This window comes from Symphalangus syndactylus, chromosome 7 (assembly GCF_028878055.3).
Source record: "Symphalangus syndactylus isolate Jambi chromosome 7, NHGRI_mSymSyn1-v2.1_pri, whole genome shotgun sequence".
Taxonomy (NCBI): domain Eukaryota; kingdom Metazoa; phylum Chordata; class Mammalia; order Primates; family Hylobatidae; genus Symphalangus; species Symphalangus syndactylus.
In genome coordinates this window covers 27,461,558-27,583,453 of record NC_072429.2, presented here as the reverse complement: position 1 = coordinate 27,583,453, position 121,896 = coordinate 27,461,558, and the positions used below count along the sequence as shown (strand labels likewise).

Here is a 121,896-nt window from a genome sequence, read left to right as displayed (position 1 = left end):
GAGCCACTGTGCCCGGCCAACATTTATCATTTGTGTTGAGACTATTCCAACCTTTCTCCTCTATTTTGAAATATAAAATAAATTATTGATTACTATAGTCACCCTATTGTGCTGTGGAACGCTACAAGTTATTCCTTCTGTCTAACCATATTTTCGCTCCTTTTAACTTCTCTTCATCTCCCTCTCCCTCCTTATCCTTCCCAGCCTTTGGTAACCACAATTTTACTCTCTTGTCTCCATGGAGTCAACTTTTTTTAGCTCCCACATATGAACACCAAACTTCAATGTAAGACCCAAAACTATGCAGCTATTCCAAGAAAACGATTTGAGAAAATGCTTGAAAATGTTGGTCTGGGCAATGATTTTTTTTTTTTTTTTTTTTTAATTAAGACCTTCTGAAGAAAAGGGCATACTCTTCACTGAAAAAGTTTGAGTTTTTTAAATGAGCAGATACTCATGCATTATACTAGTGCAGCCAAAAATTATCAAAAGTAGGGAAGAATGCAAAATAGCGTGTGCCTCTTAACTAAAGAACTGTTAAGATACAAAACTTGGCTCTTTGCTGCCTTTCCCTCACTGCCAAGAGGGAAACATGAATTAGTTACATTGCTGTCGTGCTCACTGGGAGTTCGCTGTATGGACCAGATGGGGACTGCTCCGAATTTCCATTCAAGTCTGACATTCTTTTGTCAGCGTTTGTGTAACCGGCTTTCCTTGCATTCAGAGGAAAGATAGCATGGAAGTATGGATGGGAAGGTTGAGACGATTCGATACTGTATGGTAACCTCGATCGCAGCTCTCCTATGAGATTTGCTTCCTGGATTCTGAATCACTTAAGCCTGCCCCTTCTCTTTCCTGACCCTCTTCCGTTTCCCCTTAGATTGGAGATTCTCCTCAGATTCTAAGTCTCTGAAATTATTAGTGTTGGCAGCCCCTGGGCCCATGGAGGGGTCTCAAGTCTTCAGTTCTCAAAGATCACCTTTTAAACTTCATTCGGAACATGATACAGCCACACGAGTCCTAGCCCTGAATCTCACGAAGACCTCAGTACACCTGGGAAAGGCAGCACACCCAGTTCCGACACTACTAGAGACGTCACACGCCTCAGCACCCATCCGCTCCCGGCCCAAAACGAGCGCACGCGCAGAACGAGAGAGCGGCCACCCAGGGATCGGGGCTATCTGTACAGCGGTTACAGTCTCGGAAAGGCCTGGCTTCTTCGTGGCTTTGTGGAGATCCCTTACAGCGGCCATTTGATTACCACCCGAAGAGATTCAAATGAAGCAGCTGTTCCGTCCCCAACATATTTCCGTTCCAAACCACCCACTTCCGGTTTTTCAGCCGGTTCCGGTCCCGCCCTTCACTTCCGGTCGCTTTCGGGCTCTCAGCGGCCGGTGTCTGCGTCCGCTGCCGCTGGTTCCACCGCACTCCAGGTGAGGGGTTGCGGGGCACCTTGGCGCGCTGCCCCTGGAGACGCTGTTGGGGTTCGGGGACAGTGGGTTTGCCGCCCGCGCGGCGTGGCTTGCACTGCGGCGGGCTGGGGATAGTGTCTGTCCTAGTCTGACGCCCAGGCCCCTAACCCCGGCCCGCTTAGTCGCGGGGGCCGCTGTCCTCCCATCCAGCAGTCTAGCCTATTTGGAGGGCTTTCTGTTTCCCAGTGGGTTTTGCGTCCCTAAACTTCATTCCTCCGTCTTCTCAGGCTTGTCCATCCCTCCCCTCACCCTCCTTGTTGAAGGCAATCCGGCCTTTTTGGTTCTGGAGCCTCCACCTGCCTCCTGATGCTACCCTAAATCAGTCAGTTAGCACAGCCCCCGACCCTGCACCACCTCGCAGTTGTCGCTGGTGTGCGGTTCTCGCCGGGAGTTCTTAGTGCTTCACGATTATCTTTTGCCGGGGTTGTTGAAAGTTAACCTCCCATTAATTCCCAAAGTGTTACTTTTACTGCTATACTTTAAAATTTCTTCATTTGTCACTTTTTAGGTTTGTGGTCCTGGGCACGTTTAATTTCTTTTCAGGTTTCTCATTTGTATAATGAGGACAACAGCTGTTGGTTCAGGATTGTGAAGATTCAATGAGATAATTAAATTGTTTAGCATGTTTTTATTACATCATGAACACCATTTGTATTGCGTTTTACAGTTTACAAAGTGCTGTCACAGGTGTTACTTCATACCTTAACACTACTTCTGTCCAGTGAATATTAGTAGCCTCATCTTGTTGAGAAGACTGAGGCCGAGAGGTAGATTGACTAGGCAAAGTAAACACAGTATGTTAGGCAGAACTCCAACCTAAACAGCAATTCTTGACCCTAGGTTGACCATATCGAAGTGTATTCTTTGCCTGCTTGTTTGGGTTTGCCAACTTCACTCCTCCCCACACCCCAAATCATGTTTCAGCTTATAAATCTGATGGGATCTGAAATGATGCAAAATACTAAGAAAGAAGGTTAAATGTGAAAGCAAAATAGCTCATGCATTTATATCACACTGCTTCATTGGTGTGAATGGTCTTAATGATGAAATAAGGTTCAGTAACTTTTAAACAAGTCTTAAAGACATATGCATTTACAATTTTTATGGTGTTTGTTTTGCTTGGCCCTTTAAGGCATTTGCCAACTTGGAATTTCCACTTGTGGGATAGGTGCTTCGTAACGTTTTTTATGCTGCTTTATTAACCATATAGAGCCCGTGCCCTCTGGCACATTTTTTTTTTTTTTTTTTAAACGCTGAAAACATTGAAGAGCCTGTAATACCGACTCAAATTTGAGCATTTATCAGAGGTGAGGAGGACTGACCTTGTTAAAACACAGATTCCTAGGTCCCTTCTCTCCACCCCAATTACCTTTCCACCAAATTACCAAGTGAGGTCAATGCTGTTGGTTGGCCCAGGGACCACGCTTTGAAAACCACTAGTCTAGAAGAGCAATGACTTGTCCAGTGTCACCTGGAACTCATGATCTCACTCCAAACTCTGCACTACTACTCATCACAATATATGCGATATTAGTGCTGGTTGCCTTTCTAGCTCTTGTAGGATTCCCTTTTATTCTTATGTCTTATAGAAAATATTTAAACTGTATTTCAGTTTAACTCAAAAGGTCCACTTTTAATTGAAGAATATAACATTTGTTGTAGTGCTGTCTAAAATGGAACACGTTACCCTAAATTAACACACTTGCTTTACATTTTCAGTAGAACACATTGTAAACATAGGAGTAAATATACATTTATAGTTCATATTTGTATTCATATATGAGTAAATATAAATATGAATTTATGGCTCTCTCTTCTCATTGGCCTTTTAGTAGGAGACACTGTTCTCAAATTATTTTTGGAAGTGGAGATTAAAAATTTGCCCTCTTTCTTGCAGTTGGTCCTAATAGTTGCATGAAGAGTGCAATCAAATGTTTCATCAAATAAGTGAAAGCATTGGAAATACCAATACCTTGAGATTAGAAAATCTAGTTCTCTGGACTGTGGGAGGAATGAGTTTTATGAAAAGTAGAAAGCTTTATGCAGGAAGAGACATATGTTTGGTTATTTACATGAGTGGCAGCCACTATATAATCTTTGTGTGCTTAGATCTGTACCTGTGGGTTTTGTATTTACTGATTGATATGGTTTGGCTGTGTCCCTACCAAAATCTCAACTTGAATTGTATCTCCCAGAATTCCCACTTGTTGTGGGAGGGACCCAGTGGTAGGTAATTGAATCATGGGGGCCAATTTTTCCCATGCTATTCTTGTGATAGTGAATAAGTCTCATGAAATCTGATGGATTTATCAGGGGTTTCCGCTTTTGCGTCTTCCTCATTCTCTCTTGCCACTGCCATGTAAGAAGTGCTTTTTACCTTCTGCCATGATTCTGAGGCCTCCCTAGCCATTGTGGAACTGTAAGTAGCTGGGATTACAGGCGCCCACCACCACGCCTGGCTAATTTTTTTTTTTTTGTATTTTTAGTAGAGATGAGGGTTTCACCACGTTGGCCAGGCTGGTCTTGAACTCCTGACCTCAGGTGATCCACCTGCCTCAGCCTCCCAAAGTTCTGGGATTACAGGCATGAGCCACTGTGGCCAGCCTCGGGTATGTCTTAGCAGCATGAAAGCAGACTAATACGGTAAATTGGTACCAGTAGAGTGGGGCATTGCTGAAAAGATACCCAAAAATGTGGAAGTAACTTTGGAACTGGGTAACAGGCAGAGGTTGGAACAGTTTGGAGGGCTCAGAAGAAGAAAGGAAAATGGGAAAGTTTGGAACTTCCTAGAGACTTGTTGAATGGCTTTGCCCAAAGTTCTGATAGCTATATGAACCATAAGGTCCAGGCTGAGGTGGTCTCAGATGGAAATGAGGAACTTGTTGGGAACTGGAGTAAAAGTGACTCTTGTTATGTATTAGCAAAGATACTGGCGACATTTTGCCCCTGCCCTAGAGATTTGTCGAACTTTGAACTTCAGAAAGATGATTTGGGGTATCTGGCAGAAGAAATTTCTAAGCAGCAAAGCACTCAAGAGGTGATTTGGGTACTGTTAAAGGCACTCAGTTTTATAAGGGAAGCAGAGCATGGAAGTTTGGAAAATTAGCAGCCTGACTATGCAGTAGAAGAGAAAAACCCATTTTCTGGGGAGAAATTCAAGCTGGCTGCAGAAATCTGCATAAGTAGCAAGGAGCCTAATGTTAATCCCCTAGACCATGGGGAAAATGTCTCCAGGCTATGTCAAAGACCTTCATGGCAGCCCCTCCCATCACAGGCCCGGAGGCCCAGGAAGGAAAAAAGGTTTCGTGGGCCCTGCCCAGGGTCCCTGTGCTGTGTGCAGCCTAGGGACCTGGTGCCCTGTATCCCAACCACTCCAGCCATGACTGAAAGGGTCCAACGTACAGCTTGGGCTGTGGCTTCAGAGGGTGGAAGCCTCAAGCCTTGGTAGGTTCCATATGGTGTTGAGCCTGTGGGTACACAGAAGTCAATAATTGAGGTTTGGGAACCTGTGCCTGGATTTCAGAAGATATATGGAAACTCTTGGATGCCCTGGCAAAAGTTTGCTGCAGGGATGGAGCCCTCATGGGGAACCTCTGCTAGGGCAGTGTGGAAGGGAATTGTGGGGTCAGAGCCCCCATACAGAGTCCCTGCTGGGGCACTGCCTAGTGGAGCTGAGAGAAGAGGGCCACCACCCTCCAGACCCCAGAATGGCAGATCTGACGAGAGCTTGTACTGTGCGCCTGGAAAATCCGCAGACACTCAATGCCAGCCCGTGAAAGCAGCTGGGAGGGAGGGTGTACCTTGCAAAGCCACAGGGGCGGAGCTGTCCAAGACCATAGGAACCCACCTCTTGCATCAGCGTGACTTGGATGTGAGATCTGGAGTCAAAGGAGATCATTTCGGAGCTTTAACATTTGACTGCCCCACTGGATTTCGGACTTGCATGGGCCCTGTAACCCCTTTGTTTTGGCCAATTTCTTCCATTTGGAATGGCTATATTTACCCAATACCTGTACCCCCATTGTACCTAGGAAGTAAATAGCTTTCTTTTGATTTTACAGGCTCATAGGCAGAAAGGACTTGCCTTATCTTAGATGAGACTTTGGACTGTGGACTTTTGAATTAATGCTGAAATGAATTAAGACTTTGGGGGACTGTTGGGAAGGCATGACTGGTTTTGAAATGTGAGGACATGAGATTTGGAGGGGTCAGGGGCAGAATGGTATGGTTTGGCTGTGTGCCCACCAAAATCTCAACTTGAATTGTATCTCCCATAATTCCTATGTGTTATGAGAGGGACCCAGGGGAAGGTAATTGAATCTTGGGGGTGGTCTTTCCCATGCTATTCTCATGACAGTGAGTAAGTCTCATGAGATCTGATGGGTTTATCAGGGGTTTCCGCTTTTGCTTCCTCCTCATTCTGTCTTGCCACTGCCATGTGAGAAGTGCTTTTTGCCTTCCACCATGATTCTGAGGCCTCCCCAGCCGTTCTGGAACTGTAAAGTCCAATTAAACCTCTTTGTCTTCCCAGTCTTGGGTATGTCTTTATTGGCAGTGTGAAAACAGACTAATACACTGATCTTTGATGCCTTAACTCTTGTACATTCAACTGAAGAGATACAATTGTGGAGGAGAAGAAACATAAGATTTAGTCAGAAGGCCTGTTCTGTAACTAGCTACGTGTCTATGTACAGATTATATAGCCTCTCAAAACTCCTGTTTCCCTAATTGTAAAAGAGGGAAAACTTACCAAATTACTTTCTCTAATGAGATTGTGTAAAAACTTCAATTCATAGAATATGAAACAAAGAATGGCTATTTACTATTTATTTAGCACAGTGCCTGTCTGGAACATAGTAAGCTTTCAGTTTAAAAATATTTTTGTTTAACCAATAATTTATGTAGTGTTTACTAGGTGCCAGACACTATGTAACTTGTAAATGTTAATTAAGTTAAGCCTCATAAAAGCCCTAAGAAGTAGGTAGTATCATCATCTCTATTTTACAGATAAGGAAACCTAGGCACTGAGAGTCAAGTAACTTCTCAAACTCAGATAGCTAAGTGGGAGAGATCTGGGATCTGAACCCAGATCATCTGGCTGTAGAATCTGTATTCTTAACTGCACCACACTACCTTTCAAATGTTAAATGAACATGGATGGTCTGTCAGGGAAGGACTTGCCTGTAGCATCAACCTGACCAAATAGAGCAGGAGGAATGGTAGCTTATAATTGCACATTTCCAGTTGAACAGTGAGAGTCAGAGTATTAGAAAGTAGTAACTCTAAGCCAAAAATTAGGAGTGTGGGGGAATTTAACTTTGAGTCCTAGTATCTTTTGTTGTTCTGGAGCACTCCTGTATGGACAAAAATCCTCTCTATCATAAGTTGTAAAATAGGGCTCAAACTGTACACATAAAACTTAAAAGTTTGGCTTCAATAAACAGTATCCATTTTAAGTTGTTCACTTTTTGTCTTCCTTTCCAGGTATTTTTTTTTTTTTTTTCTGAAGGAAAGCTTCTTCCTCATATGTTTCAAGAATGGCTCTCCCTATCATTGTAAAATGGGGTGGACAGGAGTATTCAGTGACCACACTTTCAGAAGATGATACTGTGCTCGATCTCAAACAGTTTCTCAAGACCCTTACAGGAGTTCTTCCAGAACGCCAAAAGTTACTTGGACTCAAAGTTAAAGGTAATTCTCTCCCCTGTTCAGATTTTTTGCATTGAATTTTTAGTATTATGAATTTTAATAATTATTTTGAATATAATTGTTTAATAATTTATACTTGCTGTTTGTAGTTTAATAAGTCTTTCCCTTTCGAGATTTCTTTGGTAGAAATATTCTTAAAATTGTTTTAGTGGTAAAAGTAAGAATATTAAAGTGTCCTTGAAAATCCCATGATTATTAAGATTACTTTTGACATTTTAGACTGTTAGTATTTGCTTGTTAAACCTTTGGCACAGAAGTCCCAGATGAAACTCATTTATTTTCTGACATCTACGTTTTAGCACAGTGTTTTCATTATACCGAGGGCCTTGTACTCTTCCCAAATTATCTTTTCTGTTTTAAAAGTAAAGACAACATTTAAAAATTACAGGCAGCATTCATATCCAGTTTAAAAGGGATTTTTTTATGGTGTTTTGTGATTATCATATTGAAGAGTGAGTTTTGAGTAACAGTAAATCCGCAGTTTTCTTAGGCACTCAACTTTTAAGGCTTCCTGGAAAACAGTAATATTCATCTTGAACAACAGAATAAAACATGAATTAATTTTGTTTAGGTAGTTGAATAAAGGTGTTCATCTAACGTAGAATTGGGGAGAAAATAACTCTTGTATTAATTTTGACTTCTTCGTGTCTTAGATATGACTAATTCAGCAGAAACAATTTGTTAATGTAGAAGAAAACGAAACAACAAAAATTGCTGTGACATCTGTACCAAACCGTTTAATGTTAGGGTTTTATATAATGGAATAGTGAAACCAGCACCTGAATTTTAGTGAGAAAACAGTCATTTGCTTGTATTGTAGGCAAACCTGCAGAAAATGATGTTAAGCTTGGAGCTCTCAAACTGAAACCAAATACTAAAATCATGATGATGGGAACTCGTGAGGAGAGCTTGGTAAATGTTTACTTTTTGTTACCATTTGTCCATTTGAAGATATTATGATTTATACTACACTGTCGTATTATATTTTAATTGTGGTAAAATTGTCAGTCTAGCAATCAATGAAAAATAAAACCCGCACTGTGAATGTGGTATTAACTGTGTAAGTATAGTAGTAGCACAAATGATCAAATTTAATATGGTAAATCTGCCCAAGAAACATACATAACGAATTATTAATTATGGAAATTTTCCATTGTGGGCTTAAAAGACTCTGGAACTCAAATTGTATCTCTCATTTTATTTTTATGCTATGCATGTATTTGTTATATTAAGGATAATACGGTAAAACAAAACTTTTTTTGTCTTAATAGGAAGATGTCTTAGGTCCACCCCCTGACAATGATGATGTTGTTAATGACTTTGATATTGAAGATGAAGTAGTTGAAGTAGAAAACAGGTAAGTGCTTTTCGCTTTAGAAGTAATCAGTTGTCATGTGAGAACAAGTGAATATTTTATCTAATTATATGTTTTCCATTAGAGAAGAAAACCTACTGAAAATTTCTCGCAGAGTGAAAGAGTACAAAGTGGAAATTTTGAATCCTCCCAGGGAAGGGAAAAAGCTTTTGGTACTAGATGTTGATTATACATTATTTGGTAAGTCAGTTAAGAATGCTTTTCATTTTCTGTTACCCACAACTCTTTTTTTTTCTTTTCTTTGTTTTTTTTTTTCTTAGCAACTCATGGTTCTCGTGAAATACTTGAAAACTTTTCTTATTACAAAAGTAAATCGCTCATTGTAGAAAATACAGATAAGCAAAAAAAAAGTCATCTGTAATCCTGATACCCAAAGATGACCACTCTTAGTAATTTGATATATATCTTCTAGACTGTTTGTTTGGATCTCCTCTAATTCTTTTATTTAATAACAGATTGAACATCTTCTCAGTAAAATATTGTTTATTATGAATGATATATATATATGTGTGTATATATATATTTCTTATTTTTTTGGCCAGAAAGTATTCTAGTTTATGGATGCATCATCATTTAGCCATGTTATTCCCTGTTGATTATAAATAATTTTTTATAAGGAATATTAAAAAATTATTTTTGATATTTTATCACTAGTTTTCTGTTTAGTTATATTCAAGCAGATTCTTGAATTTAAAATTTCTCATGTAGCCCAGGTGCAGTGGCTCACATATGTATCCTGGCACTTTGGAAGGCTGAGGTGGGAGGATTGCTTGAGCTCAGGAGTTGGAAATCAACCTGGGCAACATAGCAAGACCTCATCTCTACTAAAAACTAAAAATATCCGCTGGATGTGGTGGTATGCACCTAGTCCCAGCTACTTTAGGAAGCTGAGGTGGGAGGATCACTTGAGCCCGGATTAAGACTGCAGTGAGGTATGGAGTGCCACCGCACTCCAACCTGGGTGACAGAATAAGACCCTGTCTCAAAAAAAAAGAGAAAAAAATGTTTTGTGTTCATTGAAAAAGAAAGATGTTCCTTTTATGTCTAATGTTGGCAAGAAATAGTTAACTTCTGATATTGGAATTTATTTCTAACCCTAAACCTAAAACATAAGTTAATGTACAGTTTTTAAAAATTTAATTAATTGGTTAATTGGCCTATCATTTTGATGAAATGTGATTATATCTGCAAGGTAGATGACTAAAGGTGAGTATAAGTGGACATAGTTTGTTTTTCATTATTAAAAAATAACATCTAAACTTTAGAGACTAGGTGAGAAAAAAATTTATAGTTTACTACTTAAGCCTGAATTTTCAGTCTTGCTTTTTGCAAATTGAACAAAATTGATCGACTAAAATTGGATCTTAAGGATTTTAAATTGTATGTTTTGAAAGACATCTTTTTGTCAGCCAATGTAATTCAGTCTGAAGCAGTTGGCAATGGACTGTTTATGTTTGCGTTTCATAATATATTACATTTAATAATAATTGGTATTAGGTACTTGTTCTTGATGGTAAACTAATAATTATTTATGATCAATTTTCTTTTAGACCACAGGTCTTGTGCAGAGACTGGGGTAGAATTAATGCGGCCATATCTTCATGAATTTCTAACATCTGCCTATGAAGATTATGACATTGTTATTTGGTGTAAGCTGTATTTTTTTGTTTAGATTTCCGTGGAAATAGGTTGTTGCTTATATTATTGTGCTGTATAAAATGTGACTTAAGATGACCTGTGTTTAAATATGAAATAGTTTTCAGTTTTTAGCAAATTTCTAAAATGAAGCATGTATCACAATATAAACTTAAACATATATTGGCCAAATACCAGTGAGATAGTTAATTTAACTATAGGACATGAGTACATTATAGTGTAAGAATAAAAATAACTAATTTTCCCAATGACCCCACCTTGATTTGAAGTTTTTCCTTCTGATTTTTTTTTTTTAAACTAGGCACATATCTTTAGGGTCTCGCTGTGTTGCCCAGGCTGGTCTTGAACTCCTGGGCTCAAGTGATCCTCCTGCCTTGGCCTCCCAAAGTGCTGGATTATAGGCATGAGCCAACGTGCCCAGCCTTTCCTTCTGATCTTTGCTGTGGAATTCTTGATGCTTCAGAATATTTTCGTTTTCTCCTTTTTTCCTGACTCCAATTTTAAAATACTTGGAAAAAGGTGTTTAAAACAAAATCACAGTGATATAGTTCTCTGGAAATAAAGGCAACTTGAATTACTTAAGGAAAAATTAATATGTGGACTAAAGCAGTGACATTGAAATTGTGGTTTATGAACCATTTCAAGAATGTACAGGTCTGTGATAAGATATTGAGTTTGATCTGAGAAGTAAATCTACTGTAATAGTAAGCACACTATTCAGTTCAATTAATGTTTTTTGGTAGCAAGATTTTCTTGAAAAATTAACCAATGCATTGATTTACATCCCTCCTCCCCACAAATATTTAAAGTTGCCTCTTGGCAATGTCATAAGCAGAGAAGAGTTATCCTGACTGAATTAAATCAAGTCCCATCAAGTAAAGGTGCTACATTTCATTGTACTAGGCCTTTGAGAGAAATTATGTAGTTGTTGCAGTCTGTAAATTCATTTTGTATTTTTCCTTATAATCAGAGTACTTCTGTTGTTTGTGATATGTGAGTTCCATGTGAGTTCACAGCTGTTAAGATTAAAATTATTGTCAAAATATATAATTTTCTGGTTTAGTAAGATAAGGTGAAGAAAGCTTGCTGGTTTGTTTGGCAACTTTGACATCTAAGATGATATTTGAGAAAAAAGTTTATCCTTTAAATGTTATTAAACTAGACTTATAAAATTTGAGAACCTTTTACAATAGTATACTTAAATTATTTTTATAAACTGTGATATTTTGTGGTAGTTCATTGAAAAGAGTACTTCACTTTGGAGCTAAATAGACTAGGATTTTAATTCTGGCTCTGTTCTTACTATGTGACACTGGACAGGTCACTTTATCTTTCTGAGTCTTAGTTTCCTCATTTGAGAAATGAAGATATCTAAATATATATTACAGGTTAGTTGTAAGAATAGAAGTGTCAATATAGCAACTAGTACTATGTCTGACATATAGTTAATAATTAGAAACTTTTTATTAGCTGTGAGTCTTTGTTTTTCATCTGATAATTACAGATACAAAATAAGTACTAGATTAAATTTTTTTCTATCTTATTATTATTTTCATTGGAGATACAACAGTCTTTAAAATTTTAGCTCAACTGACCAGTTTTATATGTGTAAGGTGATTCTTCTGTTTTTTGTATGTGTGCACTGAAGATTTTTTGAGAACTCAGGTTCCTCTTTTGCTTTTAAAAATCACACACACACACACACACACACACACACACACACTCTTCAAATAATTAAATTGCTTTTTCTCTTTTTAAATATTTTACTTGGTTATACCTGTATAATTTAGTCCAGTAAACCAGGAGAGCACATAAAGATGAGGATTTAATTTTAATATTAATGATCTCAAAGCTGGTTAATGTCTGACAATGAGCAGATACATGATGCAGGTATACTTTATGAATTTGTCTCAGATTTCTTGTTAGAAGCTGCTAGACTCAGTGAGCTTTAATTTGCTGAGACTGACAAAATGCAGATTTTCATTGAACCTAACTAGCTGGTTTTCAACATAAACTTTTGACACATAACAATATGCTTATATTGACACTATGTATACCTGTGCATTGCCTAGAAGTAGGAACATGGAAAAAAGTGATCCAGGCACCCAAGTTTAAGTTTGGAATCGACAGAGTGTCAGGGCTGATTTAAAAAGAGAGTTTAGGTCTTGATTTATAAATTTCCTAGGTTCAGAGTTCTTTTGAGCATGAGTTACCTGTATCTTATAGATAAAAGTTGTTTAAAATTTATTCTGTCTTGAAGACACACTGCAGTAAGTTTACTTTTATCAATATTTAAAAGAAAATTACCATAAATATGCTAGGGACTGTTAATTCTGATGCATTTAAACTTTTAGTTTTGCTTAGAAAACTTACTTATACAGATATTTTTTTAAAGGAATTCAAGCTTTTCATATGTATTGTATTATCATTCCTCGTGTTTTAGCTGCAACAAATATGAAGTGGATTGAAGCTAAAATGAAAGTAAGTGTTAGAAAGCAATCCATTTAAAAATATTTTCAAACTGCATTTGTCTTGTTAAAAGTTCTAGAACTGAATTAATTTTATTCTTACTGGAGGGCACTTAGTAGATAGATAAATGCCATTATTGGGAGTAAAGGTGTTTTTAAAGTGTGTTTAATAAGTGGATTGTACTGAATCCGTAAGTCTTTTTTAAGAAAAAGTATAACTAAGCTTGTCCCCTCCCCAACATTCTTCCTCATTTTACAATAATACTTTATTTTCCTTCTTTTGCTCTGGTGTGCAATACTTAAAGAGTCAGTATTCTCCTAAAATGGTAAATTAGGAAGTAATCTATTTCTAGTTTATTTTCCTTGGTCTACCATTTATTGACTTAGCTAAGTGAAACCAAAATACTTCCTAGTTGTTTAGCAAGATGTAGTGGCTAGTGGTGTAGAAAGTTGGCATTATGAGAAATTGCAGCTAGAATATTCAAAAAATCTGAAATTTTCCACATTACTATGTTTTAACCTCACAAATATTTGTGTTTGTAGGAGCTGGGAGTGAGCACAAATGCCAATTATAAGATTACTTTCATGTTGGATAGTGCTGCTATGATAACAGTACATACTCCAAGGAGAGGATTAATAGACGTAAGAAGTCATTTTATTTCTATTTAATGCCAACATGGTTATTTTCCAGTGCACTTTTTATGTTTATACCGATGGAGTAAATTAAAGAAAGAGTGTAGAGATTCATCTGAGTAAATAATAAAGTGGTTGAGTTTTGACATAGGAAAATGTATTTAAGGTTAAAAGATTTTTTTTTTTTTTTTTTTTTGAGATGGAGTCTCACTGTGTCTCCCAGGCTGGAGTGCAGTGGCGCGATCTCAGCTCACTGCAAGCTCCACCTCCCAGGTTCACGCCATTCTCCTGCCACAGCCTCCGGAGTAGCTGGGACTACAGGCGCCCGCCACCACGCCTGGCTAGTTTTTTTGTATTTTCAGTAGAGACGGGGTTTCACTGTGTTAGCCAGGATGGTCTCGATCTCCTGACCTCATGATCCACCTGCCTCGGCCTCCCAAAGTGCTGGGATTACAGGCGTGAGCCACTGTGCCCAGCCAAGGTTAAAAGATTTGAATTTTAATGATAAAATTAAGGATCTTGAAGTAGGACTGTCAAGAAAGGAACTTGTGATTGTGGGTAATTGACCTATGTTGATGACAGCACAATGTTACTGGGCAAAGTAGGTGAGAAAAATACTGAATATTATCAAGGAAGATACTAGAAACAAATGAAAGCACTCACCTTGCCCTGTATGAAACTGGTAATAAAAGCAGATGCATCATGATGCATGTACTTTGGGATGATGCTAAAGAATACCAACAAGAACAATCAGAGAAAAGGGTCGGGCTAACCAGTTGTTTTACTCATCAAGTAACTACTCATATTATTAAGTACCTACTGTGGAAGGCCCTGTGATAGGCACTGTTGGGAATAAAGAGATGAGTGAGACACAGTCCATACCATTTGAAAGCACCCAAACTGTTAGCTGGGCTGGATAATGCACGCCTGTAATCCCAGCTACTCGGGAGGCTGAGGCAGGAGAATTGCTCAAATCCAGGGGGCGGAGGTTGCAGTGAGCTGAGATTGAGCCACTGCACTCCAGCCTGGGTGACAGAGCAAGACTCTGTCTCAACGAAATAAAGTAAAAATAAAAAGCACCCAAACTAATAGAAATTAAGGAGAACTTAGGATACGAGGAAACCTTAGGGGAGACAGTATTAAAATTATCAAAACCATAAATAGAATGACTTAAGGGCATGGGGACTTGTTCTATTAAGGAAATACTGCATGTATCGAGAAAAAGATACTTATTATATACTAAAGTAAAATAATACATTTACAAAATTTTAACATTAAAAATTACTTAGGGAAATGTTAAACATGTTTTATGACAGTGAAAAATTAAAGGAATAAAAATAATCCTCAATATCCAGCAATAGGGAATTGGATATATAAATTACTGCTACCTATGTAAGGGACTACAGCTCGTCATTTGATGTAGTAGGATATGTAATGATTTAGAAATTTTCATGACACATTTAAGTGAAAGAAGTATTTTAGAGAACACTGTCATAAGCCATTAGAAAATAGTTCTTAACCTTTGTTTGGTTCAGGATTACCCTTAGTTTAACAAAGAACCTGTCAACTCTCTGAGGCTGCTCTTGTTTATAAAAATGCTTAGAGGCAATATATCAGAATATTGAGTTGTCGCCCTTGGTACTGACTAGATTATTGATGATTTAAAATTTTCCTTTGTGCTTTTCAGTATTTTCATGTTTTTCTGTAGTTAGCAATATTACTTTTCTAATTGAGAGCAAAGTAGTTTGTGTTTTGGGGAACATAAATGCTTGACCGAATTACCAGATGACAGCACTTTTTAAGAGGATGTGGGATTTTTATTCTGGATGTCATAAAAAATGACCTCTGTTGTCATATTTCTTGAGGCTTTTGTTAGCTAAAACTCCGCAAAATATGGCTTATTGTATTAATTCCTATATATTTGTCTTCATTTTGTGGGGGAAGGAGGGGGCGGTTTCTGTTTCAGTAGTAAACAAGATCAGTAGCAAAAAAAAAAATCAGGAAAGTAAAATTTTGGTAAATTAAAATATTTCATTAACATTTTTTGTTTATATTGACTTAGGCAGGACAATAGGAAGGAAAAAGCTTTCTCCAAATTAAATTATAGGAGGAAAAAATTTTTAAGTTACAACTTTTATTACTATTTATTTATTACCACCTAATCTCATATATTTATTATTACATTCTGTTTTCATAATACCATAAGACTTCTGTCTTCAGCAAAAGTAATTTTCTAAAAATTAATTTAAAAAATTTTCCGAATGCGTAATACATTTGCATGACTAAAAAAAAGAGTAAAGTACATAATGAAAAGTCATCTTTCACCTGGTACCTAGCCACAATCAGTGTTATTTCCTGTGTGGTCTTACAGAGACTTTACACAAATACCAACAGGTAAGACTATATAAGAAATTATCTCTTTGAAGCTTCAGTTTAAGAATTCAGAAATAAGAGTAAGAATTTGTAAAATATGGTGCTTCTGAAGTTAAGCAATCAAATTCCCTAGAAATTATGCACCTGTGCCACTGAGTTAAAGAGAAAATGAGTTTTTCCTCTATAAAATATTTAAATTATCAATTGAAAGAGCTAAATACATTTTTTTTGACTAGGGTGTTCTAGTTTTGAAAGCAGACTCCATGTGACTCCCAAGCTCTGAGAAGGAATGTGTTAACCAAGGAGGTCATGTGACTGCATAGCAGACATCTAAACAATTATTTTGGATTTTTAAAAAATTAAATAATTAATTTATTTTACCCAAAATCTTCACGTTAAAATTATGGAAAGTTTTATAATGGGTTTAGTTCAGTTGGACATGAACAAACCTTTCAGAAGTTTCAATATTGCAGAATGCATTATGCTTTAAAGTGGGTTGCGTTTAATGATTAGCTCACACCTGTCTTACAGGGGTAAAGGAACGCTTTGGCATTGTTCTGCAGGGCAGTTTGCAGTATTCCGGCTTTTAAGACAGGATGAACTATTGATAAAATTTGAGTTAAATGTAAACTTTTATTCTAAGGTAAAGCCTCTTGGTGTTATATGGGGAAAGTTTTCGGAGTTTTACAGCAAGAAAAACACCATTATGTTTGATGACATAGGGAGAAATTTTCTAATGAACCCACAGAATGGACTAAAGGTAAGACATACTTTTACTTGTTATGTGCTCATGTGATCTGGACTGTGTGGTAGAATTTTTGTAGTAAGCACTGTTGAATTTCATATATTTTTGGAAGTACTGTATTCTTATGTCATAGGCAAGAAAAGTTTAAGAACAATTCATATAGAAATTGAACTTTGTCTTTTTTGCATTGATGTCTCCATAGTTAGCTAGTTCATCCAAGTATTTGTTTGTTTTATTTATTTATTTATTTTTGAGATGGGATCTCACTCTGTCACCCAGGCTGGAGTGTGGTGGCGTGATCTTGGCTCACTGCAACCTCCACTTCCTGGGTTCAAGTGATTCTCCTGTCTCAGCCTCTTGAGTAGCTAGGATTACAGGCACGCACCACCACACCCAGCTAATTTTTGTATTTTTAGTAGAGACAGGGTTTCACCATGTTGACCAGGCTGATCTCGGACTCCTGACCTCATGATCTGCCCACCTCGACCTCCCACAAGTGCTGGGATTACAGGCATGAGCCACTGCGCCCAGCCCAAGTGTTTTATTTTTAATTAGCTCTGTGGGAGCAACATGGGCTTCCCAACATTGACTTTTAGCATGAAAAGTGAAATCATTAGTTATTTTTTTAGGTATACAAATCTTGGCATTTTAAACATTCTGGTTAGCTTGAGAAATGGCAGTAAGTGTACTTTGTTTTTTCTTTTTAAACCGAAACTAAAGACGTTTTTGAAAATTCCTAGATGACAAGTACAGATCTTAGAATTAGACATTGCCAGAGCTAGAAGGAACCACAGTCATCTCTTGCCTACCTTCTTAACTTTGGAAACAGTCTGAGGTTGAAGAAGTTCCTGACTTGCCCAAGATTGTATGTGTAACTGGCTAATGACAGAATTTGGGTTAGACTCTAGTGACTTGGTTCCTAGGTCAGTGACAATCTTAGCATGCAATTGCATGCAATCTTATGTGACATTTCATCCTGGTAACAGTGTAAAATTGGTAAGAGTGAAATTTGAAACTTAAAAGTTTCTGGTACCTGTAGTTGATTACATGTTGGTGCAATATGAAAATGGAAAAGATAGCTCTATACTATGGCGCTATTGCATATGGAGTCTCCATTTGAAGTGTCAGTCCTGACACTGAGATGTTTTTATTCTCAGTCCTAAACTTTTCTTCTAGCTGGGTCTTTGGTGGTTTTAAAAGATGAGAGAAAAACTTAAAGTACATTTTTAAAACCTTTCTTACAGACTGTTGATTTGATTTTTTGTTTACAATGAGGGTATTTTAGGGAAAGAATACTAATCTAGGTAGTGAATTGCCATAAGTATAAAAACTGTTGACTTGGAAGAAAAGTGGTTATGTTGTCCTTAATGGTTTCTGTTTAAGGCTTGGAGAGAAGTGCTTTTCTTATATGTACTTCACCAGGTATAAGGTACAAAAATGTATTCTTGAGTCTTGAAAAGAAATGTGATTGATGTAGACCTAATTGTTTGTGAAACTAACGGTTATTACCTGTTCTTGCAAGAAGGTGATCCCGTGATGGTCAAGGAATAATTTTTTTTTTTTTTTTTTTTTTTTTGAGATGGAGTCTCGCGCTGTCGCCCAGGCTGGAGTGCAGTGGCTCAATCTCGGCTCACTGCGAGCTCCGCCTCCCGGGCTGACGCCATTCTCCTGCCTCAGCCTCTCCGAGTAGCTGGGACTACAGGCGCCCGCCACCACACTCGGCTAATTTTCTGTATTTTTTAGTAGAGACAGGGTTTCACCGTGGTCTCGATCTCCTGACCTCGTGATCTGTCCACCTCGGCCTCCCAAAGTGCTGGGATTACAAGCGTGAGCCACCGCGCCCGGCCGTCAAGGAATAATTTTTGAGATGTTTAGCTTTAAAAAAAAAAATACAATCATTAGTTTCGTGTTTGTTTAGAAGAAACTTTGTTTTCCTAACCATCATTTGAGCTCCATCTCTTGATGCAGGGAGAGATGTTATTGTAAATGTCTAGTTCTTTATGTTACTTTACAGTTGGGTTTTTAAAAGACTGTACTCAGTAGACCCACTGAAGGAATTTCTAAAAATACATATGTCCCCATCCCCTAAATTCTAATTCCATAGGTAGATTTAGACACTCCACAGGTGGTCCTTGTGTGTCTTTTATTGAAAACCTCTTTTTTATAAATTTAATCTACCCAAGATAACACTTCATGAAAACCTCTTTTAAGGTTAAAGATTAAAGGTTAAGATTAAGATTAAAGATCTGCCCACGTCGGCATAGAAACAGGTGGGGTTTTTTGACAGGGTCTTGCTCTGTCGCTCAGACTGGAGTGCAGTGGCATGATCACAGCTCATTGCAGCCTCGACTTCCCTTGCTCCAGTGATCCTCACATGTCAGCCTCCTGAGTAACTGGGACTACAGGTGCACATTACCACACCTAGCTAATTTTTGTATTTTCGGTGGGGACAAGGTTTCACCACATTGCCTAGGCTGGTCTCGAGCTCCTGAGCTCAAGCGATCCACCTATCTCGGCCTCTCAAAGTACTGGGATTACAGGCATGAGCCACTGCGCCCAGCCCAGAAACAGTTCTAAAATGGAGAAATATCCTCAAATACTGTGTTTTGTTATCATGCTTTCATAATGCGCTTGGTAGAAATCTCAAAGATTTCATGTAGATCTTAAAAATAAGACTGCTTATTTTTAAAATAGTTAACTTCTATTAAACATAAGCTTGTCAGTCATAAGGTTTGAAATATATGGAAGGTACTGTGAATATAAATTTAGAATTACACTAAAAGAATGTGAATCTTGGTCATGGATAAAGCAGCTTATCGGCTGAAAACTTCATTTTTATTGTCCATACAAGGAAATTATGATATAGGAGAATTCAGCTAATCTAGACAATCTTAAGTTCCTAAAAATGCTTCCTTGACCTGAGACAAGATGATGGTTTCCTGTCCTTTTAGTGATCACTTACATCAGTTTTTAAAAATGTAAACAGTGGTTATACTGGAGCAAGTGAAGTCAATTAAGTGAATAGATTTTTACTCTTAATTTGTTTATTTAAAATTTTAGAACCAGAATCATCAGAATATTTTAGTTTTGTTGTTTAATAGTGCTTAAGAGCAAATGTTTGGAAAGTAAAAATAACTTAGCAGAGCCTTGGGTTGAAAATCTTATTTACTACCCACCAACCCTGTAATTTCCCGCTGTTTAAATTTGGACACTTTGGTACATTATATATTAATTGTTTAAAAGTTAATTTGTTGCCTTTCAGTCCTTAGGAAGTGAATGAAGGAATACTTTAAAACATTACCATATCGCCCAGGATTATGCAGAAACTCATTTCACTACATCCTCATATCATGCCTCTGTTTACTCCCATCCCCAGGGCCTAAGCAAGGCCCTGTAAAGCGTCGTCTTCATCCCCCACATTCACTGCTGCTGGGAAACAGCACTGCTGCACTACCTTTTTGGAAGTGGGATCTCCCACAAATGCTGATTTCTGAGAAGACTCCCTTTGACAGCTCTGACTGGTGCCCTTCAAGCAGTATGGGAGCCAGCTAACAGTGTGGAGGTCACTGGCACCAAGCTGTTCTGATGAGAGTAGAACACCTGGGAAAATTTTCTTCTGTCCATTTCAGACTGGTGGTGTTTTTCCATTGACAGAAGAAAAGTATGTAAAAAAATACTTAAACCCTTCCCTACACTCAATAGGTATGTTAGTAGACTTCTTTGGGCTCACTCATTGTTCTTGCTTCTCAGTAAGTGACAGTGATTAAATATCATTCATTTTTCAGTGTTAACTGTGTAAAATTAATAACTAATGACCAATTTGCATTTTCTCCAAATCAAAAGAATATATTAATACTTTGCTAAGTATGATGAAATCAGTCCTTACATGTGTGCTTTAGGAATATGTGTGCTTTAGGAATACGTATGATTTTTTTTAAAGATAACAGAAAAATTCAAATGTAAACGGAACTGTATAACATTGCTTAAACCCCATGTAGATATCATTCAGTTTAAATTAGCTTTTTAATTCATGGATGGTTATTGTTTGCTGTGTACCCTACTTCCCTCTCCTTAATATTTTGAAGTAAATCTTAGTCATATCATATTATCTAAAATCAATTTAAAATTATTGAAAGACTGTCGAGTTGTATGAAGGTATTTGAGCAGATGTCTTTTACAAAACAGTAAAATTCTTTACTGAAGCTATAAAATAAGGAAAAGAGCATAAATTTATAGTTTAACAAACTGTAAAGATAATTCTTGTAAAAAATTTTATTCCACTAAAATTACTCATGATTTTCCTTTCCAAAAATAAACACTATTACCATGTTGATTTATAGTCCTCTAGTCTTTTTTAAGCATAGATGTATGCAAATCTAGATAAAGATTGCATATAAACATATGCATTCATAGCACCGCCACTCAAGTCAAGATATGATATTCCTTACTAATTGCAGCTCCCTACCTCGGTCTATTATTCTGATGTATATGGTTTGAAATAATGCTTTTTAAATTCTTTTTCATCATAAAATAGATCAGCCTTAAACATTTGGAAAATATGGCAGTTCTTTTTACGGAAAACTCTTGCATAATGAAAAATGATTTAATGGAGAATTTAATGATAAAGAAAAATACTTATGATAAAATGTAGGATGAAACAGGTTCTATAAATGTATAATGATACCTCAGCTATACAAAAATTTAATAGAAAAATAAAATAAAAATCATCATTGTTAAAATTTATCTCACTGTCCTGTTAGATCAAGCTGGTATTTGGGTTAAATTTTTATGAATAAAATAATGAGAATGAAATTAATTAGAAGCAACTAGAATGATAGGAGGCGGGAAAGGCTAAGTAGTTTTGCAAAGTAGAGTAGCTATGTATGGATTCAAGTGCAGTAAGAAAGCTGGTGTTGTCAGGTTCAGATTGAAAAGATAATGTTAGGTAAAATAGGTAGAAGAGTTTGTAATTTGTAAACATTATACATGACTTTCTACTTAGGCTAATATAAAAGTAATTTTTAGTATTTATGTTCTTGGTGATATTTTAACCTCATTAACTCTAATTGAAATGATAGTATAGATTTGTTAGTTTTCCTTATCACATTGTGATGTGTTGAGTAATGTTTGTTTCCTAATAGATAAGGCCTTTTATGAAAGCGCACCTAAATCGAGATAAAGACAAAGAACTTTTAAAATTAACTCAGTACCTCAAGGAGATAGCAAAATTAGATGACTTTTTGGATCTAAATCACAAATATTGGGAAAGGTAAGTTTTAATTGCTTATTTATTTTCTCTTTACATCAATGAAGAAAAAATTATCATTTTTCATCAGTGACCCCAGTATATATATAGCTGTCTTAATTTTTATTTAAAATAGGTGACTTCTAAAAACATTTTCTAATCCAGTGACCTACCCCCTGAAAGTATTTTCCCCTTTCATCTTAACCTCTAACTTGTTCATAAACATACCTCTTGTAAGCTCTTTAATACTTCTAGAAGAGAGAACTTGAGAGACTAGCATGTGCTGGTGATGCTGCCTATAAATTATTTTGCGATGTTAGGTAGGCTACTCCTTTATGAATCACATGGAATATAATCCCTCTTCTCATACTGTAACATAATGTCAGGATAAAATAAAACACATGTAAAAATTTCATAAATGGTATTAAAAATTACAAGTAACTTGTGTGTAGCAGAAAAATCAGAAAAGTTTATCCCACTACAAAAACAATTACTCATAATTTTCCTTTCCTGGGCGACAGAGCAAGACTCCGTCTCAAAAAAAAAAAAAAAAAAAAAGATAACCACTGTTACCATCTTGGTATATAGTCTTTCAGTCTTTTATCTAAACCCAAATGTATGCACAAATCTATATAGATGTTGCCTATAAACATCAAGGTTTTGAGACAGAGAAAATCCCCCGGAGAAGTGGAAGGTATTGCTATGTATTACAGTATTTGAGGGGGAATTAGATCTTTAAGGATCTGGTTCCAGTAATACAGCACCAAAAGAAACTATTTGTGTAATAATAACACTTTGGCTTTTCAGATTCCACTTTTGACTTTTCAGATCACTTTGACACAAGTCTTCTAAGAGTCTATAATCCTAATAGGAAGATAAAGCAGACATTTTTACCCCCATCTTTAAAGTGCAAATGATGTAACTGAGTCATGGAGATAGTAAATACTTAGTGCAGTGCCACAAAGTGAGCAAATTGTACCAGCAAAACATGTCCAAGTTTGCCGATTTTAGGAACTCTTTCCCCATCCCCACACCACCAATTATAGTAGTTTGTAAATGTTAGAAATAGAGATCAAGTTTTTAATTTAGTGGTAGATTTCTGTTAAACAATATGAAAAACACTTGTTTGCTTAGTAAATTAATGTCTTATATCTTTCACACTCTTAATCAAAGACCTTTAGCATCTTTTGCCCACTGTCTTGATGTAACAAAAATAAGAACTTTATGGAGTTTGATCTGTATTTGGAAGTTACAATACTAGTTAATATAGAGAGTTTCACATTGGAAGTAAGGCAGTATGGAGTGGTAGTCAATGAGTACAACCTCTGGAGCCTTGTTTTGAATCTAGGCTCTTCCACTTTCTAGCTGTGTGAATTTGGGCAAATTGCTTAACTTCTTTGTGCCTGAAAAATAGGAATAATTCTAATAGAAACTCCTCAGAGCTGTTGTGAAGACTAAATGAATTAATACATGTACTTAGAACTGTGCGTGCACATAATCAGTAGATGTAAGTGACTACTAAGAATACTCATCTTGAAATGTTTCGTTATTAGAATAAACTCCTTTGAGAGGAAAGTTAGGTTATCTTCATGAATTTAGCATGATACAGCTTTGACATCTTTATTTTATTTCTTGCAGATATCTCTCAAAGAAGCAAGGCCAGTAGTTACAAGTTATACTGGCAGTTATTGAAGATACTTAAGATCCAAGAACTTCTTGCTTTTATGCTAGAAATCATTATGATAGTGCTGGACACTGAAGCAAATACCATACTGCTTATACTTGGTCTTCCAGTTTTTTTGTAAATTTAATTTTATATTTTTTGAAGATGATAGCAATATGCTAAAAAATGCTTGTCCCCTATATGAATATTCTGTTACGCTTGAAAAATATTTTCTCCAGCGTTGGTTACTGACCCACCCAGCCCCCCCATCACACACACACACACACACACACACACACAAAGTGGAGAAAAATGTATACTCAATAATGTCATTTTGTGACTTTGGAAACAAGTTATGTTTTGTGTTTTTGTCTCATTGTGTTATTGTCTGACTAAATCTAAGACCAAACCCATGTTGAAACTAGTACTTTTCCCTTTAAAACCAAAAAACAAACAAAAAAAAATTTTTTTTTGATTAAAGAACCTAGTTTGTTATGCTTAAAATTACCAAGAATTTTTTGTTTCTTTGTCATGGACACAATTTCTCTTCTGTATGCCACTAGTTACATTTCTAAATTCTGAGCGGTCTCAGTTAGGCCTGTATGTGTGTACATGTCCAAGTAAAGCTGGAAAACGTTAGTCTTGATACAGCTGCATCTTAGTATGAGAAACAGAAGACTGAAGAATAAAAACTAAGGAACAAGAATGAGTCTCTTTTTGGTGGCTAAGTAGAATCTGCCTAAAACCATTGTCATAAAAGCAGTTAAAGGCAATAAATTTTTAAAAGGGACATATCACTGATTCATTCCTAAAAAGCATGAACAAAAAGTTTTTGTTCTGTTCCAGCTATATCTTGTCTAAGTGCTAACACTGTTTCAGTGAAAATATCTAGCCATAAGATTAAAAAAATATATTATTTGCAATGCTTAAGCCTGCAGATATGTAATGTGACCACTGTTTTGTGTTGACAATATTGCTTTATACAGTTCTTGTATTTGAAAGGAATTGATCCTTTTAAAGAAACATGGTGTATATTGTTCTTACAGGACTAATTTCAGTGGTGTAAATAATAAATATCTTTTCTTAAAACATTGGTTATCTGTTCTATATTGCCACAGATATTTTACCTCTTTGTTGAATGACAAAACGAACATTATGTTCAGGCAAGGATCTCTTGCAAAAACTTAAATGTGTATGGTGATGTTAAAGGTATGTATATCACTATTTATACATTCAGGAGTAGTTTTAGCAGCTAATCAGATACATAAAATTTCTTAATTCTAATAAGTACCTTTTTTTTCAGAAATATATACTATTTTCTTTGTGACAGGTTATGAGGATATACAATGCAGAAGAGTTTGAGGACTAAAGTGATTCAATTGAAATATATTTCTTAATTATGAAGTAAAATTTAAATACTTAAGGATAGAATAGAAATTTTAGAGTATTCATTTTTCATTGGTACATTTTTCCCACTGTAAAAGACAACTTATTCCAAAGTATGCATGGAAAGGGCTTAATCTTCTCAAGAAAATGGAACACTTAAACTATTAACATACGTCAAGAAAGGGCAGACATTTTCTAAATCAGTATAAACTAAAATACAAAAGTTAGCAAGTCACAGGGAGCAAAGTAGAATTTTACAAAAACATTTTCTGCCATTAGGTGGTGCCCAAACTAAAGCTTCTTAGCTGCTGTGCTTAATTAAGCCACTCTGGAGAACATTGTCATTGAGCTTGTTGAGATAACGTGCTATATGTGATTAATACTGTCATAGAGTGTGGGAGTTTTCATTTGTCTTCTGCATCTCATGGCTTATTGAACAGCTCCATCTCTATATGTGTGTGGCACACACAATTGAGTCAATAGATCACTTAATTCAGATGTATATTTTGGTGAAACCACAAATTATTTTTATCAGATATATGTGTTAAGCATTAAAACAGTATTATACGAAGTATATTTAGCCTAAAAACTACAGAACATCAGTAAATCTTTGATTCTGAGGGAAGTTTCTAGTTTCCCCTCAGATCTTTGTTACGGAAATCAGTTATTGGACTAATGATACCTATAGCTGTTCTTCAGTGTAAAAGGTAAGGAATGGAAAAACAGGTTGTTACAGTAAGCAACTGAAACTTATTCTTTATTCATGGAAAGTAAAGTAGTTGCTTGAGAGGAAGAGGAGCTGTACAGGGATGGGGACTGGGAAAAGATATGCAAAAAGATGCAGATTAGTTGCATTTTAGGTTATTGCTTGGTTTTTAGGTATTAATAACAATTGGGTGGTCAGAATGGTAATAAAACATGAATAATAAACTGTTGAGTTTTCTCATCCCAAGTACTCAACAGAGCTCTCTCAAGGGACAAACTGTTATGGTCTCCAATGAAGTATTTTACATCCAAATTCAATCTTATGAACTAGCCCAAGAAATGTCTGTGAAGATTAAATGCTTAGATATTTATGTAAAGATTTAGTTTTGCTACGTGAGTCTTGGTGAGACATCTGAATATTTTAAATTTTTAATTGACAATTGTTTATGGGATACAATATAGTGTTTTGATACATATATCCAATGTGGAATGATTGAATCAGGCTAATTAGCATATTCACCTCAAATATTTATCATTTCCTGGTAGTGAAAACATTTTAAATCCTCTTTTTTAGCTGTTTTGAAGTATACGTTATTATTAACTGTAGTCACTATGCTGTGCAGTAGATCACCAGAATGTATTCCTCTTATTTAACTGAAACTTTGTACCCTTTGACCAACATCTCGTCTTTCCCCATCCACCACCACCGCCCTCCCCAACCTCTGGTAACCACTTTTACTCTCTGCTTCTGTGAGTCTGACTTTTTAGATTCTACATATAAGTGAGATCGTATTGTGTCTCTCTGTACCTGGCTTATTTCATTTAGCATAATGTTCTTTAGCTTCATCCATGTCACAAATGACAGAATTTCCTGAGTTTTTTTTTAAGGCTGAATAATATCCATATATGTATATATACCATATTTTAAAAGTCCACTCATCCGTTGATAAGTACTCTTTTTTTCTATATCTTGGCTATTGTAAATAATGCTGCAGTGAACATGGGATTGTAGACATCTCTTCAGAGTGCTTAGTGTTTAAATCTTAAGAGAATCTTTTTGTAATTAGTTTCATAGATTTAGCAAAGACTTCTGAGAAATTAGTGCCTTATAAGAACTGAAATCAATATGAAGCATCCTGTAGGGCTAAAAATGGTGTCAGTTATCTATCTAGTAATGTCAGTGAGCTTCCATGTAAAGTGTTTAAAATCTTACATGCCTCCCACATTAATAATTTCGTAAAAACACTTTGGAAGTAAGCAAGCACTTAAACGCAAGCATAAGGATATTTCCTGATACGAACTGTTACTCATTAACATGCTGGTTTGCTTCCGAAAAGCTTTAAAAGCTGAACTTACAGCTTTTAAGAACATTTGTAAACAGCAGAAACAATACCTTAAAAGTATCAAAAACAAAGATTGCTAAGCTTTAATGATGTTTCAATAAACCAATATGGCTATGAAGAACACGCGTTAGTGTATGTGTATAATTAGTTACACTAAAGGCCAAACTGATGACTTTTCAGGAATCTAGAGGTAAATCAATTATTTAATTGAATACAAATCCCTCTTACTTTTATTCCCAGTTCTTAATTCTCTGGAACACTGATTGCTATCACGTCTTGTTGGATAATCTGTGAGGAGAACTGCTGTAGCTTCCTAAATAAGGCTTTTGAAAGAGCCAGTGGTTTGTCAGAAAAACGTGACTAAAATCCCTCTTTATTGGCAACAGGACCTTGGACAAGTCACTTCAACTCACTGAACTTTTGCTTCCTTCTCCTTAAAAAAATTCTGCACCTGTCTGCCTTTCCCATAGGCTGTGGTGAGCCAAATGAGACAGTTCCTTTGGAAGGACTTGGAAGCAGCAAAGGCTTATATGAATGTCAGATGTTAAAAGTAGCACAGAGCACGTGGCTGTCATCGAGCCCTATAATTCCTGAAATATGGTTACCAAAAGTGAAGTCTTAAAAGGAAGACTTTTCTTGATAATTTTACAAATACTATCTTGGTTTTCCTAAGATTTCTAAATAATCAAGGAAACGAGAATAAGGAAACCTCTGAAGACCAAGATCTTTTGGTAAGTATCCAGCTGCTTTTACGTCTGCAAATTCCATTTAGTATTGGTCTGGACTGGAAGTCCAGCTGTCCCTCTCCCTCCACCCGCATCCTTAAAGTGACTATGACTGAACCTTAACAGCATTATAATACCTTCTGTATAGTGAAATACTTACATGATTTTAATCTTCTAACTTTGGAAATCAATTGTTCCCAGAAAGAAGCTTGCTTATTTTGCCTTGCCATGTAAAAATGAAAAGTCATTCAAAAGCAACGAGTTTTAAAACTATTTTTTTCTTGTAAAGATATGCTAAGGTGTGAACATTCATGGGTTTTATTTGTTTGTTTGTTTATTTTTTCTGACAAGTTTGGCAGAATAAACCATGCAGGAACCAGGCAGTCAACATTTAATGTATATTTATTAGTTCCTACTGTTATCTGAGGCACTGTTCTTCAAGGGTTAAACACAAGATTTTTCTACCCTCACAGAGCTTATATTTGAGTGAGGGAAACAATGAAGAAACAAGATAATTTGAAATAGAAGTCCTATAAAAGTATAATAATATGAGAGAAAATGATGGTGATTCACATTACATGACCTAAGGTGGGAAGATGGAATTTGAGCTGAGATCTGAATGAGAGCCACCATTCGGAATGTACAGAGAGACGATGTGGAAATCTTAAGGGGCAAATAAAAGGAAGAAAAGAAAAAAAGCACAAAAGTATGGAGAAGAATATTGTGGACAGAATATTGTGGAAGGCAGGATCAAGCTAGGCAGATTCAGGTAAGAGTGGGAGGTAAGCCGTGGCCTGGTGCGAGGTGAGGTTGGAGAGGCAGGCAGAGCCCGTGGGAAAGGTAGGATGTTGTACATCACCATAAGCAGTCTGGCGAATTCTACGTGAAATGTCAGAAACTAGTGAAGGGTGTTAAGCATAGAATGTCAATCTATTTTTTTTAACAGCCTTATTGAGATAGAATTTACATATCACAAATTTACCCATTTGAAGTATGCAGTTCAATGGTTTTTAGTATATTTAGAGAGTTGTACAACCATCACTGTAAGCTAATTTTAGAACCTGATTTGTTTTTAAAAAGATCATTCTGGTTCTTGTTTGAGAATGGGTTATCGAAGGGCAAAAGTAGAAAGGACAAGACCCATTAGGAGATGAGGGATGTTCAATGTGACCAGGAGAAAGTATGCATTTCTTCACTCCCTTGTAGCATAATCTTCCAGCTACCTATTGAGCCCCTGTGCTATACCAGGCCACGTGTGAGGTGCCACATCTTCCATGGTAAAGAAGACAGATATGACCCCTGCCCTATGGGAGCATGCAGCTGCAAGACTGTGTGCACCACAAACTTAGCCCTTCCAGCTTTACCACTGGGTAAGTGATGCGATTTGAAGAATAGAGAACTCAATATATCAAAGTCAACATATGAAAAATCTTTCTCACCCACCTATGCCCACAATGAAAAAGCCCTCTGTGATTCCACCCAACCCTCCTGCCCAGAGGCCAGACCCAGGATTAAGTGTCCAGCTTGGGCATGCATGGCCTATGCCAGCATGGGCACAGCAGAGGTCTGCACACATAGGAAGATAGATCAAAGGCCCCCTTCCATTTCTCCTCTCCGGAGTGTTCCAGCAAGAACATCCCCTTCTAGCTATTTCACATGTGGACAGTCAAGAAATAGACAGTCATTTACAGAGCATTTTGCATTTGTGCACTTTCACTCGTTATTTCTTCCCCGGTACCTAATGGGGGCTGCAGCGTGTACTCTGTTCGTGGTTAAATTCTGCTGCCAGAAGTTTCCTCCAGTTCCTGATTCCCCGAACCCCTCCCTCCAGCATTCCTGTGGCTCATGTTGCAAACTGATTCAAAGGTGATTTGTTGCAATCTGATCTTTCAGGACACATACTGCTATAAAGCTTTTGAAATTTTAGTCAAAGCAAAAAAATAAGCCTAAACATCCCGTGAGGGGAAAATAATGAAGGAGCTCTTAAGCACTATTGCAGATAATGCTTAATTTTAAGAAGACATATTTTTTTTAAAAGAATGTGGACTACTTCCTGGTTTAGACTTGGAAGAGTGTACGTGTCCAGAAATTTATCTATTTCTTCTAGATTTTCTAGTTTATTTACGTAGAGGTGTTTCTAGTATTCCCTGATGGTAGTCTGTATATCTGATTTGGTACCAGTACCATGCTGTTTTGGTTACTGTAGCTTTGTAATATAGTTTGAAGGCAGGTAGCATGATGCATCCAGTTTTGTTCTTTTTGCTTAGGATTGTCTTGGCTATGCAGGCTCTTTTTTGGTTTCATATGAAATTTAAAGTAGTTTTTTCTAATTCTGTGAAGAAAGTCAATCGTAACTTGATGGGGGTAGCATTGAATCTATAAATTACTTTGGGCAGTATGGCCATTTTCATGAGAATGATTCTTCCTATCCATGAGCATGGAATGTTTTTCCATTTGTTTGTGTCCTCTCTTATTTCCTTGAGCAGTGATTTGTAGTTCTCCTTGAAGAGGTCCTTCACATCCCTTGTAAGTTGTATTCCTAGGTATTTTATTCTCTTTGTAGCAATTGTGAATGGGAGTTCACTCATGATTTGGCTCTCTGTTTGACTATTATTGGTGCTTGTGATTTTTGCACACTGATTTTGTATCCTGAGACTTTGCTGAAGTTACTTATCAGCTTAAGAAGATTTTGGACTGAGATGATGGGGTTTTCTAAATAGACAGTCATGTTATCTGAAAACAGAAACGATTTGACTTCCTCTCTTCCTGTTTGAATACCCTTTATTTCTTTCTCTTGCCTGATTGCCCTGGCCAGAACTTCCAATACTATGTTGTATAGGAGTGGTGAGAGAGGGCATCCTTGTCTTGTACCAGTTTTCAAAGGGAATGCTTCCAGTTTTTTCCCATTCAGTATGATACAGGCTGTGGGTTTGTCATAAATAGCTCTCATTATTTTGCGATACATTCCACCAATACCTAGTTTGTTGAGAGTTTTTAGCATGAAGGGGTGTTGAATTTTGTCGAAGGCCTTTTCTGCATCTATTGAGATAATCACGTGGTTTTTGTCCTTGGTTCTGTTTATATGATGGATTACATTTATTGATTTGCATATGTTGAACCAGCCTTGCATCCCAGGGATGAAGCTGACTTGATCATGGTTGATAAGCTTTTTGATGTGCTGCTGGATTCGATTTGCCAGTATTTTATTGAGGATTTTCACATCGACGTTCATCAGGGATACTGGCCTGAAATTTTCTTTTTTTGGTGTGTCTCTGCCAGGTTTTGGTATCAGGATGATGCTGGCCTCATAAAATGAGTTAGGGAAGATTCCCTCTTTTTCTATAGTTTGGAATAGTTTCAAAAGGAACGATACCACCTCCTCTTTGTACCTCTGGTAGAATTTGGGTGTGAATCCATCTGGTCCTGAACTTTTTTGCTTGGTAGGCTATTAATTACTGCCTCAATTTCAGAACTTGTTATTGGTCTATCTAGGGATTTGACTTCTTCCTGGTTTAGTCTTGGGAGGGTGTATGTGGACACACAGACAAAGGGAGGGGAACATCACACACTGGGGCCTGTCAGAGGGTGAAAGGCTAGGGGAGGGATAGCATTCGGAGAAATACCTAATGTAGATGACAGGTTGATGGGTGCAGTGAACCACCATGGCACGTGTATACCTATGTAATAAACCTGGAAGTTCTGCACGTGTACCCCATAACTTATGATAATAATAAAAAAAGAATGTGGACGAAATATTCTTTATTTTCCCTTAGTTGGTTCTTTGCTCAAAGAAAAATTTGCATCATTGTTTTGGTGGATTTGGTGGACCTGTTTAATTAATGTCAGACCTAATGGTTTAAAAGATCTTGGAGCAAAAAGGTGTAATACCTTTTCCTCACTCATTTTGAGGTCCACAGCCAACATTTCTATAGGAAATACAGGTTAGCAAGAGACAAGCATAACAAACTCAATAAAGTTTCATGTGACACAAGAGCCTTCAGAAATGAAAGCCCAAAGACCCAGGGAAAATTACATTTTTATGCTTAGGTTCAATGAAGAATGGACAGCCATGTAGAAATGTGATTGGACAAAAAAGGTATGCTCTAACGGTAATAAACAGGGGACCCCAGCAAGGCCTGTTTGTTCGGATTCTTCATGGCCTCTTCATACAGGACTTTTTCCCTGCTGGGTATGGGGCAAGACCCTTCTGGAATGAGGGTCTTATGGCCTATTTTCAGAGGAGGTAGGTCAGAGAATGACCTCTCGAGGTTTTATGGCTTGTTTCAGGGGATAGGGGTTCTAGTTTCTATGACCCGCTTTGGAGAAGAGGGATCCTCATTTCCATGACCTGCTTGGGAGGAAAACGGGAGAGGGAGAAAGGAGTATGGAGAAGGCCAAAGGGAACTTCTTGCTTCCGAGGTCTTTCCCATCTTTTACAGTTCAAAGTACTCAGCATGCCAAAGTGTCATGCTTTGGAGTATAGTGTTCTGAGCCTTAACAATCTTTAATAGCTATACATGATTATTTTTATTTTTGTGGGCAATTTCTATTTGTTTAAGAAATACAGTTTTTTTTTTTTAATTACATGTAATCTCACCACCCAGAAGTAACAATGGTTTACATTGTGATATACATCCTTCTGGGCTTTTTTCTATGCCTATGTGTACTGATAAAATATATGTGCAAAAATGGATAGGTATGTCTCAGTGGCTCTCTGTGCTTAAATTAGTCCAAATGGTTATTGTTAGATGCATATAGTTGAAAGCCTAAGGAAGCAAAGACTGTATGTCTATTTTTTTTGTATTCTTCCCAGGTACATAGTAAGCCTTTGAACTTAATGGATATATGATCAACCTGAGTTAACGAATGTATAAACAGACAAGCCATAAAATACGTACTTATTTAATGTCACTATTTTAATAACATTTGCTTCTTTAAATGCTTCCCTCTGTAATAAGAGTAATGACAAATATATAACACATATTTATTTCCCTTTTCTTTTTGCATCCTGGCTTATTGATTTTTCAGTCTACCATTTAGGAGGATATATTGATATAAGGAAAATATTTTTATGACAGCTTATTACAAGAGAAAATTTTAAAATTCTGGTTACTGATGTAATGTTGGATGGGTGAACTACTATAGTTTTGTGTCTCCATGATGTATGAGGGATATTTTCATTCGTCTCTTAAATGCATTCTGCCTTTAGTGTAATAGTCAATTGATTAATGTAGTTTACAAATGCTTTCACAAGACAATAATAGAAGGGCACAGGCCAGGCGCAGTGGCTCAGCCTGTAATCCCAGCACTTTGGGAGGCCGAGGCGGGCAGATCACGAGGTCAGGAGATCGAGACCATCCTGGCTAACACGGTGAAACCCCGTCTCTACTAAAAATACAAAAAAAAATTAGCTGGGTGTGATGGCATGTGCCTGTAGTCCCAGCTACTTGGGAGGCTGAGGCAGGAGAATGGCGTGAACCTGGGAGGTGGAGCTTGCAGTGAGCCGAGATCACGCCACTGCACTCCAGCCTGGGCGGCAAGGCGAGACTCCTCAAAAAAAAAAAAAAAAGGAAGGGCACAGCACCATATCTAAATGCCATAATTATTTATCATAAATTGTTATTCTCTGGGAATTCTGGGAGCTTGAGATGATCGTCCATCCTGGTTAATAGGACACTGGTAGGTGTTGTGCTGGTGCTGTCAAGCAGCAAATCATTTAAAGCCAAGTGCTACAATTTGCTGGCCGCCATCCAGTTCACTGAGTAACTAACTAAGCAGTCACACATCCAACCCCATAGTGGGGTGCTGTGAACATGTATGGAAGCCCCATATCTTCAAGGAGGTCCTACCAGGGGCACAGGTTACTAAAACTTCTCTGATAGTGCCCAAGGTGAACCCGTATTATTGTTCCTCTATCAGGAAGCTCAATATATATGAAAAGATAGTGGAATCTGCTAGGTGATACAGGTGAGGGAAGATCCTTTGATTTCAGCTGATGAGGGGAATTCAGCTGAGTCATGTTTCAGGATGCAGGCTCATACCTAGAACAATCTTGAAAGTACCATCTGGGAGCAAGAGGGCAGGGCATGGATGCCCTGTTGAACATGGGCTTTGAGGCAAACAGACCTGGGATGGATATCTAGTCCCAGACTCCTGTGGGATCTAGGGCTAGAAACTTCACCTCCCTGTATTAGTTTTCTATTGCTGCATAACCAGTTACCACATAGCTGGTGTCTTATAATCACATTTATTATCTTGTAGCTTCAACAGTCAGGATCAGCTTAGCTGGATCCTCTATTCAGGGTCTCACAAGCCTGCAATCAAGACGTCGGCCAGGCTTGTGTCCATCTGAAAGCTTGACTGGGCAAGAATCTGCTTCCAGACTCCTGTGAATTGTTGGCAGACTTCATTTCCTTGAGGTCGTGTGACTGAACGTATGTCTGAAGCCTTTGCCTTGTCATTTTTAGCTGCCCTGAGGTTCCCATGATCCTTGCCACATGTACCTCTAATATGGCTGTTTTCCTACCTCAAGAGAGTCTCTGACTCCAGTCTGCTGAAATGGAGTTGTCTTGTATTACGTGAAATAATTATGGAAGTGACATCTCATCACGTTTGCCATATTCTCTTAGAGTCAAGTGACAGGTCCCACCTACACTCAGGAGAGGGGATTACACAAATGTGTGAACAGCAGAAGGTAGAAACATTGAGGGTTATGGTACAGTCTGTTTGCCACAATCCCCGAACCCATTCTGTAAAGTTGGTATAAAAATACCTACTTTAGAGGGTTGTTATGTTAATTCAAAACAAGATAACATATATCGAGTGTTTACGTGGTACCTGGCACATAGTGAGCATTCAATAAATGTCACTGATGATGGTAATGATGATAATCATTGGTGATAACCAATGGATATCCTGATAAATGCCTATAATCTTCTTAAATCATATATGTCTTTCTAAGGACTCACCACAATATGAGGAATTTCAAGTTTTGAACTTGACTCTCTCAAAGGATAATGGTCAACTCAGTTATCTACATGACATGGAGAGGAGGGTGATGGAATTGATTATCTAAGGCAGGATATAATTCAGGAAAATATCTAACTTGACTTTGTAATAAAGATTTTTTCTTTCCCTGATTGTTTTGCACACACATATTATTCCATATCACAGAGATATGCTAATTACCCTAATTTACTTACTCTTTCCCCATTGATGGATTCTTAGTTTGAATCTAATTTTTACTATTACAAGCAATGCTGCAGTGGACATCCTTCTAGACATATTCTTATGCTCTTTTGTGTTTTTGTAGGAAAAAATTGTACAGCCATTTATCGATAGCTTATTACATATCAGACATTGTGTTATGTGCCAGGTGAATAAGACATATATGGTTCCTTCCCTCATGGAGCTTACAGCCATTAAAATTACATGTATTAAAAGAATAATTTTGAGTATGGGGTGTATATTATAGGAGGACATAACATAGTAGGGAGGAGGGAGAGCTGAGGTCACACCCAAGCACAGGAAGATAAGCAAGATTTTGAGGTCAAATGAGAAGAGTTAGGCTATCTCTAGAAAAGAAATGAAATCTTAGGATCTGGGGAATCAGAACTTGGACAACATTGGAGCCAAGTTCCTGGGATCTTGAAATTACTCTTAAAAAATTCACTTGTACAAATCTGAGACTGTTAATTCAGAAATATGATTTTATTTTTCTATTAGAAAATTTATTTTAAGATCCCTTATTTTTCTGAGTAGCAGAAACTTAATTTTGGTCAATATGAGGTTTCCTGTCTTTTCCCCAGTGTTGGGTCTAAGCACTGGGGTCTTACACCATGCCAAGACATTGGGTATATGGAATTGAGATGAAGAGGTATCTGGTCTTTAGTAGTCACCTAGTGTATTAGTCTGTTTTCAAGCTGCTGGTAAAGACATACCCGAGACTGGGCAATTTACAAAAGAAAGAGGTTTATGAGCCGGGCGCAGTGGCTCACGCCTGTAATCCCAGCACTTTGGGAGGCTGAGGCGGGTGGATCACCTGAGGTCAGGAGTTTGAGACCAGCCTGACCAACATGGAGAAACCCCGTCTCTACTAAAAATAGAAAAAATTAGCTGGGCGTGGTGGCACATGCCTGTAATCCCAGCTACTTGGGAGGCTGAGGCAGGAGAATTGCTTGAACCTGGGAGGCAGAGGTTGCAGTGAGCCGAGATTGTGCCATCACACTCTAGCCTGGGCAACAAGAGAGAAACTCCATCTCAAAAAAAAAAAAAAAGAAAGAAAGAGGTTTATGGACTTACAGTTCCACATGGCTGAGGAGGCCTCACAATCAGGGTGGAAGGCAAGGAGGAGCAAGTCACATCTTACGTGGATGGCAGCAGGCAAAGAAGGCTTTTGCAGAGAAACTCTCATTTGTAAAACTATCAGATCTTGTGAGACCCATTCACTATCAAGAGAACAGTATGGGGAAGACCAGCCCCATGATTCAATCATCTCCTACTGGGTCCTTCCCACAACACGTAGGAATTATGGGAGCTACAAGATGAAATTTGGGTAGGGACACAGAACCTAACAATATCATTCTGCCCCTGACCCTTTCCAAATCTCATATCTTCATATTTCAAAACCAATCATGCCTTCCCATTAGTCCCCCAAAGTCTCAACTCATTTCAACATTAACTCAGAAGTTCACAGTACAAAGTCTCATCCAAGACAAGTCAAGTGTCTTCCACCTATGAACTTGTGAAATCAGAAGCAAGTTAGTTACTTCTTAGATAAAATGGGGGTACAGGCATTGCATAAATACAGCCATTCCAAATAAGAGAAATTGGCCAAAACAAAGGGGCTACAGGCCCCATGCAATTCCAAAATCCAGCAGAGCAGTCAAATCTTTAAGCTCCAGAATGATCTCCTTCAACTCCATGTCTCACATTCAGGTCATGCTGAAGTAGGTTCCCGAGGTCTTGGGCAGCTCTTCCCCTGTGACTTTGCAAGGTACAGCCTCTCTCCCAGCTGCCTTCACAATCTGGCATTGAGTGTCTGCGGCTTTTCCAGGTGCACAGTGCAAGCTCTCAGTGGATCTACCATTCTGCAGTCTGGAGGATGGTGGCCTTTTTCTCACAGCTTCACTAGGTTGTACCCCAGTAGGAACTCTGTGCGGTGGGTCCCACCCCGTAATTCCCTTCCACACTGCCCTAGCAGAGGTTCTCCATGAGGATTCCACCACTACAGCAAACTTCTGCCTGGGCATCCAGGCATTTTCATACATTTTCTGAAATCTAGGCACAGGTTCCCAAACCTCAATTCTTGACTTCTGTGCACTTGCAGGCTCAACATCACATGGAAGCTGCCAAGGCTTGAGGCTTGGACCTTCTGAAGCCATGTACATTGGCCCCTTTCAGCCATGGCTGGAGTGGTTGGGACACAGGGCACCAAGTCCCTAGGCTGCACACAGCATGGGGACCCTGGGCCTGGCCCATGAAACGATCTTTTCCTCCTAGGCCTCCTGGCCTGTGATGGGAGGGGCTGCTGTGAAGACCTCTGACATGCCCTGGAGACATTTTCTTCATTATCTTGGGGATTAACATTTGGATCCTTGTTACTTATGCAAATTTCTGCAGCCAGCTTGAATTTCTCCTCAGAAAATGGGATTTTCTTTTCTATCATTGTCAGGCTGCAAATTTTCTGAACTTTCATGCTCTGCTTCCCTTATAAAACTGAATGCCTTTAACAGCACCCAAGTCACCTCTTGAATGCTTTGCTGCTTAGAAATTTCTTCCACCAGATACCCTAAATCATCTCTCTCAAGTTAAAAGTTCTACAAATCTCTAGGACAGGGTCAAAATGCCACCAGTCTCTTTGCTATAATATAAGAAGAGTCACCTTTACTCCAGTACCCAACAAGTTCCTCATTTCCATCTGAGTCCACCTCAGCCTGGACTCTATTGTCCATATCACTATCAGCATTTTGGGCAAAGCCATTCAACATGTCTCTAGGGAGTTCCAAACTTTCCCACATTTTTCTGTCTTCTTCTAAGCCCTCCAAACTGTTCCAACCTCTGCCTACTACCCAGTTCCAAAGTCACCTCCACACTTTTGGTTATCTTTTTATGAGAACCCCACTCCTGGTACAAATTTACTATATTAGTCCATTTTCACGCTGCTGATAATGACATACCTGAGGCTGGACAATTTACAAAAGAAAGAGGTTTATTGGTCTTACAGTTCCACATGGCTGGGGAGGCCTCACATTCATGGCAGAAGGCAAGGAGAAACAAGCTACATCTTATGTGGATGGAAGCAGGCAAAGAGAGCTTGTGCAGAGAAACTCACATTTTTAAAACCATCAGGTCTCATAAGACTCATTCACTATCAAGAGAACAACATGGGAATGACCCACCCCACGATTCAATCATCTCCCACCAGGTCCCTCCCATGGCACATGGGAATTATGGGAGCTACAAGATGAGATATGGGTGGGAACACAGAGCCAAACCATATCACTAGTCATGCTGGCATCTGCTAAGATCTCCAAAATCTGCCCTGGACCTTGGCCACTGATCCACATAGGTCACTGCTACGTCATTTCTTGTTCTAAGTCAGGTCGATGAATGTTCCTTGTTACATCTATACTTCTGCTGAATGCATAGAATTCCTGTGCTTCCCTCAACCCTAGGACATTAAGTGGAGCTAAAACCCTGTGGTACTTCAGAGCCACTCTTAGTGCATAAAGTCATCTTTTTGTCATCACTCTGTGCTGAGTTAAGGGGAAACTCTTGCAAGGCTGTTTAGGTTCCCTCTGTCTAAGCACACCCTGCAGTCATTTCTTCTCTGAGGTTGTGGCACCTCTTTTAGGCTCTGCCAGGGAAGAGAGACACACAATTACTTTGCTCTGTAATCCTATAAACCTTCCTGTGGTTCTCCAGGGGTTCTTTTCTGGGCTCACTTTTCTCTCATACATTTTCTCTTCCTCAATTCTGGAAGAACTTAATTTAATTGGTGGGGAAGGATAGAAAACTTTGATATAATGCATCAGTTCGATCTAACTCATCACATATGTTCTTAAATTTATTGCCTGGTTTCCAAGATTCAAAATCTGAGAGCAGGAGTCCCCTTTCAGGGCCCTTTTGCCCCACTGCCCCCTCCCCCAAGCATGGAAATAAAGGAAAATTTTGAGTCATCTCAAGGGAAATTCCAGGCACTTGGCTAGCCTTGAGAAATAAATGAGCAACCTGATAAGCAAAAAGGTAATAATAATTTAAAACAATAGCCACCCAAGTAAGTTAGAGACACAGATATTTGGTTCCCTATAAAAACTAAAGATAACATCTTGACATATGTCCTTGAGTTATTTTTCGGAAACCCAGACTCCCACCAGATGGAAAATGTTACATAGGCTGTCACGTAGACTGAACTCTGACTGCCATTCCTTGTTCTAATTTTCTTCCTGAGGGGCCTGAAGAAAGTCATGCACATAGTCCAAACCTGAACATTCCTTTCTGTGGACCCCAAGTTTTTAAGACACAGCTTTGTTTTCTTAACCAATTGCAAATCAAAGAATCACTGAATCTATCTATGACCTATAAGCCCCGGCTTCAACATATCCTGCCTTTGTGAGCTAAACCAATGTATAACCTCCATATATTGATTTACAATTTTGCCTATAACTTCTGCTTTCCAGAAATGTACCCCTGCCCTTAAAATCTCTTGCTGATAAGCCATGGGGAGTTTGGGCCTTAAGCATTATCTGACCAATTCTCCTTGCTTGACATCCCACAATAAATCCTTTTCTTTCTCTTATTGAATATCTTTTTTTTTATAATTAATGAATAATTTATTTTGTTTTTGTTGCTGCTGTTTAACTACAGCTGCAGTATCTCACAGCAAATCTTGATGTCAGCTTTTGGCTTTGCTATGCCAAGTGAGCAGACCCAAGTTCAGTTCAATAACAAATCCAAAAGCCTTTGTTCTCTGCTATTCTTTGAGTTATCTATTCCTTGAGGCAATGAATGACTGAATGGGGTAGGGATGCAGAGGAAGACCAAGAGGTACAAAAAATGTATAGAAAAATTTTTTAAAATATTTTAAAATGATTTACCCACTACAAATAGCACTTTTTATTTATTAGTGATGAGGTTCAAGACACATCACCCCAGTATATGACTGTACTGGACTAGAATATATCACCCCAAAATATGCTCCTTTAGCATAAGGATTATGTTGATCTAATTATTTTAAGAAATAGCAGACCTAGGAGAAGCTCTGAAAACAAGAGTAGAAATTACCCTTTTGTAAGGAAAATTTACATTTACAAAGGAAATCTCCAATTTAAGGGTGTTTTCCTCTCTGCACCAGGAAGAGAAGGATGACTGTACATCATTATACACTCCTACCAATGGAGAAGACACTGACTTAAATCTGCATAACAAACCTAATGCTGTTTTATGGTGTTTTGCCTGGCCATTTTGGCAAAACTGGACCTTCCCCACCCCGCCCCCTTTTTTTTTGTTTTGGTAGATGGAATTTAAACCACCTCTTAGAGAATTACTCATTTTCCCTGTGTATCTCCCGTGGTATAAATGAGACATACATGTTTGTTTTTCTGTTGTTAATCTGTCTTTTGTTATAGGAATTTTAGTTGTATCAGCTAAAAATCATGAAAAGTAGAAAAAAATTATTTTTTCTCTGCTACATTAGACATGCAATAAATACATGTGTTTGAGGCTGGATGTAGTGGCTTATGTCTGTAATTCCAGCACTTTGGGAGGTCAAGGCAGGCGAATCACTTGAGGTCAGGAGTTTGAGACCAGCATGACCAACATGATGAAACCTTATCTCTACTAAAAATACAAAATTAGCTGGGCATGGTGGTGCATGCCTGTAATTCCAGCTACTTGGGAAGCTGAGTGTTATAAATAAACTTTTGGTGCCGCAAAAGAAATAGCACTCAAATATAAATTCAATTTTCTCAGCAAGGCAATTTTACTTCTATAGAAGAGTGTGACTCGTGGATGGAGCAATGGTGAGAGCACACCTGAACAAGGGAGGGGAAGCGGTTTTTATTCCTGATGCAGGTAGCCCCTACTGCTATGTCGTTCCCCTATTGGCTAGGGTTGGACCGCACAGTCTGAGATAATTCTGATTGGCTATTTTAAAGAGAGAAGGGGAACAAGTCAGAGTGGCGGGGTGAGTAGTTTGGTGGGAAGGGCAGTTACAGAAAAGAGAACTCAGGATGATTCAGGTCAGAGCAGGTGACCAGGGGTGACTCAGATGGAACAGAAGACCAGGGGTGACTCAGGACGGAGCAGGTGACCAGGGGAACAGATGTGAACTGCTGATTAGAACTGGTGGAAAAAGTTGTTTACTGAAACTACGGGCGAGGAGAACGAGGAAGTTAAACTTTAAAATGGAGAACAAAGAATGGAACATACTGACATACTGATTCTTTGAAGAGAAATTTAGAACTCACTGTATTCAACATGAGGCAGGAGAATCACTTGAACCCGGGAGGTGGAGGTTGCAGTGAGCCGAGATCACGCCATTGCATTCCAGCCTGGGCAACAAGAGTGAAACTTGGTCTCAAACAAAACAAAACAAAACAAAACAAAAAAAATGTGTTTGAATCTGCTTAACACAACATTTTTAGATGGACCTCTTTTGATGTTCCCAAATCAGGCTGTTAAGGACTATCTTCCATGGGAAAAGGTGACTGAAGAGTGGCAATCACTGATAGAGTAAAGTTCTGCTTTGCTGCTTTGCAAAACTTTGCTTTATTCTCATTTTTTGGGGGGATGTATCCTAAGCCTTAGGCAAGAATTACTTAACTTTAAAATTACACTTAGGTACATGAATATTCATAGCAGCATTAGCCATAATAGTAAAAAACTGGAAACAACCCAAATGTCCATCAACTGATAAATGGGTAAATAAAATGTGGCATATCAATGCAATCAAATATTGCTCAGGAACAAAAGGAATGAAGTACTGATACACGCTGCAACATGTATGAACCTTGAAAATATTATGCTAAGTAAAAGAAGAAAGTCACAAAGGACCACATATTATATAATTCAGTTTATATAAAATGTCCAGAATAGACAAATCCACAGAGACGGAAAGTAGATTGTGGTTGCCTAGGACCTTGTAGAGGAGGAGGGATACTGGGATTGGGATTTGTGTTAGTCTGTTTTGCATTACTATAAAGGAATACCTAAGGCTGAGTAGTTTGTAGAGAAAAGAGATTTATTTGGCTCACAGTTCTGCAGCTGTCCAGGAAGCATGGTGTCAGCATCCACTTTGCTTCTGGTGAGGCCTCAGGGAGCTTACAATTATGGTGGAATGCAAAGGGGGAGCTGGCATATCATATGGCAAGAGAGGAAGTGAGAGAGAGGGGAGAGGTCCCAGGCTCCTTTAAACAATTAGCTGTCATGTAAACTAATAGAGCAAGAACTCACTCATCACCAAGAGGATGGCTCAAGCCATTCATGAGGGTTCCACTCCCATGACCCAAACAGCTCTCATCTGGTCCCACTTCCAACATTGGGGATCAAATTTCAACATGAGATTTGGAGGGACAAATATGCACACCATATCAGGTGTTGATGGTGAAGGGGTGCTGTGTTTCTTTATGGGGTATTGAAAATATTCCAAAATTTATTGTGGTGATGGGTGCACAACTCTGTAAGTGTAGAAAACCCGTTGAATTAGACACTTTAAAAGAGTCACTTGTATAGTATGTGAACTATACCTCATTACAGCTGTTAGAAAAATGTATACCTTGGTGGTCAAATTGTAGTAGCTAGTGGTGGCTTCAGTTTGTAGAGTTAGAAGAGTAAAGTCAAATATGAGGGTTTGTATATTTTGGGTAACTTTTTCATTATCTAAAAGTAAAATTTTCTCTTTTTGTGGATCTTGGGTGGAATGTAATGTAAGGCAGAAAACCTTTCTCTCTACCCTCTTAAGGTTTGATCATTGAGTCTGGGAAGTAAATAGACAGTAGATAGATTAACAGGAAAAAACAATTTTAATTATGTGCATAGGCATGGGAATCTCACAAAATATGAGACTCAAAGAAGGGCTAGATGATAAAAGTTTCTGTAGCATCCTGAGCTACAGAAAGGAATTGAGGCTCAGAGCTTAATTTGGGGGTGGGGCATGACACAAATTATGGGAGGGAAAGGAGAGGAAATGCATGGTGAATAAAAGTTGTCTTGTTATGCAGATAAACAGTCTCCAGAGTAATAAAGGTTGTCTTGGAGCAGCCCTCAGAAGAATAAGTGATAGTTTGTGACAATATCTGGGCTTGGCACTTACCTTCAGTCTGTTCTCCTCCTGTGATACAGTTAATTTTTCCTAATTAATGAGATTCCTGGGGAGGAAACTCATGACAATTGAGTGCCTTTTTGGAAGATCTATCGTTAGGCAGATGAGGCAAGTTCAGAGACCACCCTTCCCTGTGCTTTTGAAACGGGTGAGACACAGCAGGGCAGAAGTTCAGGGAGGCTTTGGTTCTCCCTTAGTTCAAAGCACTCTGCATGAAAGCTCCATACTTTGGGGTATCATTTTCAGAGCCCCAACAATAAACTGACAAATTTGCCTATTTGTGTAGACTTGCTTCTTGAGGGTCAGTAGTCAGTATTGTTCTTACTCAGTGAAATTTCAAAATTTACAGAATTGAAATCACTCGGACTTAAATTTTAAAATTTACTTGTGTGAAGAAAATACATATAGTAAAATCCTTTGAAAGCAGACATTGAATCTTTCTGAAAAATGATAGGACATTTGCAGTTTTTATATGATGATCTAATTAAATCCATTTGATTTCTTCCCCCCGTTCTGCCTTCTCTTACTGTCCATTCCTCTTCTGGTAGAAAGAGTTGACTGCCTATGTACAGGTGGAAGAGTTGTTTTCTGTTCATCAGAGTCAGTAGTAGTAAAATTCAGTTGCTGGATCAGCCAAGTGCGCTCTGAATTCTGACCTCTTCAATGCAATAACATTTTACATGACTAAGTCTGTACAGTTTGTTCCAAAACATTACCCTGCAAAGCAGTCTGCAAAGCAGGCGGATCCATGCTTGGACAGCCATCCCCAGCTTGGTCCTCCAGGTTTGTGGACAAGGATCTGGGACACTGAGGGCTTGTAGAGAGTAGATATGGACTGGATTAAGCACATATGGCAACCCTAGAGATGCACACAGGAAAGTCGTAGTCAGCAGCACCTTGGGCTTCCTATGTATGACAGCAGCATATCAGTGCTAACGAGCCGGGGCTTGCAGGGCAAGGCACACCAATGCATTTGCAAACTCCAGAGTCACCATTAGAAAGTCATTTCCTCCAATACTTGTAGAGAGAGGCTGCCTGTCTCTAGCAGTATATGTACAGTGTTGAAAGTAAATCTTTATAGATAAGTTAAATTTAACCAAATTTAACTGAGCGAAGAATGACTTGTCAATAGGGCAGCTCTCAGAACCAGCAGAAGTCCAGAGAACTCTGCTTCACGATATGGGCTGACAGCATTTATGAACAGCAAACGGAAGTGAGGTACAGAGACAGCTTGATTGGTTACAGCTAGGTGTTTGCTTTATTTGAGCATGGTCTGATCAGTTGGCAGCCTATGATTGATTGGAGGTTTGCTGCTGTGTTTTACTGCTGAGGCTCAGCTATTAGCTACAAAAACATATTAAATTAGCTTTCGGTCAGTTTATACCAAGTTAGGTTGCAGTTCATTACATAGGGACTCAAGGTATGGAGGCAGCCTCAGGTCAAGTTTAGATTAATTAAACAGTGGAGAGAGGGCAGATGTCAGTTTCAGAATCATGGCTGATTGGAAAATGTTTTCCCTTTCTGGACTTTTTGGGTAGGGAGAACTTTCCTTCTCAGATCCTCCAAAAGGCCTTCCTACCTCCACCAGCAACAACTCCAAGAAATGTCTTTTTATTTTTAAATACATGCTCAGAGAATACAGAGAATCCAAAAGAAGGAATTTAAAAAAAGTAACAAACTAAGACATAGTCATTGTTACTACTTTGGAATATATTAATGCTATCTAACAGAAGTAGAAGGTGAATGACAAATATGAGCCATATATTTAATTAAAAATTTTCATGTAGCCAGGCACAGTGCTCATGCCCATAATCCCAGCACTTTGGGAGGCCAAGACGGGAGGACTGCTTAAGCCTAGGAGGTCAAGACCAACCTGAGCAACATAGTGAGAAACCCCAGCTCTACAAAACAAAAATGCTGTACTCCCATTAAAAAGGTTTAAAAAGGTGAAATTAATGTTAATAATACTTTAAACTTGATATATATATTATTTTATCATACAATCAACTTAAAAATTATTATTATTATTATTATTTTTGAGACAGAGTCTCACTGTTGTTGGCCCGGGCTAGTGTGCAATGGCACGATCTTGGTTCATGGCAACCTCCGCCTCCCGGGTTCCCACAATTCTCCTGCCTCAGCCTCCCAAGTAGCTGAGTTTACAGGCACCCGCCACCACACCCGGCTAATTTTTGTATTTTTTAGTAGAGACAGGGTTTCACCATGTTGGCCAGGCTGGTCTCGAACTCCTGACCTCAGGTGATTCACCCACCTCGGCCTCCCAAAGTGCTGGGATTACAGCCGTGAGCCACCGTGCCAGCAACTTAAAAATTATTAATAGGATATTTTACATTCTTTCATACTATCTTTGTTTTTTATTATTTTATTTTATTTTAGAGACAGGCTCACCCAGGCTGGAGTATACTGGTGTGATCAAAGCTCACTGCAGCTTGGACCTCTCAGGCTTAAGCAATCCTTCAGCTCAGCCTCCCAAGTAGCTAGGACAACAGACGTGCACCACCACGCTGGGCTAATTGTTTCGTTTTTTGTAGAGACAGGGTCTGTATGTTGTCCAGCCTCTTTCATATTGTCTTTGAGACCCAAAGTGTATTTTGCATGTACAGCACATCCTGCCATGTTTCCAATTGAGGTGCTCAATAGCTGTGGCTCACGCCTATTGTACTGACCAGCACAGATGGGTGTGTGTTGTGAATCTTTACCCCAAATTTGGTTCAGATGCTATACCAAAGGAGGGCGCACCCAGGCTTTCTGAGCAGCTTGCCCAGGTGTGAGTGTGGTGCAGAGAGGTAAGAGGGAGAGGCAAGGCTTAAAAGCTGTCTGCAGTCACACATCAAAAAAAAGGAGTCACTCTCTCTATATATACATTATATTAATATTTATCTCTATCTATCTATCTATCTATCATCTATCTATCTATCTATCTATCTATCTATCTATCTATCTATCATCTGTCTATCCATCCCCTATATCAGGCCTCAAGGAAATATATTCAAAACTACATGTTGAAAAAATTAAGCAGAGAGGAGAAGCAGATGGGAAGGTACTAAAAATGCAAGACTTAGCAAAAGAAGGCTGTGTACATACAGCAAAAGGGGACACACAACAACCCCTCCCACTAGCAAATGCAACCCAATCATTGCCCCTAAAACAGAACCTTGCACTTGCTGCTCCTTTCCTGAATTGCACTTTCTGCCCCAAGGCACACAGCTTCTCCCTTACTTCTTTCTGTTCTCTGTTCAAATCTCACCACACCTACCTCTTCTGAAGGGCTTTCCTTGTTCATGCTATCTAAATTAGAGGTTTCTCTGCCCCTGTGATTCTTAATGTTACTGCAAAGCAGCTACCACTTAAAGAATTTGTTTGTAGTCTATCTCCCCTGAATAAACTGGAAGCTCAAAAGGGTGGAGTTCAGGTCTGTTTTATCCACTGGTTTGTCCCCAGAATTTAGAAAAGAGGCCGGCACACAGTAGGTTCTCGGTAAAATAGTGTTGAGTGAATGGTTGCTCAGGAGAAGGAAACAGGGAGGGTACTTGGAAAAAAGGAGCAAGAAGGTCACCATTAGTGAGAATAAGTGTTTTATAAAACACAGGTTATGGTTTTCCTTCTTTAAGAAAAGTAGTTTTGTTTTCAAGTGCCAAGAATAACATTAGGCTACTAAGGATTTCTGGACTGCTTTGGGATTTGTTTTAATGAATAGATGGAAATTACATCTATTTAGCATTAATTTTTATGTGTAAAGGGTACACCCGAATTGCATAAAAGCAGTTCTCTTGAATAATTAAAACATCCTCTTCACTAAGTGTGCTAAGTGCAAGGCATTTAGCACACTCATCTCTCAAAAATTCTATTAATGGCAACTAAAATCATAAGGTTTAAATGCAAAATAAAGAAGGCATTTTTCTTTATGGTGGCACAGAAGTGAATACCTCAAAACTGGGCAGACCCAAAAGTCAGATACCAAGGGTTCTGTGGAGTCAACATGATGGTCTTTGATAACATCGAAAGTTAGGAATGTTTTACTAAAAAGAATATAGGAAGAATAAAGAATTCTTGTTTACAGTAGAATTCAAACTAATAAATGTAGAAAGAAGGATGGAGATAGAAAATCACCATTAGGCAAAATTATTGTTGCTTGCAAGCAAGTATCATCTACGTATGACAAAATCTGTTGGTAGAAGTATGATGAGAAAAAGGGTATTAACATAGTCTTAAAGTGTCTCCCCACAAGATATATTAATTCCGGAAGAAAAAAGAGTACTACAGGGGAGAACACTGGTGGACAGACACCACCTAAACAAAGTGATCAAAGTTAATTTCACCAGTACTGAGAGACATTGATTTCATGCCCCTCCTGATGAGATTCACTGAGAAGGGCACAGTATTACTGGTGTAGGATGCTTGACAAAAATGTAGAACCCAAATTTAATCATGAAGAAACGTGAGACAAATCTCACTTGTGGGACATTTTACGAAATAACTGCTCCCAGCTCTTCAAATGTGTCAAGGTCATGCATGGTTAAGGAAGACCGAGGAACTGTCCCCGACTTGAGGTGATTATAGGGCACGAAACTAAATTCAGTATTGGGTCTTAGATTGTATTCTGGACCAGGAAAAGCACATTGGTGGAAAAATTAGCAAAATTCGAATAAGGTCTATCTGTTAGGTAGTAGTATTGACCAATGTTAATTTCCTGTTTTGGATAACTATACCATGTTTATGTTAACATTAGAGAAACCTGGGTGATAGTAATATGGGACTTCTGTGAAATATTTTGGCCATATTTTTCTAAGTCTGAAATGAATTCAGAATGAAAAGTTGAAAAGAAAGTATCTTTAGTTGGCAATCTTCTGGGAATTCGAACAGGAACTGCCAAAATGGGAGTCAGGAGACCCAGGCTCAAGTTTGAGCCCTGGCATTAATCCTGGTGTTTGGGCACGGCACCAAACTCTGTCCTTCAGTTTTGTCATCTATAAAACTGTTCTGCAGAATTTAGGAGTGTTGAGAAGAGGTCTTAGGGCTCTCAGTGGTGAATAGGGGTCAGGGAATGAGTGGGTGTGAGGCTCCAGCCAGAGCAGCTCTGCTTTTGCCTACTTTATATATAGGACTTTATAAAAAAAACTAATTTTTAATTATGCAAAAAATATACTAATATATTTTCCTTGTAAGAAATTAGAACGTTGCAGATGCAACTAAAGCCTCTTTGGCCACCATACTCCCCAATTCCTGTGTATCTTGGAATTGTGTTTAAGATTTCCATTTGAACAAAGGGACCCTGGCTCAAACAAGTTGGGGGACCACTGGGCTGGTTAACCCTTAAACACCCCAAACACTCAATAAAGAGGAGTTTCAGGGAAATGGACAAGCCATGGCTGGAGGATGTTCTACAACGTTGAGCAGAAACCCATGCAATAATTTGCTGAAATAGGGCGTTGCTCTGAGTGCTGTGATTCCAGGGAGATGTCACTGCTGTGTGGTGGCCATATGCCCAGCAAACGGCTGGTGGCTGGAAGGACATAGCTTTCTGAGTTAGGACTGGAAGGCTTCTGTACATGTCCAAAGTCAACCTTCATATTCATGGGGAGGGAAAAAGAAGTGGGCTTTAGGATTGCCTCTCCTTGTTGGCCTGCTCTGAGAAAAACAATCGCAGGAGAGTGAGGCGGGAGAATCGCTTGAGCCCAGGAGTTTGAGGCTGCAGGTGAGAAGCTGCCGTGAGCTTTGATTGTGCCACTGCACTCCAGCCTGGGCCATGGAGCACTGGGTCCTGTGAGCCTTGACTCATTTAACCCCCACAGCACCCAGTAGATGGTGGCACTATTAGCATACTTGTTTTAGAGGTGAGGACACACACACACAAAGAGATAAGGAATTGCCTAAGAGCACAGAGCTGGTAAGTGGTGAGCCCAGGTGTGAGCCCAGTCTCCTTGCTTCAGGATCAAGTGCATACCCCTGCGCTCTGGACTCCTTCCAGGTGTTGTTGCTCTTGCTGTCATTTCAGCTTCATTACACCTATCTGTATGTTGGTCGTGGGAAGGAGGAAGCTCACTGAACACTGTGGCTTACCCAAGATTCGTCCCTCGACTTTCCCTCTTCACCAAACCCCCGAGCCACTGGCGGAATATTCAGTTCCTTGGAATCCCCCACGCCCAGGTTAGCTCCTTTTGCAAGCAGCCTAATGGATAGAAGTGAAGGGATGGTGCTCCTTATGAAAGGAGACGGGGGAGCTTAGTGAGCAGCTGCAGGGCCCTGCAGCCCGTCATACGCTAGCATCCACCGGGTGGAGTAGCTGCGCATGACCGCGGCGGGCGGGCGCGCTGCCAGAACGCACTGCGCCTTCTGCGGAACCCGGGCCTGCCTGAAGGTAAATGCAAATCAGCTCCGCCCAGCGCTTCCCGCCGAAGGAGGGTTTTCTGTATGCGCGCCTGGTTTCCTCCGCCTTCAGCCAGAATGCTGATTTTATTTTTGCGGTTTATGAGCTTGAGAGAGGGAATTCATTTCCTTGGTATAATATGACCCTCTGGAGAAAGTCTTGTCCAGATACATTTTGCTCCCAAACGCCGCCCTAGAAGAAGGGCTATACTGAAATGAAACAGAGATGATTAAAGTCTGATTTGTAGGTAAGGTGAATTGGTAGGATTATGCCAAATTAAATTACATCCAGAGAAGGTGAAAGGGAATGCAAGGGCTCCTCCAGGGAGATGGAAAACTTTGTAAAAAGAAATATTTATGGTGCACATATCTTTAATCCAGCCAGCAGCCAGGTTATATTTTATTATATTCACCACCATTTCCCTTTTCTGTTTCTCACCAGACTGTACAAGCCCTGAAAGCAAGAATGGGGTTCACGGCATCTTGATACCCCCATATGGGGACGTTTTGACGATTTCATTTATAAGAAAGGGATTTTACACCAGAGAGGCTTTTAAATCTGCTAACAGACTGGACCAGCTTTCTCATCCCCACTGGCTGATTAATGATTCCTCCATGCCAACCCGGTTCTCACAGACACCAAGGCCAGGTAAAAACCACCCCTTCATCCCCTAAACCTTGCAAGAAGCACAGGGTCCAGAATTATACTTCTTTCAGGTTCTAAATAGCACAATAAAACTAATAACAATAAGCTTTTAGTTATTGGATCCGGTACATTTTACTTTACAATAAGCTTTTACTTATTGGATCAGGTACCTTTTAAAGCAATTTTTGAACATTATTTCATTTGATCCTCACAACCACACTATGAGGTAGGTACTATCTTTCCATTTGAAGGATGAGAAAACTGAGGCTCGAAGATGTTAAATAACTTGTTCAAGATCACAGCTAGTCAGTGGACATAGCTGCCATTCACTGAGTGCTTCCTGTGAGCCAGGCACTGTGACCATCAATTATTTATTTCATGTAATAGTGCCCTTGATCCTTAGGAAGTGGCCTCCAGTACTTAGAATTCAAGCATTTGGTCCTTTGGAGATGAGAAACCATGGGAAGGAAGGGGCTTATTCACCCCTGTATCCAAAAAGTTGAGGATGGTGCCAGGGACAGAGACGGTACCAGGGACTCCAAAAATACTGAATGAAAGGACAGTAAAGGTGCTTTCCTGTGGGATCCCCCAGCCTCTCCCCACCTTCAGGTGAGTCCTGCTGATGCTCAGGCTGCCCTTGGAACAGGGACCTTGGCCACAGTTTCCTTATCTGTAATAATGGGATGAGAATTCCTCCTGCACAGGGTTGTTAGGGACCTAGTGAGGTATCTTCTATGGCTGCATTTGGCCCTTAGTTTTCTCACTTTCTTTTTGAGCATGGGAGCAGGGAGATGGACTCCTAAGGGTATGACACTTGAAGATTTCAGAGGGGGGCCTGCAGGTTTATGTCCTCACTTGTTTTACACCTCCCAGAGGTCAGTGAAGCAGGGTATCACCAAATCCCCACCTGATGTGACTGGAAATCGAGTGCTCCATGTCTTCACCAGGCCCATGCCAGCCATGAAGGGCAGAACCAGATTTTCTGACACCAAACCCCAGGTTTCTTCCTGTGCTGGCATGGGTCCTTTTTCTGACTTGGCCAGCAGCCTCTCATAGATGGGGGTCTGATTAAATAGTTCTGGTGATGGGTGGAGTGATGGTTGCACAACAATATGGATGTATTTAATGCCACTGAACTGTACACCTGAAAATGGTTAAAATGCTGCATTTTATATTATGAATATTTCACCGCAATAAAAGAGAAACAAATATGGATCTGTCTTTCTCACGTGTCAAGAAATCTGGGGTAGGTAGATAGAGTGGTTGGTTCAGCTGCTCCATGATACCATGAGGGTCTGGAGTCTTGCTTTTTTCTTTTCTTTTCTTTTTTTTTTTTTGAGACAAAGTCTCACTCTGTTGCCCAGGCTGGAGTGCAATTGTGTGATCTCTGCTTACTGCGACCTCTGCTTCTTGGGTCCAAGCGATTCTCCTGCCTCGGCCTCCCATGTAGCTGGGATTATAGGAGTGTACCACCATGCCCAGCTAATTTTTGTATTTTTTTGGTAGAGACGGGGTTTCACTATGTTGACCAGGCTGGTCTTGAACCCCTGACCTCAGGTGATCTGCCCACCTCAGCCTCTCAAAGTGCTGAGATTACAGGCATGAGCCACAGTGCCTGGCCTGGAGTCTCTAACTTGAGTTTTGCATGATGGCTTTCATGCTGGGCACAAGGTGTCCTCTGAAGATTCTCGAGATTTTTTTCTGCTCAAGAGAGGAGGAAGGAAGGAAAGGGTGATGCTAGCCATTGCTCTGTCTTTCATCAGAAAAGCCAAAGCTTCTCAGCAACCCTCCCAGCAGAATTTTCTTATATCTCATTGGCCAGAACTCGGTGTTTTGGCTTTGCTGGGCAACAAAGGTGGCTGAAAAAGTGGTCGCTAAACTTACCAACATTTAGAGCTGAAGAGGGCATCAGGGGAGAAAACGGTTGGGAATGAGTATTGATTGGAAAACCAGCAGGCTGTTTCCAAGACCCTGCTCAAGGTCACATGGTTACGTAACAGACTTGTTACGTAACCATAGTTGGGACTAGCGTCTGCTCCTCTGATTCCCAGTCCTGAGATCTTTGGCTTAGACATTTAATACATTTTGTAGTGGCTAGATTTACAATAAAAAGGACAGTCCTGGAGACTATCTTTAAAGAAGAAAAACTCTGCATTGCATGCACTGAAATTAATCAAATGCTAAGAGGTCATGTCGCAAAAGCACTGGGCATGGTGGGAGCCAGAACATCTCAGCTCTGCCCCAGGCTGGCCAGAAATTTGGAGAAAGGTCCCAGTTCTCAGTGCTTATGAAATGTGATTAGTTATTTATTTTTTAAAAATCTGGTTAGTGTTGTTCATTAAATATCCATTAAGTACTTTGGTAACTGTAGATGAAAGACCCTGTAGGGGGACAAACACTTGTTATTAACAACCATATGCTGTCAAGCGTGGGCTTACAACATGGGACCATATGCTCCCAAGGTTGGCATAGAATGACAGACGCCACCCACCATTCCTCCAGGCCAGGAACAGAGTAGCATAGGGCTCCAGGGGACACTGAAAATCAGGAATGTAAACAAACGCCCCTATTATAATTACCCTGCCATTGCAAGGAAGCCTGAATGTGTACACTTGGATTTTTGGGATAGCAGGAAATTGGACTGCATTCCCTCTGATCCCACCATCTGCTCCTTCCATGAGAAGCACCAAGGGGAATTGGCAGGCCCTGCCCATTCTTTAGCCTAAAGCTGGCACCCTCTCTTCTCTGATGAGTCTTTCTGGATGGTGCTGGGTTACACAGATCCTTCTTTTTCATTCTCACCCCAGGATACCATATATCCTGAACATTTTAGCATTTAATGATAGTAAAGTTAACTTTTCATCCTGTCTTATAAGCAGTGTCAGGAGTGGGCACTGTTTGGGAGACACAATGCGAGGCTTTTTGAAACTTCCCAACCCCGAGGGCTAGCACATGTCCATATATATGGCAAACCCTCAATAAATACTAGAGCTGGACAAGAGTTGAGATGTCCATGGCTGAACCAGGTTAGAGTTTTATTTCATGATTCTGGGGATACCAGTAGAGTCGATTCCAGGATAGAGGGTGGAAGAAGTGAGAGCATTTGTGCTCTAAAAAAGTCACAATGCAGTTCAGTGCCCTTGCAAAGGATCCTTCCTGGTCGGATTACAGGGACATCCCCTGAGCTCAGGAAGACACTTACTTTGGAAATACTCTAAGGGGAAAGAGCAACTCTGCAAAATTTGGAATGGGATCACTTCAAGAAAGGGCAATTCTTAAATGATAGGGGAAAAAATGCACCCCTGGTAGACTTGCAAGCAGAGTACTCAAATCAGCTGAGAATGCCCAAAATATGATTATAAAGAAGAGTTTTTATTAGTTCAGCCTCGGAATGCAAAAATAAATAAATAAATAAACAAACAAAACAAATATAATCACTTTACAGAAAGCACATACATTACTTAAAAGTAGCACCTTCATGGAGCCATACTTTCTGCTCATAATTGTGTATCAGGTTCATTCATGCTAATGAGAAAAGGATTCCAGATTTTCTTTGCATCTGTCTGCTTCTCACATGGCTGTTAAGAAGCCACCTGCAATTCTGACAATTTCATGTTCTTAGCCATAACTACTTGTCCTCTCTCTTGAATCTTAAGATCCTTTTGCCTTCCAGACACTTACGGTGTTTCTGTGTCATCCTCCTGTGTATTTTAGAGAGGTGGGGGTGAGGACTGCCATGGAAGCTAAAGCTGAATTTTAATTTCAATCTTTTTTTTTTTTTGAGACAGGGTCTCATTCTGTCACCTAGGCTGGTATGCAGTGGCACAATCACGGCTCACCGTAGCCTTGACCTCTTGGGCTCAAGAGATCCTCCTGCCTCATCCTCCTGAATAACTGGGACCACAAGCATGAGCCACCACGCCTGGCTAATTTTTAAATTTTTTGTAGAGAAGGGGTCTTGTTATGTTTCCCAGGCTGGTCAATCATTTTTTTCTAGCCCTTTTAAAATTAAGGCATCCAAAGATTAAACTTGCTTAGAAGTACGAGTGGCCCTAAATTGCTTTATCAACACCATCTCCAGGAAGTCTTCACAGACATGGGAAGTAGCATCTTGTTCTCCTGGATCTTCTCAACAGGTTTGCATTGTCAGCTTTCCATTTAAATATCTCTTGCGTTCCTATCCATCACAAGTATATGATGGCACTGGTATCAGAACGCTGCATTCTTCCTGATTGTCATAAAACTGATGTACTTGCAGCCTTGCTTGAAAAGTTGTCAGTATAAATAAAATTAAATTCACATTTTACATAATAGGGACTGATCCTGATGGATCGGGTCATGACAGTATGAAACATTCAATACATCCTGGCACACAAATGTTAAATAACAGTAATACACTAATAAATACATAAATTACTTAAATATTTAAATAGCATGAAGGCCCATGGCAACTTGAGAGCTGGAAAATCTATACATAAATTAGCTGATTGTTTCAATGAGCATTTAGCATCTAACTATACAAATACAGCAAAGATATCATTGTGATCCTAAAAAAAAACTTTTTAAAGCAAATCAGATAGAAAATATCTTTTTGGGTCTGTTCCGTTGTGTCTTTAAACATTTGGCTTAGTATCTTCCACTTTTCCTCCAAATTTTCATCCTGGGATCAGAACCTGGAAGAGAATGCCAAAAGTCGGTGTGGGGGGACATTGTAACAGCAAACTCTTCTTATTTCTCACAACATACGATCCTGGGCAACTGGGTTTCGGGGATTTCATGCCAGAAGGCCCAGGCCTTCCTTATGTGGCCTGGAATTTGGCTGGTGCCATGCTTGCCAGAGGCTTTCTTGAGAGTTTTCTTAAAATAATATCTGATTGTGTTACTTCCTTGCTGAAAACCCTTCAGTGGTTTTCAGGGCCCAGGGCCTCCAGAACAAGGTTCTGAGTCCTGCAAGCTTGCAAGTCCTCCATGCTCTGCCTCCTGGCTACCTCTCTCTCTTCTTTGCCTTTCTCTTTAGGAGGCCAGAACCCAGGTCTGTTTTCTTTCCTGCAATATCCCTGTGGCCAGCACAGTGTCCTACATAATGCAGGCACCAAATAAATATCTGTTAGTGAATAAATGTATGTTTCTGATTCTGGCAACTGGGTGCCGGCCACTCCATCCCCCTTTCCTCTCCAACACAGCCCCCAATCATATCTCTGCACCCAGGTGCACTGAGAGTGCAGGTCTGGGCTGGGCTTTGAGGGCCTGCTTACCTAATTGCAGGGCACAGATGCCCATTCACTCCAAGATGAGCTATAGTAGCGGTCCTGGGCCCGCACGCTAAAGCTGGCATTTTTGCGGCAGATGACCGTGGCTGAGGTCTTGTCCGTGAAGACTCTATCTTTCTGCAGAAGAGAAGGAAAGTTGTGAAGGCCCCTTGGCAACACAGTCACAGGGTAAGCCGAGCCTATTTCTGCAACGCATAGTCTCCCAAAACAAGCCCATCTTGGTCTTAGGGCACTGCGCTTGCAATTCACAGAGGCGTGCGTAGAACTTGCACCACCTACTGGCAGACACTCCACATGTAGGTGCAGCTTTTGTACTTTGTAAGCTCTTGAGGGAGAAATCGTTTGGCCCAACTTTCACCTTTCTATCACAGTTGCCTTGCCTCAAGGCCCCATGGCCAGTCACCCAGTCCTGAGCTGATGGTGAGAGAGAGACAGATTTGCTCTAGCCATCCCTGAGATATTCAGAAATATCATATCCTGATCATTTCATCGGAAAACTTGCCTTCAAATCCTGGCACTGCTACTTAATAGCTGTGTAACTTCAGGAAAATGTCTTAGGTTCTCTGTGTCTGTTTGCTCACTTATAAATAGGGATAACAATAATGCCTACTTCATAGAATTGTAGTTCAAGGTAGAAATCATGTCAAACTCTTAGCAAGTCTTTAGCACATAGGAAGCACTCAATATCACCTATTAATCATACAGATCTTAAATAGGGAAAGTACTTGCCAAGATGTAAAATAATATTTAGGTAAATATCTATTCCAGGATAGCCTCCCCACCTAATTTTTTTCCCAGAGAGTAACTAGCTCACTGAATTTCTACCACATGCTAAATGCTACGCTGAATTAGGGCTTTGTCCAGTGATTTTAAAAGTGGGGTGAAAGGAGTCTGGGGCTGTACAAAAGGGCCTCTGGAACCTTGCAACAGGCAAAGGAATTCTGCTGTAAGGCGAGGAAGCTGGGAAGCCAATATGTTAGCCTCTATAAGTGTAGACATTCTGTTTAGTAAAATAATTTTATAATATCTGTAACAGCCAGGAGCTATCCATTTTGGGTGCAATATCTCTCACCTGTTCTATCATTCATTACATGCACTCAGTTGAAACAACAATTTTAGGCTTCTGGAGCCCAGGTCTCCTCTATCAGGACTAATTCTGAGTGCCAAGATCAATGACCAACATCAGAGGTAGTGGAGTGGTTACGTGCATGGCCTTTCTGTCTGGCAGATTGAGTTTGTGTCCTGGTTATGTCATTTCCTAGCTGGGTGACCTTGGGAAAGTCACTTAACCTCTCTGAGTCTTCAATCACTTGTGAAATGATGATAATACTACTGGCTACCAACCATCCTTTTCTTGGGGTTGGGCTACTGTCCAATGAGCACGTAGTGAGGGAGGGCAGTGCTGTTAACACCTACACAAAATTCCTGCATCAGCTATAGCTTTGCTTTACCTTGCCACAGTTTCTGGAAAAAAGGAAAGGCTCTTTTCCACAAAAAAGGGGGTAAAAAAACAAGAATAACATCAGCTGCCTTTGTTGGGTTAATTTTGTAGATTAAGTGAAATAAACATGGAAAACCCTTGGCACGGCTCTAGACACATAGAAAAGTGCTAAGAAAAGTAATTATGCATCACATAATAACATTTCAGTCAAAGAAGGATCACGTATATGACCAGTGGTCCTATATTGTTATAATATTGTACTTTTGCTGTATCTTTTCTGTTTAGATATACAAACCATTGTGTTGTAATTGCCTACAGTATTCAGTACAGGAACATGCTGTACAGGTTTGCAGCCTAGGAGCAATAGGCTATACCATAAAGCCTAGATGTGTAGTAGGCTATACCAGCTAGGTTTGTGTGGGCACACCATATATGTTTGCACAATGATATAACCGCCTAAAGATGAATTTCTCAGAATGTATCCCTGTTGTTAAGTGATACATGGATGTAGTTGTTATTATCATCATTCATCTTCTCACTTTATGGTGGGCCTCCATAAAACTGACCAAGGAATATACTGCACCTGAATCACTTCTTACCTTTTCTCTCTTGCTCTTGCCCTGGACCTGAACGCAGAATGTCAGGGAGAAGTAGGAATGTGGAGTACTCCAGGTGTCAGGGTACTCCCAGCTGACTTCCACCTGCCGAGAATTCTTTAATGGCTTCAGCTGCAAGTTCTTGGGTGGGTCGGGTTTGACTGTGGAAGAGGATAAACACGCTTTATTCTCCTAATAAGGATTTAGAGTTCAGTGGTTTTGGCTTATGATCTCACTTGCAACTTTGATCAGCTGTGAGTCCACTGGATAGTTACTTAACTTCTGTGAGCACCTGGATGGCAAATGTGAGGCACCTCTGCCGCAGGTGCTCACGCTGGTGCCTCGGGAAGGCAGTTGTTCTTCAATGGCCACATCTCAGATCCACATTTATTGCAGGATCTGAGAGATGCTCAGAATCCTCACCACTGAACAATCAGATGGGACTGCACAGTGAGAAGACCTCTGCTTTAATGGTTATGGGACATGCACTGAAGGACCACCCTCTCTGTGCTAATCCCTCACTTTGCACTGAATATGGAACTGAGCTGAGCCTCTCCCTGGGGATGAGATGATAGATTTACTGCCCTTTCTTTTGTCTTTTCATAGCTTTTGGTGAGGACATGTCTTGGAGCAGTTATAGTCAATTGTCTCTATGCTCAATTTGCTTGTTTATTCCACAAATACTGAGCACCCATTATGTTCCAGCCACCGGACTATGCATGAAGGATACAGCAGTGAGTTTCACAAAGACTCCTTCCTCAATTAGGTCTTCTAGATAAGAAGAGGGGGAGACATGCTAGGGTGTGTGGTTGGGCTCTGTAGGCCTGGCTCTGCTCCACACAAAGATCATGGCTCCTAGCAGGTGCTTTGCAAATATGCTTCCCTCTGCTCTTAACACAACTGACATCTTTCCTTTTGGTGTCACCTAAATGTCACCTCCTCAGAGAGGCCTTCCTTGGCCACCCTATGTGAACTAGACTCCACCCACCAAGTACAAACCCTCCGTAAGTTTTGAAGCAAGTTCTCTGGTTCTATTACACTTTATCATGCTGCCTGGTCAATGAATAAATAGTAAAGGAAATGACTTACGGTGAAATCCCTATCTGCCAATTAAAAAAAATAAATGTCCATTTTGGAAGGGTTTATATTCTAAGAAAGAAGTCCCTTTTCAAATGCTAAGGAAAGATTGGTTGAGAATAATTGCCATTAGTAGGGAAGCCCTGGTTCTGAATATGAATATTATGCTTGATTAGGCTCTGGGATTCATCATGGAAACTATCTGGCAGCTGAATCAAAGTGCAGCAAAGAGCAGCTCTAGTGGAGCGGATCTGGATTTGAACTGCTAGCTGTAAGATCTGAGATCTGGGGCAAGTTGCTTAACTTTTCTAAGACTCAATTTCCTCTTCCTTAAAATGCAGATAACAGTATCTACATCATATTTTGTTTTTGGATGCAGAATAAAAGAGATAATGCTTATCAACCACCTACCCCAGTGCATGGGGCATTGTGAACATGTGACAAATAGTATCTTTCCCTATGGAGCACATATAATCATCCAAAACTCACTGATGTCCCTGATGAAGAAGCTGCTGGTGTAGTTTTCATACTTGAGCTTGTGAATGGCATCCACCATGACCTCAATGGGCAGCCTCTCCTCAGCAGCTGGGCAGGCACTGTCCTCCTGGCACTCCACTGAGTACTCATACTCCTTGTTGTCCCCTCTAATCCTCTCTGCAGAGAGTGTAGCAGCTCCGCACATCACCCCTTGGAGGTCAGAAGAGCTGAAGTCAAAGACAGAAATTAGCCTGTGTTACACACTGGGGAGAGAGTTCCTAGTGATTGTAGCCAGTAAGGCAGGTAAGGCCTCAACTGTTGTCCAAGGACACACTTTCTCCAACTGGGCTGATTTCTACCCAGAGGGTAAGAAACTGCCCTCCCCAGGAAAAAAAGCTTAGCTTCAAGAGCACTTACATGTCTCTGGACTAAATGAATATGGAAGTTTCTGTTTGTTTGTTTTAGATCTAGAATCTCTGATTATTAAACCCCCATGTTAAAAACTTAAATTCATTTTTTCCCATTTTAATTATAAAATCAATACACAAATCGGTACACACTAATTATAAAAGTAAAGATGATAAAGATCCATATAAAGGAAAGAAGTGTATGTCTCCTTCATCCTTAACTGCTCTCTGCAGGTGTAAGTACTAATAATAGCTTGTTGTACCCTTCCAGACCTTCCTTTTTCTTTTTCCTTCTCTCTCTCTCTCACTCTCTTTTTTTTTTTTAAGAGACAGGGTCTTGCTCTGTCACCCAGGCTGGAGTGCAGTGGTGGAATCAGACCTCACTGTAGCCTCAAACTCCTAGGCTCAAGTGATCCCCTCCCTCTGCCTCCCAAGTAGCTGGGACTACAGGTGTGTGCCACCACACCCACCTAATTTTTTTTATTTTTAGTATTTTCTGAGATAGGGTCTCACTGTGTTGCCTAGGCTGGTCTTGAACTCCTGGCCTCAAGCAGTCATTCTGCCTCAGCCTCCCAAAGAGTTAGGATTTCAGGTGTGAGCCACTGTGCCTGGCCAGAACATTTTCAATGAATATTCAAGATAATTGTATATCCACATTTTATATATATATATATATATATATATATACACACACACACACATTATATATATAATCCATGTTATATATATCCCCACACTATACAGATCCACTATATATATTTTACTTATAAATATACATATAGATTTTATTTTTATGAACTAGGATCAAACTGTATACATATGATTACGTAACCATCCTTTTCCCCTCTGAACATATTATGGGGAGCTCTCCATGACAAAACATATGGGTTGGGTTATCCATTTCAATGACTGCACATTAAGCAAGAGTATAGTGTACCATGTTTTATTTAACCATTCTTCTGCTGATTATGTCTTTATGCACTTGGAGAAACATTTCTTTAGTAAGCATTTTCCTTTTAAAGATGAAAAAGTGAGACCCCAATGCTTAATTTACTCAGTGAAATAATGGTAAAGTCAGGATGATCACTTGGGGTTTGCTTAGGTGATGATTAAAGTAAGCCACATGGGGGTTAACACATAGGTCTTGTATTTATGGAAGTTGCTTTCTTATGGAAAGTCCAAGTGCATTGGACCAACAGCGAACTTCAGATCAGTGGTGTCAGCAGAAGTAAAAGGAGTTGAGGTGGCCCTGGGAAAACTTTGGGAGGCCTCATCGAGTTTTGGAGTCTGCTTCAGGGCCCCTAAGATCTACGCCCTGGAGCTCTTGTTTTTGACTCAAGGTGCAATTTCAGCAAGTTGTTTGTAGCTTTGAATTCTCCTTTTATCCCTTTCTTTGGTGCTATGAGCCTTCAGGAAGCATGGCCAGGCAATTTGGATGAGTGGGTTCAAACACAGCAGAGACTATTCTCAGTTCCCAATAATATCCTGCCTTAACACATATATTTATTCAAGCAATTGGCTAAAATCTCCACGTTCTTTCTTCAATGTAGACAAGGAAGGGTGGTTGAAAAAACATGGGTTTGACTTTGCTTTTCCCCTTATCATTAACTGATAGGTCACTGAGAGGTTGCCCTTAATTTCTTAATGAAATAGTTCTAGCAAAATGCTGAGAAACCAGAGCAGTTTCACTCACCCTCTGCTGCTTTTGACACTGAATGTCAAATCAGTACTGATTGTCGTCAGCCACCAGCAGGTGAAACGTCCAGAATAATTCTTGGCCTCGCATCTTAGAAAGGTCTTATTTTTGGGTTCTGGATTTGAAAAGAACAAAAATTCAATATTTAGGAGTTTTTTGCAGAAAGGTTTTGATTGTGATGAATCACAGGTCACCAGATGGTACAGGGTGAAGTTCTTCCATGTGTTCCCTCTTGGGTAGCTCCATAAGGATTGGGAGGGTCCCAGTGGGGTGTTGATTCTGCAGAGTACACTACACACCTAATATGCCCGGCAGAGGCATTCATTTTTTGAAGGCTATCACCCCAGTGCAGAGTGATACACTATTGGTTAATTTCCATTAGCCATTAAATAATATCACCATTATTTAAAGAAAACATCAGGCTAAACATTCAGACTGACCATGAAACTCCCTTAATATGAGATTTTGATGGTTGATAACCCAAAGGGTCCAGGAAAGCAAAGGAAAATGGAGGTTAACATCAATTAACATCAATAAGAGACTTGATATTCATTAACTACACTTATCATGACTTGGCTTTTCAATTTGTTGTTGTTGTTGTTGTTTTTAACTCTTATAAACAAAAGAGAAAACTGATACTATCCAAGGGCATAGAATTACCTTTCTGGTCCTTTAAAATATCAGTGGACCAAATTCCATCTTCCTTTTTGTGAAGCAGCAGGAGCGAATGGCTTAGAACCTCGCCTCCTTTGTGACAGGTGTACTGGCCAGCATCTCCAAACTCTTTGACTTGGATGGTAAGGGTTTTGCCAGAGCCTAAGACCTCACTGCTCTTGTCCAAGGTCCAGGTGATACCATCTTCTTCAGGGGTGTCACATGTAAGGACCACCATTTCTCCAGGGGCATCCGGGTACCAATCCAATTCTACGACATAAACTGGAATGCACAGGAAGTGGAGAACTAGGCTGTAAGCTCCAGGAACTCTGGGACTGTGTTTTATTAACCCTTTTGGCATCCCCATTGCCTAAACACAACCTTGTTTACAACAAGTGTTTGGCAAATGCTTGCTGAGATGATCTCAAGGCATTAGACCCTGCTTGGGCTCAAGGTCAAGGAAAAGAGAAACAAAGAGTTTTATAGCTGCCATCGACTCATTGACTGGAAGGCTGCCTTTAATAGTAACCTTTGATTGGAAACACCTTAATATACCAAAAACTGCAAACAGCACAATACTCATTGCCAAAGGTCTGGGGGAGAGAAACTTCCAGCACAATTTCAGTTTCATAGAGAATACGGCAGGGTACAATATTTAGCAGAATAACATAGTCATTAAAAGCTCAGGATGTTGAGAACAACTAACCGAGACTGTAATCCTGTCTCCACTAACCAGCTGGGGGATTTGGAACAAGGTATTTAATTATCATGAGCCTCAGTTTCCTCATCTGTAAAATCATAATAATAACAGTATCTGCCATACATTTGACTGAGGATTAAATGAAAAAAAAAAAAGCATGTAAAGTACTTAGCACAGTGTCTGCCACACAGTAAATTCTGTGTTAGTTATTGTTACTTATAGACTGAGGAGTCAGCCAACTGTACAGAGAAACTCTCTGTACAATTTTCCATGGATATTTAAGGATTTAGTTCCCTCTGTTTTAAATCACCAATGGAGATTTTCATTCTCTCTGTATTATTATTATTGTTATTTTTAGCTATCTTACACTTTTATGAAGCAGTCCAGTAGATCTTAGTCTTCCCATTTAATGAAGAAGGGTACTGAGGCCAAGGATCTAAGCGTGGTCACATCAAGTCAGAAGTACAAGGGCTACAGCTCAGACCTTTTGTCTCTAGGGCTTTGCAAGGGATGCCTAATGCTAGTGTCTAAACTGGCCTTTGAGGAATGGCTTAGTATAGTATTTCAGAGCGTGTCATAGCAAAGCTTCATTCATTTTTTTTATCCATGCATAAATTATTAATTGAATAGAATTGTTTAATGTAGTAGTTCCCAAAGCATGATCGATGAAACACCATCAGCAGCATCACCTGGGAATAGATCAGAAATGCAAATTCTAAGCTGCTGAATCAGAAACCTTGGGATGGATTTAGTCATATGGTTTTTAAGCTCTCCAGATGGTGTTGATGCCTGCTCAAGTTTATGAGTCACAGTGGTTGAGAGCCTGGATTTTGGAGTAGCAGAGGCCTGGATTTAGAAGCAGCTCTAGCCCTTGCTCCAGTCTTGTGGCCTTCGGCAAGACATTCAACTACTCTAAGCCTCAGTGTCATCATCTTTAAAGTGAGAAAAATATTAGACCTTGCTTTAGAAGGTAGATATGTGGATTATACAAGCTCGTTCACATAAGAGCTTAACACAGTGCCCTTACATGCTTTATAAATGGTGGTTCTTGTTATTGGCCTCCAGATGTAAGGCACTGTAGAATATAAAGTTTTCACTTTACATCAGTCAGATTATAAGGACTGAATGGATAACAAAAATAAGAGGTCAAAAGCATTTGGGGTCCAACTCTGGGGAAATGAGTAGCTGTGCTGATGTAAAACCATGCGGCACTTTTGGCTTTTTCTTGTTTTTTTTTTTTTTGTCCCCGTGACACCTGAACAGCATGGTTATTTTCCTGTCCCAGCTGAGGCTCAGAAGCCCTAGAAGACGTTTGCTCAACAGCAGGGAAAACAGCTGCAGGAGGAAAGCTGAAGAGAAGCATCAAGAACCTGGCACTTAGCCTCACTGCATCATCTGCCCTCCTAAGTCACACCTCGGAGAGTTTCTCACACTGATTTTCTGGAATTTCTGTGGTTTACCAAATCAGAAGTCACTAAGCGGTCAAATATGCCAGGGCCAAGGTTCCTGAGCTCGCTAACAATCCCAGGGTTGGAAGGGATCTGCCATATACCCCTAGCTCAGGCCTTTGCCTTTACTTAAGAGAGTATCTAAATCTCTCAAACCCTCATGGAGAAGGGGTGGCTGGATTCTGTCTTCCTAAAATCCTTGAGAAGAGAGGAGTGGTCCCAAATTTCTTTCAGGTACCCATTTCAAGATAGTACTCTCCAGAATATCAAAAGATTATTTCTGATTATCAGCTGAAATATTTTCATCCTTAATTTATGTCCGTTTCCTCTTATTGAGCTCTCCAAAGACCTGGGAAAAAATTACTTCATGTCCTTGTAAAAATGTTTTCACAAATTTAAGTGCACCAGCTTTGAAGCAAGACAGAATTGGGATCAAGTCCCTGTTCCACCCTTACCAGGTATGTGACATTGGGCAAGTTACTTAATCTCTCTGGGCTCAGTTTCCAACATTTATAAAATGGGATACAGACAGTCTCTACTTCATATGGCTCTTGTGAGAATTAAGTGAGACACTGCACTCAATAAACATTAACTATAATTATTATACAATTAAAGATAGTAATCGCCAACATTATGATGTTGGCTTCAGTGATAAAAGTCTGAGGGTCTTTCAGGTACAGCCAATGTTCAGAATGTACATTTACTGAGTATGAGATACTAGAAGGATAGGCAGAACTCCTTATTTTACCATTAACTATTCTATTAGTCTACTAATAATTTTTACTGATCATTGGGATAATAAAAAGAATCTCTTGAATCATGAGAGATATTTTAAACAACCAAAATAGTAATACTAGCTGACATTTACTTTCACTTTACTATCTGTCGAGTTGTATTCTGCATTCATTAACCCATTAAATAACCCATGTGGTAGGCATCCACTTTGTAACATCCAGTTTACAGTTGAGGAAATTCAGGATCAGAGGTGACCCAGCTCGAAGTCACATAACCAGTCATTGACAGACCTAGGACTTGAACCCAAGTCAATGTGAGTCTGAATCCTATGCTTCCTCCAAAGTGCTTGGTCAGAGGTAAGTCATCACAGTGCCAACTGAGGGGGCAGTATCATGTGGTGGAATGAGAAATGAACACAGTTGTTATACTTTGCAAATCCTCTACTTTGGAATTTTAATTGTGTGAAACAGCTGGTTTTTAGTACTACTGGAAAATATCATATGTCTTTCCCCACCATAGTGTACCAATGTCATCCAATGTGAAAACCAAACAATATAGATACCATGAAGGTGGAAAAGAGAGATATGGCATTGCATTTTCCCAGAGTGATGGCTTTCTCTAGAGGACCCAGTGCATGGTTGCCCATTTCAGTTTGATTTCCCACCAGTGGCTGCCCAAGAGTCCTGGCTTAGAAGTGGGGCCTCCACAGAGAATAATGAGAGGCTGGTTACCATGTTTCTTCAGTTCCCATATGGCCGCGAGGGGAGATGCCAGAAAAACCAGGGAAAGCCAAGAGATGACCAACTGCTGGTGACACATCTGTAAGAAGGGAGAGAAGCAGGGGGAAGAGAAGGAGGAAAAGAGAAGGAGGAGGAAGGAAGAAGAGAAGAAAGAATGTCAATAATTCTTGTTACCTTTCTGAACCATATACACATTCTAGCTACTTTTTTTTTTTAAATAAAATCTTGATTCTTCCCTTTCTTCTCCATACTGTCAAGCAAATACTAAGTAAATTACAGGAGTTCTATGGCAGTCTGTGGAGAAGAACATCTCCAGATAGAGAACCATAGGTTATTTGGGGCTGTGGAGTTGAAAGAGACCCAAGGCAAGCCATCTGATATAATCCTCTTATTTTTACGATGAGAAACTTAAAGCTTAGAGAAGGAATGTGACTTTCTGGATCAACATCTAGCAGTTGTTTATTTAGTGCTTACTACATAAAGAGCACTGGGCTAGAAGCAGTTGAGAGAGTAAAAAAGGGCTTACCTGGATCCTGCTTCCTAGGAGCAAATACTTTTACTCAATAAATATTTATTAAGTCAGTGTGTTAAATGCCTCCCTGCCAGCTGGGGAGATAAGCCACACATCTGTATCACTGCAGCACAAAGCAGTGTGTGCTGGAGCACCCAGAACTGAAGGACTTGGGTTAGGGACAGGAAACGTAATACAGAGGCGAACTTTCAAGTTCTGGCAATGACCTAGTCACCAGCCCTTGCTTGTAGGGGTTTAGCTTCTCTTGTTTTACAAGTTCAAAGATTACTCTCTCCCATATAGAGAACCTAGTGGTTCTAAAATTTGAGTGACTGTCAGGATAACCTGGAAGCACTGCTACAACAGATGGCTGAGTCCCACTCCCAGAGTGTCTGATTCAGCAGGGATGAGGGCCTGAGAATATGCATTTCTAGAAAGTTTCCAGGTGAAGCAGATGCTGCTGGTGCCGAGACCACACCTTGAGAACCACTAGTTTCACCCATGTTCAGGGTCCAGAACCCCTGAAAATCAAAGTGTTCATTGGGAAAAGACCACAACATATTCATATATCCACTATGAAATAATGAAATGCATAATGTTATGTTAAATCAGCCGCCATCTGATACAGAAACCAGTCTAGGTTAGTATCCAGGGTTTATGAAAATCTTCAGATTGCAAAAATTACATGCCACTTACAAATGAGGTAGAGATGATTATTGAAACATTCTGAAACAACTCCATTCACCTTGCAGAGCACCCATGGTCTGGAGGAAAGCGGTTCTGAAACCACTGTTTTAAATTATATGAAGGGCAATGCTCAACTGTTTCAATCAAATACCTTAAAAATGAGCATTCCTGGGTTGGGTGACTGAATATTGACAAATCACAGCTTTGTCAGAACTGCTGCTAACCCTAGGGGGACCTTGCTATGTACTTTATTCCCTTATAAAGTTTGTGAGTGGCAGAGACAGGACTAGAAGTCAAGCCTTCTTGGACACTGTTCAGTGCTGTCACCACAGCATGGAGTTTTAGGGGCATGGCTATCACTTCAGTCTAGGTTATGACTGTAGCAAAGTACTAGCTGACACAGGGCACCGGTTAGTACATTCACAGGCTTGAAGTTAAACAGACACAGGCTTGAATTTTGGTCCCGCCGCTCATTTGCTGTTGAGCAGTGGGAGCAACTTGTTGGCCAAGTTACTCTCTGAGCCTCAGTCTCTTTGTCTATACAATGGACATAATACTTATCTCAAAGGCTTGTTGGGAAAGGCAATGAGATAACATATTACAGAAGGCAACTAATAACATATTAACTTGAACCTAGAGGAAGAGTTAAGGGAACAGTTTGGTATCTCTGTGTTTTATATATCATGGATAGTCAAGAAAGTCATTCTAGGCAGTAGGGAAATGCGCACAGAGGTACTGCAATTACATGGGCCTGTAAAACCCAGAGGCTGGCACACTGGAAGTCAAAGAGTGGAGATTCCTGGCATCTCCTGGTGATTTCTTTATACCCACTTACACTGAGGTTTTCCCACTAGCTGTGTGCCCAGCACTTCCTCTGCATGCCTCAGATGCATTTGACAATCTCAGGTGAACTACACTTCAGGGTCAAGGGAACCCTGGCCATGGTTCTAAGAAACGACTCCCATTTTAGTATCACCTACATTTGAAACCACAGAGCACTGTCCAGGAGAGGTGATGGTGGTGGGTCTCCTCCTTTGGCTCTCTGGCCGATCAGCTGATACTAGGGAGTGCTACCCCTCAGCCCACATTTCCTCAGCATGGTAAGTTTGAGAGTCTTGATGATTAAAACACATTTTTGCGTGTGCAATTTCATAGGTTTTCTAAATTCTTGAAACCCTTGTATGAAGGACAAAGGGACCGCACGTTACACACTCCTACTTCCTGGGGTATGCTAAGGGCTTCCCAACACTGGTGCCAACATCAGCATGCCAATGACACTTGGGTGGGCATCTCTTTTTCAAGTTTTATTTTGTTTGTTACCTTTAATTAGAAAAGGTAGTTATTATTAAAGAATAAAAAGATATAGTCACAGATGGCATGGGTGGCACATGCAAAGATCCCCAGTTTAAGGGCCAGGCAGACTTCTATAACTGTCATCCCAGCTCTTCCACTTATTAGCTATATGACTCTGGGTGAGTCACTTGGCTTCTTTAAACCCCACACTCCTGATCTATAAAATGGGCATGCTACTGTGGTAAGGAGTTAGTGACATAATTCATGTAAAGTGTCATGGTGCCTAGATGAAGTCAGGACCCATTATTTGCTCCCCTCCTTCCATAGCATTTACTACAATGGCAACAACACAGTCTCTTCTTTACTGTTTGTCTTCTCTGCCACACTGAGTGAACTCTCTTATGTCATGGATCATGTCTATCTTGTTTTGCACTTTACCCCCAGAGTCCAGCATAGAGGGGTTCCATGACTTATTAGTAGAATGAAGGAATGTATGGAAATCATACAATTTCAGATTCCAGTAAACTAACCTCTAAGAGGTTACCCACATTCCATCTAGTATCTTGAAATTCCTTGTTTGAAAAAGTGGGTCATCACCTGGGGTTTAGTAATCCCTCTGTTAAAATGACATTGTTGCTGCACAGAATTTTACCTGGGCAAGTATCAGATACCAGTACAGTAAAGGTTAACCTTTTTTCCCCCTTCTCACAGATTTAAAAACTCTTCAGGAAGCAATAATAGCTTTTCATTTTTTAAGTGGGGCCAAAGTTAGTTAAGCCACAAGAATGGAGAACCCAGCTATCATTTTGGTTGATATCACAACTGACGACCAAGACCATCACAAATATGGGAGCAAGTCTGATTTATAACATTGTTATAATTATGAATTCAATTACTTTAAGGAATGCATGAAAGGCTTTTTAAAAATTTCAGTAGTAAGGCAGGCACCACTCACTTTAGCTCTATACAATCCTTTAACTGATGGGCATTAACATTTTGGAATATACTTTTATACATCAATACACACCACTTCTTAAGATAAAACAAACATTTCCATAAACTATGCGTACACACAGATCTTGCTATACAGTTATCATTAGTTGGCTTTTAAAATGGACACTGTACATCAGTCCCTAAAGTACTAAGTTTTCACTAATGTTCCAGCAGGTGACTCACCAGGGAGGCTTCCAGGAATCCACCAACTCCCTGCTGCCAGGTCCTGGGGTAGCACACTAACGGTTTCTACACCTGGACAGCTGCAGGCCCACAGGAAGGGGAGGGAGGCAGGGGCTTGGGAAGTGCTTACCTTGCTCTGGGCAGGACGTAGAGTCCAATGGCCCTGAAACAGATGTTGTTTCTTCTGCTGCTGTTGCTGCTACTGGAGCTTATATACTCTACTCCTTTCTGATGGAAACTTAAACTAGAAACTGACTTGTTGCAACATTGAAAACAACTCTCAAAACCTTCTGGGGGAATTTCAAGAAGTTCCTTTTTTGTTTGTCTCTCTCTCTGTGTGTATCAATAACGAGGAGGGAACATAGACATCAAAATCCCAGGTAATGAACTAAGAGGAAATGACTTTTGGGTGGGGAAAAGGAAGGAGATGGAGATGCTAATTTCTTTGGGTTTACATCATGGCCAAGGTGCTTAGAGACAGCACTAGGCAGATTCCCTGGGTTCCACAGATCGAGGAAGAAGGAAGGCCAAGGGGCGGTCAGACGGGAGGCTGAGTTCATGTCAGGATGGAACAACTGTATGCCTAAGGGCTTAAAAGCAAAATCCTGGTTCTTCCCAAGTCAGACAGGATGAGATGAAGGGCAAAGGGTATAGTACATCTGGGGCGCCTTCCTCCACATTAGTCCTTTAATTTCAGAAACATACTATTTACCACCCATCTTGGCTCCATGCACCTCTCCCCACATTCCCCGAGTGGGAACACACGCGTGCACACACATATCCATGCACATTTCATATAGACACAGCCCTGGGGAGATGATAAAACTGTGTGTACCACTAATAAGACTCAAATATGTGCACATCCTGTGCTCATAGGTACTCGGTCATAGGGGCGGGTGGGAGCAGAAAGTGAAATACCCTCAGGGAGGCATACAGACAACCACACTCAAGGCACCCCCCCTTGGGCACCCAGACTACATCCTCATTTCATTTGCACACAAATCTATGGCCCTAGGGGCTCCGTGCGGATGCACAGGAATAGCGGAATAAAGATATCTCTCGTGGTGGAATTTCAAGTTGCTAAGAGGTATGCAAAGGTGTACACTGGTGTGGACCCCCCCACCCCCCGCCCAGTCTGCACGTGAACAGGAACACGTACCTGCACGTATACCAGGTACACGCAGACAGATGCGGGCCATCCCCAGAGCCGCCGACAGAGGTCGCTGCGAGACGGTACCCGCGCCCCACAGTCCACCCGCGCCTCGGAGTCCCCCCGCGCCCAGGAGTCCCCCCGCGCCCCGGAGTCCACCCGCGCGGGTCCACTTCTCCATCCCTGCTCTCGACCTCGGCCCCTGCGGCGGGGGAAGTTCCTGGGGCGGTGGCTGGGACCAGGCCGGGTTTGAGGCGGGCGCAGACTTCCGGGCTAACTTTCCTCGCCGTCTCAGCGCGGGAAGGGAGAAATGGGAAACCCGGGCGAGAGCAGCGGAGCTTCCCAGCCGCACACTTCCTTCCTCCAGCCATTTGTTTCGGCAGGGGAGGGCCCTGGCAGCCAAGCCGGCAGTCCCACTGGTTATCCGACCTTGTGCTCTGGCGGGGGGTGGAGACCTTACATCCAGCTCAGAGCGCCTCCTCCCATCCCCTGTGTCCTCTAGGCCTCCCTAGACTTTGCCTTTTAGCCTTCCAGTGAAACAAGTTCTGTATCCAAGATATACAATTAAGTGGACAAAGCAGATTGCAGGTATGTTTTTTGTATGATACCATTTGTGGGGTGTGTGTGTGTATGTGTGTAAGTGCACCTGCACTTTTCACAACTGGTATCTCTGAGGCATATGTAACAACTGCGGGAGGGGCTTTTTGTAAACGTGTATTAATTTCCTCTGATCCATCACTAAAGTGTACTGAACAGAAGTTGACGTGAAGTAGTTTCACTAATTTATTTACAGTGGCTGCACCACCACAGATGAGTCCTTGTGCCCCCCCATAAATAAATACATGCATAAAATAAGACAAGGTTCAAAATGACACAAATATTTTATTCATGTGTTCATAAAAGCACCTTCAAAATTAAAAAAAAAAACAAAACTGTAACGTAAAGTCTCAGTGAAAATCCAGCGCCAGTTATGCAAAAGAAGCTTCGAAGTATGCCCTCATCCTCCCTTTTCTGCTCAGATTGCAGCCCGAGGGCTAGTCCTATATGAAAGGGCCCCCAGTGTTCACCTCCACCAGGGACAAGTAATAGGGTTTTAAGAGCATGGGCTGTGGAGTTGGAGAGCTGGATACCCGCACCTGCAAGTTACTTACCTTCGTTAAGCCTCAGTTCCTCACATCTGTAAAATCGGGTTAATGATAGTACCTGATCTTAGGACTGGTGTGAAGATTAATGAGATATGATGGGATGCAGTTAAAGCAGCATCCTGGCTAAATGTTAATGAATGGCTGCTTGCACTTATTTATTTTTTTATCCTGTCGTGTCCCAGAAAGTCTTTTCGTAGCTCACAAGGGGACATCAAAGACCACAAAGAAGAGTGGAAGAAGACAGAGAGAATCAATGTGAGGAGCCTGGAACAGGGCTCTGAATTGTCCTCCCACAATGAAATCACTTGGCTATTGCTGAGCCACGAATTTGACTCTGAGCATCTAGGATGAGAAAGAAGAACTGGCACCTACGCCATCTCTGCCCCTCGGGACTGACTATTTTGGTAAGTTCAGTTCACCCATGGAGGAAGTGGTTCTTGTACTTTATCTGCGTGTAACAACAAAATTCAGGTTCTTGGGGCTGATGCTCGGAGATTGTGATTCAGATCTGGGATGGGGCTCAGGAATCTGCATTTTAACAATGGAGGTTCTAATGTGGTCATTGGCAGGTTGTTCTAACGTGGGGGCCACAGCCCACTCTCTGAGACAGGCTGTACACGGCCAGCCAGCATTCTGGTAATACCAGCCGAATGCCCATTGACCTGATTTTGGAGAAGAGGTTTATCAACATGTCCCGCTTCATAATCCAGACCCCGATCCCAGGCAAAATGAACCGATACCCATAAGCTTTCTATGGCTTACCCTATGGGTGAGGAAAGTCTGCTGACAAACAGGGCATGCTGAGCTGCAAGGTTAATGTGACTGATGATTAAGCTGTGAGATGGAGGCAACCCCCTAAAAACCAAAAATAACTTAAATAATCTTTTTGGCCACAAAAACTTATTTTCTCCTAGAAGAATGCTTTGATCATCTAGTACACATTTCAAATAAAGGAGAAGCCATGTGTACTTATAAAAATTAAAATCTTTAGAAGATTACATAAGCAACACATGCATGCATGCTATTGTAAAAACTTCAAACAATGCAAATATACATAGAATACAGTGTTGAAACCCTGATTCCTGTGGCTTCCAGAGGTTACCAGTGCCAGCATTCCTGCAGAGCTTCTCAATGCTTCTCTATGTATTTATATCTATCTGGCTATATAAATGGGATCATACTATACATATTGTTCTGCAAGTTGCTCTTTTCTTGCAATAGTCTATTTTGTATTCAGTCACTTGCAGTGACTTGCTAGAGGTCACTTGAACAGATTTCACATCTGCATCAATTAGGTTGCCCTGGGCTTAGTTTTCCAAGGAGCTCTGCAGTTCCAGGCATCAATCCACTAAGGACTGGTAACATCTGGGATAAGAAAAGACTATCTTGTCCTGTTGATGTCTCTTAGGAGCAAATAATTTGCCCTACAAGCTCCATAGCCTTTTCACGAAGTCTCGCTTATCACCTGTATACCACTCCCTGACAAGGAGAATGGGCTTATTACAAGGAAAATGATAGACAAGGCAGGTTTGCCCTACTAGGTGGAAAGTGGTAGGCCATTGAGAGTCATGAAACCACCCTCACAGGGTTGACAAGAATTGCGTGCCGGGTTCTGGACAGAAATATAGTTATAATTAAGTATTAATTAGGTTGCACGTTGGCCCACTTCCTTGTTGCTCAAAGTCACGTAGCACTAGATCCTGACCATTTGCATCTGCATTATTCCTGCAGATAGGATTTCTGACATTAGGGTCATAAGATTGTGTAGGAATTGATTTGTATCCCTGTTGTTCCTTTAGATGGGATCTCTGACATTACAATCAGAACGCTTTTGTTTAAGAATCAGTTAAGTTGTTTTTCAGGTCCCCAATTCTACCACATTTCAGTTTGAAAACCCCCACAGAGAAAGGGGATCAGGATGAAAATACAGCTTCACCCTGTCCCATGACTTCACTGTGCACTCTTCAACCAATCAACCATCTCCAACACATCAGCCCACTCCTAAACTCTTAAAAACCCTAGTCCCAAATGCCACAAGGAGATAGATTTAAGGTTTCTTCCTGTCTCCTCTTTCGGTGACCCTACTTTCTCTGCTGCAACCTGGCCTCTCTGTGTATTGACTTGCCGTGTGCAATGTGCAATGAACCTATTATGGATACAGTCACATGTGTCTGTTACATGAGTCCAAGTGATTTGTTTGGCCAGTGAAGTGCAGAAATAGGGCAATTGTGTGGATAATGAAAACTAAGGCTTCTTCCCCCAAATGGTCAGTTGCTTTTGAAGGGATACTTCTAGCCTAGGGGTATGGGAAGTAGCTTTTACCTCCTGCCTCATAGATACGTGCTCTTACCAAAAAAAGAGTGGAAGTGTTACAGCAGATAGCTAGTCAGACATGAGCAGGGCGGAAGAGGGTTCCCCCCCACTCCCCGCCCACCACCACCAGGAATGTCAGGCAACCATCAGGTGGGGGTCAGATGGTTATTAAACTGTCTCTCTAAAATAGTAATTGGTCACAGCTGGTACCAGGGAAAGGCAGTCTCCCAATAGATGGAACACCTGAAGCTGGTGATCAGCAGCTTCCCGATAAGATCTTAGGAGTTGGGCGAATTGGCTCAAGCATGCGCACTAGGAGGGAAAATGGTCGAATTTAACTGGTGTATGAGCTTCTTCTAAGAACACTCAACTAGTAAGGGAAGAATGCCTCAAGTGAACAAGAGTACAATTTTGGTAAACATACTGCGTATGTGGCCCCTCCCAAGTGCTGGCAGGCCACTGTGCATGCGGGCAGCCCACCCCAAGGGAAGAATCAGGGGAGAAGGAAGGCAACCCCCCAGAAGCAAGACAGCATATGCAACCCCAAATCAAAGGTTAAACCGTACACTTGAATCTCTCAAGTCACTGTCCCTCTTCCAAGTGTACTTCCTTTTGTTCCTGCTCTAAAACTTTCTTCTTTTTTTTTTTTAACTTTTTTTTTTGAGACGGAATCATGCTCTGTCTCCCAGGCTGGAGTGCAGTGGTGCAATCTCGGCTCACTGCAACCTCCACCTCCTGGGTTCAAGCCATTCTCGTGCCTCAGCCTCCTGAGTAGCTGAGATTACAGCTACCATGCCTGGCTAATTTTTGTATTTTTAGTAGAGATGAGGTCTCACCAGGTTGGCCAGGGTGTTCTCGAACTCCTGACGTCAAGTAATCCACCCGCCTCGGCCTCCCAAAGTGCTGGGATTACAGGCGTGAGCCACTGTGTCTGGCCTTCTGCTCTAAAACTTTCTAAATAAACTTTCACTCCTGCTCTAAAACTTGCCTGGGTCTCTCACTCTGTCTTAAGCCCTTTGGTCAAATTCTTTCTTCTCAGTGTTAGGGACAGGAGACAGAGAAATTCTAGGCAGAAAAGGGTGGGGGTCCTTGGCGAAGACCCACCCTCAAGCCTGGTGCCGCGGCCCAAAGTGAGAACATGTATTTCTGTTTTCCCACTCCAATGTTGCCGTTTCCCAAACCACCCATGGCCCACCCTGCCCCCACATCCTGCACCCATAAAAACCCCAGGCTCCACTGGCAGAGAGCAGAGAAGGGGAGAAGAGAAGAAGCAGCTGAATGCTGGAGAGAAGCAGTTTGACTTCAGAGGGGTGACTTGATGGCAGGACTTCAGGGGAAGAATACCTTCCCAGTCCCTCCCCTTTCCACCTCCCCTTCCTGTGGAGAGCCACTTCCACTGGCAATAAATCCTCCACATTCACCACCCTTCAATTCGTTCATGCAACTTGATTTTTCCTGGACACCGAATGAGATCTCAGGTGCCACGGGTGAGGATGCTAAAGGCTGTCACACTGACCCTCTGCCCTTGCAAAAAGGCAGAGGGGTCACTGAGTTGTTAAACACTTAATCCAACCATGGACAGCAAAGCTAAAAAAGTGCACTGTAACATATATCCTCTGGGGCTCCAGTGGTCATGGGTACTCCACCCTAGATGCTGCTGTGGGGCCTGCACAGAGTTTTGGTCCTGCCGGTGCCCAAAAGCATTTGCTCTGGCTCCTGCACCTGCTCACCTGTGTGCTCCCCCTCCCATGAGGGATTGAGAGCTGTGGGCTGAGTAAGTGAGGCATTCCTGTCACGAGGACTGCGAAGGGGTCAAGGAAAACCTCGTGTTTCCTGAGGAGGCAAGAATTGAGGTTAGTTCACCACCACTAACATACTTTGGTGCCACGTGATTTTGGTGCCACGTGACTTGGATACGTTCCCTAGTGGTAACAGAAGGTTCTAGAGCACAACATTTAACAGTGTATGTATGAGTGGTATGAGGGCAAATGATTTTTGTTTTCTTTTTAATTATCTCTTAAATTTTCCAGAATGTCTACAATGACCTTGTATTACTTTTCTAATCAGAAAAAAAGAAAAAAGTTACTGAAAGAAGAGATAAGTGAAGCACACACAAAAGGCAGAATATGTAGTGGATCAAGAATTTGTATTTTATAATCTGACAGACCTAGTTAGACCATAGTCCATATTTCAAATATAATTACATGTGCTCATAGCTGAGAACCTTCTCCTGGGATGGATGCAAGTTACCAGGTCACTGCTGAAATGTTGTACTTTTATGGATGGTGATGAGGAAGCATCTGTTTTAGGTGTGGTATTTCCTGGAGGCAGAAAACTGCTTGAGTTAGCTCATTCAGTTTTTCAGTGGCCCTTCTAATACATGTTTTGTTTTGTTTTAATGCTTTGCAAAAGATTCCTAGAGTGGAAATTGCCTTTGCAAAAATTATAACAGTGAGAAAATTATGACAGTGAAAGGGATCTGACCTAACTGTCGCCATCTTGCTTCTGGGTATCTTTGCTCATTCCTGGGTGTGGGCCAAGCTAACTTTGGGAGAAATTTAATTAAATGATAATGGCCCTTCCCAGATACTAAATTGCCCTTGTAAAACTAATGAAAGGCCGCCAAGTTAGGAGGATGAGAGGGGCCTGAATTCTGTTAGGAAGTATGCCTAGCCAGCCATTACTTAGGAGGTATAAAGATTTGCAACTTCCCCAATTACTCTGGCAGATAACATCACTATTTTAGAATCTAAGACTGGCCTTTGGAGATGTCTTTTCAGGTTTTTGCATTTCTGACAACCGGATGGGCCCCACCCAGGAACAAACTCAACACAAGAAGACAGTTTCCACTCCCTATGATTTCATCTTCAACCCAACCAACCAGCATTCCTTACTCCCTGGCTCCCTACTCACCAAGCTGTCTTTGAAAAACCACTAACCTCTGAGCCTTCAGTGAGACTGATTTGAGTGATAATAAAACTCCAGTCTCCTGTACAGCCAGCTCTGCATGAATTAAACTTTTTCTCTGTTGCGACTGCCCTGTCTGGATAAATCAGCTCTGTCTGAGCAGTGGTTCAAGGAGAACCCGCTGGGTGGTTAGAATCAGCTTCACTTTCAAAGGGCCTACAATGTCCTCATTAATTTCTTCCCCTTCAAAGATGACTCTGATCACATGTTTACAATATTGTCCTTCCACCCTTGGCCCATGATAAGGGCCGAGGGTGGTAGATGCAGTCACTACTGAATTTCATTACCCCAGTAGGGATTTTTGGCCTGCTCAACTGGACTGACTGCAGAGCAAGTGTTCCACCTTGACCTTGATTTTGCCGTTTGCATATGGAAACCTTTTTTTTTTTCCTTTCTAAATGCAACTCTTTGGTAATCCTAGTGAAAGAAATGGGTGTGTGGGCAACTGGAAGGAAGTGGGTGTGTCCTAGGTTGTAGGATTGCTGAGATGTAGAAATGCTTATGCTAGAAAGGTATGAGAACAGTTGGTCTGGTCTTGCTGTTGGTAGAGACAGGTAGAACAAGACAAGGTGGGAACAACATGGAGTGGGCAGATGTTTGTGGTGAAGTCCTGGCATCTATTGTCTGACGGTCCCCTATCAACATCAACTCCAACCAACAATTATTGAGTTTTTAACCAGCACCCCCTGCATTTATAGGATGAATTGTTAAAGCACCATCCAGTAAAGTACATTCCTGCTGCTACTCACCCTAGAGCACATAGAATTCTCCTGGAGAGAAATAGATTGACCAAAAATCGGGGCCTGCAATTTGGAGCATCTTCCACTGTGACAGTTGATTTGGGACTCACATTTAAGGCTGCATTTGTTTCTCCGTTCACAGAAAATTTATATTAATACTCATCAGGCTTTTATTGTATCTTGTTCTGGAAATCTGCTCTGGAAAATAACTATGACCCCTGGTCTTCTGCCCTGTCATTTTCTATCTAATTTTTGGCTTTGAAAATCTGTCTGTCTGTCTATCTATCTATCTATCTATCTATCTATCTATCTATCTATCTATCATCTATCTTGTATCTATCTATCTATCATCTATCTTCTATCTATCTATCTATCTATCTATCTATCTATCTATCTATCTATCTATCTTCTGTCTATCTATCTATCATCTATCTTCTATCTGTCTGTCTGTCTATCTATCTATCTATCTATCTATCTATCTATCTATCTATCTTTTATTCTTGATGGTACTTTTAAAAAGTAACTCATGCCTCTAGTTTAAAATAAACCATGCTGGGCATGGTGGCTCACACCTGTAATCCCAGCGCTTTGGGAGGCTGAGGAGGGAGGATTGTTTGAGGCCAGGAGTTTGAGATCAGTCTGGGCAACATGGTGAAACTCCACCTCTATAAAAAAATTTAAAAAATTAGCCAGGTGTGGTGGCACATGCCTGTGGTCCCAGCTACTTAGGAGGCTGAGGCAGGAGGATCACTAGAGCCCAGATGGCTGAGGTTACAGTGAGCTGTGATTGCACCACTGCACTCCAGCCTGGGTCACAGAGAGAGACTCTGTCTCAAAAAAAAAAAAAAAAAAAAAGTCAAATAGCACAAAGGTTACTAAGTGTGTCTATCTTCTTGAGGTGCCTCCCTGGTCCCCCAGTGTGAAAGCTGTGTATACCACAGATCCAAATCAAGCTGTTCCAAATACCCTTCAGACTTGGTGATGATCTTCTAGTCATTTTACTTGAACATGGAACAGCCAAATAGACAGAAATTCAATTTCATTTATGTTTTTTGGTAGGTGAGAGATGTTCCTTTTAGACCTGGAGAGATAGAAAGAATCTTAAGACCTTGGCACCGTCACCAACCGGTTACACTCCAGTTAAGGAGACTTGATGAGGCATGAAAGTTAAATAGTGCCAAACACAAAAATATGGCAAGGTGGGGTTGATTAGTCTCCAAACGAATTTACATCAAAGGCATTACCATGTTTGTTATGTAGGTGCCAATAATAATGAAATGCCACTCTACAGTATTTGGGAGGCCAGAAAATTTAACAAAAAGGAAAGTGGCATCCTCAGTCTTATTGGAGGCAGCAAAGCAAACAGACACTAGAGATGAACAGACTTGGGTTTGGGTCCCAGCTATGTTCTACTAGCTGGATGATCTTGGGCAAATTACTTCAATTCTCTGAGCCTCATTTTCCTTATAAGATGGGACTACTGATAATATCTACCTCAGAGAATTGATAGAAGGATTAAGTTACATTTGGCATAGAAGATGGATCTATATATGGTAACTCTTACTAAAATTAAATAATATAAAAAAGAATGTGTTTGGTTGCCAAGGGAGTCTAGTCCTACAATGTAGCAATAATAAGTGTATAACACAGCAAAATTTCATCTTTATTAGATTGCTTGTTTAAATAGCTTTTTTTTTTTTTTTTTTGAGACAGAGTCTCGCTGTGTAGCCCAGGCTGGAGTGCAGTGGCTCGATCTCGGCCCACTGCAAGCTCTGCCTCCCGGGTTCACACCATTCTCCTGCCTCAGCCTCCCAAGTAGCTGGGACTACAGGTGCCTGCCATCACGCCCGGCTAATTTTTTTGTATTTTTAGTAGAGACGGGGTTTCACCATGTTAGCCAGGATGGTCTCGATCTCCTGACTTCGTGATCCACCCGCCTCGGCCTCCCAAAGTGCTGGGATTACAGGTGTGAGCCACCGCGCCTGGCCTAAATAGCTGTTTTTAATATGACAGAATATGTCCTGAGCACTTACTTTGTGCCAGCTACTCTGCCACAGTAGAAGGAACACTGCCCCCACCAGTAATGTGCTCACAGTATTCTAGGGGGCAAAAGAAAAAAAAGCTAAGAGGCGATGACATGGCAGTGTGACACACCTTGCAATGACAATCACAGCAAGGGTGCTTTAGATGCACACACATCTTTGGGGTGGCGGTGAGGGAAGGCTTTCCAGAAGAAATGATGTCTAAGCTGAGACCTGCCAAATGAGGGGTTGACCTGAGAAACCACAGTAGTAGAGTTTTTGGGTGCGCTTCCTGTGGACCAGTTACTGTGGTGTGTGTTTTGTGTGAGTTTTCTCATCTAGTACTCACAACAAAGCTATGAGGTGGAAACTATTCTGCCCACTTTACAGGTGAGGAGACTGAGGCTCAGAGAAATAAAGCTAACTTGCCATAAAAAATGTAGCTAGTAGATGGAGAATCTGGGGTTGAAACACATCACGTGTTTGAGTCCATCAGTACCATCTGTCTTGTAAGACCATCCTATATAAAGTTTATAAAGTGACAGCAACTCAGGTTAGCAGAAAAGATATTACCCTTAGCTAGGCCATCTATAGGAAGCCAGTGGGAGAAATGGTTTTCTAAGATATGGGTATGCATGAAATAGGAAGTGTAGATAGTGCTTGGGGAGGAGAGTGATGGGATTCCAGGGGGTTGTGAAAATGAGGCATCCAGACATGAGGATCAGGTAGGGGAGAGGCTGGGCGAAGGAGACCCAGGAAAGAGCAACAGTAACTAAGGTGTGGGCAGATGAAGGCTGGTACTCATGCTTCTTCCCACTGCAAGGAGAGGAGCCATGTAGCATTTCCTCTCTGTGACTGTGAGCAGCCCTTGGCCCCTGGACCTCCCCAGGTACAACTGGAACAACATCACGGTGCACTGGGCTTACTTTTAAGCCTAGAACATGAAGAGAGCTGGTTAGAAGGGGACAAGCAAAGGATTGGAAGGATTAGGCACACACACACTCCACTATATGCTTGGTGCCATAGAGCAGTTCGAGTCTTGACAAACTGGCAATCACTGCCTAACATTCTCCATTTCTGTTGTCCAGCTGGATAATCAAAGTTCCATAACAGATTCTTCTTGATTTTAATCATCAGTTGTGTGGGGGACACCAATGGGGCTAAGAATCAATTGTCCATGTATCATTTTTTGAATTGAGCTTTTTATTCTAAAACAAGCAAGAGGCATTGGACCTGTCAGTTTCTGAGGCAGAACCTTCCTCTCAGAATGGTGTGTGGGCATTCATGGGATAGTCCTCGAACACTGTCCTAGTCCTAATAAAAGCAGCTAACTTTTATTTAGAGTGCTTGTTTCTTGACAGATTTTACTTAAGAGCTTTATAGTTAGTACTTTTAACAACCCTTTTCCAGGCAAAGACATGGCTGGTAGAGGCAGAATGAGTAACTTGCCCAATGTCTGCCAGCAAGGAGGTGGCAGAGCTGGGATTCTTGTTTGCAAACACTGCCCTTGACTGTCTCTGCCTGTGGCTAGTGATGCAATTGTCCCACGTGTCTATCTGATGGGCCGTTTGCCAGAAAAGCCTTCTGAAATGCTTTGGGCTGCACAGGGCCCCAGTTAAAATGTGTGTATGATTTAAACTGGCACTTGTTAACCTTGTGGTTATTTATTGAGTGACAATTACATATCAGGCACCCAGCTAAATTCTATGAATGTAGTAAGCAGATCAGACCTGGACTCTGTCCTCATAGAGCTAAATAGATATGTGCAGAGGACAAAATGCTACGAAGGAAATGAATGAGTGGTGAGACAGAGAATCATAGGGGAGGGCTCTCTGATGAGGTGGCATTTTTTTTTTTTTTTTTTTTTTTTGAGACAGAGTCTCGCTCTGTCACCCAGGCTGGAGTGCAGTGGCGCGATCTCGGCTCACTACAAGCTCCGCCTCCCGGGTTCACGCCATTCTCCTGCCTCAGCTTCTCCGAGTAGCTGGGACTACAGGTGCCCGCCACCAGGCCCAGCTAATTTTTTGTATTTTTAGTAGAGATGGGGTTTCACCGTGGTCTCGATCTCCTGACCTTGTGATCCGCCCGCCTCGGCCTCCCAAAGTGCTGGGATTACAAGCGTGAGCCACCGTGCCCGGCTTAGGTGGCATTTAAGATGACACCTACAGGTGAACCAGGCTGAGAATCAGTAAGAAGCCCCTTTGATGGGACAGGGCTTGGCGGATTGGAGGAATGGAAAGGAGGTTGGTGTGACTTAAGCACAGAGGAAAGGGAGAGACGCCCAGGGAGGCTGAGGCAGGTGCTGGCCAAGGCACGTGGCTTCATAGGCCCCATGTAGTAGGCACGTTTAGCACTGAAAATATGTAAAAGTCTGTGAGATGAAACAGCCATGATAACCAAAACCAAAACCCAAGTATGCTTTGTCATAGGATCGGGTACCAATGAAGTTCTTGGGAGCTGTGAAACATGGCTGACTTGAGCAGACCAGAAGTTTCTAAATCTTCCTCAGTCGCAGAACGCTTAGTGCTTCAGTAATTTTTTCATGGCATCTGTGGCCAAAAGAAATACCAAACAGATTCATTTATTAACTAGTTAGGGTCAAATTGCTTAAAAGTCTTTATGTGCTAGCAACTTTTTATTGGCCATTTGAAAAAAAATGACACATTGAAACAAAAAAATATATATTTTTTGTATTCTCAAATCATCACAATTACTTGCTCATGGGATGTGTGGCCTGTTGGGCACTGTACAACTCCTTAAACTTTGGAATCAGAGTGGGCACTGCCACCTTCATTTCCTGTTCCACACTGATTTCCTTGTGGCACTTGCTTTTTGTCACAGTAACTGCCAAAAACATGGCTTCCCCAAAATATGCCATCACTGAAAGGAATATGACGTAATCTAATGTTGAAACCAGAACAACCCCTGAGTTTGTGCAGTGTTCAACAGATGTGGAGGATCCTGTCTTTCCCTTGGAAAATTTAAAATACCTCACAACAGTCCTGTGAATTTACTATGCTACCCCAGGGTGACCTGGTAGACAGTTTGGAACCACAGCTAGCCATAGTACTTTCAAACTACTAAACTCAGATATCTCTTTGCCACCAAATCCCTCCTCAGGGCCATATGTGACCCAGCATTTTGTGCAGGGATTCCAGGAAGCAAAGTTGTCACTCTTTCAGGAAACTATACTATTTGCCCAACCATCAATAGGGGTACATCTGGAGTGCTAACCGAGCCTGGCTTATTTGAATAGAGGAAAGGAGGAAAGAGGTGAGTAACATGTACAGATGGTCAGCAGTAGTATGAAAGCATGTGAGGTTAAACCAAGAGGAAATGAGTAGGTGATACGCAACCATAATTTTGGGGCCCTTGATGAAGAAATGAGTGCTGAAATTCTGAAGGGTTTGTTATTGTGCAGACCAGCAGTTAAGCTGGCTAAGCTTTAGGTGTTGCCTCTGCAATCAGGAACATCTTGCTAGAAGGCAATTAAAGAGCGGAAGAGCAGAAATGCAGAGAAGGAATTCAACACCTGCTCCACCAGCACGTTCCTTGGTCGCTCTCATCTGTTTCCTTAGCTGGATCACATTCTTGGTGAATGAGAGAAAGTATGAGGATTAATGAGCAGACCTGTCTTTGGAATACGCTAGAACCACGATGCAATGCAAATATCACAGTATCTCAAAGGACAGTAGCCAGTAGAGCCAGTTGACTTCAAGTCAGTTTGACTTTCTCTTTCTGCATTAAGTCATGTATGCAAATCATCTAGGATGGCTGAGATGCTGATGAAATTAGTTCCCATGGCAACTGGAAGGTTATCCTTACATCATCTTTTGCTGAGCAAAGTTCAGTCAAGACTAGAGGGAAGTAAAATTCTTGCTTCTCACTGAACTTGGACTGTTTACTCAACCTCTATTGCTTGGTTTTCTCATCTGTAAGATGAGAATAATACTGAGATGGATTGTTCCCTTGACCTCCTCATGGGACTTGCAACATTGGTGGCTTGTTTACTCGGCCACTGCGCTCAAACCCCTTGCAGGATGGGGAGCACACAGGAGAGGAGGAGCAGGATCTGGGGTGATTGCCTTTGGAAGCCATTAGGAACAAACCCTGTACCAGCCTGTGGCAGTGTCTAGGGGTTGTCTGTGACCTCTGGAGCCCAAGGGGGCATGTGTTACAAACAATGCTCTTTTAGTGTTTGCTGTCCACAGACAGCTAAGTGTTCACCAGCTCAGTGGAGGGTCAGGGTGACAGCCTTTTACACCCTGCCCTCTTGGTACCTGGGTTCTTGTCCTATGTCCAGGAAGAATCAGGTCACATGGACTTGAAGGATGGTGAATGCGGAGACTTTATTGAGTGATGGAGGTGGCTTTCAGTGGGATGGGTTAGGGAGCTAGAAAGGGGATGGAGTGGGAAGATACTCTTCCTCTGGCGTTCAGCCTTTCTTGGCCAAATTCCTCTCCAAATTCCTCTCCAATGTCCAACTGCCTCTTCTCCTCTTGATGTTCAGACACTTCTTCCCTTCTCTCCTTCTCTGCTGCACCGCTCTGCTCCTCTGCCAGTGGAACTTGGAGTTTTTATGGGTACAGGGTGGGGAGGGGGGTGTGGCGGGCCAGGGTGGTTTTAGAAAAGGCAACATTTGAGTGGGAAAACAGGGATGTGAAGTTCTCATCTAGGGCTGCGGGTCCAGGCTTGAGGGTGGAGTCCTTGCCAGGGACCCTGCCCTCTTCTACCCAGTATTTCCCTTCCTCCTGTCCTTATCAGTACAAACACAGACCTTTAAGTTGTTACAAGAAGTAATGATACTCACTAAGCCAAAACCACAGTGTCAGGCACTATGCTGTTGCTTTATATACACTAGCTTATTTTATACCTAAAACAATCTTACAAGGAAGACATATTACAATCCCCATTGATATCTGAGAAAAATGAGGCACAGAGAGAACAAGTAAGTTGATATCAAAAATGGCAGGGCAGGGATAATGAGATATGTCTAGTATAAGATTTGGTTGAGATCATGCATATGAGATCTTAGCCCATTGCCTGCCCACAGCAGCACTCAGTAAATGCTAGGCTATTATTATTACTGTTATTTTTTGTTAATTCCATTACTGTTATTATTTGACTGGGGAATCATCTTAGGCTTTACGGAGGAGGTGACATTTTCAATCATCTTTGAGGGTGGGTAGGCTTTGGACAGACAGGGATGGGGCAGAAGAATATTCTGGACTATGGGCACAACAAGAGCTAAGGCTAGGAGGTGGGACTGTGTAACTTTGAGATGGAGAATAGGGAGGACACCTCAAAGCAGGACCTTAGGCTCTAAGGGAAACAAGACAGAAGCATTCTGCTGACAAGACAGTAAAGTAGCCTGCTCGTCTGGTGGTAGCCACTGTGTCAGCATTCTAGGTTGTAAATGTAGGAAGTGAGCAGATCAGAGGTTTGCTCAACAACCTGCCTAGTGAGCCAAACTGCTTGCTCTTGAGGCCATGTAGTCCTTCTGGGGCAGTTCTTCAAACCCTAGTCCACAGAGGCAGGTACATAGTTCTTGCAGTGATGCCCCAAGCCAGATAAGAAAATGATGTTATGGAGATCTGGAATCCCCACCCAAAAGTTCAGCTTTCATTCTAATTGCATCCCTCCATCAGGACAGTCTTGTGTGTGTTCGGAGGTGAGGGATGAAAGAGAAACTTCACAGCAGAAGACCCTCTCAAAGTCATGTGCGGGTCTGCACCGAGTCTCCTGTTTTTCCCTCTTCCCTAGCTATACCTCTTTTTAAGATCCAAAAGGGCAGGGCTGACTTAAGCCTTCTCTAGGGCCAGACATTCCTAGATGAAAACAAGGGGCTTCTTGAGAGGAAATGAAAGGAGACAGAGATGCGGTTTTGCCTTAAGGTTTTTCAATGTGAACCACTGAGAAGATTCATTTTGAAATAGAAAGATGTGTCTGACAGTGTGATGTAGATGCAGGCATTTTGGAATCCCTGCTGGAGAACACACAGAGGTGAGTAGGGGTTCTCCAGTGACCTTGTGGGAGTCTTTGGCTGGGAAGCTAGCTGCTGGAGCTGAAAGGGCACAGGAATAGAAACCACACCACCTGGGGTCTTCTGATCCAGTGTTTTCCAAAGGGCAAGTGCCATGTGAGCTGGTTTTAGACTGCAAAGGAGCAACTCATTCAACAGTAACAAATCACAAATGAGAATTTTTCCCATTTCAAAGTTACTTTTCAGTTCTTCTGATGCTAAGGAGAAAGTGTCGGTTTTAGGCTATTGTCTCTCTTTTTTTTTGTTTTTTTGTGATGGAGTCTCACTCTGTCTCCCAGGCTGGAGTGCAGTGGCGCGATCTCTGCTCACTGCAAGCTCCGCCTCCCGGGTTCACGCCATTCTCCTGCCTCAGCCTCCTAAGTAGCTGGGACTACAGGCTCCCGCCACCGCGCCCAGCTAATTTTTTGTATTTTTAGTAGAGAAGGGGTTTCACTGTGTTAGCCAGGATGGTCTCGATCTCCTGACCTCGTGATCTCCCCCCCGCCGCCTTGGCCTCCCAAAGTGCTGGGATTACAGGCGTGAGGCACGGTGCCATGCCTATTGTCTCTTTAATACCTCTCTATCACTTGTTGATCTCTCTTAAGGAGGGCAAGCACTCTTCAGCCTTAGAGGCATTAGCAGGCAATAGTGTCTATTCTAGTGGATCTCATCCTTGGCTGCATGATGCTATTTCCTGGGGAGAGCTTTAACAAACTACTTATGCCTAATTGCTTCCTCCCCAGAGGAATTCCAGTTTAATAGCTCTAAGGTCTGGCTTGGGCATTAGGATTTTTAGAAGCTCTCCAGACAACAGTTTCTAATTAGAATTGTTTTGTATTATATTTATTAACCTTCTATTAGTGGCACGTGATACTAGTTTTCTACTGAAGGCATTGAAGTAAAATTTCCTTTCAACATCAGTTGACTTACATAAAAACAGTAAGTGCCTGTTAAAGGAAAATAAAAACTAAAGGCAGGAGGATCACTTGAGGCCAGGAGTTTGAGACCAGTCTGGGCAACGTAGTGAGACCCTGTCTCTTAAAAATAAAAGCCAAGCATAGTGGTACGTACCTGCAGTCCCAGCTGCTGAGTAGGCTGAGGTGGGAGGAGTGGGAAGATCACTTGAGACAGGGTGTTTGAGGCTGCAGTGAGCTATGATCATACTACTGCACTGGTGTGACAGACCAAAAAAAAAAAAAAAAAAAAAAAAAAAAAGAAGAAAAAGAAAGGTAACTAAATAATGCATGTGGTATTTGCATATGGCAAAAATCAAAATATGCATTCAGTGAACTTTGCCAAACTCTCTTCTGGTCCTGGCTTAGCTCTCCCATTCCTGTCTTCTTTAGGCCCAGTTTCCTCAACAATGAAATGGGAATAATTATCCCAGGTCGCATTTCTCTCTGGGAATCAAATGATTGAGCTTTAGTAAGTATTATTTGATAAACAAATATGAGGAAAGAAATAAAAGGGAGAAGATCAGTGCTGCAGAGATGGCTAATTGGCAGATTTACACAGAACTGGATTTTTCGGGTATGTTAAAACAGGCTATTGGGAACTTCTGAGTTCCAAGTACCACCTTCTCTCCCTCTGCACAGAATGATCCACTGGTCTCCATTAAAGGTATCATGAGTGCCAGTAATGATTTATTTCTCCAGTGGCAATAAACTAAAGAACATTGGAAGTCCCACCGAGACTCCCAAGGATAGCGTGTTAGCATACAAGCTGAACAGCCTGTATTGCAGTCTCCACTAGTCAGGGTCTTCTGGACAATGCATTGCGTGTGTGAGGACTGGCCTGGTCCTCTGCAGGCTGAACTCTGCATTTAGTAGCTCAGTGTCCCTTCCATGGGCCCCAGTTTCATGGGTGAGGGGCTTGGACTAGTGTAGGATCAGGTATAAACGCAAATACCTCCAATACCGAGGAGGTAACTCAGGTGTGAGGCTCTGCTAAGGGAGTAGGGAGTGGTCAGGCCTACAGCAAAGTAGAGAGTGCAGTCCCACAATAAAGATACTCAGATTCAAGTTTTGAAAACCATGGGGTTGTTAAACAACAGTTTGGCAAGGTGACAGTTAGTGATTCCTGGATGTGATGGTTTCTAAGATTCATTTCTAAAAATAATTTTATAATAGTAAAATAAATCCAAGGAATCTACTGGGGATTTTTTATATGACTGCTGTACTCAATGGTACCCAGGGGCTTCCCTGATAATAAGAACTAACACTTAGAATAAAAGCTAACATCTGAATGCTAAGTTCTTTAAAACCATTTAATCCTCACCATAGCTGTGTGAAGCCAGTACTATTATTACAGTCTTATAACATATAAGGAAGTTGGGGTTCAGAGTGTTTTTTTACACACATTTTGCAAATGTGTGTAAAATCTCTAGAGCAGCACTATCCAATAGAAATATAAAATGAGCTATGTATGTAATTTTGAATTTTTTTAGTTGCCATATTAAAAAATAAAAAGAAACGACATTAATTTTAATGCTATATTTTATGTAAACCAATATATATAAAATATTATCATCTTAATATATAATCAATGTAAAAATTAATGAGATGCCTTGTGTATTTTTTGCAATGTCTTTAAAATTTAGAGTTTCTTCTTTTTTTTAAACAAATAGCCTTATTGAGATATAATTCACATACTATACAATTTGCCCATTTAAAGTATACAATTCAATGGCTTTTATTTACATAGGTGTAACAATTTTAAATTAAAATTGTGTAAAATTTAGTATATTCACATGGTTACACACATATGGTTACACATATGTTAATATACTAAATTTTACACAATTTTATATTTATTATTTATTTATTTGATATATAAATATTATTATTTATTTGAGACAGGGTCTTGCTCTGTTGTCTAGGCTGGAGTGCAGCATTGCAATCATAACTCACTGAAGCCTAGACCTCCTGGGCTCAAGCAATCCTCCTGTCTCAGCCTCCTGAGTAGATGGGACTACAGGCATCTACCACCACACTCGGTATTAATTTTTTAAGTTTTTGTAGAGACAGGGTCTCACTCTGTTGCCCAGGCTGGTCTTAAATTCCTGGGCTCAAGTGATCCTCCCGCCTCAGCCTTCCAAAATGTTGGGATTTTAGGTGTGAGCCACTGCAATTTTAGAAACTTTTCAGCCCCTTGAGGTAAAATCTCCTCTCTTTTGGCTAGCACTCACCTACCACCCTGGCCCCATCCTCAGCCATAAACTACCCCTAATCTAATTTAAATTTCTATAGATGTCCCTATTCTTCTTCATGTGACTATTCAGTTATCCCAGCACCATTTGTTGGAAAGACCATTTTTCCCCCACTGAAGGGTCTTGGCACCCTTGCCAAAATCAGTTGACCATAGACATATGGGTTTATTTCTGTGCTCTCAATGTTCTGTTCCATTGATCTGTATGCCTATCCTTATGCCAGTACCATACTGTCTTGATTATTGTTGTTTTGTAGTAAGTTTTGAAATAGAGAAGTTTGAGTCCTCATACTTTATTCTTCTTTTTAAGGAATATTATGGCTATTCCAGGTCTCTTTTAATTCCATATAAGTTTCTAAATCAACTTGTTAATTTGTACAAAGAAGTCAGTTTGGTTTCTGATAGGGAATGTGTTGAATTTACACATCAGTTTGGGGAGTTTAGCAATGTTAAGGATTGGAAAATCCATGATTATAGGGTTTTCTCTATTTATTTAGACCTTCTTTATTTTCTCAACAATGTTTTGCAGTTCTCAGCATATAACTTTGCATTTCTTTTGTTCAATTTATTCCTAAGTATTTAATACTTTTTGATGCTATTGCAGATGAATTTTCCTATTAATTTTCATATTGTTCATTGCAATTGTATAAAAATACAATTATTTTTGTATATTGATCTTGTTTCATGCAATCTTGCTGTGATGGTTAATTTTTTGTGTCAACTTCACTGGGACATGAGGTGCCTACATATTTGGTCAAACATTATTCTGTGTGCTTCTGGGAGGATGTTTTGGATTAGTTTGACATTTAAATTGATAGACTGAGTAAAGTAGATTTCCCTTCATAATGTAGCTGAGCCTCATTTAATCAGTTAAAAGTCTGAATAGAAAATAAGCCTGACCCTGCCCACAAATAAAAAGGAATTTCTTCTGCCTGACTACCGTTGAGCTGTAACATCTGTATTTTCTTGCCTTTGGACTTGAATTGAAACATTAGCTCTTTCTGGGTCTTGAGTCTGCTGGCTTTCTAACCAGGACTACAACATTAGCTTTCCTGAATGCAAATCAAAACCACAATGAGATACCATCTCACACCAGTTAGAATGGCGATCATTAAAAGTCAGGAAACAACAGGTGCTGGAGAGGATGTGGAGAAATAGGAACACTTTTACACTGTTGGTGGGACTGTAAACTAGTTCAACCATTGTGGAAGACAGTGTGGCGATTCCTCAAGGATCTAGAACTAGAAATACTATTTGCTCCAGCCATCCCATTACTGGGTATATACCCAAAGAATTATAAATCATGCTACTATAAAGACACATGCACATGTATGTTTATTGTGGCACTATTCACAATAGCAAAGACTTGGAACCAACTCAAATGTCCATCGATGATAGACTGGATTAAGAAAATGTGGCACATATATGCCGCGGAATACTATGCAGCCATAAAAAAGGATGAGTTCATGTCCTTTGTAAGGACACGGATGAAGCTGGAAACCATCATTCTGAGCAAACTATCACAAGGACAGAAAACCAAACACCGCATGTTGTCACTCATAGGTGGGAATTGAACAGTGAGAATACTTGGACACAGGATGGGGAACATCACACACCGGGGCCTGTTGTGGGGTGGGGAGATTGGGGAGGGATAGCATTAGGAGATATACCTAAAGTAAATGACGAGTTAATGGGTGCAGCACACCAACATGGCGCACGTATACATATGTAACAAACCTGCACATTGTCTTCATGTACCTTAGAACTTAAAGTTATTTTAAAAAAAGCCGCAGAATTCTTTTGTAAGTAAATAAAAAATTAGCTTTACTGGTTCTCAGACATTCGGACTAGGACTAGAACTAAGCCGTTAGCTCCCCTGGGCCCCCAGCTTGTAGGCTTCAGATTTTAGGATTAGTCAGCTTCCATAATCACATGAGCAAATTTCTTATAATAAATCTCTTTCTGTGTGTGTGTGTGTGTGTGCAATATATATACATTCTCTTGGTTCTGTTTCTCAGGAAACCCTGATAAATTATACTTGTTGACTCAAATTATTTCTTGCTGGTCTTAGAATTTTTTATATTCAAGATTATGTCATGTTTGAATAGAGATAATTTTACTTCTCTTTTCCCCAATTCCTTTTTTTTTGTTGTCTAATTGCACTGGCTAATACTTTCAGTATAATGTTAAATAGAAATAGAAGTGGTGAGAATAGATATTCTTGTCTCATTTCTGATCTTAGGAGAAAACATCCAGTTTTTCATCACTAAGTATGATGTTAGCTGTGAGTTTTTTCACAGATTCTCTTTATTAGGTTGAGGAAATTCCCTTCCATTCCTAGGTTTTCTGAGTTTTTATTCTTTTTAATATTATAGAAGAGTTTGGGTTTCATAAAATCTTTTTAAAGCATCTGTTGAGAAGATTATGTGGCTTTTGTTTTTTATTCTATTGATATGGTGTATTATATTGATTGATTTTTTTGATGTTAAACCAACCAATCTTTCATTCCAGGGATGAGTCTCACTTGGTCATGAAATGCAGTCTTTTTATATATTGCTGGATTTAGTTTGCTAGTACTTTGTTGAGAATTTGTGCCTCCATATTCTTAAGTGATTTTGGTCTGTAGTTTTTTTTTGAGATGTGTTTTTCTGGTTTTGATATCAGGGTAATACTAATTTCATAGAATAAGTTAAGAAGCATTTCCTCCTCTTTTATTTTCTTGGAAGAGCTTGTGAAAAATTCACATTAGTTCTTTAAATGTTTGGTACAATTCAGCAGTGAAGCCATTTGGTCTTGAGCTTTTCTTTGTGGGTAATTTTTTGATCACAAATTCAATTTCTTTAGTTGTTAGAGGTCTACTGAGATTGTTGGTCCAAGATGGTCTAAGTTATTTAATTTATTGACATATAATTGTTCATAAGAATATTATAATTATTTTGAATCCTTTATAATCCTTTTTATTTCTATAAGGTTGGTAGTAATGTTCCATCTTTTGTTTCTGGTTCTAGTAATTTGAGTTTTCTCTCTGTTTTTCTCAGCAATCTAATTAAAGGTTTGCCAATTTTGTTGACCATTACAAAGAACCAGTTTTTGATTTCATCAATTTTTGTAATGGTTTCTTTTTCCTCTATTTTATCATTTTCCACTCTAATCTTTATAATGTCCATCCTTATGCTCGCTTTAAATTTCATTTGCTTTTCTTCTTCCAATGTTTTAAGGTTAGGTTATTGCTTAGAGGTCTTTCTTCTTTTTCTAATATATGCATTTACAGCTCTAAATTGTCCTCTGAGCAGTGATCCAGCTACATTTCTTAGGTTTTGGTATGCCATATCTTTATTTTCTTCTATCTCAAAGTACTTTTAATTTGTCTTTTGATTATTTCTTTGACCCATTGGTTATTTAGGAGCATGGTATTTAGCGCCTGTTAAACTGGAATAGTTACATTTCAAGTGCCTAATAGCCACTATGGCTGGTTGTTAGCATATTGAACAGTGCAACTTTATAGAGTTATTCAGTGATGCAAGTTGGGAGTTGAACCTGGTTTATCTGATTCCAAGGAAATAATCTTTGCAAACTGTCTCTCCAATATGTTAAATGTGTAAAATAGCAAGCCTTGCTAATTAGCCACTTTAGGAAGTTTAATTACTTTATTTTGGGAAAGTAATTTTACACATTTTACCTTTTAAATTATTAAACATTTTTTTATTTGTATATACTTTAGGCATACAACATAATATTTTAATATCCTTATATATAGTGAGATGATTACTACAGTCAAATAAATTAGCATATCTGTCACCTTTTATAGTTACCTTTTAAGCTTTAAAAAAATTTTAAACACAGCACACATATAGACGAATGCACAAAGTATAAATGTACAGCTCAGTAAATTATCACAAAACAAACACGCATGCATCCACTACTTAGTTCAAGAAATGGAACATTGCCAATCACTTCAGATGTCCCCTCTGTGCCACTGCCCAATCTGTATCCTCCTCTTCCTTCCAAAAGTTATCGTCTCACTTCTAACCAGAGTTGGATTTACCATTAAGACAATAGAGCCTAAGCTATAGGGGCCCTCATTTACACAGACCTCTTCCAAAGCCCTAAGATGGGGTGGAGCGCTCAGTAAAGTGTTCATATGGTCATTTGTCATCATTTTTATGTGTTTTTGTAAATTTTACATAAGGAGAATATTTTGACCATAGTCACTTAAGGTGGTGGTGCTTTCTACTCTGACTTTCTTGCCTTCATATTTTGCCTTTTGTTGAGTGGTAATGAGATAGCTGTTGATGTTTTTGTGATTTGTCCAAGCCTTAGACTCTGAGGGTAGGGGAGTTGAGGATATATTTTATTGAGGTCAGCAAGATTTATTTATGTGACTCCAAGTCACTTCCATATTCAAACACTTAAGTTTGTGTAGGATTATATATCATAATTTATTTATATATTGTCCTGCTGATGAACATTGGGCTTATTTTGAGTTTTTGGTTATAACAAATTATACTGACATATCATTTTTGTATATTTCTTTTGGCAAATATACGTATGCATTTCTTTTTCCTTTTCTTTCTTTCTTTTTTTTTTTTTTTTTTGAGACAGGATCTCACTCTGTTGCCCAGGCTGGAATGCAGTGATACGATTATGACTCACTGCAGCCTCAAACTCCTGGGTTCAAGTAACCCTCCCACCTCAGCTTTCTGAGTAACTGGGACTACAGGTATGTGCATCCCCACTCAGTTAATTTTTAAATTTTTTATAGAGACGGAGGTATCCCTCTATTGTCCAGGCTTGTCTTGAACTCCTGGGCTCAAATGATTCTCCTGCCTTGGCCTCCCAAAATGCTGGGGCTACAGGCTATGCATTTCTTTTTGCTATACCTCTCTAGGAATGAAACAACCAGCTCACAGGGTCATTGGTATGTTCAACTTTGGTAGACATACCAAAGTGGTTTCCAAAGTGGGTATAAACACTTACATTCCTACAAGTAATCACATGAGGGTTTCCTTTGCTTTAGACCGTTGCCAAAAAAAAAAAAAGAATGAGTAGTTTTTACATTTCAGCAATTCTGATGAGTTTGTAATGTTATTTCATTCTCATTTAAATTTGTATATCCCTGATTATTTTTGAGGCCAGGCACCTTGTCAGTCTATCAGTTATCTGTTAAGTTTTGAATCCATTTGTCCATTGGCTCTCTTACCTTATTGATTGGTAGAAGCCCTTAATTTTGGCATGAGCTCTTTATCAGTTACATGTGTGGCAAATATTTTCTCCCACTCAGGGACTTGCTGTTTCACTCTCTTCATGGTAGGTTTTGATGACCAGAAGTTCTTAAATTTGATTTAGGCTAGTTTATTAATCCTTTTGTTTCAGGTTAGTATTGTTTTATTTAAAAACTCTCTCCTGGGCTGGCTCACATCCCAGCACATTTGGAGATTGAGGCAGGAGGACTGCTTGAGCCCAGTAGCTTGAGACCAGCCTGGGCAACATAGGGAGACTCCATCTCTACAAAAAATTAAAAAAATTAGCCAGGCATGGTGGCTCGTGCCTGTAGTCCTAGCTACTCGGGAGGCTGAGGTGGGAGGATCTGCTTGAGCCCAAGAGGTTGAAGCTACAGTGAGCCATGATGGCACTACTGCGCCCTAGCCTGCGCAACAGAGCAAGACCATGTCTCAAAAAATACAAAATAATAAAAAATAAAAACTATTTCCACACTGCAAAATTATGAAGATATTCTCCTATTACCATAGGATAATGCTTCCTTTCTAAAGCATTATTGGTTTGTCTTTCACATTAGATATATAATTCACATAAACTTGATTTTTATGTATGATGTGAAGTAAAGGTCAAATTTCATTTTTCTTATGTGGATATGCAGTTAACTTAGTACCACTTATTGAAAAGATTGTTTTTTCTCCACTAGTTTGCAGTGACTCATCATTAGACAAGTATCTGTACATTCATGAGTTATCTCTTCTTCATTGATCTACTGGTCTACTCTTATGCCAATACTATGTTATCTTAAAATAAATCTTTTTTTTTTTTTTTTTTTTTTTTTGAGATGAAGTCTCACTCTGTCACCCAAGCTGGAGTTCAGTGGCATGATCTCGGCTCACTGCAAACTCCACCTCCTGGGTTCAAGCAATTCTTCTCCCTCAGCCTCCAGATTAGCTGGGATTACAGGCATGTGCCACCACACTGGGCTAATTTTTGTATTTTTAATAGAGACGGGGTTTCACTATGTTGGTCAGACTGGCCTCAAACTCCTGACCTTAGGTGATCCGCCTGCCTCAGCCTCCCAAAGTGCTGGGATTACAGGAGTGAGCCACCACACCTGGCCTAAAATAAATCTTTTAATGAGTAGAAGCAGTCATTCTATCTTATTTTTTATCTTTCAGAATGTCTTGATTGTTGTTGGTCCTTCACATTTCTATATCAGTTTTAGAGTCAGCCTGTCAATTTTCATACAAATCCTATTGAAATTTTATTAGGATTACATTATATCAGTAGATCAATTTGGACAAAATTGGTACATGTATGATACCCAATATCATAAATTTATTATATTTGGTATTTACAAACCAATACATGTAATCTACCACATGCTTAATTTATTTGTCACTTCCTGACTTCTTGAGATGAAAGCATAGATCATTGTTTTTTCCCCAGCCTTTCTTGTTTCTTAACATATTCATTTTAAGGTTGCCCTATGAGCATGACCTTAGTTGGATTCCCCAAAATAATTAGTTAATTAATTTGTTGACTGATTGATTGTCACATTGCTAGCTCCTCTCAGACTGCCCAGTCTTCCTCATGCCCAAAGTGCTCTCATTCCATTCATGATAACGCCCAAAATCTTTACCTTGGCCCACTCGTTTCTCCGTGATCTTCCCCTACTCCCTAATTGCTACTACAATTTGTCCCCTTACCCACCTAGCTCCAACCACACTGGCCTCCTTACTGTTCCTCAACAACATCAAACACACTCCTGTCTCAGAGCCTTTGCCCTTGCTGCCACCACTATCTGGAAGGTTTATACTTTAAATAGCCAAAAGGCTTTTCCTCTTCCTTCATTCAGGTTTCAGCTGAAATGCACCTTTTTTGGAAAGACCTTCCGTGACTACACTATATAAAATGGCATTCTCTAGCACCCACTATCACCCATACTTTGATTTTATTTTTCTTCATAATGATACTTCCCAACTGACACAAAATAAATTTACATGTTTATTTATTGTTTGGCTACCATTTTCTTCTCACTCTAGAATATAAACTTCATGAGGATAAGGATTTTTTTTTCTGTTTTATTTACTTCTGTATTTCCAAAGCCCACAAAATGTGTGGTACATGGTAGATGATTTATAAATACTTGGGTGATGGATTCTGTACTTGGCATCAGAAGATCTGGATTAAATAGTTCTGAATCTGCCACTTATTAGCCATGTGACCTTGAGCAACCAAATGAAACTTTCTAAGCCCCGATTCCTTTAATGGTATAGTAGAATAATAATTATTGCCCCTGAGATACTTAGTGTAAAAGTATTTTATGAAGTATACAAGATCATCATAGACATTTTTTGATATTATAGTCAGAAAATGTCTTGCTCGTCCCAAATTTCTTTCTATTTGGACTTCCTTGATGATAAAAATTCTCCTGTGGGAGAATTTTTGTTGTGAACATTTTGGACATTTTGTTGTGTTTGGCTCTAGCTAAAAAATGAGCATTTGTTCCTAGAAAGGGTAACATTTTTACACTTCTGTTGCCATTAGTGTGTGAGCAGGAATTAATATAAGAACTCATCGTCACTGATGACATGGGATATGGGTGGGTATGTTTTGGTGGAGAAAGCACTAAGCAAATGTCTAGAGCATTGAGGGGAGGGGAATACTGGAAAGGCCATTCTAAGTGGGTGCCTGGGGGAAAAAATTAAAAAGTTCTTTATTAGTCAGGTTAGGCTATGTTATATTGCAGCACAAAACAACCTCAAATTCTCAGAAGCGTATCAGGAAAGGTTAATTTCTTATCCAAATAGTCTTCTGTGGTTTCTTACTACTCTCCAGGGGTTGGGAGGAGATAGTTGTATTATTTCACATGCCTGTGTAGGGACTTTTTAAGGAGTCTTAGTTAAACAACTTGGATAAATTTAATAAAGTTTTATAAGACTACCACAGTACAAATCTATCTTGGCAAAAGATTTTACAGTTTAGATAGGAATATGCTTGAAAATACTATTGTTATTTTGTAGCCCTTTTGACATAGAGTTTAGGTATAATTATCACATTTTCTAACTGTAAGTTTTATCATGTGTTTTGATGGATATGCATGTTTTTGGGGAAATGGGACTTATTATTTGAATTAGAACCTTTAAAAGAATGCTACCATTTATTGAGAAATTATTGTGTACCAAGTAGCACAGTAAAAGCTTTGAATGCCTTATCTCATTTGATGTTCAAAACAACTTCCTGACGGAGATACTATTACTATATTCACCTTATAATGAGGAAACTGATGTTCAGAGATGTGGGGTAATTTGTCTCCAGTCACACAAATAAGTGGAAGAACTCAGGCCAAATTCAGGTCCGTTTGGCTTCAGAACTTGTGGTCTTTACCACAACACAATGCTACCTACCTCTCCCCAGATAATATATTCTGCATATATAATTAACATAGGTCTATCAGCAGCCCAAAATAGATGATGACAATGAATATATTAATATAGTAGGGTCATATTAATGATCTCACAGCATTTAGGCCTGAGCGTAGAATCCCAAAGATGTTCTGTTGTGTATGTTTAACATTCCCAGTGTCACAATCACTCCTTTGGGTTAAGACTTTGCCTGTGATAGACCCAAGTAAAATGCAAATATCCTTCCTGGGGGCAGAAATAAATTAACACAATCACTATGACCAGCAAGAAATAGCTGATTTCTATCATCAGGGAATAACCAAATGAAGAAGACAAATTTAAACTAGTTTGTTAGAAAGCAATTTAATATAACATATAATCAAATGAGAACTTAAATGTAACTGAGTGGAAGTTATATTTTGCATAACTATAATGGGTATGCCAGTGAGGGAAGGGTTTTATAATTGAAAATAGTTATTAGGAAGCATTCTTGGAGTAGTTGACACTTGGTATTGAGTCTTCAGTCGCTTGGAAACCATGTACTGTATGTGTCTAATAATCCTGATTTTAAAAACCTATAGTAAGTCTCTCTTTTTTTTTCTGCCCATAAGAGTCTACCTGTTTCCATCTTCTGTTTCTCTGCAAAAATGCTGCTGCTTTTCACTCTAATCATGTGACTTGAATGGGAGCTGCCATCTTTTTAGAGCTCTTTCTCCTAGACAGTGTTGATTGGCTCAGAGACAGGCACTTGATTTAGTCCAGGCTAATCAGAATACTCAAACTTATGTCCACAGTTGGTGAGTTCAGTGATAAGTACCTGACCCAAGATTGGTCAATTCTATCAATTTGTAGGATATTTGAATTTGAGACTAGAAAAAGTGAATCTCAGTTCTTCTATGGGTTTTGCTTTTGTGTTGTAAGATTTGAGGTACTAGAGCTCTGGGTGGCCACGTTCCTGGTTGGTCTATTCTAAGAAAAAATGAGGTGCCCTGTGGGGTTGAAACAGAAATGAGAGACACAAAGAGAGTAAGGTGGCATTTCCACTTCTGGTCTCTGAGCTCCACCTGTATGCACTGTTTTGGCTGTTCAGTCTTCATCTAAATAACTTCTAATAACTCCACTGCCACCACCATCTAGCTATGCTCTTGGTTAATTTGAGTTGAATTTTTGTCACATGCAACTGAGAGTCCTGACTAGTATTTCATTGTGACTTTATATTGAAATAGGCAGAATAAAAATTATCTTTATTTTACAGAGAGAAAATGAGGCTCAGAAAAAATATGTAACCAAGATACTAAAAAAAGTATGGCAGTTAATCCAAAACAAACATTAAATCTTTTCTCATTGGAGAAAACATTTGTAGGTACAAGGAGCTAGGTCATGAAAAGTCCACTGGCTTAGGAGACTCAGTATATGAACTATGAATAAAATAGCTTCCCACCTCTTAGGGTATTTTGAATGTTCTGACACCAGATTTTGGTATCATTTTAGGTTGGGTTTTTTTGTTGTTGTTGTTTTTGTCAGTAAAATCCTGGCTTTTGAGGAAAAAGGAGGAAGTCTAATTCCACCACAGAACCCACTTCCCTTTTTACTTTAGGTCCATGGGGTTGCCCAGGTCTGAAATAGGTTAATAACTATCTGTTTTGTACTGTAGTGATGTAACCCTGAAAAGAATGGGCTTTTGATAAGGATTAATTTCAAAATGATACCAAATGATTGATTGTTCCACTCTTATCAAAGCACACTCAAATCTGTACTAACCCAGGGATACAGAAAGATTCAGAAAGCACAATCCTTTGAATTTTAGGACAAACTTTACTTAGAGAAATATATCCTTAATAAACAAAAAGAGAAAATAAACTTGGGACATTTAAAACTTTACATTTTGCCATATTTCAAATCAGATTTAAGATAGCTTAAAAGAATATAAACATATAAGAAGACAATTTAAGTTAAAAGTGGAAGAGAGGCTGGGCGCGGTGACTCATGCCTGTAATCCCAGCACTTTGGGAGGCTGAGGTGGGTGGATCACTTGAGGCCAGGAGTTTGTTCAAGACCAGCCTGGCCAACATGGCGAAACCTCATCTCCACTAAAAATACAAAAGTTGAGCATGGTGGCACATGCCTGTAGTCCCAGCTACTTGGGTGGCTGTGGCAGGCGAATCGCTTGAGCCTGGGAGATGGAGGTTGCAGTGAGTCAAGATCGCACCACTACATTCCAGCCTGGGTGACAGAGTGAGACTCTGTTTAAAAAATAAATAAAATAAAATAAAGTAGAAAAGAAACAAAAATGATAAGATAGGGACATTAAATGGAGTTAGAAATGAGGCTAATAAATAATGAATATGCTGCACCGTGGAATACTACTCAGCCATAAAACAGAGCAAAATAATGGACTTCGCAGCAACTTGGATGGAGCTGGAAGCCATTATCTTAAGTGAAATAATTCACGAATGGAAAACCAAAGATTGTATGTTCTCACTTGTAAGTGGGAGCTAAGCTATGAGGATGCAAAGGCATAAGAATGACTTTGAGGACCCAGAGGGAATAGTGGGAGGGAGGTGAGGAATAAAAGACTACGTATATTGGGTACAGTGCATACTGCTCAGGTGATGGGTGCCTCAAAATCTCAGAAATCCGGCCAGGTGTGGTGGCTCACGCCTGTAATCCCAGCACTTTGGGAGGCTGAGGTGGGCAGATCACGAGATCAGGAGATCGAGACCATCCTGGCTAACACGGTGAAACCCTGTCTCTACTAAAAATGCAAAAAATTAACCGGGCATGGTGGCAGGCGCCTGTGGTCCCAGCTACTCGGGAGGCTGAGGCAGGAGAATGGTGTGAACCCGGGAGGTGGAGGTTGCAGTGAGTCAAGATTGTGCCACTGCACTCCAGCCTGAGTGACAGAGCAAGACTCCGTCTCAAAAAAAAAAAAAAAAAAAAAACCCTCAGAAATCCCCACTAAAGAATGGATCCATGTAATCAAAAACTATCTGTACCCCCAAAACTATTGAAATAAAAAAAAATAAAAAAAATGAATGTGACACAGTCCTATATGTATTTGACAACTAGCCCCAAGTTGGGTTGGGCTTTAAGCTTTCTTGTTGTCAGTGCAAATAGAGAAACTCAACCAAGTACACAGTTTTGCAGTATCCATGAGACAAATGTTTAGGAAAAGTACAACTGCATCTAATACTATGTCCAGAAATAATGTGTCCCTGGGTTCTTACAAAGAGAGCACTGCATTATAAAATACAGAGGCCTGAAGATCCTCCTTCCAGGAGACCCAAGGATGAGGTTCACAGGCCTGGTTCTTATAGGTGGAAGCATTATTTCTCAAATTTCAATTGTCTTTATTATTTCTGCCATATATACTTACTAAATTTTAGAAATTATTATTATTATCATTATTATTATTTTTTGAGAGGGAGTCTCACTCTGTCACCCAGACTGGAGTGCAGTGGCATGATTTCAGCTCCCTGCAACTTCTACCTCCTGGGTTCAAGTGATTCTTGTGCCTCAGCCTCCCAAGTAGCTTGGATTACAGGTGGGTGCCACCACACCCAGCTAATTTTTTATATTTTTTTGGTAGAAACGGGATTTCACCATGTTGGCCAGGCTTGTCCTGAACTCCTGACGTCAAGTGATCCGACCACCTCAGCCTCCCAAAGTGCTGGGATTACAGGCATGAGCCACTGTGCCCGGCTAGAAATTATTAACCTAATTTTTTTTAATGTAGATTTTATTTTTACTCAGTTTTAAACTTAACCTAATCTTAGCAAGGTAGATAAGCTAGTTATGTTTTTTTCTAATATCCTTTAAGTCAAGTTTATAAGGATTAAAATTAAAAAGTCTATTTTAATCTAAAATTTTCTTATGTAACATTAATAGTTTGTAGGCCACACCTTGGGAAACACTGACTTAAGGAAAAGGAAAAATCCAGTATTTGAATATCCATGACCTCATTGCATTTTAATATTTCTTGAGAGATGTCATCTTAATATTTCTTGAGAGGTATTATTATCACCAACAGAGATGGGGAAACAGATTAAAGAACTTTTGTAAAGTTCCACGATAACTGAGAAGAGATAAAACTCAGGTCTTCTGATGAAAACCAAGTTCTGGCTTCTAGATGGGTGTAGAGAAGGCCTTTTTCCCAAACTGAAGTTCAAACTCTCTTTGACTGTTTACCCCTTTGCTTCCTGCCAGAATGCCCCACCCCACTTACTCCATAGTGATGCCCACCTGTGGTTAATGGAGCTGAGGTTGCTGGACCAAAGGGAGGAAGTCTGTCAGGCATATGTGGAACCCAAAAGAGGAACTTTATCAACTGTCATGGACAGCTCTGCCACTTTGTGACCCTGTGGATTTTTTGGGAAGTGTTTTTGTGGTTCACCAGTCTCTCATTAGGCAAGGCCACTTGTCCTGGGTTGGTCTTCTTCATTGGTGGAAAGTACAGCTGGGAGATTTGGAATGGTTGCAGATTGACTTGACTCTCGGCAGGAACTGCCACCATGAGCTTTTGGGGAAAGACCTCAAGCTGTGGTGTGTTGCTGAGGATTGTGGGATTCCTCTAAATCGTGGGGAACATTTTGAGTCATCACTGGCAGCAGGTTTCTGTTGACAACTTGAGCAACCTCAGAATGAAGAAGCCATATTCATCTCTCACATGAATATGACTTTGGGTAAATCATCTCGAAATCTGAACCCATGGTTGTGATCCACATTCCTCCTGGGTTCTGATTTTTAGTGTAGTCTTTTTCTTCTTATTTTTTCTTCTTTGTGCATCTCTTAAGGAGGTTTTTAAAATCTCATAATTAAAAAATGTATTTCTTCAAAACTTTTTATTTTGAAATCACTGTAAACTCACATACATTTGTATAAAATGCCACAGAAAAATCCTGTGTGCCTTTTACTCAGTTTATCCTAATGATAACATCCTTAAAGAGATTTAAAAATTACTGAGACATAATTTAAATATGATAAAATTCACTCTTTTATGCATTTAAATATCCTTTATGTTTTTTCATAGCTTATTAGCTCATTTCTTTTCAGTGCTGAATAATTCTTAATCGTCTGGATGTACCATAGCTTATTTATCCATTCACCTATTGAAGGATGCTCTAGTTGCTTTTAAGTTTTGGCAATTATGAATAAAGCTGCTGTATACATTCATGTTTAGGTTTTTGTGTAGATATAAATTTTTAAGCTCTTTGGGTAAATATACCAAGAGCGCTTGCTGAGTTGAGTGGTAAGAAACTACCCAACTGTCTTCTAAAGTAGTTATACCATTTTGCATTCCCACCAACAATGAATGGGAGTTCCTGTTTCTCCACATTTTTGTCAACATTTGGTGGTGCCTGTGTTTTGGTGCCATTCTAATAAGTATGTAGTGGTATCTCATTGTTTTATTATTTGTATATATTCATTGGGTAAAGTGCAATTTTGCTGTTGACATATTGCACTGTGGTAAAGTCAGGGCCTTCAGTGCATCATTTATCACTAGAGCAAGGCACATGGTACCCACCAAGCAACCTCCCGTTACCCCCCAACCTTCTGTCCTTCTGAGTTTCCATTGTTCATTATCCCAGACTCCACATTCTGCTTTGTGTGTACACATTATTTAGTTCCCTTTTATAAGTGAGAACATAAAGAACATGTCTTTTTGTATCTGGGTTGTTTCATGTCAGAAAATGGCCTCCAATTCTATCCATCTTTCTGCACAAGATATAATTTCATTCTTTTTATGGTTGAATAGTATTCCATTGTGTATATACACCACATTTTCTTTATCCAGTCCTCCATTGATGAACACTTAGATTGATTCCGTATCTTTGCTATTGTGAGTAATGCTGTGATAAACATATGAGTGCAGGTATCTCTGTGATAAAATGATTTCTTATCCTTTGGGTAGATACTCAGCTGGGTAGGACTGCTGGATTGTATGGTGGTTCTATTTTTAGTTCCTTAAGAAATCTTCATACTGTTTTCCATAGAGGTTATCCTAATTTACATTCTCACCAACAGTGTGTAAGTGTTCCCTTTTCTCCAAATCCCCTCCAACATCTGTTATTTTTTTTGTCTTTTTAGTAATAGTCATTCTGATTGGTGTAAGATGATATTTCGTTGTGATTTTAATTTGCATTTCTCTGATGATTAGTAATGTGTAACATTTTTTCATATACATGTTGGCTATTTGTTTATCTTGTTTTGAAAAATGTCTATTCATGTCTTTAGCCCACTTTTTAATGGGATTATTTTTTGTTACTGAGTTGTTTGAGTTCCTTGTAAATTCTGGATATTAGTCCCCTCTTGGATGTATTGTTTGCAAATATTCTCTTCCATTCCACAGATTGTTTGTCACTCTGTCAGTTATTTCTTTTGCTATGCAGAAGCTTTTAACTTTAAGTCCCATTTGTCTATTTTTGTTTTCGTTGCTTGTGCTTTTGAGGTCTTCTTCACGAATTCTTGACTAGGCCAATGTCTGCAAGAGTTTTCCCTATGTTTTTCTAGGATTTTTATAGTGTCAGGTCTTACATTCAAGTCTTTAATCTATTGTGAGTTGATTTTTGTATTTGGTGAGTGATAGGGGTCCAGTTTCATTCTTCTACATATGGCAATTCGATTTTTCCCAGCACAATTTATTGAAAAGGATGTTCTTTCTCCAGTATATGTTCTGGTCAATTTTGTCAAAGATCTGTTGGCTGTAAGTCTGTGGTTTTATTTCTGCATTCTGTATTTTGTTCTATTAATCTATGTGTTGATTTTTATATAAGTATCATGCTGTTTTGGTAACTATAGCCTTGTAATATAATTTGAAGTTAGGCAATGTGATACCTTCAGCTTTTTATTTTTTCCCCTTAGGATTGCTTTGGCTATTTGGGCTCCTTTTTGGCTCCATATGAATCCATTTCTTCTAACTCTGAATTCTGAATTATTTCTTCTAATTCTGTGAAAATTGACATTGGTATTTTTTTTAGACCTCCTGTGTGGACATGACATTGGCATTTTGATAGGGATTGCATTGAACTTGTAGATTACCTTGGGCTGTGTGGTCATTTTAAGACTATTAATTCGGCCAGGCACGGTGGATCACACCTGTAATCCCAGCACTTTGGGAGGCTGAGGCAGGTGGTTCACTAGAGGTCAGGAGTTCGAGACCAGCCTGACCAACATGGCAAAACTCCGTCTCTACTGAAAATACAAAAATTAGCCAGGCATGGTGGCGCATGTCTGCAGTCCCAGTTACTTGGGAGACTGAGACTGGAGAAACGCTTGAACCCAGGAGGTGGAGGTTGTAGTGAGCCGAGATCATGCCACTGCACTCTAGCCTGGGTGACAGAGCAAGACTCTGTCTCAAAAAAAATTAATTTTTCCAATCCATAAGCATGGGATGTTTTTCCATTTGTGTGTGTCATCTATAATTTCTTTCACCAGTATTTTGTAATTCTCCTTTAAAAGATTTTTTACATCCTTGGTTAAATATATCCCCAGATATTTTATTAATTTTTTTGGTAGCTATTATAAGTGGGATTGCCTTCTTAATTTGGTCCATGGATAGACAATTATAGAAATGCTACCGCATATTAATTTTATATCCTGAAATTTTACTGAGTTCATTTATCAAATCCAAAAGTTTTTTGGTGGAGTCTTTAGGGTTTTCTAGATATAAGATTATATAATCAATCAGTGAACAAGAATAATTTGACTTTCTCTTTTCCAGTTTAGATAACTTTTATTATTTCTCTTGCTTGATTGCTCTGGCAAAGACTTGCAGTACTATGTTAAATATGACTGGTTAAAGTGGGCATCTTGTCTTGTTCCAGTTCTTAGAGGGAATGCTTTCAGTTTTCCCCATTAAGTGTGACACTTGCTGTAGGTTTGTCATATATGGGCTTTATTATGTTGAGGTATGTTCCTTTATGCCTAGTTGGTTGAAGGTTTTTTATAATGAAGGGGTACTGAATTTTATCAAATGCTTTTGCTGCATCTGTTGAGATGATTACAGTTTTTTGTCTTAATTCTGTTCATGTGATGTATCACATTTATTGATTTATGTATGTTGAACTATTCTTACATCCTCTTTTGTTGTTGTGGTTTTTTTTTTTTTTTTTTTGAGACATGGTCTTGCTTTGTTATCCAGGATGGAGTGCAGTGACACAATCATAGCTGACTTTAAGCTCAAACTCCTGAGCTCAAGCTAAGGGAGGAGACCACCCCTCATATTGTCTTATGCCCAATTTCTGCCTCCAAAGAAAGAAGTAAAAACTAAAAGGCAGAGAAGAAATCCACAGGCAGACAGCCCGTTGCTGCACCCTGGGCCTAGTTAAAGATTGACCCCTGACCTAACCGGTTATGTTATCTATAGATTCCAGACATTGTATGGAAAAGTGTGAAAATCCCTGTCTTGTTCTGTTCCGTTCTAATTACCAGTGCATGCAGCCCCCAGTCATGTACCCACTGCTTGTTCAATCGATCGCGACCCTCTCATGTGGACCCATTTAGAGTTGTGAGCCTTTAAAAGAGACAGGAATTGCTCACTCGGGGAGCTCAGTTTTTGGAGATGTGAGTTTTGCCGAAGCTCCTGGCCGAATAAAGCCCTTCCTTCTTTAACTCGGTGTCTGAGGGGTTTTGTCTGCAGCTCATCCTGCTACAAAACAATCTTTCTGCCTCAGCCTCCTGAGTAGCTGGGACTACAGGTGTGCACTGCCATACCCAACTAATTTTTAAACTTTTAGTGGAGACGAGGTCTCACTATGTTGCCCAGGCTGGTCTCAAACTCCCGGCCCCAAGCACTTCTCCTGCTTTAGCCTCCAAAGTGCTGGGATTACATGTGTAAGCTGCAATGCCTGGTGAGTATTATCTTTGTAATGTGCTATTGAATTTGATTTGCTAGTATTTTGTTGAAGATTTTCGCATCTATGTTCATCAGGAATATTGATCTATAGTTTTATATTTTTGCTGTGTCCTTGTCTGGTTTTGGTATTAGGGTGATATTGATCTCATAGCATGAATTAGGGATAATTCCTTCCTCCTCAATTTTTTTTTGAATGTTTCAGGAAGACTGACATTAATTCTTCTTTGTATAGTTGGTAGAATTTGAATGTGAATCCATCTGGTTCTGGGCTTTCTTATTGGGGGGAGATTTTTTAAATTATTGACTAAATTTTGCTATTATTGGTCTGTTTAGGAGTTCTATTCTTCCTGGATCAATCTTGGAAGGTTGTATGTGTCCAGGAATTTATCCATTTCCTCTAGGTTTTCTAGTTTGTTAACATATAGTTGTTCATAATAGTCTCTGATGATCTTTTGTATTTCTGTGGTATCAGTTGTGATGTCTCCTTTTTCATTTCTGATTCTGTTTATTTGGATCCTCTTTTTGGTTAATCTAGATAGTGGTTTATCAATTTTGTTTATCTTTTTGAACAACCACCTTTTTATTTCATTGATATTTTTTTCTGGTCTCATTTTATTTAGTTCTGCTCTGATCTTTGTCATTTGTTTTCTTCAGCTAACTTTGGGTTTGGTTTGTTCTTGTTTTTCTAGTTCTGTGAGGTGTGCCATTAGGTTGTTAATTTGTGATCTTTTTGCTTTTTTGATGTAGGCATTTAATACTGTAAAATTTACTCAGCATTGCTTTTGTAGTGTCCCATGGGTTTTGGTATGTTGTCTTTTCACTTTCATTAGTTTTAATTTTTTTAAAGTTTCCATTTAAATTTCTTTATTGACCCAGTAATCATTCAGGAGCACGCTGTTCAATTTTCATGTATTTGTACAGTTCCTGAAGTTCCTCTTGGTACTGATTTCTAGGTTTATTCCACTGTGGTCTGAGAAGATACTTGGTATGATTTTTATTTTTAAAAAATTGTTAAGACTTGCTTTGTGGCCTAAACATGGTCTATCTTGAAGAATATTCCATGTGCTGATAAAAAGAATGTACATTTTATAGTTGTTGGGTAGCATGTCATATAAATAATTGATAAGTCCATTTTGTCTAAAGTCCAATTTAAGTTCAATGTTTTTTTGTTAATTTTATGTCTCAATTACCTGTCTAGTGCTATGACTGGAGTGCTAAAGTCTCCCACTGTTATTATAGTGTCTATTTCTTTAGATCTAGTAAAATTTGTTTGGTGAATTTGGGTGCTCTCATGTTGGGTGCCTATATATTTAGGTTTGTTATATCCTTCTGCTTATTTGATCCCTTTATCTTTATATAATAACCTTCTTTGTCTTTTATTACCATTTTTTATTTAAAACTTGTTTTATCTGATATAAGTATAGCTACTTCTGTTCACTTTTGGTTTTGTTTGTGTGGAATATCTTTTTCCATACCTTTACTTTTATCAGTCTATGTGTGTCTTTATGGATAAGATGACTTTCTTGTAGACAGCATATTCTTGGATCATTAAAAAAAACCCATTCTGTTTTTTTTCAAGATGGTGGATAGGAGGTAGTGTTAGTGTCCTCCCACTTGAAAGGACAGAATAGTGGGTGGAGATTCATACTGTTAATTTTTTTTTCCATGAATTACCACAGGAACTTGTCAGGAAAACTGAAAGAATTCACAGAGCCTTTGAAAGAAGCAGCAGGCTATAGCCTACTCCATGAGACAGGTGAAAAATTATAAGTTCCCAGAGTGTGAGAGGGGGAAAACCTGCATCCAAACACACATTCCCTACTGGGGAATCTGAAAACCCAGATCATGGGATAAGGTCTTAACCCTGCTGAGAGCTGGAATGAATTTAGGGAGAAACGTGAAATATTAAAGTAGAAGCAGCGGTGGGAAGTGCCTTGTAGGCATTCACAATCTGCAGCATGAGCGCAGGGAAGCCATTCCTGATTATTTCCCACAGGCACCCTTGGGGAAGTTAGCCAACAAACCCAGGGAGGGGTCACAGGGTGAAAGAAGCTCCCAACTGAATTTTATGATATAATTTTGAGTGGGAACAAACTTTCTTGAAGAGAATCCAGGAGTGAGCAGGAAGTATGCTGCAGACACAAACATAGAAGCTGCATGCCTACCTTGTGGGCAGATGGGGAGGGGAATGGCCTTAAAGCTGTTATTGCTGTCTCTGTGGGGAAGCTTATGGCTTGGGTCAGATCTGAGTTCTGTGTGCAGACTGCCTGGATCTAAACCTAGTGCTGTTAGTCGGACACTGTGGGAGTGAGACCAGCCTCACCAACTGTGTGGGAGCTGGGTGGGACCTGCTGCTGTCAGCTAATCCTCACTCCCTTTGTGAACTCTTCTGCACAGTAGAGACAGTTACACTTTCTTCTGGAACATTGCCCTGGTGGCCTGGGAACCACCCTCTGTTCACCACAGTGGCTGAGGCAGGCCCTGGACAAGGAGAGTCTGAGCTCAGACCTGCCTAATCCTGACCCTACCTGATGGTATTTCTCTATCTGCCCTGGTAACTTAGCACAAAGACATAAACTTTTGGGAGCTTTATAGCCCTATCCGTTGCCTGAGAAGCTAGAATACTTCCCCTGGACAATTTAGGAAAAGCTTAAATCCTACTACTACTAATGCAGCTGGTGCTCTTTTGCAAGTGCTACCTCCCAGCTGGAGGCCAACCAACTCAGGCCATTACAGCACCTCTCAATAGAATAACACTGCACCCAGGGAAGAGAAAATAATGGTGAGATCCCAGCTAACGCCACTGCCTGCAACATGCTGGCTAACCAGAGATCCTGAGTCTGTCCATGTCACAAATTCACTGCTAGCATAACCGGCATTTGAGAAATCCAGCATGCTAAACCTATTTACAACCAAGGAGTCTCATAGAGTCTATGTCACACCCCTGCTGTCACCATCACAGCAGATGCTGGTATCCACTGCCAGGAAGCCTGAAATATTCCTCAGCACCAGCCCAAAGCCTGGTAGTCCCACTGGTGGAGTAGACCCAGAAGAGCAATAATGACTACTGCAGTCCAGCTCTCAGGAAGCCCCAGTCCTGGCGGAAGTGGGAGAGATCCACATCACAGGATCACCCTATAGGACAAAAGAATCTAGATGGTGGGCCTTTAGTCCCAGATCTTTCTGCTGGTGGGAAGTTTCTTATAGCAGAGATACAGTTGCAGAGCTGGGCACAGTAGGGAAAATCTGTATGCCTACGCCAACCGGCAGGCAGCCTCTGTAATCATAAAGAGCCTTGGAGAAGGGGTCCTTGTTCCCCCAGCACACTACTGCAGACACAGCTGGGGCTTCTCCCATGGGAATGAAGCATGGATGCATCTGTAGACAGCCTTCCTGGTACAATTTAGGGTGATTGTAGCCCCATAGGAGGATCACTCCCCAGATTCAGGCCTGCGTGAGAGGCAGAGTCACAATTCCTCCATAGTTGGAAGATTAACATTTCTACAATGAAAAGAGGTGCTTATATGATCTGAGTAGCTGGAACACTGGGACAGGAGAGGCTGTGAGGTGAATAGCCTACCTGCTGGCCTGGCAGGGGAACTGAGGTAGCTCCCACTCTTCATTTTGATAAAACCTCTCTGCACATCTAATTGAGAGCTTCCCCAGCCACATTCATCAAGGGTAGGACTTCTGATCTCCAGTGGGTATTATATCTACAAACCTCCTTTAGCTACAACCAGTGCCCACCTAAGGATACCTCCCCTATTGGCCTGAAGCCTGAATCATCAACTCAGTAAATAAAATACTGGGAAAAATTAAACAAATAAAGTGAATACTATGAGAGAATGAGATAAGCCTCAAGAGATTGCTACCATTCCAACCCCATAGGACACAGTGAACTGGCCCACACTCCAAGTACCTAACTACTACAACCAGAGCACAAAGACTCCCTGTGATAAAGGAACTCATACAGTGTTTTCCCCCTAAAGCACCAAGAATCAATTTATGTTAAAATAAACTGTAAACATTAAAGTCAGTAAAGCCTGATCCTTAAAAGGGGGAAAATAGAAATAGAAAAAATCCCCACAGTCAAAACAAAAAAAATTAAGAATAATTTGAGGAAATAGTCTACCCAAATAAGAAGGAACCAGAAAAGTAATTTTTTGAATATGAAAAAACAGGGTTCTATAACACCCCCAAAAGATCATTCTAGTTCCTCAGAAATGGATCCAAACCAAGAAGAAATTTCTGAAATGCCAGATAAATAATCAGAAGGTTGATTATTAAGCTACTCAAGGATATACCAGAGAAAGTTGAAAACCAACTTAAAGAATTTTTTAAAATCCACAATATGAATGAAAACTTTTTCAGAGAAATATAATAAACAATCAGAACTTCTGGAAATGAAAGATGCACTTAGGGAAATACAAAATACGGTGGAAAGTTTCAACAATAGACTAGAATAGGTAGCAAAAAGAATTTCAGAACTCAAAGATAAGGCTTTTGAATTAACCCAATTAAACAAAGACAGAGAAAGAAAATAAAAAAAGGACAAAGTCTCTAAAAATATGGGATTATGTAAAATGGCCAAACCTAAGAATAATTGGTGTTCCTGAGGGAGAAGAGAAATCTAAAAGTTTGGAAAACTTATTTGAGGGAATAATTGAAGAAAACTTCCCTGGCCTTGCTAGAGAGCTAGACATCCAGATACAAGAAACTCAAATAACACCTGGGAAATTCATTGCAAAAAGATTATCCCCAAGGCACATAGTCATCAGACTATCTAAAGTGAAAATGAAGGAAAGAATCTTAAGAGCAGTGAGACAAAACTATCAAGTAACCTACAGAGGAAAACCTATTACATTAGCAGCAAATTTCTCAGCAGAAACCTTACCAGCCAGAAGGGATTGGGGTACTATCTTTAGCTTCCTTAAACAAAATAATTGTCAGCCAAGAATTTCGTATGCAGCAAAACTAAGCTTCATAATTGAAGGAGAGACAAAGTCTTTTTCAGACAAACAAATGCTGAGAGAATTTGCCGCTACCAAACCAGCACTACAATAAATGCTAAAGAGTTCTAAATCACTAAACAAAACCTCAATATCACCAAAATAGAACCTTCTTAAAGCATAAATCTCACATGCCCTGCAAAACAATAACACAATGAAAAAAACAAAGTATCTTGGCTACAACTAACATGGTGAATAGAACAGCACCTCACATCTCCATATTAATGTTGAATGTAAATAGCCCAAATGCTCCACTTGAGAGATAAAGAATGGCAGAATGGATAAAAATCCACCAACTAAATATTTACTGTCTTCAAGAGACCCACCTAACACATAAAGACTCACATAAACTTAAGTTAAAGGGGTGGAAAAAAACATTTTACGCAAATGGAAAAACCAAAAGCAAGTAGGAGTAGCTATTCTTATATCAGACAAAACAGACTTGAAAGCAACAATAGTGAAAAAAGACAATGAAAGACATTATATAATAATAAAATGATTGGTCTGACAGGAAGATATTATAATCCTAAGTTTATATGCACCTAATACCAGAGCTCCCAAATTTATAAAGCAATTACTATTAGACCTAAGAAATGAGATAGGCAACAACAGAATAATGGTGGAGGACTTCAATATTCCACTGACAGCACTAGACAGATCATCAAAACAGAAAGTCAAAAAGAAATTATCGGGGGGAACCAGCCCCCAATATTTCAACATAGGTTCTTTTCATTTTCCCTAAGTGTCAGCTGGTCTGGGAAATAAAGAGAAAGAGTACAAAGAGAGAAATTTTACAGCTGGGCCTCCAGGGGTGTCATCACATAATGGTAGGACCGTGATGGCAACCCTGAGCTGCAAAACCAGCAAATTTTTATTAAGGATTTTAAAAGGGGAGGGGGTGTACAAACAGGGAGTAAGTCACAAAGATCACATGCTTCAAAGGGCAATAAAGATCACAAGGCCAAGGAAAAATTAGAATTACTGATGAGGGTCTATGTCCCACTGTGCACGCATTGTCTTGATAAACATTTTCACAGGAAACAGGGTTCGAGAGCAGAGAACCAGTCTGACTAGAATTTACCAGGCTGGAATTTCCCAGTCCTAGTAAGCCTGAGGGTACTGCAGGAGACCAGGGCATATTTCAGTCCTTATCTCAACCGCATAAGACAGACACTCCCAGAGTGGCCATCTATAGACCTACCCCCTGGAATGCATGCCTTCCGCAGGGTTATTCCTTGCTGGGAAAAGAATTCCGTGATATTTCTCCTACTCACACATCCATATATAGGCTTTCTGCAAGAAGAAAAATATGGCTCTATTCTGCCCGACCCCACAGGTAGTCAAACCTTATGGTTATCTTTCCTTGTTCCCTGAAAATTGCTGTTATTCTGGTTTTTTTTTGCAGGGTGCACTGATTTCATATTGTTCAAACACACGTGTTTTACAATCACATTTCATATTGTTCAAACACACGTTCTACAATCCATTTGTACACTAGTGGTCCTGAGGTGACGTACATTCTCAGCTTATCAAGGTAACAGGATTAAGAGATTAAAGTAAAGACAGGCATAAGAAATTATAAAAGTATTATTAGGGAAGTGATAAATGTCCATGAAATCTTCACAATTTATGTTCAGAGATTGCAGTAAAGACAGGCTTAAGAAATTATAAAAGTATTAATTTTGGGAACTGATAAATGTCCACAAAATCTTCACAATTTATGTTCTTCTGCTTTGGCTCCAGCTGGTCCCTCCGTTAGGGGTCCCTGACTACCCGTAACAAGAAACAATGGACTAAAACTATACCCTAGAACAAATGGACTTAACAGATATTTGTAAAACATTCTTCTTATCAGCACATGGAACATTCTCCAAGTTATACCATATGATAGGCCACAAAACAAGTTTCAATAAATTTAAGAAAACCAACATCCAATCGAGTATCTTCTCAGACCACAGTGGAATAAAACTGTAAATCAACTCCAAAAGGAACCCCCAAAACTATACAAATATATGGAAATTAAATAATCTGCTCTTGAGTGATTTTTGAGTTAGCAATGAATTCAATGTGGAAATTAAAAAATTATTTGAAATTAATAATAGTAGGGACACAACTTATCAAAACCTCTGGGATACAGCAAAAGCGGTGCTAAGAGGAAGGTTCATAGCATTAAATGCCTACATCAAGAAGTCTGAAAGGCACAAATAAACAATCTAAGGTCACACCTCAAGGAACTAGAGAAACAAGAGGAAACTGAACCCAAACACAGCAGAAGAAAAGAAATAACAAAGGTCAGAGCAGAACTAAATGAAATTGAAACAAACAAACAAAATACAAAAGATAAATGAAGCAAAAAGCTGGTTCTTTGAAACAATAAACAAAATTGATTGACTGTTAGTGAGATTAACCAAGAAAAGAAGAGAGAAGATCCAAATGACTTCAAATAGAAATGAAATGGGAGATATTACAACTGGTACCACAGAAATACAAAGGATCATTCAAGACTACTATGAACACATGCACACATTCAAAAGAGAAATCTACAGGAGATGGATAAATTCCTGAAAATATACCACTCTCCTAGATTAAATCAGGAAAAAATAGAAACCCTGAACAGACCAATCAATAACAAGCAGAGAGATTAAATCAATAATTTAAAAATTTCCAACAAAAAAAATCCAGAAGCAGATGGATTAACAGCTGAATTCTATTAGGCATTCAAAGAAGAATTGGTACCAATACTACTGAAACTATTCCAAAAGGTAAAGAAATAATTCTCCCAAAATCATTCTATGAAGCCAGTATCACCCTAACACCAAAACCAGGAAAAGATATAGCAGAAAAACAAAACTACAGGACAATATTCCTGATAAACATTCATGCAAAAATCCTCAACAAAAATAGCTAACTGAATTCATCAACATATCAAAAAGATAATCCACCATGATCAGGTGGGTTTTATACCAGAAATGCAGGGATGGTTTAACATACACCAGTCAGTAAATGTGATACATTACATAAACAGAATTAAAAACAAAAATCATATGATCATCTCAATAGACACAGAAAAAGCATTTGATAAAATCCAGCATCGCTTTATCATAAAAACCCTTTGTGATAGAAAGGACATACCACAAAGTAATAAAAGCCATGTATGATAAACCCACAGCCAATGTCATACTGAATAGGGAAAAATTGAAAGCATTTCCCCTGAGAACTGGAACAAGACAAGGTTGAATAGGTATTCAACACAGTACTGGAAGATCTAGCTAGGGCAATCAGACAAGAGAAAGAAATAAAGGGCATCCAAATTGGAAAAGAGGAAGTCAAATTGTTGCTGTTTGCTGATGATATGATTGTATACCTAGAAAACCCTTAAGATTCATCCAAAAAGCTCTTAAATCTGATAAATGAATTCAGTAAAGTCTCAGGATACAAAATCAATGTACACAAATCAGTAGCACTGCTATACACCAACAGTGACCAAGCTGAGAATCAAATAAAGAACTAAATCCCTTTTACAACAGCTACAAACAAACAAAAAAACACCACCACCAAGAAAAAACCCTTAGGAATATACTTAACCAAGGAGGTGAAAGATCTCTAAAAGGAAAACTACAGAACACTACTGAGAGAAATCATAGATGATGCAAACAAATGGAAACATACTGTGATCATGGATGGGTAGAATCAATATTATGAAAATCACCATACTACTCAAAGAAATCTACAGATTCAATGCAATTCTTATCTAAATGCCATCAACATTCTTCACAGAACTAGAACAAACAATCCTAAAATTCATATGGAACCAAAAAACCTGCATAGCCAAAGCAATACTAAGTAAAAAGAACAAATCTGGAGGCATCACATCACCTGACTTCAAATTATACTACAAGGCTATAGTTACCCAAACAGCATGATACTGGTATAAAAATAGGCATGTAAGCTGGGCACAGTGGCTAACGCCTGAAATCCCAGCACTTTGGGAGGCCAAAGTGGGCGGATCACTTGAGGTCAGGAATTTGATACCAGTGTGGCCAACATGGTGAAACCTTGTCTCTACTAAAAACACGAAAGTTAGCCGGGTGTGGTGGCAGGCCCCCGTAGTCCCAGCTACTAGGGAGGCTGTGGCAGGAGAATTGTTGAACCCAGGAGGTGGAGGTTGCAGTGAGCCAAGGTTGCACCACTGCACTCCAGTATGGGCTATAGAGCGAGACCCTGTCTCAACAAACAAACAAAAATAAGCACGTAGATCAATGGAACAGAATAGAGAATCCAGAAATAAAGCCAAACACAGCCAACTGATCTTCAACAAAGCATACGAAAAACAAAAACACGGCCGGGCGCGGTGGCTCACGCTTGTAATCCTAGCACTTTGGGAGGCTGAGGCGGGCGGATCACGAGTTCAGGAGATTGAGACCACAGTGAAACCCTGTCTCTACTAAAAATACAAAAAATTAGCCGGGTGTGGTGGCGGGCGCCTGTAGTCCCAGCTACTCAGAGACTGAGGCAGGAGAATGGCATGAACCCTGGAGGCGGAGCTTGCAGTGAGCCAAGATCTTGGGTCACTGCAAACTCTGCCTCCTGGGTACAAGCCATTCTCCTGCCTCAGCCTCCCATGTACCTGGGATTACAGATGTGTGTCACCACACCTAGCTAATTTTTTTTTGTATTTTTAGTAGAGACTGGGTTTCGCCATGTCGGCCAGCTTATCTTGAACCCCTGACCTCAAGTGATCTGACCGCCTCAGCCTCCCAAATTGCTAGGATTACAGGTGTGAACCACCATGCCTGGCCTTTTTTTTTTTTTTTTTTTTTTTTTTGAGACAGGGGCTCATGCTGTCACCCAGGCTGGAGTGCAGTGGTATGATCATGGCTCACTATAGCCTCAACCTCCCAGGCTCAAGTCATCCTTCCACCTCAGCCTCCCCAGTAGCTGGGACTACAGGTGCATGTCACTATGCCAGGCTAATTTTTTTATTTTTTGTCATGTTGCCTGAGATGGTCTCAAACTTCTGAGCTCAAGTGATTCACCCACCTTGGCCTTCTAAACTGCTGAAATTACATGAGTGCACCACTGTGCCTGGCCTAATTCCTTTCACTTCCTCCTTTGTGTGATTGTTTTTATAAGATCTATGAGTTTTATATTTCCATGTGTTTTCTTGATGGTGAATATTGACCTTTCATTTTTATGTTTAAGACCCCTTTCAACATTTTGTGTAGGACCAGTCTAGTGGTGACAAATTTCCTTAGCATTTGCTTGTCTGCAAAAGACTTTATTTTTCCTTAATTTATGAAGCTTATTCTGGCAGGATGTAAAGTTCTTGACTAATAGGTATTTTTGTTTTCTTCCCCAGCACTTTGAAAATACCATCTCATTCTCTTCTAGCCTGTAAAGAATTTACTGAAAAGTCTGTTGTTAGTCTGATGTGATTCCCTTTTATAGGTAATTAGCCACTTTTCTCTCACTAATTTTAAAATTCTTTCTTTCACTTTCACTTTAGATATTCTGAATATAATACGCTGAGTTAAAGTCCTTTTTTCAAAGGTGATTTGCTTGGGAATTGCTGAGTCTTCTGTATCTGGATGTGTGACTCTCTTGCTCAACTTGGGAAGTTCTCATCAATTACTTCCTTAAATAGGCTTTCTAAACTTTTTTTTTAAATCTCTCTTCTCCCTTTGGAATACAGATAATTCATAACTTTGGGTCACTTTATGTAGCCCCACTCTCTCAAAGGCTTTGCTCATTCTTTTTTATTCTTTTTCCTTACTTTTGCCTGACTGGATTATTTCAAAAGACATGTCTTTAAGTTCTGAGAGTCTTTTTTCTGCTTGGTTTATTGTATTGTTGGAGCTTTCTAATGTACTTCGTGTTTCTCTCAATAAATTTTTTATTTTCAGAATTTTTTAAAAATGATATCTGTCTCCTTGGTAAATTTCTCATTCATATACTCAATTGATTTTCTGATTTCTTTGCATTCATTTTCAGATTTCTCTTGCATCTCATAGAACTTCTTTAAAATTAATATTTTGAGTTTTTATCTGGCTTTTCAAGGAATCCTTTTTGATTGGGATCTATGACTATACAGTTGTTGTGGTCCTTACTTTTTCATGTTTCCTGTGTCCTTCCACTAATATCTGAATATCTGTTGTAGTAGTTGCCTGTTCCAATTTTTTGAAATTGCTTTTGCAGGGGAGGATTTTTTTCTGCATATGTATATATGTTGGTGGTTGAATAGGATACTTTGGCTTTGATTTTAGATGCCTGTGGTGGTTTGATCTTTGTTTGACTTCTTGGCAGGAAAAAGGGTCAATAGTACCTGTGATTTTCTCAGTATCTTAGAGTACAGTTATTAGTTGAGGTTGTGGTAGTGTTTTGCTAGGGACCTGGACACCAACTGAGTCAGTCTTTGGGCCCCAGTCGTGGCAGCAGTTGCCTGAGTGTGCTTGTTTTTAAACCCCAGAGCAGCTTACCTTGGCTCTTGTGTTAGTGGGCCTTGGAGGGTCGATTCTTTGGCCTCCAGGTGGCTTGTTTAGAAGTTAGTAGTGGGAACAGTGGGCTGGGTGTGTAAGCAGGTTCTCAGACCCCTGGGCAGCTTGTGTGGTGTGCTTTATGGCAGTAGCAGTGGTGGAGCAACCAACCCACTTAGACCCAGTTAGTCCATGTTGGTGTTGCTGGTGGCTGCCATGGATTCGTTGGGATAGTTCTCAGTCCCACAGCTGCCTGTAGCAGGGTAGTGGGTATTGTCCTAAGTATGCTTAGGAGAGCTTGGTCCATCTTGTTCCTCTTCTGGCTGGGTGGCAGCTGCAGCTGTGTCACCTTCAACTTGGCCTGAGGGCAGGCACAGCCCAGCATTAAACTCTCAAATTGATGCCTTGGCCTTGAGACTAGAGAAGGTGAGGCCCCTCCCAGGCAAGCAGCATGAACAAGAAGCTGTGGTGGGTGCAGTCTGTTCATGTCTCAATCTCAACAGCAGGCTGCATGGAGTGGTAGGCATTTTCCCATGGGGTACGTGGGAATGCCTGATCTTGCCTCTCCCTCCTTGAAGAAGTGCAACAGCAGCAGCCATGTCTGTAGATCTGTGGTATCTAGCTTCTCAAAATGGTGTCCAGCTGAAGCTGCTCTAGGCTTAGATGTCTGTGGAATTCTGTGTGTGTTCCCTTCCTGACGCAATGCCTCTGTGCAATCTCTAGGCAGCTCTCTATGTCAGGCCTGAGGCCCTGATGGGTTTGAGGATTCTTCCATAGCCAAGACTATAATAGCCTGTTTTGGAGTGTGAAGCCCTGGGGGTTACTCTCTTACTGTTTCTCCACATCCAGGAGCCTCTCCCAGCTCTCAGCTAGTCCCTTGCCTGGCAAGCTGCCTTGAACCCTCTCCTCACTTACTTCTGGTGATTCCCATCACTTCTCTGGTGAATCCTAGTATTCTCTCCTAGATTATCTGTTTGAAATGGGAGTATCTACTTTACTATCCTGGTTCTGCTCTATGGACAAAGACCTATGTCTAGTCAGTCATCTTGATCACACTACTCTCATTGTTGTTTTAGTTTGCATTTCCCATATGATATATGATGTGAAGCATCTTTTCATATGCTTATTTGCCATCTGTGTGTTTTCTTATTTGCGATCTGTATATCTTGTGTCTGTTGAAGGCTTCAGCCCATTTTGTAGTTGGGTTGTTTCCTTATTGTTGAGTTTTAAGGGTTATTTTAATATTTTAGATAACAGTCCTTTATCATATATGACCTTTGCAGATATATTCTACCAGTTTTTGGATTGTCTTTTAATTCTCTTGACAGTGCTTTTGCAGAACAGAAAAGTTTAATTTTAATGAAGTCCATCTTATCAATTCTTTATTTCATGGATTGTGTCTTTGGTGTCATATCTAAAAAGTCATCACCAAACTATAGATCATCTAGATTTTATTCTATGTTATGATCTAGGAGTTTTATAGGTTCATATTTTATATTTAGGTCTGTGAATTGGTTTTTGTGAAAACTGTAAGGTCTGTGTCTAGTTGATGTTCAGTTATTCTAATATCATTTGTTGAAAAGACATTCTTCACCTTTGCTCCTTTGTCAAACATTAGTTGATCTATATTTATGTGGCTCTATTTCTTGCTCCCTAGTCTGCTTCATTGATCTATTCTTTGACCAATACCACACTGTCTTAATTACTGTAGCTTTATATTAAGTTATGAAGTTGGGTAGTGTCAGTTCTCCAACTTTGTTCTTCTCATTCAATGTTGTGTTGGATATTCTGGGTCTTTGGCCTCTCCATGTAAACCTTAGAATCCAATTGCCAATATCCACTAAATAACTTGCTGTGATTTTGATTGGGGTTATACTGAATCTATAGATCAAATTGGGAAGAACTCACATCTGGACAATAGTGAGTATTCCCATCCATGAACACAGAATATCTCTCCACTTATTTAGTTCTTTTTTTATTTCTTTCATCAGAATTTCGTGGTTTTCCTCATCTAGATCTTGTACAAATACTTATAGCTAAGTATTTCATTTATTGGATGATGATGTAAATAATGTATTAGGTTTTTAATTTCAAATTCTACTTGTTCATTGGTGGTATATAAGAAAGCAATTGACTTTTGTACAAGATTAACCTTGTATCCTGAAACTTTGCTATAACTGGTCATCCTGAGTTTTATTCTTTTGCCTATTTTATTTCTTAACAAGAGGATTTTTTTTCTCGCTGCTTTGTGTATCTTGTTATTTTTAATGAAATGCTGAACATTATGGGTAAAATAACATTAGAAACTAAGTTAAATAGTGACTAATGTCCAGAATGGGCATATCTCTTCTTCTGTCAAACCTTTAGTATCGGGAGTTGAGTCAGTTGACTCAGTTGTTGAGCTGAGTTTCTTTTATTGTTGTTGCTATTATTGCATTTAGTGCACTACAACTGTTTAGTATAAATTCTGAAGTCCTGTAGAGTTTTTCTCTTGTCGTTTGCCCCATCCTCAACTTTCACCATGCCTTTTTCCCTCTTTCACCCTCTTCCATTGAAAGATTGTCACTGCTTATTACTCAGTGCAAAGATTATGGTACTCAGTACAAAGCTTATGGTACTCAGTACAAGGCTTATGGTAGACATTTTTTGAATTTCTTGCTCCAGCTTCATCCTTAGGCGGACCTTGTGCACCTAAGCCTCAGGAGTTGGGCTTTCTCAGTATTCCTCCTCCTAGTTGCAGGCAACCTCTGGCACCTACTCAGTTCAGGATTGAGTGCAGTGCATTTACTGACTGTTATAGGCTGAATTGTGTCACTCTCCACTCCCCTAATTCATATGTTGAGGTCTCAACCCCCAGTACCTCAGAATATAGCTGTGTTTGGATATATGGTCTTTAAAGAGGTGGTTAAGTTAAAACGAGGCCATTAGTGTTTGGGCCCTAATTCAGTATGACTAGTATCCTTATAAGAAGAGATTGGGACACAGACATGCACAGAGGGACAACCATTTGAAGTCACAGCAGGAGGGCAGCCATTTGTGAGCCAAGGAGGGAGGCTTCAGAGGAAAGCAACCCTACTAGGACCTTGATCTTGGACTTCAAGCATTCAGGACTGTGAGAAAATAAATTCCAGTTGTTTATGCCACCCAGTTTGTGGTATTTTGTAATGGCAGCCCAGAAAACTAATATAATAACTTTTTCTCCTGTGGCAGATGAACTCTACCTTGTATCAGTGGGGGAGATTGGGTATGAGTGAATTTCCAATCTCTCCCCTGGCAGCTTTTGCTTTGTGTCAAAACAGAGGCACAAGTAAGTTTCTTCTTACCCTTCCCCTGCCAGTAGGCAGCTTTCGTTCCATATCAGAGAAGACTCTGGGGTGTGAGTGGTTTTCATGCTTATTCTCTAGGCTAATTATTACCTTGTACTCAAAGAGTGCCCAGAAACGAATGAGCTTCTCTGGATACTCCTGCTATTTTCTCAAACCTTGGCAGGCTCAGAACTCCCACATCACTGAGGAGGGTCTCTCAGGTCTTCTACCTGTCCCCAGTGTTTCTCATGAGTACCCAATTGAGGCTCATGGAGAACTATGAAGTGGGTGTGGTCTTCTTTCATGTCTGTGTCTCCCAGGGATTCAACACTTCATGCCAGCAGACATTTAACCTTTAAGAATTCATGAATGTTTCAGTTTTTTCTTTTTATCTGCCTTTATAGCTTCCGCCTCTTTCTCTCATGCTCTGCCAAAATTAAAATTATTCATGAGTCCCTCAGTTCAACTAGTTGTCTAGTGACCTCATCACTCTGATAAGATTTTTTTTTAAATCACTTTTTAGATTACAGTTAACTGTTGAATAGTGTGGGTTTGAACTGCATCGGGGCACTTAGACATGTTTTTTCTTCTGCCCCCATCACCCCTGAGACAAGCAAGACCAATGCCTCCTTTTCCTCCTTCTCAGCCTGCTTGTATTAGTCCATTTTCATACTGCTATGAAGAAATATCCAAGACTAGATGATTTATAAAGAAAAAGAGGTTTAATGGACTCACAGTTCCACATGGCTGGAGAGAGCTTACAATCATGGTGGAAGGTAAAGGAGGAGCAAAGCCATGTCGTACATGGAGGCAGGCAAGAGAGTGTGTGCAGGGGAACTTCCCTTTATAAAACCATCAGATCTCGTGAGACATATTCACTATCACGAGAACAGCATGGGAAAAACCCACCCCCATGATTCAATTACCTCCTATCAGGTCACTCCCATGACATATGGGGATTATGGGAATTACAATTCAAGATGAGATTTGGGTGGGGACACAACCAAACCATATCACTACTCAATATGAAGATGATGAAGATAAAGACCTTTATGATGATCCACTTCCACTTAATAAATAGTAAATATATTTCTCTTTTTTATGATGTTCTTAATAACATTTTCTTTTCTCTAGCTACTTTATTGTAAGAATACAGTATATAATACAGATAATACAGAAAATATCTGTTAATTGGCTATACTATTCATAAGGCTTCCAGTCAATAGAAGGCTGTTATTAGTTAAGTTCTGGCTGAGTCAAAAGTGATACATAAATTTTCAACTGCATGGTGGGGTCAACATT

General features: G+C 39.9%; 2 protein-coding genes and 1 non-coding gene across 5 annotated transcripts; 2 read left to right on the top strand and 1 right to left on the bottom strand.

Annotated features, from left to right (window-relative positions):
- Positions 1-389: 389 nt before the first annotated feature.
- On the top strand, positions 390-24,428 carry UBLCP1 (ubiquitin like domain containing CTD phosphatase 1). Of its 2 annotated transcripts, XM_055285430.2 has the most exons (11): positions 390-1,433; positions 6,957-7,163; positions 8,002-8,093; positions 8,453-8,538; positions 8,621-8,736; positions 10,107-10,205; positions 12,656-12,693; positions 13,224-13,322; positions 16,330-16,446; positions 21,573-21,700; positions 23,315-24,428. In XM_055285430.2, exons 2-11 carry the CDS (start codon positions 7,010-7,012, stop codon positions 23,340-23,342), a joined length of 957 nt encoding a protein of 318 aa, XP_055141405.1. In that variant the 5' UTR covers positions 390-1,433; positions 6,957-7,009; the 3' UTR covers positions 23,343-24,428. The 2 variants fall into 2 exon arrangements, with proteins under 2 accessions (XP_055141405.1, XP_055141407.1); XM_055285432.2 differs by lacking the exons at positions 21,573-21,700; positions 23,315-24,428 and adding an exon at positions 19,694-20,764.
- Positions 24,429-53,204: 28,776 nt separating this feature from the next.
- Positions 53,205-70,133, bottom strand: IL12B (interleukin 12B). 2 transcript variants are annotated; one of them, XM_055285427.2, is made up of 8 exons: positions 68,892-70,133; positions 65,086-65,173; positions 61,478-61,753; positions 60,815-60,932; positions 58,727-58,941; positions 57,164-57,321; positions 55,109-55,240; positions 53,205-54,526 (listed from the first exon to the last, which is right to left on the bottom strand). In XM_055285427.2, exons 2-7 carry the CDS (start codon positions 65,171-65,173, stop codon positions 55,109-55,111), a joined length of 987 nt encoding a protein of 328 aa, XP_055141402.1. In that variant the 5' UTR covers positions 68,892-70,133; the 3' UTR covers positions 53,205-54,526. The 2 variants fall into 2 exon arrangements, with proteins under 2 accessions (XP_055141402.1, XP_055141403.1); XM_055285428.2 differs by having other exon boundaries at positions 68,762-69,043.
- LOC129487094 (U4atac minor spliceosomal RNA) lies at positions 56,466-56,595 on the top strand. The gene has a single exon (XR_008659218.1). It is a non-coding gene; the product is annotated as a U4atac minor spliceosomal RNA (small nuclear RNA).
- Positions 70,134-121,896: the final 51,763 nt, after the last annotated feature.

Excerpts from the sequence above, each read along its gene's own strand:
- UBLCP1 (XM_055285430.2), top strand. The coding sequence starts at position 7,010 with ATGGCTCTCCCTATCATTGTAAAATGGGGTGGACAGGAGTATTCAGTG. Across the intron at positions 10,206-12,655 it reads TTATGACATTGTTATTTGGT|CTGCAACAAATATGAAGTGG; the intron begins GTAAGCTGTATT and ends CTCGTGTTTTAG. Across the intron at positions 12,694-13,223 it reads GGATTGAAGCTAAAATGAAA|GAGCTGGGAGTGAGCACAAA; the intron begins GTAAGTGTTAGA and ends TTGTGTTTGTAG.
- IL12B (XM_055285427.2), bottom strand. The coding sequence starts at position 65,173 with ATGTGTCACCAGCAGTTGGTCATCTCTTGGCTTTCCCTGGTTTTTCTG. Across the intron at positions 60,933-61,477 it reads TATTTTAAAGGACCAGAAAG|AACCCAAAAATAAGACCTTT; the intron begins GTAATTCTATGC and ends TTTCAAATCCAG. Across the intron at positions 55,241-57,163 it reads GCAAGAGCAAGAGAGAAAAG|AAAGATAGAGTCTTCACGGA; the intron begins GTAAGAAGTGAT and ends TCTCTTCTGCAG.